A 117,507-nucleotide genomic window follows, 5' to 3' on the forward strand; every position below is an offset into this window, starting at 1 on the left:
ACTCCATACGAATGAGAGCAATACTAGGCAGGCTTCGTATGTCGATGCAGTAGTAGTACAACTGTACAAGGTTCCAAGCAAACAATGGCGACGTGTCTGCTGGTGGCGAGAGCTAGACGACGCGACCTCAAGAGCCCCCCAAATTGCTTTGTTTTCTTAAGATTTTAAATTATTGTCGAAATATTAAATGTATTTAGATATTTTAGATATTAAATGTATTTAGATATATTTATATTTTAAGCAAATTTGAGACAAGAATTTAAAATCGGAAGGTGTACTGATCTGTGGCTCCCAACAACCACCTCTCTGTTCTTGAAAAAAGAAGGGTTAAAAGAATGATTTGTGTGTACTGACTACTCCTAGTGTAAGTATTTTAGTGTTGTTTGATTCGATTGCATTAGGAAGTCGTGGGGATTTGTTTTCGTTAGTTTAATCAAGGGCCGTACGTGCGTTTTGGTCCTCTCTGCAATTCTGCATGTGTGTTCTGGTTTTGGTGCTTCATTTAGGTGTTATTAGGAGTAGCAGTTAGTGGCGCCTTTTTGCTGTCCCTTTGGAAGATTTTGCAACGGGTATATTCTTCTGGAGAAATGATAGCTTAGCTTAAGACAGTCTTATAATTCCAAGCTGAGGATTTCGGAAGGGAAAAAAAAGGAACATTTGGGAATTGCTACATTGGGCGAGTTTCCTGAATCCTTAGTGTTTCCTCGTTTTAAAGTTATTGGAACCCTTACTTGCCACTCCACCGAAATTAGAAGCGTTTCCGTTTTATTGCAAGAGTTGACAGCTCGTGTAATCTTGCTGATCGTAAAGTGGCACCAGTGAACCTACTCTGGCCTTTGTTTGAGACCGGCCGGGCATGCATGGGAGGGGAAATGGTCCATCATTTGTGTACTGTTGAAAGGGTGAAGACAATGCAGGCAAAGCCCTGTTTGATTTGTTTGTTTGTACCGGGTGCTAAAGCGCCGTGGCCCACGTCGCACTCATAGCGCGGGCCAGCTTTGGGCCCGAATAATTTGGTAGGGCTGGGACCTAAACAATTTGTTGGGTATAGACAGTGAGGTTGATGACTTGATTCCCTTCGTCAATGTTTTCTTTTCTTTGTGTAGTCTTTAAGTTTGAGTAGATCCTAAACTATTTTCGATTTAGTTTTTTACAGGTATAAACATAAACATTAATGTTTTTTTTAGTGACAATCAAGAAGGATGTCTAGACTTCAGTGCCAATTGAGAGACCAAATGTATAAAATTTCAAGGCCAGAAACAATTTTTAGATTTCGGTGCCAATTGAGAGACCAAAATATAGTTTTCTCCATCATGAATATCGAGGCTCGCACATCTCACTGGGAAGGTCTCTGTTTATGTTAGGTTTGTGATCAGGCACAAGGCTTCACCAAAATGGTCAAGGAATGTCGAAATTACTTGTAATTTCCCCTTTTCGAGATTATCAAAAGATGCCCACTTCATGCGTGTGAACAACGATAATGAAGAGCAGAGGCCCTCATCGTTATATCTAACAAACTCCTATTAGAGAAACACATAATACTTAAACAAAACCTCCAATGCAGTTGTATGTATCGGTTTTTTATTTATAGACTAAAAAAGGACCAAAATGAATCCTCGACAAGTTTAATTCCCGCTACTACGAAAAAGATGACCCAATTTATTTACGTCTTGGCAAATGGATCTTCTCAGCAATGTGTGCCAACTCTGCGTTGATGTGTTTAGCTCAAGAAATATTTTTCAGCGAGGGGAAAATAGATCCCGTCGCACTAGGTAAACTAAGAAAAATTGCGGGTGTGCCAATGTACTGTTTACACAAAAAAGGAGAGGAATTGTATATTTTATTAATCTGTTTGAGATTATAAAATACAATTCCTGCGCTCCGTGGCCTGCTTGCACGGCTTGGTTGATAAGGCGATTGTGGTCATCTCCTGGTTCACGGGGCCTCGGAAGGCTCCCGCTTAATTACTCCCGCGGGGTTAAACCTGCGAGAAACCTCCGATTAAGCTGTTGTGGTCATCTTCATGTCTTCGCTTCGCGTCACCTATGCATGTATGGGTGGTGATGATGTGGGTGCCGACAGAACCCGTGTACAAGACAGTACACGCGCCGTTGAGCGTGGCCTTAGCCATGGCCATGCCCACCCTGTCGCCGAGCCTCGTCGGTCTCGACGACCTAAAAGTGGAGTTGGTGTAGATGCATGATGACGCTTGGCTCAGACATGCCGACGATTTGGCAGTTTCGTCGGGGACGCGGGGAATACATCTCGCGGGAGTAATTAATTGGAGAAGACCTGCAGGCCGGCGGACGCCTCCCGCTGACACGAAGAACCTGCTGCCGATGATGACAACGTTCGAGTGAACGCCTCTCGTGCTGCGGCAACCTGTACGTCGGCTCGACCTGTTCGTCAAGGTAGTGCTCCGCGACGTCACCCACGTTCGCACCATCGCGCATGGTGGCGCTCGGGCGGACGTCGGCGAGTTGTCGATGAGGACGGTGCCCCGCATCGGGCGGGCGCCATAACACGGCGATCCTCTTGAACCTGGCATCGCCGGCGGCACGGGATGGCCGTCATGATCACTTTGAAAAGCGACCGAGGACATCATGCCGCCAAGCTCCGTAGATGGCTGAGCAGGGCGACAGTGCTAGGGCTCCACGGCACCATCACCGTGCTAGATGCAAGAGAGGATCAAGCCGAGGATAAAGGTAGGAGTAGATTAATACTCACCGTAGTCGTTACGTGAAGCCATGGAATTGATGTTGATGGAGTTTGATGAACCTGTACGCCTCAGCTTTCTGCCGACGTCTGGCCGCACGTGTGATCTGTTCGTCCGACCGAGCGCCGGTGCTTTGATCTGTTCGTCTCGCCGAGCATTTCCTCCGTCTCTGAACTCTCTGGAAAAAAAGCCCCCGTGCACCGTGGGGTGCTGCGCTTGATATAGGTAGCGGATGAACCGATACACTCCGAGATCTCCGCGTAGTTACGCTGGCCGGCATCCTTATCTGTTCCGTCCACGCGCGCGATTTCCTCTTCTTGTGTTTATCTCCTCTGGACCCCTGCTTGTTGACGCGAACCCAGGCTGTCAGGCCTCTCGAGCGCACGCATGCTGCCTTGGCCGGGACATGCACCAACTAGGTCCATCGTGTATGCACGTACGCAGCCTAGCTGCCTGCAACGCAAATTCTCAAGTGCTCCTGCATGCATATATGTAGACATACACGCTGCTGCATGTGTCATATTCCCTGTTTTCTTTTTTTCTTTCTTTCTTTTTTAATATCCAGATCAAGTATTGGACTTGTACAAAATATCATCAAACATGATGGTCAGGTCGTCATTCGGTTGCTTTGTCTTTACACTACAATCTTGTAGTTTTTCCCTATGTTTTTATGTAACATTTTGGTTTTAGTTCAATTAAAAGATCGAGGCACATATTGACAAGCAGTTAATAGACACGCATTTGGAGTAGTACACTCACTAGGCATAGTGCAGTGAATTGGTGCTCATGTTTGTGGAATTTTCCTGTCCAAAATCTGCTTGCGTGGGCGGAGCTCGGCAAAAAAGCTGGTCAAACTTGTGGAGTGCATTTGCATGCCCTCTCAATTAAGTACGGAGTAGCTATCTTTCAGAGATTGTGCTGCCTTTATAAAGTGCGTGGGATCAGGCGGACACTAGTTTCTTTTTTTTGCTATTCTGATTAAATTATCCCATCTAATCATTCAACCCCAGCAGATCAGACACCTTATCATGTCATCATGGTACATTATGCATTATGCATGGCTCCACCGCATGATTTTTTTGGGGAAGATAGGCGGGAGGAATCAGAAGAAGAAAAAGGATCCGACTCGACTGAAATTCTGGGCCTATAAGATGCTCTTGGGCTTACATATGAAAAAGGAAAGCTTAAAAAATGGACACACATGGGTTTACTGATGGGCCTAGTGAGCCGTACGTGGTCATGTATCGGCCAATATTGCGTGTCCCGAGCAGACAATCACGAGGCCGTAAAACTACCTCCGGAGTGCTAAGTTTTCTTTTCACAATTCGCTAAAAAAAAAGTTCTTTTCTCAAAACCTCTAAAAAAAAGTTCTTTTCTCAAAAGAACTGTACGGTTTGGTTATTGGATTACTCCTACCTCCGGAGTCGATTCTGTTAGTTCAAAGTCATTTTTTAAGTTGAGCACAATGGTTCTTTGAGCCCAAACCTACTGCTGTTTTTTCAGTTGAATCTACGGTCATGAAGTTGTAAGCTCAATTTTGTGATTGCAAGTTTTTTGTTTTTGTGATGAAAGTTGGTGATCATGCCTCTGAAAGATCAATTCACACGATCGAATATATTACCAGTTATAGTATTGGCCAAGTGATTGATCTCCCCCCTTGAAAAGGAACAAGTTCGGATAATGATGAAAAACATGAGTAGGCAATACCACGACTATTTCTATATTTTAATAAGAAGCTAGCTGGAAAATGAAGCCCATGTCTTTGCAATCCATCGACCGTAATGCCTATAAATGAAAATGAAAGAGCCTAAATAGTGGGAAACTGACTTTTCGAAAAAACTGTCTTCACTAAATTGAATTTTCAGGCAAAGAGTTGAAAGTAGCCCTTTCGCTCCTTGCCTCCATGGTGGCATTGGTCATCGGCACCGGTGGGCTTGCGAGAAAGAAAAGAGCGACGACTCAAATTTTTTTTGGAATAAGTGATATAGAAAGGAGGTGCACAATATGATGAGGCAAAGGGTTTAGATAACTGAAACACCAACTAAGTTCTAGACCTTCCAGCAGCATGCAAGGTTGACATGATTGTTTGGTTTGGCCGGTTTCACAAATCACAAGTTAGCACTCTCCAAGTGGATCTTTGAAATTAAATACATTTTCTTTATTACTACGTAATAAATCATTTAGTTATACAAAACATGGGAAATAGCACGATGGAATTTGCGTTGCACTCAGTTCAAACACCCTTGTTTTGGGTCTCTCTTGCCACCGTTGCTTCTGTCTCCGTGGTACTTTCTGCCATGTTTTTTCTTGTCGTTGCCATTGCTTATTACTCTGCCTTCACTATTAGCTCCATGCCTAACTCTAGAATTAGATCTCTTGCCACCTCCACCAAGGCCACCACCGCCACCAGTTGCAAGTCCGGCTCCGTTGCCAGTGCCTTTGCCTTGTCCTCCGCCTCTACTGAGGCCACCTGTTCCCTTGCCCACTTCACCGCCTCCACCGAGGCTGCCTCCAGCACCAACACCCTTACCCACTCCACCGCCAACACCCTTGCCCACTCCATGTCCTCCACCAGCTCCAAAACCTCCTCCCGCACCTGCTCCCATGCCTCCACCTGCACCACCACCACTTCCGAAGCCCCCTCCTACTCCTCCGCCTGCACCAAAACCACCTCCTCCGAAACCAGCTCCCGCACCACTTCCAGCTCCAAATCCACCACCAGCCCCGAAACCTCCTCCTGCACCACCTCCAAAACCGCTTCCCATTCCTACACCAGCACCGGCTCCCCCATCTCTTCCACCACCAATGCCTCCGCCGACACCACCTCCAAAACCGCCACCCTTCCCTCCACCGGCACCTATGCTTCTACCTGCACCACTACCAATGCTACCTCCGCCTCCAAACCCTCCACCACCACCCATGCCACCTCCGCCTCCATATCCTCCTCCACCACCAATGCCTCCACCCGCACCACCACCCATGCCACCTCCGCCTCCACCACCAACACCACCGCCCACGCCACCACCAAGACCCGCGCCGCCTCCTCCTCCGACACCACCACCTGCACCGAATCCACTACCGACACCACCTCCACCTCCAAACCCGCCGCCACCGCCAAATCCTCCTCCACCACCGGTTCCTCCTCCCAGTCCACCGCCACCACCTGCACCGGCTCCTCCTCCCAGTCCTCCACCGTCGCCTATTCCTCCACTGCCTAGACCAGCTCCTCCCCCAAGTCCTCCGCCACTTCCGACACCGGCTCCTCCTCCGAACCCACCTCCACTGCCACCGCCGATGCCACCACCAGCTCCACCACCTCCTCCGAACCCACCTCCACTGCCACCGCCGATGCCACCACCAGCTCCACCACCTCCTCCGAATCCACCTCCACCCCCACCACCCATGCCAACTCCACCACCCGCTCCTCCTCCGCCTCCGAGTCCACCACCAGCACCTCCTCCGCTTCCAAACCCTGCACCACCGCCCATGCCGCTGCCTCCGCCTACACCTCCTCCTCCTCCAAACCCACCACCGCCTCCCATACCTCCGCCTCCACCAACACCACCTCCCATCCCACCACCTACACCACTGCTACTATGCATCTTCTCGTCGCAACCCTTCTCTGCAACCGCAACCATGCCATCGCTCCACGCCAGAGGGTCGTGCCGCACGGCAGCTGCGACGCCTGCCGCGCACCCAAACGCCAGCAGTAGTTGCAGCAAGCACAGCATTCCCAGGCTATTTCCCATCAGAGAACCACTTTATCTATCTATAGCTTCGTGTTTGCACGTACGGGCGTGTGCAGGGAAAGCCGGAGGAGCCGCTTGGTATTTAAACTGGAAGATCGATCACGGATGGCTCTGCTTTGGATTAAATGGACGAAGCCTCTGCTTCCGGTTAGTTTGGTGGCGGGCAGACAGGGGACCGTTGCCACGGCTGGCCAAATTATCGCCTTTGAAATGCATGGTCCCCTGTGCTTTGTGCTTTGCTTATGACGAGACGAAGAGCTTCCTCGCTTTGGTTTGCACAGCCAGCCCTGTCCTGTGCAGCTGGTCTCTGCATGCGTTTGCTTGATTGGTGTTGGTTGCCTGCTTGCCTTCTTTTAGCCTGTGAGTTGTGTGGTTGTGTCTTGTGTGTGCATGCAGGATGCAGTGGATGGCACGCCTGTGAAATAATGGCGAGCTCGCAAAGAAGCAATGTGTAGTTGTGTACTGGCCTACTGGGAGGGTGCTGAGGAAGAACAGCTAGACATGCATGGGATGCATATGTTTGGGAGTCCAGTGGTGTGGTACGCCCTCTTTTCTCTGCAAGTGGACTTGTTTGATCTTGGCCAAGCCTAAGTGGTTGAGTTTGATATTCCAGGCGTTGATGCATGATCTTGGCAAATCATCAAAACTCTCCACGAAGTCGAAGGTAATTCAGATTGTGCATATTGTGGGTTCTAGTGGCAGACTTTGAAAATGGAACTTGTTCACAGTTGAGACAAAGAGAGGAATTTACCAGGGCCAAAGTGGGGTTGCATAATTATAAACACAAGACATATACAAGACAGTGAGACAGTCAACTGTTGACGGTAGAAGACACATGCCATAAAAAAATCTGCAGACTACATCTACTGACGCCAAAGATTTGCAAATAAAGGCGTGGTACTGAACTGGATTTAAACACCAATAAACAGCGGTTAGTGGCAACTAGCTAAGTGCTAAGCTCATCTTCCTCCTTTCCTGAAGTGAGCCTTTAGCTCATGGGAGATGCAGAACATCGTGTCCATGGTATCCTCATCCAGGTGCGCGTCCTTGACACCACCAATCGCTAGGATCGTCCTCAGCCATTCCTCGTGGATGGTGGAGAACTCAGCTCGCCCTTCGCTCGACTTGAAGTTCCTGGTGAGCTTCGACTTCATCATCTGGCCCGCGACCGAGGCTTTCTCCACAATGGACTTAGGGAGCCCTGCCATTGTGGCGACCTGCAGGCCGTAGCTCTCCGGGGAGGCGCCTGCTGTGAGCCGGTAGAGGAAGGTGATCTCCTTGTCACCGTTGCTGCCGCTTTTTGGCCTGAGCATGCAGGCCATATGCTGGAGGATCACGTGGGGGTGGGAAGCGAACTCCTTTGTCAGTGGGCGGTAGTGTGTGGCGAAGAGCAGACGGCATCGCACCCGTTCCACGAGGTGGCGGAATACCTGAGGCACAACACAGTTATCAGAAGCACAAAATGTTTTGTCAGATAATAGAGATCCAAGCATGTTTAGAAATGCAAAAACAGGGTAAAAAGACATCATAAGCATGACATGTTGAAAATGATAAATTGACAGGTTTCCTTACTAACAAACTGGTCCGTTTCATGGCTAGCTATCCTATGAATAGCGAATTAGCCAAAATAGCTTACCACATGCCACAGGACCTTAAGGCCATGCTATGAGCATCTAGTATGAAAAAGACATACTGAAGGGCATGGCAAGCACGGTGATGAAATAGTATGGCTAGAAGACTCACAGCATATGCAATGGCATATCCATCAAATGTGCTAGTTCCTCTGCCAAGCTCATCAAGCAAGACAAGAGAATCCTCAGTTGCATTCTGGAGAACAGATGCAGTCTCAGTACATTCGACAAGAAAAGTACCTGCAAGAGTACAAGTTATGAAAAATTCAGGTTAAGGTCAGTGACATCTCATACATACAGCATTACAAGGCCGAAACAAATTTTATGTGTGTTTTCTGTTGAGAATCCATGGATTTACTCAACAGATTTTATACCATACAAAAATTGAGATGTACTTTCTATGCTACCACATTTGAGTATTTGACCATCAGAGTGCATCATTTTGTTCAGAATCAATACGATTTGCTACATATGACAAAATTTGTTGATTATGGTTGCTTACTTTCTCCAGACATAATCCGATCTATTGCACCAAGCCTTGTAAAGATGGAGTCAGCAAGGGTCAATTCACATGATGTGCAGGGGACATAACAGCCAAGCTGCAAGCCAGAAGAAATTCCATTAAATGCCGAGAGGGGAAGCCCAAAAGTTCGTAAGCACAAGGGCAGAACCGACTTAGCAAGCTATACATACCTGGGCAAGTACAACAGCCAAGCAGGTGGCACGCATTATTGTAGATTTCCCTCCCATATTAGGGCCAGTCAACAACAAAGCAAAGCGATTATCACCAGATAAATCCTGACCAAGAGATAAATCGTTTGGTACAAGCCCAGTTGTACTTTCTGCAAAAGCATATGGATGCCATAGACCCTTCATCCGAAGTATAGGTACTTTGTCTTTCAACAGAATCTGTGGTCTACACATGGTGCCGAATGATGACAATGCCATTGCTCCGAAGGACCTAAGGACATCAATATTGCTGATGGCATTGATCACGAAAGACCATTCAGAAGCCTTTCCAACAAAAAGTTCCACTAGAATAGCTAAGGTGTTAGCATCATCATCTTTGATATCGTGATCCTGTAAAAGCTCAAACAATCAAACAGTAAGTGGTAGAGTACTGTTGGGAGTCAGGAACAGAGACTAGCTAATCAAAAAATAAAAGAAATAACCACTTCTTAGATAGATAACACATGTTCAGCATATTCATACCTGGTACCGTGGAAAGTCATTGTCTATAGCCTCTTCAAATTGATGAATTAATTCACCAAGAGAGCTCAGTGTTGGAATATCCACTGACTTTGACAGTGCTGAGATACCATGGTCCTCTCTTTGTAAGATACTTAACAAGTCAATTCCAACCCGAAGTCCCTTGATAAGCATGCCAAACGTTTTAATCTGGAAGATACAGAAGAATGGCATTTCCTTAATCAGTAGCAGAGATAGAGAAAGAAGACAAACTTCATAATTTGAGAAAATGCATGTCACTAATGAATCTAGACCATGCAAAATAATATGAAGCTGCAAAAACTTAAAAAGCTAGGATTAAAGAAAAGGACCACTAACCCGTCTCTTTAGCATCCTTTCTCCAACAAAGGGCAACATAACATCAGATGTTAATCCAACAGTGGATCTAACTCGTCCAAGCAACCTCTCAAGGTCAGGAATTTTACGGAGATACTCAAGTGTAATAGAGCCTACCCCACAATTTTGAATGAAACCCTCAACAATGTCGAGCCTGCTATTTATAGCATCGACATCCTTTAGTGGATGGCATATCCATCTTCTTAGAAGCCGCTTACCAGATGCAGTTATGCAGTGATTGAGGTGCTTGTACAGAGTACCTGCAGAAAAGTAAAGAGTTCGCAAAGTTCAGTGTGTTAGTATGCTTTGATATGTTTGGAAATTGTCACAGCAGGCTGAAAAAACAAATACTAGAGAAGAACACAGGCATAATGTGCATTCCTACCTGATGAGCCACCATCAAAATTGTTGCTGAAAATCTCAAGGTTCACAAGAGTCTGACCATCCATCCTTAGACAAGTTTGGTACACCTTGTAAGGTAAGACTTCCCCATTTTTTAGAGCATCATCTAGCTGTTTTCAGATTGTAGCTTTTCAGAACTTGGAACACATTTCAGGCCAAAGTTGTAGAAGGCAATCTTATGAAAAGGACATGAATCGCTACTCCCTCCGACCCATATTACTTGTCAAAATATTACATGTATCTAGACGCTTTTTAAACATAGATACATCCATATTTGGGCAAATTTGAGACAAGTAATATGGGTCGGAGGGAGTATTTGATTTGCAACAAGTAGTTTTTTTTACACTATTTTGAAACCAAAACATATTTACACATAGAAAATGTGAGCTTTATAAAGCAAAACTACAGACTGATCAGTAGTATTACAAAAACTGGAAAAGATGCCTAATGACAGTGTCGTGCAGCAACATATTTAGGCATGCTGAAAAGGAAAATGCAGTTAATAATGAGATTGATTGCCGTATCTGGAAAGCGAGCAACAAGTCAAAGAAAAAAAAAAGAGTTGTTTAACATAAACATACCATAAGTCTAGTCAAGTGGCCAATAAGTCCACCAAGTGCACAAATAACTGCATCTTGATTCATTGAATAATCTAATGCAGATAACCAAGAATCTGTTGATGCTTTAAAGTATCCTTTGGAATGTACTGACATTCGAATTTGTGAAGAATCAGAGAAATCTGTCCTGGATAGTGGGGTCAGTTGCATTTTCACAGAGCCTGCAATTAGAAGAAATGTGTTTAACTAATTAACTTTACAACTCTGATACTCAGTTAACCAGTTATGTGAAAAAAGAGCTGTCATATGTCAGCAGCTTAGCCTATTTTGTGAAAGAAGGTAGAAGAGCTCCTAACTTACATATTGATAACACAGAAACCAGATAAACAGATAAACTATAAGAGCAAAAGATACGAGATATTACCAGAAACCAGATAAATAGATAAACTATAAGAGCAAAAGATACGAGATATTACCGGCTGATGCATATTTTGTCATACATTTATGACTTTCTCTTGAGAGACCTTACAGAAAGAAAAAAATATTAGTTTCTAAATACATGAAGATTACAAGACAAATTATGTACTGACCTGAGGATTCATAGATTATCTCCCTTGGAGAAACCTGAAAAAGCATATTGATGACTGATCATTTCTGATCTGTTGAACCAAAGAATATGTTGCAAATGTTACCTGCACCAGCAAAGCCCCCAAAGCCGCAGACGAATCATCATCATGGAGTGAACCCACCCAAATTTTAAGAGCGGCGTAATCTAGAAAAGCAAATCCATAGACCCGAGAACCATTAGAAGCTAGAGTAACCTGAAAATTCCCGAAACAACAAAGGCTGCATTAGATCAGCATTACCTACGGAAAATGTTAATAAAAACTAATTCAAGATGCATTATAGCACTTGCTAAATTATATGCCGACCCCTAAAGGCCTAAACAAACTGCAGGGCAAACTGAGTAAAAACTAGGATATATAAAAGAGATAAAACCAATAAATGCCTTCCGCACTAATTGGTTCACATGTTATTTATTTTTGCCATAGAATTCCACGTATTTATATGCACTGACCAACCAGATTTTAGATGTATCACTATCTTTATATGTAAATTTATTTGCTTATTGTGTCCAGAGACCATCTGTTTAGGAAATATTGTTCTTTGTGTTATCAAATGGTTAGCTCTGGTGGCAATTTTTTTCTCATATGTATCAGATGAACTTAAAGAACATTATACCAGCATAATAGTCCAAAGGCAACACACTGCATTGTTAGTAAAAGCAAACCTCTTTCAATGCAAGAAGGTGAACAGCATCAGCCCCTATGTTGCTGTCAGCTGCAGTTGATGGCGTGGATACATTAACCAACTTCCTGTCAATACGCTTGCAAAAGTAAAAGATAAAATGTTATATGTCTATGCCGCCAGCCTCTTGTTACTCGAAAGGATAATTTTTGTGCATCAATCGATGCAGATGCCAGGGTGATTGCATATTTGCATTTCGGACAAGAGTAAATATGATTGCACTTTGGACAAGAGTAAATATTAAATATTTGCATTCAAATGTGATTGCACACTCCACGAGATATAGCTATTACCTCCATTCTATGTGTCACTTTAGACCATGACCCCTTTTCAGTCACATGTTAATAGAAGTTATTATCAAACTAATTCATAGTGCTTTTTATGGCATGTCTAGTAATAACACTTGCACATGACAACATTCTAAAAAGGCAATGAAGTGGAACACTTACTGAATTTGGTCCTCTAGCTTTCGCTTGTACTGCAGATTCCATTTGTTCTATCCTTCCAACTTTATATCTGAAGGGAAATGATAGATAGATGAGCAGTACGGCCACCAAAAGAAACAAAAACAGCTCAGGAGAAAATTATATCCAACAATATAATGGATGTAACACATCACATATCATATAACATTCAAAAGGAACAGGTATAATTTTCTGGAATTCCATGATTCTCTGGCACAGAAAGTGATAGGGAATCAATAGTACAATTCTCATATTAATGTTACTATCAACAAGAGTGCATATACAAACTAAAATACGGCCTACAAATACCAAACGGAAAAACTGAGCATGGACTTAATGATGTTCAAGATAATATTAAGATTAACATGCTGAGAAAGGGTAAAGCGTAAGGCGAACAAGGAGCTTACCCCCGAGCTAAAAGCTTTTCAACAGCATCATCTATCCCACTCTCTGAAATACCAACCTTCATATAAGATGAAAAATTTCACGTCGTAATCATATACCATAATGTGATAATCAAGCTATAGAAAGGCAGTATTGAGCTCCGTTTTCTTCAAGAGGGTTTAGTACAAAGGAATTAGTCGAGAACGAACATGAAATGCTACTTTCATGCTAACAAAGTATGGATAACACAAGCTGCTGAGGATGAAACCAAGATAAAGAGGTGTATTGCTAATCATTTCCAGAATATTTTACCACACATAATACTTTATCTAAATACCACAAAACAATGTAGCGAAAATAATATTTATAGGACAAATGATCCAGCAAATGATCCTCACAAGCAACACAAATTACCTTGAGTTGAAAAGGAAGTAATCTAGATCAGTACACCAGACATTCAGAACTCAGAAGGCAGAACCAAGCATTTAAATGACAAATAAGAGTGGAAATAGTTTATGACGTTGCGTACCTGTCGGCATTTGCCCACCCCACTGATAGTCATTTTCCAGTCAAGTTCCTTTTGGCCGATCTCAGCATCTACTTCATAGAGTTCATAAAATTTTCCCTACACAAATGGGAGAAAACACTTCTGTAGGTTATATATATCAAAGTACCACTATAAAACAAATGGTCAGTGTAGGTATTTTGGGGGGTTGGGGGCAAGTGGCAACAGAGATCAAAGCAGAGTTAGAAACTGTGAGGTGTAAGCAGTCTGAGAGGGTAACAATTGAAGGACCCTAAAAATAAAGCAGATACCATTTTGGACTATTAACTAGAACAAACGTCATTTATAAAAGGTCTTATTCTGGTGGATATGTCAGTATACATAGAATAAATGAGTAAGTTGCTTAAATGGTAGTCCCGTGAGAAAAAAACATCGACTTCCTGATTATTGGGTTGTGCGACAGCTCAGTATGGCACCAAGGTATGAGATACTGATTAGAACTACAGTAACCTTTCAGATGATAATCTTACAGACAATAGGCTGCCTATTGGCAGTCTATGAGTCATTAGTGATGGAACCTACCACTTTGAAAAAGAGGACCACATCCATATATTTGCATTTAGTAGTCCAGTATTGCTTTTGAGATGTTGACATCTTTCTCAGTGCATCAGGTGGAATAAAGAGCGTTCTCTTGTCATAAAGTGGGTCCTCTGGCCGCCTTTTATTTCCATCCCTGATATTCAAAGGGTTCAGCCATTCAAACTTACTACGTGCAATTTCAGCCATTTCATCATGAACCATCTTCTTGGCTGGAGAACAATGAGCTGATTTCACCTTCTTGTTTGAACCCCACAAAGGAGGGTGTTGGTTTTTGGTAGTCACACATTGATCCTGTTGAACTCGCTTTGCACGAGGAGTCACTGCTCGTGTCATTGGCATTTCTGGTTTCAGAGAAAAAGAATCAAGTTCTGGAAATAGTGTAGCAGGTGCTCCATTATGTTTACCATTCATAAATACAGAGGAATGTTTTGAGTGATTCTGTAGTGGAGTTCCATGGGAATCAAATTCAGCAAACAAATTTGTTCCTTTAATGTATGAAGGCTCTGAAGACCTAGAGAATAGCTTCTTTGCGTGTTTTGGTGTATGAGTATCATTCGAATCAAGTCCAAACAGTGTTGCTGCTCTGACATATTCACCACTAGAAGAGACTAATGGTAACTTCTTCGATGGATGCTGCAAAAGAGTTTGATCTGAACCATACTCTGATAAAGGTGTATCTGCTCCATGAGAAGGTCCAGAGAAGATTCTCTTTAAGGGATTCTGGGAAGGAGTTTGTACATCAAATTCTTCAAATATTGAAGTAGCTTGAATGTACTTATTATTGGGAGACTCTGAGGAAAACTTCTTCGGATACTCCTGAAGAGTTTGATCTGAACCATGTTCTGGGAACAGTGTGCATGCTCTAACAAATTCATCTGTCGAAGATCTCATGGAGTACTTCAAGGGTTCCTGCAGAGGAATGCTATTCGTACCATGTTCTGCAAATAGCGTAGTTTCCAAGGTAGTTTCTCTGCTATATTTGCCTTTGTATGGTCCTGAGAATAATGCGCTTGGGCACTCATGTGAGGGATCTTGACTTTTGACAGGTAAGGATATCTCAACATGTTTAACCTGGGACACATCTTTGTTTCTGCAAAAAAGAACAAAGGACATCATCATGATGGTGCAGTCAAAACAAGACAATGTTTTCCAAAGTCCAATGAAATATTTGATCTGGACAATCTGAAAGTGGAAAGTCTGTCCGTTTTAACCAGCAAACAAGACGCTTTAGTGAGCAAGAAAAAACATCTGAGATAAACCGAACAACATGGAGAACAGATACATCCAATCCAATGAACCATTAGTTCATTCCAGCATCCATTATACACTGAAGTGAAGGACAGTTAGCGCAGTTAAACATTGAGCTTTCTGCTTAAAGACTTAGTCCTGTTGTTCCGTTAATCTTTTAATGGAATCCGGCCGCTATCGCGGGCTTTTGAAAAAAAAAGGGTAAACGTTGAACCAAGAATGTGATGACCTTGAGGTTGAAGCTAACTACACAAAGTGAGGTAGTACACCACGTGCAAAATATGAATCTGTAAATGATGGAGCTATGTGCCAGCCCATACAAATTGTCCCTTCCGGCTGTCTGGAATAGCGTCGAACTTGACATTTACTTCAGTTTCAGTAGATTATGGTGGTGGTGGGTCAAGAGAAAATGATTTGAACAAAGATACAAGTGTAGAATGAAAAATAAAGCGCTATCTAACCGCTAAACCGCCCAAGGCCCAAACAAACAAACAGTAAGCAACGGATTTGAACAATAATACTTCTAAGGGAAACAATAATACTCCCTCCGTCTCATATTAAGTGCCTTAAATTTGCCCAAATATGGATGTATCTATGCCTAAAAAACGTCTAGATTCATGTAATATTTCGACACTTAATATGGGACGGAGGGAGTATTACCCATGAGGACAATGCAGGCACGATAGACAACACATGCAGTGGTCGAGAACAATGAACATTGAAAAGCTATGCCCATCAAAAAGGGAACAGATACGGTGCAATGCCAAACTGACACCGGTCTCCTCTCTACTGTGGGCATAATCGAGCTAACATCAACAAATGAAACCACGCCAAATTTTATTGAAAATAAATAAATTCAAACAGCATACGGAGACCAACCCACAGTCCCACAATCAAATCGATCGAATACCCACATTCACTATCAAGGAACAACCTAAACGAATCCATTCGAAGTGATAAGCTCACAGAGTCACAGTCCAACAGATATGGCAGCAACGGCATTCCCCAAACCCAGACAAAACCCTAGCCTCCCGCAGGACGGCGACCGGCGCTGACCAAGAGATGGGATGATCGCGTCCGTACCTCCCCTGCGACGGCGGACGCACGAGCCGTTCCATGATGCCGTCGACCGACGCGGCGGGAGGCCGCGGGGGCCTCTCGGGGGGCGTGCCGGTGTCGGTGCCGGCGCCGAGCGCATCCTCCCCCGCGGGGCTCCGGCGCGGCTGGAGGAATGAGAGGATGGACTGCTGCTGCCGCCGCGGCTGCATCGTGGGGAACCGGTGGTGGATGCTTCGAGGTGGCTGGCTGGCTCCGCCGTGGCGGGAGAAGCGGGGGAAGTGAGGTTGAGGACGAGCGGGAGGCCGGGAGGAGATGGCACGAGGGAAAATGAAATGAAAATTATTTGGGGGAATTCGAGAGCGGGAAATGCAAGGGCGACTGGGCGAGGCGGCGCGGCGAGGGCAATTTTCCGCTTTCCCAGTTTCCCTGCCTGTTTGAAGTTTTCCCAATCGAGGAGAGAGTAGCACACGGGCTGGGCCTTTAGGCTAACAGCCCATGTTGGCCTTCCAGCTTGATTGCACGATGGGCCTAGATTTGGCACGATGGCTCGATGTCTTTGGTGTGCGCCAACACCTGGAAGCCGGGGCAAAGATGCGGCCCACGAGGCCCGATGGTTTGCCAGCTGAAGTTTTCACTCCGGTGACGACATGTTAGGATTCCTGTGTGCTGAGCGGCGAAGAATCTCCGAAGATCATGCTTTGGACTTCAGCTTCCAGCGCTTTTAAAATTTTGAAAATCACTTCTTTCGTTTACACATGAAGCTTGAGAAGCACCTCAAGCTTGAGAAGCACCGCCGGATGTGCTTCTTAGCTAGAAGCACCCGAAGCACGTCCGAAGGTGCTTCTCAAGCTTCATGTGTAAACAGGAGAAGTGCTTTTGAAATTGCTAAAAGCAGCAGAAGCTGAAGCAAAAGTCCAAACAAACAAAGCCTACGTCTTTTTGATTCTTAAGATGAATGGTTCAGTTCTACTAATTTTCTACCGACGGGTACTAGTCTACGTTGAGGTTTGGGTACACAACTTCACCGAGGCTAGCTGACCCAGCCCTGCCTAAGCGAATTTTCTTCGATTCGTTGCATTCTTGCTTATCTGCATTTGCATTTGAATCGTGTCTACAACTACGGCATACACCGTCGTGGCGCTGCCTTGCTGATAGTGGCGGCCGGCACCAACCATAAACCCCTTTGCATCTTGTTATTTAAAATATCTCCTACTTTCACGCTTTTACTGGATTAGGGATTTCATTTAAAACACTACATGTTCTACCTGAATTTCTGAAACCTTTTGTTTGGGTCTCTTTCTTAAAAAAGAAAAGAAAATTTTGTTTGGATCCTGTTAATGGCTTCCACCTGTCGATCGAGTGCCTGTTCTAATCATCGGTCCTCGGTGCCGCTTGACCCGAGCAACTAGTCCGGCTCGGACGCGGTTTCAATTCCGGTCAGGTCCATCCGCGTGTCCACCACGGAAACCCAACGGGAAGCTTCTCAACAACAACGACGCGCCTAAGCAAAGCTCCCCATCTATACCCGCAGACAGCACGGACGTTAATTTGACTGCGAATCCGACACAGAGAACAGCTCCAGAAATTCCCCCTTATATAAACGCGCCTACTCCACCGCGTCCAGGGAGCAGCACAACCAGGATCCAGATCTCCTTTTTCTCGATTATTATTGTTATCCCGCGGAGGTAGGTCGATCGGTCGAATCGAGATGAATCGCGCGGCGGCCGTCGACGTGCCCGCCGCCGTGGGCGTGGCGAGGAAGGCGGCGGAGCGGATGGCGGCCGGCCGCGACGGCGGGAGGAGGGTCGTCGACCAGGCCGTGGCGTGCCTGCTCATGGCCGCCGCGCTCGCCGTCACCTACCTCGTGCATTGATCCGTCCGTCGGCCTGGCGACACCAAGGGAAGGAAGGAAGGATGGGTAGATTGGAAAAAACAGTTTATGAATAGGAAATCTTGTTCATGTTACTTCCGTCCTGTAAATTTTGAACCGATACTACTGTCTTTGGGACTAGAAGATGAAACGAGTCGCCTGTGCCCTGTTTGTTTATGTCGCTTTAGCCTTTATTATCCCTACCCGCAAAAAAAAGAAATACAAGCATGCCACAGTTCACAGCAGGCTCGCTGGACAGATCATGCTTTTTATCAAAACACGTTCCATGAAATAGACATCAAGTGAAGTGACTGGCTGATGTGCATATCCCTGATGGAAACCTAAGTGAGGGAACCTCCCCAGCTCCTGGCACCCTGAAGAAGCGTCGGCTGGTGTCGATGGGACCTGGTACTCCACAGGCGTCCGGCAGTCGGCGCGTGCTGCTCACTTGAAGATCTGTTCTGAGTGTGGCCTGTCGATTTGTTAAGACCTGCTGTATCGAACTTATTTTCACTTGTGAGCTCACTTTAGGGGCATGCTGTTTTTGCTTTTCATTTAGTCTGCTGAAAAACTGAACATCTCCTGTAACTGGTTTGTGTTTCATTTCAATGAAATGGAACTGGGCGGGGCCTTTGGCTCTAAAAAAGTGACTGGCTGACACGGTCGCACTGACAAGTATGTACAATCACCATAACACAAGCATAGATATGCCGAAGATTTTGAAAGTAACTCTGTTGTAGGCTGTAATCGGGGAGATGTCTGATTTCCCCTAGCTGGTACAAGTGGAAAGCCGCGAGGATCAAACTATCGAACTCGCCGACTCCCATATAATACAAAATACAAAAGAGGAGCATAAATTCATCATCTAAGGCGAGTCAGACCCCTCCTCAGAGTCTGCAACAGACTGTGAACGGTCATCTTCAGAGCCTGACAAGGAGAACTGCTTGGAGATGGGTGTTGGTCTTTGCCTTGTCGTTTTCTTCGTCATTGCTTCAGGGGAAATCTGCTCTGGGTGCACGGTTTCTTCAGAATCTTTCATATTTCTCCGACTCCGACGGAGCCCTTGTCGAGGCTTGGTATCAAGCCCACGGCGGACAGCAAGACGTGTCCTCTTACGCGTTACAAAAGCATCCTCCTCATCCGAGCTGCCCTTGTGGGGATCAGAAGCATCATTGTCTCCGTCACTGCTGGAGGAGCTGCCATCCTTGTCATTATAGTCTGAGACTTCGCCAGCATTGTCGTCGTCATCGTCATCAGAACTCAGGTCTCTGCACTTGGCATGCTGCTGTCCTCTATCTTCATTATGCTCTGGCCTGATATCAGATCCTACATTGGCTCCATTGTCTCCGTGGTGAGGAACATGCTTTTCCGTTTTGCCTACTTCCTTGTGTGATTCAGATTCCTTTGCTTTCCTGCATTGAAGTACATTGATTCTTTTCAAGAAGGATGTGTTGGCAGTTTCTCCAGGACAAATAAGTACATGAACAAGAAACGAGAATGCAATCCAACATTCATTTCTAATGTTTCTTCGAGGAGAAACAGACAGGGTGAAATCCCTCGAACCAAGTGTTCTGAGACATCCTTTTTTCTTTGGTTTTCTATATGCACAAATCCCCAAACAGAAGTTGCAAACTGCACAGCATGCTTGCAAACAGTAATATCACGGACACACATTCAAAAGGCAGTATGCAGTACCGTAAGAAATCTGCTGATGCTTGTTTTGCACCGAAGCAACTAAATGCTAATTCCTGAGAAAGTAGGGAGAAAACAGCAGGGTGCTTTGAAGTTGAACTTACGCTGCAGCTTTTATTGCCTCCTTTATGGAACGATCATAATCAGCTGCACAAAAAACAAATACAGGTTATCGATCTTAAGAGATAGCAGGTAGTAAGAGAATATAAATCTTATTTATAAAGTAAAAACATATTGAGAGAAGCATAAAGTTGGCTACAGAATGAGGGATGCAACATGAGTTTCAATGCAACCAAGCTGCAGGTCATGAATCCAAAGATCATTGTGAATGCAAGAATACTTGTGAAAAGATTTCATTCCATTTCATGTGTAAACAAGGATGTGCTGAATAGCAAAGCTCCTTACAGTAACTGTAGTTGACAGGTTTACGTGCACGCAATGAACGGGATTTGAAATCATCAGCAAAAGCTAAACTCTCAATCTTCTTCTGCTGACGTTTTAAGTCCCTCTCTTTCCTCTGCAAGTAAAAAGAAGTTGAAAAGATAAGAATGCACTGATAAATCATCAGCAAAATGAAGCAAAAGCTTGGTGCCAAGGGTAAATGCAGGCCATTCACAAAATGCAAGTGTCTTCGTGTTTCTAAAAACCTCAAGAGCTGATTACAGAAAAACATAAATGAAACAAAGTGGGAAGCATGTAGGATTGGAGGTTACCTTTTGAAACTTCTCCACAGCTGGAATGATATTTTCCTTAAGATGCTCCCCAATGACAGATTCAGACCGACCATTGCTGCATAACTTCTCCTGTCAAGATCGCATGTCAAGTATTGATACTAAAAAGTACAGACACAGAAATCATATCAGCAGGAACCCTAACTGATATTTCAATAAACTCATCGAGATTAGCAGCAGCTGTTTCCCAATGAATATTTGTAACTGGTTTTGTCAAACGGCCATCTTTTCCCTTCCAGTTCTTCTTAAAATCAATTGTTACATCTTCTTTGTATAATCTATGGCCAAGAGTTGAGTCCCCAACGTACCTAACAAACAGGAAGATTTAAAATAACTGTGTCAGCAAGAAAACAATAGAAAAAAAATGTTCGTCAGCTCCATGGAGCCATAGCTCTACACCATATCACCCACACTAAGGGACGCCTCAATTACTTCTCTGGAATGTGAAATTGGCAGAAAAGAAACACTAAATGAAAAGGAGTCAAAGTCCAAGACTGCCAAGAAGATGTGGAGCATCACTTTAACGGAAGCATGTGAGGATACTAGAAGAGTTCTTACTGTGAATACAGTAGGTAGTCATTAAAGACCAAGAAGGACAATACCAAGAATGAAGGAAAAATTCTTTTCAACCAGCCACATTTATCTAGCATAGCCATTGAAATTATCTTTTGCATTTTTACAAACAATCGCTTTACTCACAGCTGAGCATTTAAATTTGATTAGCTATGTAAACGCTCCCAGTTGTCCAATATAGTTCGAGTATGTATATTACAGACTGCATCAACTTCTGTTTCCAAAGTTTCAGCTTACAATGTTGCAATATGCAGAACCAGCTTAAATAGGTGATATTGCTATATAGACAAAAGCTTACATAGGTGATAAGAAAATAACAGGATCACTGTCGTCATACGATAGTATATAAAAAACCAGCCCTTGCATCAACTGTTAAATCCTTAGATGCACCTGCAAAGTTGACCACTGCCTGTCTAGGTCATGCAGGTCAGGCTGGTCTTTGACATATGGGCCTAGGGGCATATGAAGGCTTATCATAAGATGTCATGACCCAAGCTCTGGAGAGCGTAATCATGAGGGCTGCTGTGTTGTGGTGTGGTGAGAGGTAGGAGAGAGAGTTGATGGAGGTAAACCTCCGCTTTCTGGTTTCCTTGATAGATTGATTACACAATATATGGACGTCTTCTTGAACCCCAAGTTATCAGACTCTTGCCCAACAAACTCTGGTTCTTTCCTATCTTCACAACTCTTTTGGAAACTAATTGACTGACTTGAGAAACAAGGAAAATAAGAACCATTAACCGGGTTAAGCCTCAAGCTGCAGCCTGCAGGTTCTTCCCTAGCCTTACAAACATAATGCTGGTCCCATCTAGGACTTGGAATGATATAGGAGCATATCGGGTTTCGCCCCTCAAGGTTATAACCTCTTGCAGTAAAAACTTACTGCTACTGGTTGACTTAAAAGCGAACAGCAGTGACTGATTGACTGGAGATGATAGATTCCTGAAAATGCAATGAAGAGGGAAAGAAAATTACCCACCAATACGTAGTACCATTGCTAGCACTCCCAAACTTTTCTTTCCGGAAGTTGGAAATATCAACTCCTTTCTTCATCTCATCATTAACGTAACATACTGCATCAGTTTGCTGCAATACAGATCATTTATATCAATTCAATCTTTGGCAAAATACTCACAAATACTTTTAATATTCAGTTGATCAAAATGCCCAGGTAATTGACATTTGACCATTTGAAATCAAATTCCACAAAAAGCACTACCTCTGAACGAACTTCGCAGAGCGCTTTGAGTATGAACAAACGACTTATTGGGTCCTGCTCCTTATATGTCTCGACTTCCTTGCTGCACAGGCAAATATGTTGTAGTGAGAAAAAAATCAATAGAGTAGTACACACGCATAGCCTTATTTACAATGTGACGGTAGATGTAGATACCCAGGACTTCTTTTGAATGGGTTGGCTCCTTCAGCAACCTGAAGAAAATTTTTAGTAAGGCCTGGAGGAAGTCTATTTTATTTACATTAGTAAAAAAGCCAAACGATGTAGCAACCTACCCATGACCACCAGTCTGACAGTTCCTTGGCTGTTGCTATCACCCATCCATCATTGACATCCAGATTTTTCTTAACTGGTGGAATTCCCTGATACATTTGACCACCACAAGTCAGTAAACAATATCTGGGACAGACATGACATGGTACAACATAAAACGCATTAATACTTTATTATGTCAAAAGCAAGAACTCTTATAACATAGACTGTAGGGTCCCATGCACAAATACTCCATATATCATATAGTAAATGATGCAAAACTTCAGTTATAAATATGTAAACCATCAAAGCTACGCTGCACATGTTCTGTTGAGAAATGCAGGCTCATCATGTTCTACAACCCGGAGGTATTAAGCAAAATTGATTCGCCTTGCCCTAGTGAGACATAGACACTAGAGACAAATAGTTCATGTGATATTTTCACTTAAGAACATAATTGATATTTTTCTGGAATGATGGGTAAGAATCTACATGAGATAAATAATTTCGTTAAACAAAATAGTAGCCAGACAAATACATTGGTCTGATGAAAAGCAAATAAACAACTAATCAGATACTGTTTTTACCTACGTATCAGACAGATATGCATAATCATATTTATATCATGAACATGAAACGAATGAGGTCACCCTGGTTTTCGTTTCATCAAACATTATCATGAATAACTAGCTATGCACAATATGCGTGACTGAAAATAAGAACTACTCCTAGTTTTTTTCTCCCAAAGATCAAGTGATTACAGCATTAACAGATTGCATCAACTCAAAACACCCCCTAATACACACTCCAAACCTTCACTATGCAGAGATACCACTACGCATCTGATTTCTAAACACACAATCCCACTGTTGCCTGAAACAAATCAGATCACCAAAGTGCTATGCACGATCCACACGAACCTAGCACACAAATTTAATAATTACGAAGTCAGCAAAAAAATGGTAACACTACCTTCAAAAGGGCAATGTGTATGCGAGCAAGGTCGTGGTTGTTGGAGATGAGCGCCGTCTCGATCTCCTCGGCCGAGAGCCCCAGGTTCTCCTCGATCACCGGCTCGAACACCTGGAAATCCGAAGCCGATTACGCCGAAGCAGAGCAAGCAGTTAAGGGGAAAAGAAAACCCTAGCCGAAGCGGGCAGGCTCACCATGAAAAAATGGAGAACGGAGGCGAGCTCCCACCGGCGCCGGAGAAGCACGCGCGGATCCTCGGCGGGGGCCTCCTCCGGAGGTGGCGACGCCCGGAGCTTCGCCGGCGACAAGGGCTTCGCACGCTTCGCCGGCGAGGCCATGGGGCGGGGAGCGTTGGGTGGGCGGGAAAGGGGGGAGATTTTGTGGGCAGGGGGCGGGACGGGAGGCGCGCGGTGGGGCGGCGCTGTTACTGGCCGATTATTATAGGCTGTGATTTTTCGAGCAGACCGGCAAATGTATTTTTAGGGTTTATACTCCAAGAAAACCTGGATTTAATCTTTTCTATTTGAGAAAAGAAGATGGATTTAATCGGATATTTCACTGCACAGTTTTAGAAAGAAAACCGAGGGGAAAACTGAGACCGTAGTCTTGATATCGTAATCTATTACCGATGTTAGTAATGTGCTTGGTTGCAACTTGCAAACGGGTGAGGAACCATCCAATTCCATGGTTCGGTATTTTGTTGAGAAAATAAAACGGTTAGACCCCGCTTGGCTCGCAGTTTTCTAGCCCATACCTGCGTATGTAAATATTTTCCGGCCAGCACACAAATCACCGATTTGATCACCGTTTTCGGTTTTTTTCACCCCCGGTTTGGATTTGTTACGACCGAAAATTGATACAGATCGAAGGAGACCCTGTTTAGCTTCCGGGTGTATTAAGTGGTTTTCTTGTGACCGGTGGATTACAGCTGCAAAAAGAATCTCTTGGAAAATAATATAGTGCTCCCAAGCGGGGATAGATTTTATCCGGTTGATAGAATAGGGCAGAAGGAATGGTTCTATTATGTGTTTGATTCTGAAGATGGAATAAGATGCCGATAAAAATAGGAGAGTGGGAGAGGAAGGGTCCGGATTCTGGTCCGTGCCGACCCATTCCGACCCCAAATTTGGGGCGGGTATGCGTCTCCGGACGCGGAACGAAGCGCCGCACGGTCCGTTTGGTCCACACGGGTCAAATCCTTTCGTATTCTCGGGGCCACTTGCCAGCGGCCCAACAACCCAGCCCTCGGGTCCTTTTTAATGGGACCGAGTCGACCCCATTCCCCCACCCCACCACATACTCCACTCACCCCAACGAAACCCTAGCTTCCCGCCGGCGACATGGATCCCCCACCGTCTCGTCCGTCAGCGTTCAGTACGAAGTACGAACGCCGACCTCGATCAGGAGGGCGTCGCAGGAGGCGCGGCGTCCGGAAGCCCAAGGTCCGGCGGGAGGAAGAAGTAGCGACGCCGGAGGTGGAGACGATGGAGGAGGAAGCCCGCTATGTTGAGTTCTGGGTTCTTGGGCCTCCCAAGGAAGAGGAGGAGTGCCTCATCTTTCTTGTGACGAAGGCCTCATCGGAGCACAGCGCCAAGGAGATCGCCCGAGGGATGGCGGCAGACCGTGCGTTCGAATTTGCCGACAAGGAGGTGGCGCCGCTGCTCCGGTTCCCCGGCGCCGACGAGGACGCTCAATAGCTTCCGGGGTGGGTTATGAACCATTTTAGAAATTTAGTTTTCCTGAGTGGTTAACAACCCACTCTGGTATAACCATCTTTCCTCCCCTGGTGTAGGAGGACGAAGGCCGGTCCGGGGCCATTTTTTGTATCTACGAAATGAAGCGAATTTCTTTAGGGTTCATGTTGTGTTCTTCTCCAAAAAAAAATTATTCTCAATTTGCGTCCCCTCACTAGACGCGCGTCCCGACCCAAATGGACGAAGGCCGGACTGTGACCATTTTCTGTCCGGCCCGCGACCCAAACAGACCAAACCGGACAGAAAAAGCGGTTCGTTTAGGTCGCCCCGCTGGAGTAGCCCTAACTCTTTTGAGAAATAAAATGTTTTCATTCCAATAATACTATATTCTAGGAACCAAACATGGGAATAATGCTGAAGTGCAAAAAAAATTCCATTACATTCCACCATCTTCTAGTAGTAACCAATCACTGCCGAATTTTGTCTAAGTCAGACTTCTTTAAGTCTATAGAAAATATATTAATATCTATAATAACAAATAATTGTACCGTGACATGTATATAATGGCAGATGCAGTAAAATTAATTTGGAATCATAGATGTTAACTTAACTTACAACAAAGCCATAACATTTATATTTATGAAAACAAAGAAAGTAATTTCATTCTTCCAAAAAAGCGAGCTAGACTCTCCAAATTGGGTCATCTACCATGAGCGCTGCGAGATTCACGCATTGCTCAATTGAGGTTACTCCAATGTACTCGAAATAAAATAGACGTAAGTACAAAAACAACAAGATATTCTAATACTCCCTCCGATACTAAATTTCCGTCATTTTTTTAGTTCAAATTTGCACTAAAACAACGATAAGAATTTAGAATCAATGGAGTAGTACCTAACATGGTACGTACATATATTCTAATACGAAAACCAGATCTAAAACTAAATGCCGCAGAGAAAGTAGGTAAATTTTGCTTAAACAAGATTTGATTTCCATTGAATATGAACCCATGCAAATTATTTTTAAGAAGTGTATAAAGTGGTCTAGAAGCTAGATCTTACCGTAAAGTTTGCTATGACACAGAAAGGGATTGTCTAAAAGGAGTTATAGATCAAAAGATATGGGCATCTTAAAGATGACTAGTCAAAACTGTTTACTCTTGAAAAACTTTGCCGTTTCATTGCCCAGCTACAGCTAGCGTGGCAGGGAATTGACGTAGGAGGGACGTGGCTCTTACCAGGTGGCCAACGGCGAGGTCGAATGCGACGGGTCGAGGGGATGGTCTTGAAGGTTCGCAGTGATTTTACGAGTCCAACAGAGGCGGAGTTGATGTCGTCGGTGATCTCCTCCGACGGGAATTTATTGCCGGAGTTGAGCGGCGACGCAATCGGAGGCGGGCTGGGGTGACGGCGACACTGTTTTTTTTTTTGCCAACTGAGGGCACCTGTGGTTGGGGAGGACGCGTGACTTGATTTTCCGTAGTCGGAGACGTAAGCTTCTGGATGGCGAGGGCAGAGCTCCGACCGAGGCGCTAGGCCTCGGGGACGCAGCCACCGGTTAACCTTGTCAAGGCGATAGACAAGGGTAACGAAAGCCATGCATTAGGTGCAGGGGCGGTCCGGAGATTCCAGGGTTCTGGTGCGAGACTAGAACCTGACACCTTAATACAAACATCGAAATAGTAATCAATGGACGTATTTATGTGTATCAAAATTTGGCAATAAACCAGCGAATAAAAAATGACACGAGTAATTTATAGATATTCATCTCATCTTCCGTTTTGAAAAGTAGCAAGTCTTCAAAATTTTCTCCTAACATTGCTAGATGCAAAGTAATTGTCTTACTCTTGTCTAACTGAATACTAACACAATGCCACCAAATGCTAAATCGACTCAATAAAATCTTACCGATTATCACGAAGACTCATCAGGCACTCATGTTTTGCGTCGAACGTGGTACGATGGTTAGGACATCCTCAACAAGGGATGCTACACGAGTATCAAGAAATTAGTGGCCAATGTGGATGAGAGAGAAATGTCACAACAAAGTAATGGTTACTTGAAGAAGTAACAGGTACTACACGGATACCAAAAAAACAAAAAAGATGACATGTGGGTCCATCAAAAAAAAAATGAATAAGAAAAAATAAAACACATTGAAAAAAAGAGAGAAATTTTTTAATACTGATACTAGCTGGTACCTTGTTGAAGATGCCCTTAGCGGAGTTCCAGCTCGAGGTGACGACGAGGCTACTCAGCCGCAGCGACGGGTGACAGCGTCTTCACGGACCGCGAGACCATGATGAAAGCTGTGTCCGCCAGGTTTTAAAACCATCATGGTCCAATAAAAAAAATATTCGCCATGATGTAACATGTCAATATAGGAAGTACTACTTTTGTCTCAAATTTGCTCAAATACGGCTGTATCTATGTGTAAAAAATTTCTAGATACATGTAATATTTCGACAAGTAATTCTGACCGGAAAAAGTATAAAAAATTCAATAAAAACACATATAATTAAAATCCTAGTTGGCGTATTGGCAGGCTTCCTTTGCTCTCGATCCATCGGGAGAGGGAAAGTCGGGACGAGCGGAGCGGAAGAGAATTCAGCGAAGTATCGATCAGGGATCGTCTCCGAGACACGATCGATGCTTAGCCCATTTAAATCAAACCCACTACATCAGATTGTTTCTGGGCTGACTTTTTTGTTTTTTGGGCTGACATTATAAAAGTATATTGGGCTGGACCAAAATCCTGGCACCCCTCTAGCTAGGCCAATGTGGTCCGGCCCCTATGCTTCTCGGTGACAAAGCCTACGCGATATTGATATTTGCCTAATTTTCTCGTCCGTTCGAACGAGTTGATCGATTGATCTCCCGAGCTCCACCTCAATTCGGCCTAGCTTTTGATTATGGGCTAGCCATCCAAGCCCATACATGGTCAATCAGTCAATCAACAAAGCACAAATAATGCTGGCAGATTCTCATACGTATGGGCCTAGTACCATATGCACCTACCCCCCTTGTTTGCACGGTCCAGGGTGGCGGCCCGCTCGCCCCCTCAGGGTTGGGCCCGATTAGTTGCAACGGAATTGGGGAACGAATCTCTTTTTTTTATGAGGGAATTGGTGTCGAGGGGTCATCTCGACAATGCCCAAGCTTGAGAGCTTTCGACTAGGGAAAGCACGGGATGCAATGTCAATCTCTTTGACTAACAAGGACTAGGGGACACAGAGATTACCCAGGTTCAGGCCCTCGATGAGGTAAAACCCAACGTCCTGCTCTTGGTGTTTTGTATTGATGATGATTACAGAGAAGTTATGAAGTATGGTGTGTAGATTGGATCTGGCGAGTGGGATGAGAATGGCGCGTCCTTCCCGATTTCCTCTCCTAGCCTTTTATATTTGGATGCACGATTTACATGCATGTAATGGCGAGCATGTTGCTTTCCCTTGGAGAAATACACAGTTACATGAACAATCATCGGAGAAACTAAGCAATTTGTTTTGTATAGCGGCTAATTAGCTACTTTGCTTGTTATAGCTTGTGCTCTAGTCGACCCAACTTGCAGAAAATAATATTAGCCATAACCTCTATTGATTAACTATGCAGCTTGCTTTAATTAAGAAAGAAAAAGATTTGATTGGAACAAAACACCCACATACACACATTCTTTTAAAAGATGTCATGGACATGCTATATGTTTCTTTTCTCATCGGTTGCATAAACTTACATGAATGAATTAATCTCATGAATATATACAAATTTTATGTAGTTAGATTATTGCATGTAATTTAACCTTCAGGGATCGAGATATAAATGCAAGACATATTTTCATGCTGGATACAGCAAATCTAAGGGTGAACATGCAAATTACTATGCCATATCATGATGTTGATAACTCACATATAAGTGGATTGCGCGTCCTCTTTTCCCCATCAGTTAGAGATTTTGGTTGAATTGGCTCGGAGCATGAAGCTCTACGTGGTATCAGAGCCAAGAGGTCTCGGGTGGGCGTGCTCCGCCGATCCGGGAGATTAGGCTCCTGGCCACCCTCTCTCTTTTCTTTTTTTCCTGTATTTTTCCCGGGATCCATCTTGGATCTCTTTGTACAGTGCTTCTCTTTCGAATTGAATAATGACGGAAATCGACCATCTTTTTCTAAAAAAAAGAGGTCTCGAGTTCGGGACCTGGGTAGTGCAATTAAATTGTAACTCACTTTTGGTACACGTTTAGTCCTGTGAGCCACACATGAGGTGATGATGGGGCAATTGAAGTATAAGTGGATTGCCTTTCATTTCCCGTCAGCTTAACTTTCGGAGAACTTGTTGGTGCATGTGCCACATTAACTTCCTCACAGACAATCTAGACGATCTCTTTTAGGCATCCAATAGCAAATGGGCGAGGTTCTTCGATCTGCCAACAGGTCCGCGCATGCTCAATTTATGATATTATAGACCGTGATTTCTCAATAATTGAACATGGATATAAGTTAGTGGACCGCCTCCCGCGGTCTTCCGATCCGTCAGCTCCCTGGTACCGAGAGAAGACAAAGAGGAAGAGCTTCCAAGAAGAGAGGATTATTGCTTCAAGTTCCAGCCCTGTCAAATGAATGGTTGGGCTTACATTAAAGGATTCAAAAGCCATCGGTTTACAATATTGCCCCTAAGCACAAGCCGCTTGTCTAATTACAAGCTTGCCACCGGGGCACCAACTACTACATCTGATGGCTCATGTTTCCCTACAGCATGGAGAAGATCTAGAAAAATAGAAACATTACGTTCGAAGGTGTTATTGTCATATATCATGAAGAACGTCGATTTGACTCTACGCGAGATGGTAGTTTTTTGCGGTCTCAACCACACCAAAATTAGGTGCCTAGTTTTTTTTTTTAATTTCTAAACCATATAATTCTCTCAACTGTTTTTTTAGCGCTGCTTCTATCTATCTTCTTCTTTGTTCAAAGACTTACCGGCCTATTATGCAATAAATACTCCCTCCGATCGTAAATTGTTGTCGAAATATTACATGTATCTAGACGTTTTTTAAGAATAGATATATCCATATTTGGCCAAATTTGAGTCAAGAATTTAGAATCAGAGGGATTAGTTTTTTTCTATTTTTACAAAAAATACATCTAGCTGCTTTCTTTCGCTAGCTGGCCAACGGCTGGATGCAATAACTCCCTTCCATAGCCACAACGTTTCATTCCTTTCATATCCTTCCAAATTTAGCTTATGACGTGTCCCCGGCCTTAATTAATTTCCTCCCTGGCGCCTCCTCCCGCACAGCACAATTTTTAATACCAATTTCCAAATTTATATATACATATATATATGTATATATATACATATATATATATATACTATATATATAATATCTCACCAGACACACTTAATTAATTTGCTTTTTGAAGACGAAAGCAGTACCTGCTCGTAGCTTAATTTCTTTTTTCCTTTTGCTAAATAGCACAAATGTCTTCTGCTATTTATATATGCCTCAAAATTTTCTTTCTTGGCCATACCTTAATATCTTGTTTTCCGCAGTTCTTTTCCCAGAATTTGGTGGCGGATCCTTGGACTCACAAGATTCTTTTGTTGTTTTATATGGTGGATATGACGGGGTGTTCAGAGAGGACCTAGCCATAGATATACAAGCTATCTTAAACATTAATCATGTCATTGAAGCTCTCTCTGGCAAATATTATTGTCCCACACCATGATAGCTGATGTTTTAAGATATATAGGTTGCAACCTTATTTTACAGCAGTTTAAGATATCACGAGCTCGTAGAAATTAACTTTTTCTAAGTAAATGTTATACTGAGTTCATGCTTTCAAATTCACATATTTCCAGCTTTGACACTGTGCAACATTGTACTCTCTGTGATGAACCGATCCATATGTAGTTTGTGCTAATCCATTTCTATTGATGCTAGCTTTTGTGTTGAATTGGCGATTAATTAAGTGAAAATTGAATCCATATACATCATTGACCATGTTCTACCATGGAGTTACTATAGAATCAGCTTTGTTAAGGTGTGAAATGAGGTGTGCTACAGTAAATATGATTAAAAACATGTGAAGTTCAAAGAACACATCGAATCAGCTTCGTTAAGGCCGGGTGTGAAATGAGGGTATGCTACAGTAAATATGTTAAAACTACGCGGAGCTAAAAAAAACAAATTGACACTGGATCTAGGCGTGTATAGCCCATGGGACCGTCGGGGTGGGGTATGTATTTTTGGTGTCATTCATTCATTTACATTACCTGCTAATTAAATCACTAGCTAGCTAACATAAACCCTTCATGAAATGTCAGTTTTCCATTTTGGTTTGGTTTTGAGAACACTCCTTGATGGCGAACCTTCTCAAAGGGTGTTCTCCAAACAATTTGACAATTACTTTTGTGTTTCCTCTGCAGCATACATACAGGACTAGTATTGCGGCGATCCCGCCACATCATCTTTTGATCTAGTCCACTAACCCATCCCAAATATTAATTCCCAAATACATACAGGACTAGTATTGCGGCATATTGCCTTACAGTGTATGGAACTAAAATTTGTTTTGGTGAATAATTCCGTTCTTTTTACATAAATCATCTAATGTGATCCTAAAGTGTATTCTCCTCCCCAAGCTCTAATAAATTTCATGTAATGACCTCATTTGTCTATAATTTTCATTCTCTAGTTACTAACCATTAGTCTTGCCGCATATATTTTTTCTAGTTAATGAGGTACATAAGAAAAACTGCTGCACAAAATCTCACTTAGGCCATCACCTCTTTACTATCTGAGTATATATAGGCTGGATCATAGCACCCTTCTTGTTTGAATACATGGACCATGGTTCTTAAAAGTTTTAGCTATGTGTTCACACCACTTTCTATGTTTATTGTTGTTTATTACTACATGAGTCTGCAAAAACATGACACTTTGGTTATTGCTCTGGTATTTATTTTGTCCAGGAAAAAAATGAATACTCTCACGTACCTGGACAAGCCTTGTTGTATCTGGGATGCCATAGGAACCGAGTCCTTCCTACATACGGATTCAGGGCTAACATGACCATGTGGTGCAGAAGGTACATATATGATGTTTTCTACGGTACCCAATACTTCAATAGACTAAGTGGAGTATTAAGGAAGGGTAATCTGGACTTTTCAGATGCACTAAACGCAGTATTAGCACGCTCCTGTCAGTCGTCTTGCCAGGCCGCCGCCGCTGGCCTCCCGCATCCGCGCGCCGCTGCCGGCCTCCCCGCTGCTGCTCGCCGCCGCCGGCCTCGTCGTGCCGCACGTCGCTGCCGGCCTCCCGCAGCCGCGCGCCTCCGCCCTCCCTGCAGCTAGCAGTGCGCCGCCTGCGGCCTCCCCGCGACAGCGCCGCCACCGGCCTACTCGCTCCGGTTAGATTTGCCAGAGACGAGAAGGGGAGGTTCGTCTGGCGAAAACTGCGCGTGGTTAGGATTACAGTCTTACCCTTACCTGTTCAATACTCCTTTAGTTTTGAGAAAATACTCTGTTGGGTTAAGTTGGAGTATTAGGGAGTAATGGCTAATCTCAGCCCGTAGATTAGAAAAATAAACGGTTCATATTAATTCTGGGGTACCGTAGAAAAGCTCACATATATATACACACATCTTGCCCCTAGCTACAAATATTAATTTGATATCTTTTTTATTCCTCTAAAACAACTGAAAGAAGTAGCAGCTTGTATTAATCATCCCAACAAGGTTAACATCACTACCTCGTGATTGCCTATACATATACATGTGTGGATTAGCAAGGAGAATATTGGCATGCATTACTCTTCTTATGATTGACTATGTGTGGTTAAACAAAAAAAATATCAATGAACATTAATTATGTTTGAGTGATCAACTATATATATATAGTCAAGTAGTTCACTATTACATATAGTATTAGCAGTAATCTTTGTGTGAGCCTGAGTATGTTGACATCCACTATGTACACGATGATATATCGACACACTTTTGTGGACACTGGTGCATATACATTAATATATACTTAAAAGTCGCAATAATTCATTTGTAGCTAACCAACATGCTTATGTCATATAGCTCGGCCTTCAAGGAGATGATGAAATACAAGACATATTTCCCTGACTGGTGTGGCAAATGTCTAAGTGAAAAGAGAGAGAGAGACAAGCAAAATACATCAATGCCAGGTAACTAACCATTCCTCACATATTTGCAAACTCGTAATTCAACATTTTGAATCAATTAATCAGACTTATTTATTTTGAAGATACTTAACTTTTGCTCGGCAGTTTGCAATTTTTTTCAGGGTCTTCTCAGCATCCCCTAGCAAACTAACAGGCGATGTCTCTAAAGGCCAACAAACTGTTATGTGCTTAAATAATGTACTGTCTTCAATAAATGTGCCCCTTTTGGGTTCAAGATATTTCGTTAAATTAGCAGTATGTATAACTAATTAACAGGGAATTTCTTGAGGAGATAGTTCTATGAACTGATCCAAGATATGTTGCTAAACACATGAAAGCATTTATGCTGCCCTTCGACTTGATACATATCAGGACATGAGTGTCATTTCTTTTCCCTCAAAAAATGTGCCATTCGGTCATCATTTGTCTGGACACATATCTCATCATACACGTACTTAGGGTTTAACGGTACATGACTATCAGCATGGATGTGATGCATAAATTAACTACACATACATGCATACCATCCAGCATGATTTTTGGGCAAATTTGAGACAAGAATTATGAAACGGAAGGAGTACTACAGTACTACTGGTGGCCCACTCATGGTGCATCAATGATGAGGTGTCAAGTATAAGGCTTTATGTAGTAGTGGTTGTAGCTCGAGGGCGAGTGATGTCATGCAAGGGTGGTGGCACTATAAGGTGGTTTCGGTGGACAGCGCTGGCGCGCGCACACAGGTTTTGGAAGTCATTCAGGATGGCGGCCCAAGGCTGGAGTTCATCATGCTTATATGTGTTGGTCTCCTGTGGACGACGAGGCTGTTCTTAGCACTGGCCGTCAGCCCTTCGGACGTTGTAGTTGGTGCGCGGTTTCTTGCGGCGCATGGCTTCCTTGCCTGAAGCGATCCTGGGCGGCTCCTCCGATAGCGATGGAACCTGTAGCACGGTGGGGGCTGCTAATTTGGTCGATCTAGCGTGTTTCCCCTTGGGCTGTGGGTGTTTTGTGTGGCGTTTTCATGTGTTGTGTTTCTCATTCCGTTTGCGACGAGGGTAGGTTTCGGCCTCGTTATCTCGGTTCATCCGGTTTTCTGTGAATTTACAGGGCAGTCAACTTCTTCTCAATTAATAGAACAGGCAATGCTTTTGCATCGAGTTCGGGGAAACAGAGCATTTAGTAGGAACAAGGTGGCACGCCTACGTGTTAATAAAGAAATATTTACCTGAATATATTGGTGATGGATAGCGAATATATATATGGAGCCAAATAAGACTTTTCCAGACAGTATACATAATGCATATAGTTATATCATATGCCTGATACAACAGTTCTTCATTCAAGTAATTGAAGGTTAAATTTACATAGCACATTATTACTCAAGTGCAGCATATATAATTTCGGAACGATCACAATTGGTGGTCATGCATGGTATGGGAGCATAATATATATAGTAGCTCGAGTGTTGGAAATAATCTTTCCTCGGTCAGTCCGAGTACTAGTTGAGTTAGTATTAGGAATCCTCACGTGTTAGTTTCCTTGTTCGCTTGTGCTTAGCAGAATCCGTGTCAGGTTTGACATCTAGTCCGAGTAGGTCTAGGTAGTATGTAGCTTGGCGTGTATATATGCAAGCATCAGGCTGCGGTTTGTAACGTGGGAAGAAACTTGTAAGAGATATTGAGATAAGAAATAAAAAAGATATGACAGGTGACTTTGACCATAATTTGGTGATACTCGTGTGCGTTTTCATGTGATTGATCTTTGGGCAAACCCAACATCGAGATCGATAGAGTCACTTAATCTCCTTAATTTGGTTCATCTTCTCTTAATCTCGCTCGGATGCCTGACAGTCACTGGACGGTGAGGGTTTGGATGTTTCATCAAAAAATAGTACTGTTTGATCAAAATCGAATGGTAGAGAAGAAAGTGTTTTGGGCCGGGGGGTAAGTAAAGAAAAGCTGAAGAAGGAAATTAACCGGCGAGGAATGGAGGCGGGGCGATATCAAATAAACAGCGGCAGCGAGCTAGAAATCGAGGTAAAGCCTCGTGGGCCCCGAACACTGCGCCAGGTGCCGGCTGTCCTCGTCTGACAAGTGACAACGCGTTTCCTTCATCCCACGCCAAACGCAAAGCAAAAGCAGCGGAAAACTAGTAACGCTCATACAACACGCTGACGCTGGCCATCACATTTCACAAGGCAGCAGCTGGAGCCTTGGCGAGATCCCTCCCAGTCCCCATTCCCATCGATCTCCCTCCCCGCCGCCGCATCAAACCCTAGCGCGGCCAACCTCGATCCATGGCGCCCGCCCAGCGCAGATCCCGCCGCCGCCGCAACAACAACACGTCGCCGCCGCAGCAGCAGCAGCAGCCGCGGCGCAGATCCATGCGCATCCTGCTCCGTAGCATCCCGGAGGAATTCTCCGACGCCCTGGACGGGAGACCTGAGGTTTTCGAGGTCATGGAGCAACACCTCCCGCTTGCCCTGTACAACGCTCCCCGCGACGTGAAGCTGTCCTTCATGCGGCGCATCCTCGCCCGTGACACGCCCCCGCCGCGGGCTCTCAGGGAGGTACGCAAGTACTCTTACTCTAGCTAAAGTACTCTTTACTGCACTAGCTAGCTAGCTTCTTCCTCTCAAGCCCTCGTCTAATTGGCGAGATCTATTGTAATTAGCACCGCTAGATCAGTTTACTTCTTTCCTTGAGGTTTCATCTAGCGCTTGGAAATTAACTGGGATTTTGTGAATCTTGCACGCAGATCGAGATAACTATGCACAGGCAGAAACGATTGTCATCGTATGAGGTTTGCCCTTCGATCTTTGCATATATGATGTGTGTTGGTCTTAGTTTGTTTCATGTTTATGTAAAAAATTATGTATCTATTAAGTTTTTCTTTGCTCAAGTACTTTTATGTGTTCATATATATACTTAAGCAGTTAGTTTGTTGAATTATGAATAGCAATGACCATGATATCTACTCCCTCGGTTCTTTTATATGGTGGGATTTATTCGTTAATTAAGGCAAGCCATCGACCAACAACTACTCTGTAAATATGTTGCTTATGTGATACAAAGTTGCGCTCATTAGTAATCAATTCTCAAATATGTATTTAATGATATCAATTTTGTGTCACATAAATTGCATGTTGATGATGTAGTTGTTTGTCCAAGGCTTGTTGATGGGGACGTATCCAGTGAATCCCCCTACCTCCGTGCATCCGTGTATCCGACGATTTGGAACCAGTCGATCATAATCGTGGGAGCCTGCTGTCTTATGGGAACTTTTGCAACACAGCGCCTGCCTCCAGCATTTCTATCTTGCAAAGTCCCCCTTCCTCGGGTTGAATCATGTCCCAGTTAATCCCCCATGTTACACGCATCAATACATCGTCTTCTCCCCCCACTAGTTCTCCCGACGGCGACGAGACCAAACCCAGATAAAATCTATCCAAGCTCACCGTTGCGGTCGCGGGCGCGATCTGCTGCGCTGTTCAGGTCTTGCCAACCTCCGCGTGGCCATACCCCGTCCGCCTTCTTGCCGGGGCCTGACGCCAAGGTCGCCGGCAGCCACAACAGATTTGTCAGTTCCAGCTTGCACCACGCCCTCGTCTAGTGCCCCTTCCACTAATGAGTAATGACGCCAACATTCTTTGCGTGGGCAGGTTGTACAGCCCGGCTGGGACCCCGGCAGAGCAACCAGATAGCTGAATTTTTCTTGTTCCTATTTGATGTATCTAGTACTTGCAGATTGACTTCCTAGATGTGGCTTGTGAGCTTATTGTCTGCAATTGTTGCTTGTGATGTGAGTGTAGATGGATGGGGAATATCGATTTTCAGACAAAAATGAACGCTTATTGTTGTGAATGGAAATTTTAGATAGAGACAGGGCATGGCAGTGCATCGGAAATGAAATTGATCCTGAAAGAACTTTATGGGACCTTTTAGGCCGTCAGGCGACTCAGGCGTATACGTCTGGGTCTGGTCATCGAAATCTCCGTCTGATTGTGCAGTCGTTGCAGCCGCCGGCGGCCTGGGCGTCAAGATCCGTCAAGGAGGCTGGCCGAGACTTGAATAACGCATGGCGGATCATGCCGAGCGACCAGGGGGATGAGTCTTGTGCGCTTGCTGAACACCTGAACTCGTCGGCATCGGGAGAACCAGCGTGGGGTAGAAGATGACTCCAGAAGACGTATTGATGCTTGTGACAGAAACAGAAGGATAATTGGGGTACTTCGCAAAATAAGATGAGCGGAGGCGGGCGCTTTACTGCAAAAATTCCCATAAGACAGCAGGCTCCCACGATTACGATCGACTGGTTCCAAATCGTCGGATACACGGATGCACTAAGGTAGGATGATTCACTGGATACGTCACCATATATATATATATATAAAGAAATGTGAGGAAGATACCATCCATTTATCCATTGAATATTTTGCAGCCTCTATACCCCCAACTCTACAGAATGAATCCTTCTGGTTTTTTCATGCCGTCGTTTCTCCGAGCCATTCGTGGTGACCCTTTAGAAAGCTTTAGAGATGTCATGCGCCCGGTAGCACCTGTTGTGGTCGCATTTCCTATGCTGCGACCAGGATTCTGTGACATGCTTGTGGCTGAGGTATGCATAAATATAAATAAATATATATATATATATATATATAATATATGACCTGGATTGAATTACTGTTCTTTCTCTAATTATTTATTTGAAAGAAAAATACTACAATAACTATATTGTCATTCTAGATGCTCTCTTGTTGTGTTTTGAACACCTGAACCAGCTGTGATATGATTAAATAGATACTCTTTTTCGTATATATCTGCAGGTCCAAAACTTTTACATGTGGGCATGTACAACAAAGCAAAAGATATTAAGGACAAATGCCTTAAACACGTCTCCATATGGCGTTGTTCTTTCGGATATGGGGATGCAAGGGGTGTTAGACGACCTCATGAAGCAGTTTGTCTCCCCTATTTCGACAGGTTATATATTATCCCCATTCTGGCAAAGATACTTAATTAATTTGCTTGTTATAAATTCCTTATGATATGTGTTTGCTCATAAATATTCCTTATGATCTTAAAGGAAGTGATGTTCTAATTTCTTCTTTTTTTTCTGTAGTTTTTTTCTCTGAAGTTGGTGGTGGATCTTTGGACTCGCACGTGTCTTTTGTTAATTTATATCATGGAGATGACAATAATGGCACAGGTACGTATATGCCACAACTTCAAGATTAATATATGTCTATAGATTAATGTATGCTGGTACAAAAATAAAACATTCTAGTACTCCTTCGTGATCCCTATAAGTTTTCCCTTTTGTACATGTCAATTTTTTACAACATTTTGAATACCAATGGCTTACAGTTTGGGGACATGTCTAAAACGAGAACTCTTTTAGCACCGAGGTACGTAGTACAACAGAGAAGACCTAGCTGATACATGCATGACATGTTACTTGAACATTTCTCGTGTCATCATTGAAGTTCTCAAAATTAAGGGATATGTTACTTTACTAGTCTACACTTCAAGATTATATCATATATAATTAATCTTTTTGTTGCAGTTAACTTTTTATATGGGTGATATATTTTCGTAAAAGGAATTAAGGTTATACGATAGCACTCTTATACATGGCAGCACTGCAGAGTTATTTGCATTTAATTATAACAGAGGTGTGAAATGAGGCCGTGTTATAGTAAAGATGAAAATATAAGAACATGAGAGCAGGAACTAGCATTGGATCTAGAGTGGTGTTGGGGGGGAGGAGAAAAATATATATATATATATATATATATATATATATATGGAAAAACTCACCGTGTTTCACATACTACCATATGATAGTATATTCTAATTTATCATTTTTAATAAATTCATATACTATATCTCTAAGATACTTAAGAGTGAACTATATGAAAAAAATTGAAAGTTGCATTGGTACACATAGTTTTTACTCTATATATAATTATGTGTCCTATATATTGTTCTTTGTTTTCTTTTCTCTATCGTGAACCATTATGATATTTTCTATAGAATTATTAATAATAGATGGAGATTTGCAGATTGGCATGTGGATGATTCTGAAGTTACACTAAGTGTCTGCCTAGGAAAAGAATTTACCGGTGGTGAAATGTACTTCAATGGTAGACGTTGTGAGAATCATACTACTTCAATGGAAAAAGATGAGGTAGTTTAATTGATTCATAGCGTAAATTTTGTACTAGGTTAATTAGATGCCGATTTATCGAGTTATTTCCACATGTTTATTCTAACTCCTCCTCCAATAAATAACACTGTACCCAGGAGGACAAGAGCATCAACACTACATGTGTACCATCTGGCTATATGATGGATCACATGCATTCTCCCCTAATTTTTTAATATATAGAAAGACATAAATTAACTATAGTCATAATTTTAAAGCGAGTTAATGTATTCTTTTCTTTTCAATCCTGTTAATATGCATGCTTATGCACATTAATTTTTTATTGTCCAGGAAAAGGTTATACATCCTCAAGTACCTGGAGAAGCTTTATTGCATCATGGCCGTCATAGACATAGTGTCTTTCCTACATTTTCCGGATTCAGGGCTGATATGACCATGTGGTGCAGAAGGTACATCCACATACATGCATTATTCCTGTAAAGCATATTACCTCAAAGTTAATGATTTCTGGAATGATATGACCTGTGGAGGACACACAAGAAGGTGCTTTCGCATGCAGAAATAAATAATTAATGATTGAACAACTCGAGGCAAATCTTTTGCCTCCGTTTCGAAAAGAAAAAAAATGATTGAATAACTCAATAATTTATCTGTGACTAAACTAGTGTACTTCTTTCAAATAGTTCGGTCTTCAGGGAGCTAAGGAAATACAAGACTGATTTCTCCAACTGGTGTGGTGAATGCAAGAACCTTGGAGTACAAATGTGATCGCCAGGCAGGATAATATATATGTGGCATGTTGATGTCATTAGTATGGTAATTATTATTAATCATCTCGCGTATTATTTGACTCAAGTTTCATGGTCTTTAATCAACACAGCTGTATTACTACTATTTTACCTGGATTGTTATACGTACCTAAACTGATTGGGTTGTTTAAAAAATTTCAGGCTCTCTTTTAACACCCGGTAGTAAAGATGCCAAGGACTCCTGTCAACAGGCCATGACTTTGTTACCTTATTGTATCCATTTATTTGTATCCAGTTATATGTACCCAGTGGCTCCTGTACTATGTGTCACCTTCCGTGTTGAACATATATTTTGATAAGTTAATGGTATGTGTGCTTAATTAGTTTTACTCATATTTAACTGTAGTTACTCCCACGTTGTAACTACACCCGGTAGTATGAAAAAATCGTCTTAGAATATGAACTCACTTCTTAAATTTGTAACTTGGCAAAAGTCATAGAGTTATGTTCAAAAACGTTTGAAAGAATTCATGCAAGTAATATTGGTTAGAAAAAGTTGGAATATTACAAGTTACGTGACTTGTTATATATTTTTTATTTTTGCACAGACCAAAAAATACCATATTTTTGTGAAAAATCACAAAGTTAAGATTTTGTACTCATGTATTACTTGAACAAAAAAATATCAACATAATACATTTGTTTGCAAGTTTTTAGAAATTGGATTTATATGGACCTAGGATCATTCTAGCATTTTTGTTTTCCGACATGGTATGAGTGTCATATATATGTTCCTTTATGTTTTATATGCAGTATATACTCGTTAATGTCAATTTTTAGTTTTCACTCCAAGCAATAGAGAACCGTTATTATGAACGCTCGGAAATAACAATAAAGAATATTAAGATAACGTTCATGTGATTAGCAATGTGTGGTTGTACAATGGTCCCGCAAGTGTCAATTGGCGTAGCTTCTTTGTGGCGCAAGTATTAAATTTCAAACGTGAGGAGCTCGAAGGTCAAGGTCAATGTATTACAATAGAGAGGATAGATAACTATTCCACAAGCCGGCAGCTATCTTTAAGTCATCGTTCTCTTTAATCTATAATTAAGACCATAGAGTTATATCATCTGTTACCTGGCAAATTGCATGTCCGATCGGGACGTCGACATTGTCGAACACATTAGCATTCCTCGTCTTCCAGATCCTCCAAAGGATTACGAGGAGCATGGTAGGCCAGAAAGAAGCGGCCGGGAGATTAGGCGGGAGAGTGCATCCCAAGATTAAATGGAAATTGTCTACTCTACATTTATTTTGTAATTGTCACGTACAATAATTTTGTGCTACTAAAAATAAATATGAAAATATTAAATGTAAAGACTAGACTCAACACGCAAACAAATGTTCCTAGCTTGGCACGTCACCGGTTTCTACTAATTCATTCGTTTGCCAATCGGCGAGATTTTGATTTTGAGAAACACCAAGTACGTACTGCTCGTATTAGATATGAACACACTCACACTATCACACACACTTCGCAAGCCGATCGGAATATTGATAGGGTAGTAGGCCGCCTACAGCTGAAGTAATAGTATGTCTTTAATGAGACATTCTAGGCGGAAAAATCTGGGGTTTAATTGATCCCTCTGGGGCTAGGGCCTAGGGTTATATGCAAAACCAACCCCACTAAGCACCTAGCTATACGCATGGTTTTCTATCGTTGAGGATTCTGTATGCGAAGAGAGTAGGTTAAATATGAAGAACAAATCTGTACCAGGTAATTTACTTCTATAACTAAATTCTAAGCGAAACAATATATGGACCCAATTTGCAGTTTACTATTGTTGAAGTATAATTGGATTGCCCTCCTTTTCCCATCAGCTTGAGTTTTGAGTCAACTAGTTCGGTGCATGAAATTCTTCATGGTTACAGAGTCAAAAGGTCTCGAGTTCAAGATCCAGCTGGCACAATTAAAATTGTAGTCCATTTTTTGGTCCACGTTTAGGCCCATGAGAGCAGCTACGTACACATGAGGAGAAGTGTTGAAATATAGTGAATTTCCCTTCTTTTTCCGTCAGTTTGAACTTTTGGATGAACTGATTTGTATCAAACTCTTCAACTACCATAGCCATAACAAAACGTTCAAGCCCCACTGAATCTCCGGATATGAAAATAGACTGGTCTGTGTGTCACTTGATCTCTACTTCTAAGAGCTAGTGATTTCACCACCAAAGTTGTGCACCACTTCCTGTTTTTTTTTTCCTGTCTAGCTTAGTTGTTTGAGCGACATTTATTCCCAGTGAAATTTTGTATTTAGAGATAACAGAACTCAGCCAGCACAGCCACTCCGCAATCCAATATGTCACATATATACAATGGACCGTTAGGATCGAGTATCCGTTTTTAATAACAGCGGGAGAACTGCTGGGAGAACAACGTCACCAACGCAGATTTACAGGTCTGGTAGGCCTGTTGGATAAGGGAGCAGAAAATCACTTGGGCTTTGTTTGGATGTAGACATTGAGATGCTTGGCATTGCATTGGTTCCAATGCCAATATCATAGGATATTGATATTGAGATTGAATGCCTATATTTCTATTTGGATGTTTAGTTATTGGGAACCTAGACTTGATATTGAGATTGAATGACAAATCCTGTTTGGATGGTCAAAGTTATGAATTGAAATTTGATGATGATTACACTGTGCTGTACATATGCCAAACGTGTATTTGTGTAACATTTTGATAAATATAAAAAAGACAAGAATGTGTTAGAAAAATCTGATGATTACATTTTGACAATATAAAAAAAATTACATTTTGACAATAGCTGTGTGGCACACCGTATCACCATCACGGCATCACTGTTACGGAGTATTTTCTTTCGATTGCCTGGAATTTTTCCCATTCCCATTTTCAGAAGCAACGTTGGTAGCCTGGATGATACCAAGTAGTGAATGAATTAGCTGAATATATAAGCTTGAATCACACAAGATCGACATAGATCTGCTTCTAGCAATGCTTCTTTCCTGCATAAACAAGAAGCGCACATCCGCCAAGTTGAACTTTCAGGATTTTGGAGCCAATGACTCGTCGTGCTACTGTGATATGCAACTTGTGATTTCAGAAACCAAACCACCCACAACATCATGCCCAGTTGACACCTTTGATCTTGGTAACAACACGACTGCATCAAAAACTTCTATGATGCAGTAGCATCACCATTAGCAGCTTCCAAGAGCCCAGTTCAGAAGTCAGATCGAAGGGAAGAGGGAAGGGCCGTGGCGCAGCAGCAGTAGCAGACTAGCAGTCCAAAATATAATTTTCATCACACATTACATCGCCTTCCCAATTCGAGGGAGAAGAGATAAGAAGAAGAAGAGGAGAAGGCATGGCGCCGGTGCTGAGGGCAGAGGAGCGCCACTGCTCAGGGTGCAGGTCCAGAAGGCTGGAGGGAGGGCGCTGCCGCTGCTCCAGACGTGCGCCGCCGCTGCAGAGAGATGGGATGGGAGTGCTTGAGGGAGGGTGACGGCGCTGCTCTGGACTGTGCGCCGCTGCGGAGAGATGGGACGGGAGGGCTGGAGGGAGGGCGCCGCCGCTGCTCCAGACGGCGGGGGCGGTTTGAGGACGGAGGGCGAGGTCGCCGGGAGCGGGGTGGCGCCACTGCCTCGAGTGCGCGGCAGCGGGTACATGCGAGGCCGGAGGAGGAGGTAGGAGAGGACCTCCAGACGGTGCGCCGCCGCTGGCTACCTCATCAACCTCGTGCGGGGTGCTCAGGAGGGAGCGCGAGGAGAGGAATCGGGAAAAAAGAAACATCGCTTCTGTTACGCGGGGCTGAGGGTCGAACGCGGGGTCGAACGGTTCCGAATGCCTAGCAATGTCGAGGCTTGCCCCTCGGAATTGGCCCATCGCGATTTTGTACTACCAGACCAATCGCTCGATATCGAGCCTGAATGACTTGCGCGAATGTGTTGGCCTCCCAAACAGCCCAATACCAATGTCCAATATCAGGTCCCAATGCATATATCCAAACATACATAGTGTTGGTGGGTGTCGCGAATCATCCTGTTAGCAAGACTCGTCCAGTACGGGAAATGGGCCAGTACGTGCCTGATATGAATGATGGGCCAAATGATGTGTGTTAAGATGGTCGAAATGGCCATGCGTACTGGATTGCTAGATGGGCCATTTTTTTTGAAAGGCCGAGTAGGGGTTGGCTGTCGGCCTTCCTAAAAAGAAAAGAGTCGTCTCACGCCGGAGGCAAGGCACGTCTCGGCAGATCGGCCGGCGGCGAGGTGAGGTCGTGCCGGCCGAATCCATCGACGCCGAGTTCGTGCAGACCCTGCGTGGCCTGGGATGTGATTTGTGATCGACCCGTTCCTCACGTATACATGTTTTTTTTTCAAGACAAATATACATGTATATATATACTCATAAGATGATACTCCCTCCGTTCCTAAATAGTGCTGTTTTAGTGCAGGTTAGTTTTTACTATTCCATACCAGTTCAAACATGATAGCAACCTTCCATGAGATGCCAACTTATGCAAGCGAAACGAGGGGTCAATTACAGTTCCCATCGGACGGCCGTTCTCGCAGAGTAGACTAGCAATAGTTCTCGATCTCTTCAGTATCGCACATTCTCGCATACAGTTCCTCCCTACAGACAAATAATTTATCTCGCATACAGATTAGAGAGCCACCAAATGAAAAACACAATGCCATGTGCTAATACTAAATCTATCAAGAGTGTAACAGCAAAGGTACATGCTACAACGACAAGGTGTAAATCATCCTGTCAGCAAGACTCGTCCAGCATCAACGGCCATGCATGGCCTTAACGATGGTACGGTTGCTGCGACGCACCGGCGGCATAGTTATGGGCAGCCCCAAATGATGCTCCAGGTCCACCATACAACACTCCACCACGTCGTGCCGCCATACCCCCAGGCACATAGTATGGCTGAGCGGCGGCCTGGCTCATGTATCCCCCACGAGCCGCGTAGTTGAAAGAACGAGAGGTCGGGTTCTGGAACGATGGCATGTAGCTTGAGCTCGATCCCCTTGTGGACTTGGCACCGGTGAAGGACCGCCCGACCGCTCCCCGTGCTCGCTTGTTCAAGAATCTGCTCGCGCTCTTCCTGTCAGCCTTCTCTTTTTCCATTCTTTCGACCTTCTCTTTTAAGCTGTCGGTATTAAATACCGGTAGTAACTGGCAGGCCTCGACGCACCTGATGACAGACTTGCAGGCGCTGCACTCGATGTTTTTTGACTCTTCCTGTGAAGAAAAAATATGAACACTTCCTGAGTACCACAAATACTAAGAAGTGGACAGGGAAGGCATAATTCAGTCCACAATGGCAAGCAACTAATAAGAAGAAACTTCAGTAAGGATGTAACAGACAATAGACCATCCATTCAGAAATAGACCTATTATTTGGGGCCATTGTTCAAGAAAAGAAGGTTTGCATGCAAATTTTAATGTCATTTTCTCCTTTTACCCTCATTTATCTTTCCATCCTCCAACGTTTATGGACATTCACACTAACTTCTCTCTCTTCTCTCTCTCTCTCTCTCTATCTCTCTTTTCGAACACAGTAGCAATAGCATGGTTCATGATGGGAGCAGCGTTCTGGAACCCAGGCACACATGTTGTGCTTATCCATGTCGCCAGATTGTAACAGGGATTTGAGCTGAGATGGATTCAGTCAGAAATCATGAAAAGAGAAACAGTGACATACGTACTAAAATTGTATACACATATAGGTTCAGGCACGGGTAATTGGGCCGCGCCTGCAACAGCGGCCATGAGGCAACATCATGGACCAACGGTACGTATTTTGGACTGCTTTAATGGACAGTTAGTAGAGATGTTTCTGCAAGTGCCTAATATAGTAGTTGTTTCTACAATTCAAAGATTAAATTTCGAAAGAGCTGGAACATCCAAACTAAAAATCTAAAAATGTATTTATTCGAAAGGTCGCACGGGCAGCAGCAATGTGGGCCTTCGGCTACCAGGTCCGACATCCCAGGGACAGGACAGACCATTGGCGCTGGCGGTAAGTTAATCGACATAGATTTTTAGCCAGTGGAAGAAATCGCGCCCAACAATCTTGGGCTGAGGCAGCGCAGCAGAATGGACAAGAGGAAACACGTACCAAGTACTCCCTCCGTTCGCTAATGTAAAGCGCATAGGTTTTTTGTTCTTTCCCGTAATGTAGTTCGTTTATTACTCCCGATGCTTTTCTAATCAATGGTTATCTTAACGGTACGATACGTCTGTTGGTCTTCTGTTGGAATTACTCCCACATACTCCTCCCTATGTCAGCTGTGTGGAAGAAGCTTATTACCGAAGGACTTAAGCAGTACTGGCAGTACTGGCGGCAGTTGTATAATCGAAAGTTCGAAACCCAGCATTATCACCGCGCTTGGCCATGAAAGATCGTGCCACAGCTCCAACAGGGACATGGAACAAGTAGGTGAATCTCTACAGACTATTTCCTTCTGGAAGAAGATGAAGCAGGGAACTGGAATGAGTGGTAGGATCTCTATGGACTGGTTCCTTCCGGAGGAATAAGATGAATCGATGCGTGTTTCATGGAAAGAAATGAGAGCAGGGGGGAGGTGTGGAATTAACATAGAGAAAAGTTGATGGCGCCATGTGCAAAAATGGTCCAAGATCTTGCTGGGTGACAGTCCAAGACGTCCGTTCTGTGTCTACCACTTGGACCATTGGTTTTGGTGCATTAACCACACAGGAACCAGCTACCTGACACATATGATCAGTATGTCCAATACATCGGCCCATACAGTTGAAAACTATGATCGGCTCACAAGAGGATGATCCAGATTACGGGAGCATAAGAGCTTGGGCACCAAACATAATTTCTAGGTCATGTCCCGCTACTATTCTCTTGGCTTTACAACGTTCCTAATCTACATGCTGAACCAAAATAGGCCTTATATTTTCAAACAGAGGTAATCTTGGTTAATCAACAGAAAGAAATTTTGTAAAATTATATCCATACTCGACATAAGCAAATCCTACACAAAAACAATGATATGGATGGAATAGATGAGACAACCAATGTATCTCTCAACGATGCTCAACATGATTCTATGACTGGTGAATCAGATACTACTATAACTTTGAATCAACTATCTAAACCTAGAGTACCGTAGCTAATTCTGTATGGAGAGGTGATGTACGTCACAGATTTAACAGAACTGTAAAATGCTCAAATGAAGGGTACGTCGCTGATACTAATTCATTCGTTAACAGGCCATAGACATTCAGTCAGAAACATAAGTGGCCTATGTCCAGAATGAATAATGAATTACTACCACTGATTGTAATGACATGACTTCCTATAAAGCTTGCAGTCAAACTTTTCGAGCTTTGACTACCAATATAGAGTTATAGACACAAAAATAGCATCAACATATTTTTCATGGAAGATGTTTTCATAATATAAATTTTTCTAATTTTCTACTAGCATATATGCAGTCATGTAGAAGAACTAAATACATGTTGGAGTCATGTTAATTTCTAGCATGTCATCTTTTTGTGAACAGAACAAGTAAACAATAAGCAGAAAATTCAATGGAATGAGAGTAGAATGGGGTCTTACAACAGCAGAACTGGAGCGTTTTCCGCTACTCAGCACAGCCTGAACCTTGTCAGTGGAGTCCTTTATATAAGATTTAAGAAGAGGTGCAGGTGGAAACCGCTCGAGCAAGCCAGCCTCATGAGCAATATATATAGCCTCTATAACATTTCCTGATGCAATCAATTCCTGAACAACATCTGAAAAGTAATAGTAAAATAGTTGTGTCATGTCTTTTTTTTCTCCTAGCTAAAAAATAGTAACGACTAGATCGGGATAAAATCAATAGGATATTGATCAAATCATCAACAGTTACAAACTCAACACTAAGCCTTTAATAAGAAGGTCAATATAAAGTAGTTGTGGAAATCAATCAATCAGTATTCTAAATGGTTATTAAAAAAACTAAGATCAAACAGATCACAACTTTGACTACTGAATTGAAATACAGTATGGTGAGACAAGCTGAGAAATAGCAACGAAACAGTTAAATCAATATTAACTTCAAGTTGAATCTAAAGGTAACAAAACTTTAACAAGGTAAGCTCATGATACATTCAGTCCATGAAATTTATTATTTTATATATCCTAAACTACAAAGTGAACCACCAAATCGACAACACTAGCCACTACTGCAAAATGCAACTCAAGAAGAGTGCCATCATAAAGGAAAAAAAAAAGAATGTCCACTAGATTATCTAAATGCAATAACCATAGCATCAAAATAAGCATAAGGAGTGAAAGAAATGATGTGCTGAAGTATGGAAATATACAGGAAAGGAAATCCTGAATCAACCAGTTATGAAGATATTTCTTTCTCAATCTAGAAAATGGACTATTAATCTGTAACGTAAACTCCACGAAAATCACAACTCTTTTATGCAACACTACTCTAATTCATCTAATCATAATTCTTCTACCACCGTATAGTCTCAATTCAACAAACTGGAGACCTATTACTGAATCAGATTAACAAACATAAGAAAAATAAAACCAGGCCAGTTGGTCATCTCACCTGCAACACTCTCCTCAAACCCAAGGACACACCCAAACCTTGCAAGCTCCTTCATCCGCCTGTTAGCAACAAACAGGCTCTTCAAGAACTCTCTGTCGAACTTGTCTTTCAACCCGAATGCCGCCACCATCTGCAGGAATATGTGCACCTCTGCTTTCCCAAGTGCACCCTTCTCCCTATCCTTGGCCAGACCTTTTGATGCATTCTTCACTTCCTCAACTTCCCTCTTCTCTGCTTCTTCTGATGTCTTCTCCTCATCAGCCACATCCACCTTTACATCTTCTGCCTTATTCTCTTTAGGTGCTTCCATCTCCTCATCCTCATGGTCCTCATCGGCTTCATTGCCAACTTCCTCCGGGTTCTCGTCCTCCTCGTCCCCTGACGCGGGAACCAGCTCCTCCGGGTCTTCTTCCTCTTCATCCCCCTCCTCTTCCATCTCCTCCTCTCCATCCCCATCTCCATGCTCCATTTTCTTTTCCAGTGTTGATGCGTTATCTGCACCAGGCGCTTCTGTCATGTCCACCTCCTGGTTACCGGGTGCTGGTGTGTCCATCTTGATCCCAAACTTCTCTGTCCAGTCCTTGGCGACCGAGGCCGCCCTCCCAACCAATGTATCCCCTATCTCCAGCGATTTCCGGTCATCAGAGTCGAACAACGAGCGCAGCAGTATGCCGAGCACCCAGCACTGGTCCTCGCCTGCGCCTTCGTTAGCAGACAGGAAGTCGCTGAGCACGTCGAGGACGAGGCGAGGAGGGTCGACGGCTGCGGCGAGCGCGGGGACGACCTCCTTCCGGACTGCGGAGAGCTCCCTGCGGCGCGAGGCCATGAAGCGCCAGAGCGCGGCAGCGTCCATGCGGCGGCATATCCACCGCAGGGCGCCACGGATGTCGGGGGGCGGCGGCGCGGGGGCGGATTCGGCCTCCGCGATGGCGGCGGAGAGCGCTTCGGAGGCCTCGGCAAGGCGCACGGGCACGGCGGCCTCGCGAGCGTCGAGCGCCGCGAGGGATTCGGAGGTGGAGGCGTCGGCGGCGGCTAGCGCCTCGTCGAGGGAGGCGGAGAGGGCGGCTACGTCCTGGTCGAGCGAGGCGAAGTGGGCGAGCGCGCGGGACCAGGCATCGTGGCAGGTGGCCAGGAGCTGCTGCTGGGAGTCCAGGTGCGAGAGGAGGCGCTGGACCTCGCCGGCGGCGGTGGAGTCGTCGGTGGTGGCCATAGCGGCGAGGGCTTGGGAGGCGGTGTGACCTTGGATTGCGGGCGGTTTCGAGATGGGTTCGTTTGGCGTGGAGGCGGATGTGGGCTTTGGTTGGATTTGCATCTGGACCCTATTGGGCTCATCCTATCCTAAATAAGAAAATGAAAATTAATCTAGGCGGCCTGGACTGTCGATGTTATAGCAGATATTAGCATGGGCTCGTGGAAACAACTGTGGGCCTATAAAATTTGTCGGGCTGAAGTGCTGAGCAATGCAACTATACGGAGTTTGAGTTTCGCGTTAGGCCTGGAAGCTGTTCTAAGAAAAAGCCCGGAAGCATGGCTGCAAACCCGTCATGAAAACGATCTACTGTACATTGACTTTTTTCTTCTCAGTACCACCTCCATTTATCTAGTGAAATTCGCTCAAAATCTAGTGAAAGCAAATTTCACAAAAAATGCATTTTCTTATCCCCTGACTTGTCACGGCCCTGGGATTTTTTTACGACAATGTCATCTTTCTTTTTTGCCAATTAAAATTTATCGATTTATATGCTTCTTTGGAATCAACTTTTTGTCCGCACTATAGCCACTGGGCCATCTACGGAGTTTGCTCCGGTGCCTTGGAAGTTCCAGGACCGGCATGAGCGTGTAGCCGTACGTGTAACCGAAGATCAACCATAGACAGTCATAATTCGACGGCCGTGATCACAAAAGGAACAGACTACAGAGGCGGCCATTGCAGATCGAGTCAACAACACACGGCGACTGGCTGTTGTCAAATCTGAGCTGTGCGGCGCCTTCTAACCGCCAAAATGGAACAAAAACAGGTGGTTGCTGAGATGACCCTGGGCTAGCGTAGGTCACACCTCCCTGTCGCCGGGAGGGACCGATTCTATCTACAGTATGTATTCTGCCTGTCAGCTTGGACTCGCCAACAGAACCAACATTGCAGCAGTTACTCCAAAAATTCCACAAGCTCTTAATTTCTTCAGCTGTTGCCCAACCTGCATGGCTGTTTTGTCAGATCGGAGAAAAATCCAAGAGCTTCGTATCGATAACCATCGTATACTTTTTGCAGTCCCTTCTTTTTCTGTTTTCATCTGCATTGGAATCGTCTGTGCTCTCTGAACAATGCAGGTAAACTAATGCCTGCGATTTTCCTGCGATCTAACTCTGGAACCTCATGTGACCAGTGTATAATCTTCAGGGACTGAAGAACTGACCGTAAAACTGTCGCATTTTCGTTTCAAAGTAGGAGTACCAGTACTGATTTTAATATGCAAGGGACGTACATAGCACAGGTGAGCGTGACTCAGATTATCATTCCCAGTCAAATTAAAGCTGGCGTACGTCTTTTTCTTCGAGCATCGTATATTCTCAGGAGAAAGCGCCGATCCATCTCTAGATGATTAATTAACCAAAAGCGTCAGGTGGACAGGCGCTCGGCTGCCGAATGATCGTGAGCGAACGTGCCAAAGGCCCCAGCTGCATTTTAAGGTATCCAACGCAGCAGCAGATGACGACGATGATGATGATTAGTTGGTCCATAACTGCAGTTTTCCCACATGATCACGCGAGAGATCGATCGGAAGTGCACAAGCTGTGCAGCAAGTTGCAGGCTTGCAGTGTTTCTAAGTGCAAGTTGTGCATGGTCTCCCTTACCGGTTTGACGGCAGTTCGTCAAAGATTTAGCCACACGCCGAGATTCTGAACCGGATCAGATCGCAGACTCGCAGTTATACTACTTACTGCTAACATGTTTTTTCTAGAGAGAAAGAGCAGTAATCATATAGACGGGCTCATTCATTCACAAAACAAAGATTCAGAGTTTTACAGCAAACTATATATGCTTCTTCTTTTCGCTTAACTAGCTAAATGTCCGTGCTCTGCTACGAAATTAAAAATTTGCATTATGCATAAGTTGTTTAAATATGTGTCACTCATATTTTTAAATTTTTCTGATAAATAGGAATTTTGACAAATATTATTTCTGAAAACAACAATTATCTTGAAAGTTATGAAAACCAATCTCAAGCATAGTCAAAAGAACGTGATATGTATAGAATGAGTGGCAATTAGATAATTTTGTAGCCATTAAGGGGTAGTCTTGTTAGAGCGAACTCGCGACCACCAAATCAGATCTTTATAAATCTTTATAAGTGTAAAGATCTGTAAGCTAGCTAATGCTAAGACGCGTATATCTAGATCTCTTGTATTTTCTCCAAAAAACAACAACCTGCTTACAGTGTAATTAAACCAGTACTTGTCATCCCTGGCTAACTGAAGAGGGCTAGAAATTAATTAAGATGGGAAAAGGAAAGGAAATTCGGATGGAAAGGAAAGGGCATGGATACTTCGATCGGAAGGGAATCATGCATGGGCGGGCCACGGGCGGACGGCACCACGCAATCGATCAGCATGTGACAGCCTGACCGCCCACTACTAAGGTACAACTAATTAATCAGATCAGCCCTATCAAAAAATTAATCAGATCAGCCTTTCTCAAACATCAAAATGAATTCCCTTTCCAATGACACGAAGATGCCTTGTACATATGTCCGACGATCACATGGTCATACAACATCTACAACGATCTCACATGCACGCACTGATGCACACCAGTGCAAACAGTGTAATATGCCATGCAAGCATGCACAGTGCAATGTGCATGCATGGTTGCTTCGCTTCAATTTCATAGGCTGGCCCTTATCGCGAGCAGCTAGCGGGCAAACATCATGACATCCTTACTCGTAGAGCGCAGCATTTTTAATTTTACAATGCATTTCAGCAGAAACAGCTCAATTCCTGCAAATAATGCATTGCAGTAATACTTACAGTGGGGTACTACTACTTTAGCTGTGATCTTTTCTCTCTTTTTTCTAATTAGCAAATGTGTTACTGCTACTTACAGTGCCTAGATGCATCTGTACATGAAGCTCGAAGCACAAAATTTTGGTTTATCTTGTCGGCATGAGACTCGAAGACTGTAGCTGGCTCTGTATCGGAACAACAGTATAAAATATTTCGATGCGAAGACACGTCGACACTATAGGATTTGGCATCCTGATGTAGTACAATGGATCATGGCGATAACCGATCATGCTGCAGCAGTCCATGCGTTTGCTCTTCGGTTCACTGTACACGGCCGTTGCTTTAATTATCTTAAATTTTGTTGGAGGGGATCCAGTGTACCTGCCAAGTAAACCGCCTGATAACAAAAATTAGCACCAGGTGTTAAAAAAATGATCAGCTCGATCGATGCACAAACTAAATGTATTAACATCTGGCTGGATAGATCTTTGCGATCCGCGTGTCACCTTCCATGGGCACATAGAAATGTGCCACAAGCAAACAGTTCTGGCCCTGTTTTGAACGCAAGATTAGGAGAGAAATTTCCTCTGAATTCCAAGGCCCTGTGAGAATGGATGCCTAATTACTCTCTCCCGTAAAAAGTTGCTGAGAAATTCATTGATACCCAATCCAATTAATTAATCTGTTTAGCTCAATCGAGGTTAATCCACCAGCAAGCAGAACAAACAGAAAAGAAGACGGAGTCAAGTATGGTGCCAAGATGATGAACCTAGGAAAACAACAATAGGATCGAAGATCAGCAAGGCCAAAAGATTCCTCCCAATTGCCTATCTTTTCTTTAAGGAGATGGTGGGCAGCACAACAAGATGGCCTCCTCATTTAAACTGCTAGGTCCAGAGCTCTCACTTTCAAACAGAGCTGAACGCACGCGCAATTGGTTAAGCAGCGACAACAGTGTGAAGCCAACCTCGCCTACCACAATTCCTCACACTTCCAAAAAAAATATCAACGGGGATGAAATTTCCTTCGTCGGGATTTCTCCATCGTATTCCTGATACACTTGAGAAAAATCAACGAGATGAAATTTCCTTCATCTGATTTCTGTTCCTTTTTTTTCCAATTTAAGCTGCGATATCTGAGAAAACAAGGCCTTAATTACCACTTTGATCACTGGGGAAATGCTGTTGTGGGTTTCTTTTTCTGGGAATGGTCAGATATCTCGCTGTCTCCCGTTTATGAGATTCATTCTGTGGTCAAATCTGTAAGCGTTTGGTGCATTGAAAAAGAGCAACAGGGGGGGCGCTCCAATCAACTTCACATGGAAGGACGCATCGACTAATCCCCAAGAAACATGTTTGACCAAGCTAATAGGCAATTCACTTTACACCTTGGATTAGATTATTGTGCACAACCTTTGAATCGGATGGCTTGTGGTTGTGGGAAGTGTAACTCTGAAAAGAAAGAAAGCATAAAACGTGATAAGTTCTCAAAATAAAACGTGATAAGCATTTCCTGGTCACATATTTGAAACAAACTGATCTTTTTTTCCGGATTCTTCGAACAAACAAATTTCGCATGTTCAGCAGATAAACAGGACCAAAATAAAATCTTATCATAATCTGCACCGCCGGCAAACCTGAAGCTTATCTCTATCTAATTCAACATTTGGAGATATGTGCAAGACTTGGCTGACAGATTAACAAAGATTGCTGCGAATACAGATGGATCATGCCAGAAGGATTGACGAGCTACTCTACACTACTACAATTTACAGTTACAGATGGGGAAAAGAACACTTCTTTTCCCAGTTCACGACTCCAAAACTGAAACCAGGATCCGGAAAAATCGAAACAAGAAACGGAAGGAGAAAAAAAGAGAGAGACGAAGAAGCCGGCCGGGGTTGGTTCGTCGGATCGGCGGCCTCTTACACGGCGACCCTCTGCAGCACCCTGGAGGGGACGGCGAAGCGGGCGGAGAAGGAGCGCGAGAGGTTCTCCGGCTCCTCGACCCACGCGGCGCCGTCGTCGAAGTTCTGCGCGTAGCTGTAGGCGTCATAGGGCTCCCTCGCCGCCGCCGAAGACGAAGACCCACCCACGGGCACGCATCCGGTGGAGCAGAGCAGGATCCTCTTCTTCTCCCGGACGATCTTCCGCCACAGGCCCCTCAGCCTCGTGCCGCAGGACCCGCGGGACGCCGGCGCCGGCGCCCGGCCCGCGGCCTTGCTGCTGTCGAAGTGCCCGTGGCCGTGGAAGTAGTCGTCCTCGTCGTCGTCGTCGAGATCGAAGCCGCCGCGGACGTAGCCGCGGGACATGGAGGGCGCGCAGGAGCAGGAGGCCTGCCGCTGGAACCGCCGGCTGCTGTCGCCGCCGTCCATGGCGAGGAGTGCGAGGCGGCGGCAACTGCAAGAATCGAGAAACGGGAGGAGAGTAGGAGACGAGGGAGGTTGTGGGGAGATCGGAGGCGCTTGTTGTGGCCGTGTTTATGTAGAGAGCGCGGAATGGAAGTGGTGGGCGGTGGGTGGTTTTGTAACTTTTGTTTTGTGGGTTATGGGTTAAGATTTGGAGAGAAAAAAAAAACCATCTTTACCGTAAGGGATGGAATAAGGAGTGAATCGTTGGTTCTCTGTCTCTCTCACGCCACGGGTAAACTTGACAGCCCCGCAGAACTAAAGTTGTCGGCATCATAGAACCAAAGTTGTCATCTCACGCAACTAAAACGTTCGTTCCATAGTCTTCTAGCGCGACGAGACAAAGTTGATATCCGTATAGAACTAAAGTCACTACTTTCACAGGCTAAAACTGACACTCTATATAACTAAAAGTTGTCATCCACGGACCTAAACTTGCGGCCCCACAAAGACACGTGGCACGATCCCAGACATAATGACAATAGAACGTTCACTCCAAGAGACTAAAGAGCGAACGCTCGCTCATTATAAATCCCCTAAATAAATGTACTGCAGTACGAATACAGAGTACTACGTACTAAAAGAATTTTGTAACAGCCCATACCTGACTGGAATATTTATTTTCTGATGAGTATGATGGCCTGGGAATATCTGGCTAGAGTACTCATTTTTAGCGGTGACAACCACTGGCTGACTGGTTCATTAATCTCTTCTACGTATCTACACGAGTAGCTATGAAAATTGGCTTAGTCCATGTTTAGCATCGTATTCATATCGCTCCCTCCGTCCCATATTAGTTGACTCAAATTTGTCCAGATACGGATGTATCTATATATTTAAATACGTCTAAATACATGTAATATTTCGACGCTTAATATGAAACGGATGGAGTATTAGTTTGTCAGTTTTCGTCAAAATTGGCGTGCTTCATGTTTCGTTTTAGTAATGCCTACTCCATGTTTAGCGTTGTATTTGTATTATTAGTTCATCGGTTTTTGTCTATTTAATTGTCGGCGGGTAGCTGGCATTTTATGCTTTCATTGCTAATACTTCTTCGTGAACAGAAAGACTATAAATTAACTAAGTTTAGTGAGAAACCACTGATTCAGTCTATATATGTTAAAGGGAGTCAGCGTGCTCGATGCTATTGCTTCCAAAAAAACATTCACTCAATACAGCTAGCTATGATCAATTAATTCTTGCAACCATCAAGCCATGTGTCGGTTTGCTATTAATAGTGTCCAAGACAATACGGTTGGCAAACGATGTAAATGACGAAATACTCTTCGTTTGCTCCTCATAGTCTACACGATGTCACGTCAATTGGCAGTACGATTTTAATATAGACAGCTGTAGACAAATGTCCTCCCTTCACCATGTTTTCGTTGTTCGTCACATGCGTCGATAGATGGGATCGGAACCGCTTGCTGGGCCAGGAGAACGACGCACGCCTTTGCTGGGCACATACACAACAGGCCCAGCAGGCCGACACCGAGAAGGCCCAACTCATGCACATACAAACGAGATCACCTGTTCGTCAGTCATCACTCCTCGCGTCTCCTCCCGAATCCCGATCCTCTTCTCTCTTCCTCCGCTTCTCTCTGACTCTCTTGTGGTCTCCCTCTCCCCCCGCACGCCGCTCCTTCTCTCCTCGCCTTTCTGCAACCGCCGCTCCAACTTCCACCCCTGAACGCCCGCCGCCGAGCTTGCCGCTCTGATCGGCATGGCCACCACGGCCGCCGTCCTCCGCTCCCTCTTCGTCCCTGCCTCCCGTCTTCCCGATCTGCGCGGGCGTGGAGCCCTTCCTCCTCTGCTGACTCAGATGCCATGGAGCTCGCCGCACCGACCAGCAGGGCCACCACCAGCCACCGGCGGCCAGCCTGGAAGATCTATTGCTGCCAAATTTCTCTTACACCATCGAAACTCGGTAATAATGTCAACTGCGTGCACAGGATTCTTGAGTACTTCTTGGTAATGGACTGGGCTAATGGTGGTGCTTCCCCATGTGTGGATGATGTGATGGCATCCTCTGGCTAAATTAATTGATGGCTATCTTGCAGAGGTTGCATCGGATGTCAATCTGAAACCTCCAAAATTCCAAGCTCTAGCATCTGTTGTGCTTGAGTATGCACGGCCATTAGGCATTAGATGATGGCCTCTATCGGGCCATTGATATATACTCCTGCCTGAAGGCAGTAGATCTTTCAGTTTTGGTCAATGCTAAAAGCAGTTAGCTAGATGCATCTTAGCTGTCCCTGTTGAATTTTTTTCATGGCTGTTTTGAGGACGTTTTTCACAGCGGAAGTTTTACAGTGGTTCATATTCTTGGTCAGTTTTGGCTGTTTTGTCAGAGGGGCTTGCCCAGGTTTCATTCTTCCTCGCAAAACCACGGACAATAAGATTTTGACAGCAAGCTTTTCATTTGATGCAACTAACTAATTAAGTAGGTTCAGCACTTATTCTAACGTACCACCACCAAGTCCACTCATGCTTTCTCTGTCACAACTTGTGACCGGAGAACTTTCTTTCACGACCATTATGATTCCGACTTTTTTTTTTGCGTTAAAGCAGTCAAGTTTCTCTTGGAGTTTATAGCACTGTGTGCATGAATTCAGCTTGATGGTCCGTGGTAAAATATATTCTCTACGCAGAAGATGGCTGGATCAATCTTGGTAGATAAGAAACAACAGTTTTACTCCATTACCTAAAATTAGTTCCCATTGTGATCACAGAGCACACAAGCCAGAAGGATTAACAATGACACAAGAAAGACATAAACTTGAGGACATAATTGCTTATTTTATCAGGTAAAGGTGTCCAGCACCCTCAAATTAATGTCAAAACCTCCAAATTGAGAAATCCTCCAAACCTAATAGGCCGAGTGCAAGATACACAAGTGAGGTGAATAATACGTGTACAATATGCATAAGTGTATAAGTGGTTTGATCATGATACCATCTTTTTTCTACTATTTGGTCCCAATACTTTTTATAATTTTCAGAAGGTTTCACAAGGAAAGGTATTTTTGTTCTATTCTTCCGAGAGTAGAATATAGAGACAAAATCTTTGAAAGAAAGTGTTTTTAGAGGGATGTTCGTTGCTCGTCAAAGAAGGATCTATGTCATTGAATATATCATTTTATTTTGTTGTCCCGTTGCAACGCACGGGCATTTCGGCTAGTTTAATCATAAAATTATTAGTTTATAACTCTACCACATTTTCCTACCTTTCGAGACTATTTCAAGCTTTGGTGAAATGGTTTTGAATAAAGATTATAGTGACGGGACCACTCTAATTTGCAGGAGAATTTTTTTTGAAAGAAGTGGGCGCACTATGGTAGGTCTAAAATAATTTAGAGAGTAGGCCTCATGGCAGTTTCTCTTAGTACTATATTTCTTCTCCTGTTCTTCACATCATCACATAGGGGATATGTACACGCCATCTCAAAGAAAGAAAGAAACCTACGCATATAATTTGAGCTGAGTAAGGGCATGCATTTTCAAGCTTAGAGCCATATGTAAAAGAACAGAATCAGAGACAAACTTATCTTAAGCCTATTTCAATCATGGGAACGATTTGGGCCCGCACGGCCCATGTCACGGACGTTGACATGGTGACATGCTGAGGAATGAATGAATGAAGACCCCCTCGATGTGGAGACGGCACCAAACCATATCAAACAAATCAGCCGCTCCACTAGCGTCACCGGATTGTCAAATGACCGCTAAACCATATCAAACAGGCTACATGGAAAATGCCTTTTGGCTCGTGGTGTACATGTGGTCATTTTTTTTGACATGTGATTAGTATTTTTGATAGATAGTGTCCCGAGTTACACCATTTTGATTGCCAAATAGATCGAGTTTTCATTTTACAGCTTTGGAATCAACCGATATTGATCGAGTTTTCATATACGCAAGATAATTCGTCCTCGTTTTCTTGCCACGTGGCAGGTTAAGCATTCAGTTAGGGTCCACTGTTCGGTGGCTTGGCTCCGGTTAGCTGTTTGTTGCGTGTATGGAGTTGGAGTATACGCCATATTCATGTTGCATCAGCTGCGTATACGGAGTACTTTTGTATTTTTATGCGATGTGCAGTCGGCAAGAATGTAACATAATTAAATGGCAAGCCTATTGGCTTACTGACGTCGACGTCTGGGTTCACGAGCGATAAGATCGATCGCAGTTGACACGGCAGTTACATTTCTCTGTTTCAGATCGAACGCCAAATTTGACCATTAGTGCAAAGCATCCCAGGCACTGCAGATCAGATCTCGAGGCAGGTTCCCAAGGAGAGTATCCGATGGTCAAACAGGGTAAGCAAGACCAGTTGTGAAAGCCTTCAAACTTTTTTTTTTTTGAGAAGTGAAAGCCTTCAAACCTGTTTGACTTCAAAATAAAATAAATACAGGAGCTTAAATATCCCATGAAAAAACAAATCTTCATGGATTCACAAGAGGGAAGAAATTGGAATGGTGGCTGAGTTGGTGCGTCTGTTCAGACTTGTTTGTCAGAGGAACCCTTCTCCGTTAGTTAGTTTCTTCGCTAAAAAATGATGTGCAACGGCCAACAGTATTCATAAAATAAATATCCAGCTAATAATGGTTGGTACTGAGAGTACTAAATCCTGGATTACGACATCATCATCACGAGTGTACGTACTTAGAATGATACAAACACACGTCGTAGAACGCCACGAGTACTTAAAAGATAAACATCATGCTCGCTCCGTCCCATATTAAGTGACGAGATATTACATGTATCTAAATGTTTTTCTTGGTATAAATACATTCATATTTAGATGAATTTGAATCACTTAATATGTGATGGAGGGAGTATATTTTTTTTCCAAATCAGGAATTCAACAAGCATTGGAAGACATCTCAAATTTAAATCCATAAATAATACTCTCTCCGGTACAGTGTCAAAAATTAAGAGACAACTCCGTACTACTTATGAAAATTAAGTGTACTCCACGAGTTGCTCGCTCTGTTGTGAGGCACACAATCGTACCAATAACCGTTGCTAGCCCATTCCTCGAGTTCGATTTTTGATAACCGTATTAGTGTTTTCCTAGTTGGCTCGGTGTGCATTCACCTGGTGCATATGCAGACATATGTGCTACTAACATCTTCTAGGTATTTGTTGTCACCTGGTGCTACACAGACACATGTGCTTGTTAGAATCTCATTCCTTTTAGGGGAATAATAAACGTTAACTGATCATGGAGCACTTAGCAGATGTGAATAGGGATGGACTGGTAACAGTAGTAGACATGGCGTGATGAAGAGTCGATGTAGTCGATAATGGTGTCCCTCCCATCTGTACTGGCGCTGTCCATACGCAGGAACGCCGATGGCACTGGCCGTCCGTGGCAAAGGCCTTCCGGTGCGCTACAGCACCTTCCTAAATCGGTAGGGATCGTTGTGGAGGATTGTTGAGTTTTGGTGAGGTCCTCTCGTGAACCAGTCAGAACCTGAGGGAGCCGGACTTTCCTTTATGTAGGGAAAATTAGGTAGGGGACACCGTTATTTTGTGGCCTTTGACCAAACACACCGCTCAATTGTGGATTTGTTGGGTACCATTATAATTTTGTGGCCATTTGCTGAAACACACCGCTGGTCCAAAAAAGGAAATTAATGGATAGCTTTATCTAGAAAGTGATTAACAACTTCTGATCGAGTCCATGTTTTATTTCTTCACCTAGTTCTTCATAGAAATCTTTGAAATTAACACAATATTTGTCTACAATTTTCAGTTGATCCCTAGTTGGATGCCAAACTTGTTCCCCATTATCACGAAATTCAGCATATGCACAAACCCGGACATCAATTATAATAGCTGAACTACTGTCCATCCTATGCAAATTAATAGCAACATGCATTAGAGACTCTACTACAAGGAGTTCGTATGTAATTAGGAATGGAATTTGGGAAAAAAATGCCTATCAAGCAACCAGGACAGGCCGGCATCCATGGCTGCATGTAGGCGATGGTCCAGCGTGAGGGTGAATCCTTCACGGTCAGCTGCTGCGGGAAGGCGAGGGTCCATGGCCACACCGTGCCACGCCGGTCTCCACTGGTGCCCGGTCGGCTGCTGCGAGGCGGAGGAACGGCAGCAGCGGCAGAGTGGCGGAGGGAGGCGGTCTTGCGGGCGACGGAGTAGGGCGGGCAGCGCCCGGGAGCAACGGCAGCAGCGGGGAAGAGACAGTTCGGGTTCTAGAGAAAGAAGAGAAGGGTAATATGATAATTTCGCGGGTAACTAAAAAGTCATCTTTCCGTTTTTGGACCGATGGTGTGTTTTAGCAAATGGCCACGAAATTGTAATGGTACTCAGCAAATCCACAATCGGGCGGTGTGTTTGGACAAAGATCACAAAATAACCGTGTCCCCTGGCGACGGACGCATGTTGGTTCGGGGCATTGACCCCATCAAATCCCTAAATCAACACTCTGTAATTAAGGGCATGATTTATGTTCTTTATTCCAGTTAAACTAGATCAACCAACAATGCTGACATCTTCTAGGTACTTGTACACTCGGCGGGCCTCTCTTTTGTGCCAATAATGGACCGAGTTAAAACTCTGTGCTAGACGAAGCGAGTCCAGTGTGTTGAGCGATTTTGTGCAGGGCAGCCTTGTCCAGCCACGATATGTGGCAGCCTTCGGAGGCTGAAGAGGAGGACAATTTTTTTTGAAACAGAACAGGACAATTACAATGGCATGGAACTTGGATGTCTCCCAAAACCGACTCGTGAGGTTTTCCTAAGTTTTCTTAACACAAATGAGGTTGTATTCCATCAATCCATATAAGAAAGGAAATCGTAGTACGAGAGGTATCAAACGGTGACAGCCATCAGATGGCCACGGTACGAACGACCGTGATGCTTCTCAAGCACAGCAGAAAAAGCTTAATAACTACAGAGCTCTTCTGCGGTACTCTGAAATTAATTTAGACCGTCCGATGGTTCAGATTAACTGCTACTCCAATTTAGATCTATGGAGCAGTTACCTGAAAACAGACGGACTATCAGGACCGCAGGGAGAAAAATGTAAAATAACTACGGAGTATCTATCGATTGCCCAACCCCTCGATTTTCTCTTTCCCTCCCCCGTGTCCCTTGCCGCGATCTGATCTCTCTCCCCGATCTCTCTCTCCCTCCCCTGCCCTGATCTCTCTCTCCCTCCCCCAATCTCCTCTCTCCTCCTCTCCGTCTCTCCGGCGGATGGCGGCATGGCGCCCCGACCTCCTCTCCCTCCCTGTCCCTCTCCGGCACCTCTTTTCCTTTTTTGTTCCCTGCTTGTTTTTCTTTCGAGTATCAGAGCTCTACCTCCTGAAGATCCTCTCCCAGACCGTTCAACTGGATCGATGAATTGCTATGTGAACGGCTGTGAGAAGGTTGCCTTCCAGTATGCATCAACACTGGCGAGTGAATGGTCTGCCCATCGAGTGATCTTGAAGCGGCGGTGGCCGGTGGTGCTCAACTGGTCCAACTATGTTCAGCTCCATGAGCCTGCTCGGGACCTCGAGGACGAGCTATTACCGCTGCCTGTGGGCGTCAAGATGCTGGATGCCTCATTGCATCGGCACTAGCGGTGGTGGTGGGGTAGCGGCAGCGGGCGAGGCTGTGGCCGGCATGAGGTGGCGGGGAGGCAGGCGGCTGCAGCGCGTGCAGCGGTGTCTGGTCGACGCCGTCTTGGAGCAGCAGCAGGAGGGCAGCGGCTGCTCAATGTCCGGCCAGCCAAGGAGCCCGTGCGTGACACCGTCTCCTTCAAACTCCCAGGAATTGAAAAGTCCAAAATGCCCTTCCTTAATACTCCGTCTGGACTAAATGGAGTATTGGGTACCGTAAAATCTGCTATATACGTATGATATACTCCCTCCGTTTCTAAATACGTGTCGTTGTTTTACTGCAAACTTGAACTAAAACAGCGACGAATATTTAGAAACGGAGGGAGTATATAATTTGGGACGATCATCGTCAAAACCAGTATCACCCTTATATCCTAATTGACGCCCTAAAGTTGGATAGGCTGGCTCCTTAGGTTACAACCGCCTATGCACAATGACACAAGTTCAACTTCTTAAACAACTGGGAGTCTGGGAGCTTACTAGCCGACACAAAATTAAATATCATGCTTAAACAAGATCATCTTGAAGTATTGGGAATTGATATAGATCACCAAACAGACCACAAATTGTATACCAAGTGAGTATTCGTCTTCACCTCCTCGAGCATGAGCAGCGGCATACCTCGTCCCACCACTGCTGAAAAACATTCCTCTTTTTCGGGAACAGCGCTTCATACGACATCTGCAAACAAACCGGAGTCACAACTCCGACAAGAAAAACTGCCCCGGCTGGCCTCAAGACACGGCCAATTCTTTCTCTTCGTTGACACGAGCGCCTACATGCAAGTACGTCATCGACCATATTTACACACACGCACGTGCGCAGTGAGAAGGACTAACCAGAAAAAGAGAACATGAGAAGACTAACCAGATGACGTCATTGGGCCTGGGCTCGACTTGCACGGAAAGGCGCTCCATGAGCAGGATGTTTTCTCGGCCTACCCTGCCGGGAGCCTTGTACCTGTTCACAAGGTCAAAGATCTTGCTGCAGAGCTCCTCTTTCTTGTGGTTGATTTCCGCCAAGAGAATCGCCGATTGCACTCTTTCTTCGTTCATCGTGGCCTGCGACACACGGATCGGCCGGGCACAACAACATTGAGTAACTAGTCATGGAAATCGGAATCGCTACGTACGTTGCAAACTCGCGATTAACCAAGGCAAGGCATCACGTACCCTGCTGGTGTGTGCGAGGCGCCTTGGTCCCGAGACGATCGCCGCCGCCTGCGTTCGCCGGAGCGCGAGCCTCGTCGCCGCCGCCGCCATGGCTGGTTTCGCTTTCTAGTTTTTTTTTTTCGGACCCTCGTCTGGCCAACCTGTTTACAATATATTTCGCGACCGATCGAGTCGAGAGCCCGCTACTACCACGGCTTTGGGTTACGTCTGCAACCCGAATTACCTCCCAGCTTTTATATCCGGGATAAGTTTTCTTCCTTTTTTTTAGGTACGGAGTGTACTATAAAAAGTTCCGTTGGTTTCTCCGTGGCCTGCAGCTTATGAGCTTATCCGTCGGCAGGCCCAGTCCATATACACGATTCACCACCCTTCTGGTTTTTAACAGACGGCCCCATGAAGCCCAGTTTCTCTCGGTAATAATTCAAGGTGTAAATGGGCCTGTCCATCGTGACTGTCCGCGTTGGTGTCATAAAAAAAATAAAAAAATAGCGGCTGCCCGCTCCGCATTTTTAGTTTGAAGAATCACGTATAATTTTATTCAAACCGCACATTCATTACATGGATAGTGATTTGGATAAGAAATCAAGAAATTAGAAAGTACTCTAACTCTTATGACTAAAGATTTCAAGAAAATCTTCAGCATGGTGTCAAACGGTGCTTTGAATAAAAATCTAAAGTGTAGAGTTTGGATAGTTGCCATTTGGCAAGAATCCAACGGTGTTGTAACACTCTAAATAAGTGTGCTCTCCCCTTCCATGAGGTGTGGAATAATAGAGTGCACACACACATACTTCAAGAAAGTACAACTGAGTATTAACTATTAGAGATTAAAATATGGTCCCTTCCTTTTGGTTTCCGGAATTTAGAAGCCTCTGGCGGAATTATTAGGGCAGCTTCTCTAAGAAGCTGGAGAGAGCAGCTTCTCAAGAAAGCCTATCCTGGAAGCCGACATGAAGGGCCGTAGGACTTTGACGTGAGCACAAAACAATCGACACAAGTGAAATAAAACACACACGCAATAGTTGAAGAAAATATAACTAAGCATATACTATTGGAGATTAAAACATAATGGCTTTTAACAGGAGCACAAAAATGATAACTAAATCTTATTGAAAAATATTATGTGCCAATGTAGATTCTAATAAAAAGACAAAAACCATCGTATAGATTTGATTTGAAGAAAAATGTAAAAATACAGTGACTAGAAGAAACTGACAGATGTCAAAATAGTTAAAAGAACTAAAATACTGATCCCCAAAACGACTCTTGATGAAGGCGCTAATATTACCTGTTTTTATCAACGGTAGTCACAGGGTAAAATTGAGGTGTGTTGTAAACCCACTATTAGCATATCACTTTCAGTCTCAAAAAAATATATAATTTATGCTCCAATTTCAGTTGAAGATAAGCGATGTCTTTCATATTTAAGGGTCTTTTTGAAAAGAAATATAGTGAAGAATCTGGAAAAAAAAAGACCACAAGCGGTACCATTTGGTTCTGATTTTTTTTTAAAATAACTTGCAAACAACAATTGTCAATTGGTACTGCAAATAAAGTTCATTAATTCAGACACAACAACACCACATGTTGATCATTAGAAAGAACGGAAAAATTGGAACTCGACAAATAAATTTTGGATTATAATTGCTCAGGACAGCTGCAAAACCAACACAATGTCAAAAAGAATCTGTAGTTATTTCCAAATTCAGTAACACATTCAACATATATTAATTAGTGCCCAACAGAAAAGAAAGGTCCACCACAGTGTCAGGAGACAGTCAAAAACGACCGCTATAGCAAGCGTAACGACAACGAGACTCAAGTAAAGCCGAGGCTGTGCCCGTGGTGGTATCTGCACCCACCGTCCTAGCCACTCGTTTGGATTTTCCCCTCACTCTCTCTCTTAGTTAATTTACTATACTCTAAATTAGCAGGAGAATTAACACTCTCACCTAGTGATAACTTTTTCTCTTCTCTCTCTCCTTCTCTCTCTTCCACTTTTAAGTACAAATATTATGGTACATGACATGTTTTTAATTACATATTTAGTATGTTGTTGTTCTAAAAAACAACAGGAGTACGGGGTGCCAATGCACGATGGCACAAATGCGAGAATAGTATGTAGGGGGTGTACGCCGGTCTTATAGCGAAGATCGCCGTACACTTGGACAAATTGACACGTCGATATTTTTTAAATAGGTTCGGTCGACCCTGCGGGCACGACTTAGTCCTATGTTAGGAGAGGCTTCGAGGGGGTCGTTAGCCAAGCGCTTGGGCCGAACTCGTCTTCCCAAGTCGCCTATAGCGAGAGATTTCTAGGGGCCGCCTCGGACCTGGGCCGAACTCGTCTTCCCAGATAGCGAGGTTGGGATACCCTCGAGACTCTAACCCGATCCCTCTACTTCGAGTCGAGGTCGTACTAGGCGGCCCGGAATCTCGAAACTAGACTTCTCAAGTCGTGTCCCCGAGGTCGAGTCGAGACTAGGCTCGACCCAAGCACTCGAGAGCGGGCTCCTCGAGTTGTTCTAGCTCTCTCCCCTTTGATCTTATTTCAATGGAGAGTGAGTGATACATGTCCCCATGGGGGGTATTTATAGCCTAGGAGTCCATGACAAAAGACCATGACTACCCTTAAGGGAGAGGGAAAGTGAGGGTAAGGTGGTAACTTTGCTCCTAGAGCTTTCTTGGCCCTTACTCTAGCTCCTTTGACCATGGCATGGGGGCTTGACCCTTTGACTCCTTTGACCGGCGCTTAGTTGGCATGGCTAGGCCTTGTTGGCGATTTGACCGGTTTCCAGGATTTGTTGACTTGGTCGTTGCCGCGTAGGATCGCGGTCCGGCCCATTCAAAGATTTTATTATATTACAACATAGTACATTATGGTATATGAATTGTACCTTAATAGTTTTTAAATATCTCGTGTACATGAACTTAAGATACGAGTACATCGTATGATACATCACAGATACAATTAACAGATACCTCATCAACGATAACTTAATCATGTACCGGGACAAAATCACAACACAAACATTCATAAATAACTAATATCTCGTCATGTAACATGCCTACATGATGGTACTAAAAAATTACATCATAAACATTCAAAAATCACACGGTACATGATGGCACTTCAAAATCTCACAAAATTATGGTACATGATGGATTCAAAATAAAAAAATCACATGTCACATGATGGGATGGGGGCGGAGGCCGAAGGAATCCCCACGGCAGCAGCGGTGAAGGCCGAGACCGCGACCTGCGGTGGCAGCACCGGCGGCCGCGCGGGCATCTGGGCGGCAGGGATGGGTCGGGGGAGGCAGTTCCGGGGTACCATTGCGGAGCAGGCCGGCATCCGCGGACCCAGGTCAGAGCAAGCAGATCCGGGGCGGAGGAAGCCGGTAGCGGCGGCCAGTTCAGGAGACGTCACGGGCTCTAGCATCTAGAGGCAGGAGTTGGGAAACTATGCATGGCCATGGCCGGTCTCTGTGTGTGTGTGAGAGAGAGGGGGGGCTAGCCCAGAGAGAAAAGGAGACGGATAGGAGAACATCTGGGGACCCATTGACTGCTAATCGAGATTTAGAAAAACGAAGGAGGACAGGTGGATGGCCAACACTGTAGGTGTGCAGATGCCGTCGGCATCACCTGGAGGTTTGGCGAGACTCAAGTTCAAACTGAAAGGAAAACAAAAATAATAGAAATTGAGAACAAACATTTTTCCTACTAAAAAGTTGGGTTGGGAGTATCAGAGCTACTTACACGAGTGGCATTTTGTTTTGGAAAAAAAGATATCACCTACGGTTAATACAGTGAAAACCTAACAAATAAACATATATATAATTTGTATAGTAAACAGTCGACAATAATGATCGTAAAGTAGTGGAAACCTACATCCGGTCGAGACAGGACACACGAATCAAAACCCAATTCGGTGGTACTGTTGCTTCGGTTGTCATGTTAGATATTTCGTGTCTAGGACAATGTATTTTTAAGAATATCTGAAATCATTTGTAGGAGTGGTGATGTCTTTCTTTTCTTGATGGCATAATGCGGTTGAGCTACTCACTGAACGCATGAATATTTATAACTTATTTCAACTAAACATACTCTCTAGTATAAAAGTAGTAGTTTGTTATTGTTGAAACTGGACGTAGTATGTCGTCGCTTAGGATGAAGAATATTCAAGCAAGAAAAGTGTGATGGTTGTGAAAACGTTATTGTTCGGGTGCGTGAGTAAAGAGCACTAAAAGTAACCAAACAAGAGAATTTAAAAATGACATTCTTTAGAATTGCAATAAGGATAAAAGCGTTTTTGGGGATTCCAGATTCACCACTAGTATAAAGTATTACTACGAAGGGTCGTTATTCTACCTCTTAGTATGTGCGATATATGACGAAGGCCAATTAAGAGATGAGGCCTAATTCAATACACCCCTTTTCCAAACTCAGATCGCTAGAATGTGTTTTTCATCTTTTTCATTCTTCTTCCTACTCTTTATTTCATCTTGCCTCTTTTCTCTCTCGCAAGATATCCGTTACCTCAAAAACTGTTTCGACGATCCCTCCGGTGAAAATGTTCGGAATTGTGTCTTCTACGACGCTGTGAACTTTTATCGCGATCCACCGGTGAAATCTCCGGCCAATACCAAAGTACCGAGTGTTGTTCGGATTTCTTGAAACCGTGCGTGATAATACGATGTTCACATGTTTCCCATTAATTCGTGCAATTTTTCAACGATCCCTTCAGTGGATCGTGCGGAATTTTGTCTAATATTACAATGTGAAAATTCATCGCGATCCAACGGTGGAATCACCGGGAAATTACGCAAAACCGAGTGTTGTTTCAACTTCTCGCGACCGTGCGGGACAGTAAGAACATCCAACTTGTTCGCACGTTTCCCGATGCCTCGAGATTCGCCGATCCCTTCAGTGGGATTGTGCGGAATTATTTATACTACTACAATGTGAAATTCCATCACGATCCAACGGTCAATCTTCGGAAAACTTCAAAACACCGAGTGATGTTTGGATTTCTCGTGTCCATGCAGAACAACACGAACATCTGACTTGTTCGCCTATTTCCCGCTGGCTCAAGAAACTTTTCGCCGATCAGTTCGGTGGGATTGTGTGAAATTGTGTCTATTACTATCTCGTGAAATTTTGTGAAGATCCAACGGTGCAATCTCCGGCAAAATCAAAAACACCGAGTGTTGTTCGGAGCCAGGCAGAAAAGAGAGAAGGAAATATTGTTTAATACCCATCATGCCCTTTTTTATGAAAGGGTACGGAGTGATCCGAACCGTCTTTGTGTTTTTCGTAAGAGGAGGGGGTGTATTGAATCAGAGGTGTTAAGGAGATACTCCCTCCTATACATATTAATTGTCTCAAATTTCCCCAAATATGAATGTATCAATGCCCAAAAAATGTCTAGATACATGCAATATTTCGATAACTAATATGGATCGGAGGGCGTACGTACTAATGACTTAGTACTGTATCACGCACAACAACCATTATCCCTCCACGGACTGTGATGAGTGGATTTTATAGTGTTCTACGGGTTGATCATTGCATACATCTCATAGTTGATGGGTACTTCACTCCCACTGAAAGCACAAAGACGGTTAAATCCTGAAATAAATCTAAGAAAATGCGAGCACCTATGCCAAGTCGAAGCAGCAGGCAATGGGTGGATGTGTGGAATGTGAAGAGAGGAGGTAGATTCCCTGATGTAAAGTCGGTGACTTTGCAACCACTGACATGTGGACCCCAGGCCACGATTGTTTTTCCGGTAGTGAATACAATAAAAACTGTCATGCAATTTTTTTTCCTTACAATGCATCTCTTGCAATTAATGCTCAAATGAATAATAAAAAATGCATGATGACCAAAATGAGTTAAGAAAACGTGTGATGAGATCTAGCACGAAGAAAAAAAATGTCCTATCTTTCTTACTAAGAAATCATCTCTCATGTATGTATAGTACGGGAGATTTTCTTTTGGTGCCATCTCTTGCAATCAATTCATGCATTAATATAAAAATATACGATGATTAAAACTAATTAAGAAAAGGTGTGATGAAAAGATGAAATCGATCTAGTAAAATGAGATGAAAAGATGGAATGTAGTAGTAATGAGGAAAAAAAATGGCATGCCTTTTCTTTCTTGTTTTGAGTCCTCGTACCTTTTCTTTCTAGTGTAATGAGAAAAACTGCTATGTAGGGTCAATATGGACTTTACACCTAGCACAAACAAGGAAGTAAATGATAGTTTTAGAAAACAAGGAAGTACTGTAAGTAATAAGCCATCAAAGCATAATGATTGTAATAAATTCTTTGGCCGGGCTGCAGTAACAAAATTCCCCAAAAATATACTCCACTCCAATATGATAAGCACACGGACATGCAGTCAATTTTTTCTTTCTTTCACTGAGCTGGTCAAACAATAAAAAAAGAGCTTCAATTAGCTTAGCTAGAATGGCGGCTGCCTACGTGTCAGCACTGGGCGCGCTACTCGCCCTGGCGTCGTCATCCTTTTCTCCTCAACAATACGCAGTACACGGCCAAGTCCTCGTGCCCGGCGACGACGCTCTCGCGGCGCTGGCCGCGGCGGGGAAGCTGCGCACGGACGCGGCCGGTCCACGGACTTCGGCAACATCACGTCCGCCGCCTTGCTGTTCCCTTCGTCCCCGGCGGACATCGCGGCCCTGCTCCGGGCCGCGCCGGGGACGACGGTCTCGTTCCGGGGCCGCGGCCACTCCGTCATGGGCCAGGCCCTGGCCCCCGGCGGCGTGGTCGTCGACATGCCGTCCCTGGGCCTGCCGGGAGCGGCATCCGGAGCGCGCATCAACGTGTCCGCGGACCGCGGGTACGTGGACGCGGGCGGCGAGCAGCAGTGGATCGACGTGCTGCGGGCGTCGCTCAGGCAGGGCGTGGCGCCGCGGTCGTGGACGGACTACCTGCGGCTCACCGTGGGCGGCACGCTCTCCAACGCCGGCATCAGCGGCCAGGCCTTCCGCCACGGCCCGCAGATCTCCAACGTCCTCGAGCTCGACGTCATCACCGGTGCGTTTTGTATACGTTTTATCGTTTTCCATACAGTCACGCTCACGCAGTCACGCAGGCCGGACGCAGCTGGCCGGACGCAGCAGCTGGCAAGCTAGCAACGTACGCGCCGCGTTCTTCGTCTTGTAGCTACTAGTTAATTACAGTATTAATTATTACGTACACCGCACTGCATTGTCTCGATCTGTCGCTAGCTTGTTCAGGTGCAATTAACTCGATCGCAACTCGGTTAATATCCCGTCTGGGGACGCATACATGCATCTTGATTGTTGTAGTATCATGCGCTGACCCGGTTAATAATCGGCAAAAACTTGGGTGGGCGCCTGGCGCACCTGCGTCCCCGTGCGCTCCACGCCCCCGATGCCGCAGGCTTCTCATCGGACGCTCCAGCGCGTGATGTCTCGTTTCTAAAGGGATTTTTCTCGCGGCTTGCCCATCGCTCGCGTCGGCTCGCGATCTCCGACGTTGGCTCGCCTGCGTCCGCTGCCCCATCGATCGTTTGCCCTGTCGACCGAGCTTCATGATCGGGCATTGCACAGATCGGATCACCCAAACATTTTCACCTCGTCGATCGGGAAATTCCGTTGATCGAGTGCAGCACAGATTGGATCGGCTCCGCCTCCCGCGTCGTTTCCTTCGTAGCGCCCGCCTCTCCCGGCCCGATCACTTCCCGTCGACTCATCTCCCAGTTCCTATCGCCAGCCATGGAGGAAGGGCGGCGCGGTGAAGCCCTACCCGGCGATGGCCACGGCGACGTCGGTGGAGGTGAACGAGCAGTCGTTCACGTCGAAGGCGGCGCGGCGAAGACCTACATGGCGACGTCGGTGGAACCCCTACTGCTGGATCGCACGCACACAGCTCCGTCACCGTCGGTCCTCAGGTAACTGCTGCTGCTGCTCCTCGCTTGATCATGATCATCGCCATGTCAAGGTCCGGCCGGCCGATTAGTCACCGATCGCTTCCTGATGTAGATTACATGCTCCACCTTTGAATGATGCTGTTGGTGGCGATCGTGGAGAAGAGGAACAACAAATTATTTAATGGAAGTATTGTATAAAATTAACAAAAGTATTATTCCAAAAATTATAAATCAATGTACTAGCAAGAATTGGTTTGATTTATACACATATGAAATAATATACTACACAGTCTTTATAAAACAAGTGTAATCTTTCATTTAGATTTTCTATTGTTGTGAGTATAGATGAGCACGATCCGGGCCCTGACGATGACGCTGAACTGGCCCAGCTCCGCGCCCTGGCCTTGGCGTTGATCTGCACGCGGAGCCCGATGAGATCGAGGACGCGACGGCAATCAGGGGCGGCGGACGATGGGAAGCGGCAGCGGCGATCTGCGCGCGGAGCCCGATGAGATCGAGCCCGATTCGATCCATGTCTGTGCAGAGCTCGGGCAGCGGACGCGAGCGAGCCGACGAGGGCGAGCGGGCGATCTTGAGCCGACGCGGGGATGGGTGAGCCGCGAGGAAAATCCCTTCAGAAACGAGCCATCGCGCGCTGGAGCGTCCGATGAGAAGCCTGCGGCATTGGGGCGGGGAGCACACGGGGGCGCCCACCCAAGTTTTTGCCTAATAATCGCAACTTACGTTTGCATGCATCGCATCGCAGGCAACGGCGAGACGGTGACTTGCTCCAAGGCCCAAAACGCGGACCTGTTCGACGCGGCGCTAGGCGGGCTGGGCCAGTTCGGCGTCATCGTCAGGGCTCGGATCGTGCTCATCTATACTCACAGCAATAGAAAATCTAAATGAAAGATTACACTTGTTTTATAAAGACTGTGTAGTATATTATTTCATATGTGTATAAATCAAACCAATTCTTGCTAGTACATTGATTTATAATTTTTGGAATAATATTTTTGTTAATTTTATACAATACTTCCATTAAATAATTTGTTGTTCCTCTTCTCCACGATCGCCACCAACAGCATCATTCAAAGGTGGAGCATGTAATCTACATCAGGAAGCGATCGGTGACTAATCGGCCGGCCGGACCTTGACATGGCGATGATCATGATCAAGCGAGGAGCAGCAGCAGCAGTTACCTGAGGACCGACGGCGACGGAGCTGCGTGCGTGCGATCCAGCAGTAGGGGTTCCACCGACGTCGCCATGTAGGTCTTCGCCGCGCCGCCTTGGATGTGAACCGCTGCTCGTTCACCTCCACCGACGTCGCCGTGGCCATCGCCGGGTAGGGCTTCACCGCGCCGCCCTTCCTCCATGGCTGGCGATAGGAACTGGGAGATGAGTCGACGGGAAGTGATCGGGCCGGGAGAGGCGGGCGCTACGAAGGAAACGACGCGGGAGGCAGAGCCGATCCAATCTGTGCTGCGCTCGATCAACGGAATTTTCCGATCGACGAGGTGAAAATGTTTGGGTGATCCGATCTGTGCAGCGCCCGATCATGAAGCTCGGTCGACAGGGCAAACGATCGATGGGACAGCGGAGGCAAGAGAGCTAACGGAGGAGCGCGCTGGAGCGTCCGATGAGAAGCCTGCGGCATCGGGGGCGTGTAGCGCACGGGGACGCAGGTGCGCCAGGCGCCCACCCAAGTTTTTGCCTCCCAAACCCACGGGAATATGTCTCGTGGCAAAATCCGTTACCCTAGATTTCCTCCTGACCTGTCTCACTCCCTCACTCCTACTCCCTCCCGAGCCGCCGCCGCTCCCCACATCAGCCCCGCCTCCTCCGGTGCCGACCTCGCCTCCGCCCGTCCCTGCCTCCCCATCGCGCTGACCCCCGCCTCCCCATCGTGCCTCCCTGCCTCTCCTCCACCGGCCCGGCCTCCCCATCGCGCCCCCTGCTCTCCCCCATCCTGGATCCCATCCCCGAGCCGCCGCCAGTCCCCTCGCCCCTCTCCTCCGCCGCCCCCGCCCCTGTTCTCCTCTGCCCTCGCGCCGCCCCCCGCCTCCCTCGATCCGCCACAGACGACCCCCGCCTCGTCGGATCCGCCACGGGCCGCCGCCAGCAAGATAGGAGAGGCCGGATCCGCCGCCCCTGAGCCCGCGCGCCGCCGGATCAGCCGCCGTCGACCTCCTCGCTGGTCGGATCCGTCGCCCTCGTGCCCGAGCGTCGCCGGATCCGGCCTCCCCTATCTCAGTTCGTTACTCTTTTCCCTCTCTTGGTTCTCTTACTCCCTCTGTTCTCTTGATCTCTCTCTCACTCACCTGCAAACTAATTCTGTTAACAAAAGGAATAGGTGATGCAAAGAACTAAAAATTTGTCTCCAACTGAATCTCTGAGAGCATATATGCTTAATCTTCTGGTTACTTGTAGAGAACACTAGAGGAGACTATTCCAGCACCAAAGAGAACGCTTAGGTCTCAATCTGCTGGACTATCTCAATTGCCTAGTTGTATAAACATGTAGGTTTAATTTTCCTCTGCAGTTGTTACTTTTTTTGGTAGTTCATGTACTAGCAGTTGCCATTTTGGTATCAGATTTAGCTGTAGCACACTAGCACAAGTGATCTCTCTGGAATTCTATTGTTATAACCATTGGTGATGTGTACAACTGGTACAAGGCGAAACACCTAGCTGCTGCACTTCTTTCTGAAATTGTTAATAAGTGCTCATTTATTCTCTAAATATCAACATCTGGTGAAACTGAAACTGCTCTTACCTGTTACTATTTCATACATTCTGGGTACTTCGCTGCTTATTTTCGTCCTTTAATTGTCTGTTACTTTTATTTGCTAGAGCGCCTGACACAGGTGTTGATGCAGAAAGAGAGTCACTTAGAGATTTTCAACCATTACAATTCCACTATATTGGAATATCTAAGCTTCTGTTTAATCAGTAAGCATACATAGCAGCTTTCTAATTCCATTTATTCTGTAATAAGTATCTGTGAATTTCCGTTTGAAAACAACACGTAAAGCTTAACTCTCCTGTCTTCTTTTTGTATAGTGCTTGTGATGACATCTCAGATGCATACTTGGTAAGTTATAAACAATTTTGACAGGAACCTGAACTGTCTAGTTGGCTTTGATCTTCTTAAAAATTCATACTTGTAGCTTTGACACAGGTGAGATTTTTTATTGAGGACATCAGAGATGTCAGGTTCCATAAGGTTGAGACTGGATTGTAGAAAATCTCTGGCCGTATATCTAAGAAGATCAAAGCCAACCAGACCTTACAAACATGACTGACTCATGCTCTGAAGGTAAATTATGAATTTTGTCTGAGCCTGTCATACTGCTCTGTTTGCTGCTACTAGCACTACACAAAATTTGCTTTATCCGTTCACCAGAGTCTTGCTTCTGATAACATGTTGAATAAAGTCCTTTCTCAAACACATGAACTCCTATTATCATGGTCATCAGGAAAAGTTCCACATCACAATTTTGCATTTTTCTAACTTCTGCAGAGGCTAAGACGCAGATAACAAGCAAGACATGCATGTATCAGTCACTTGTATTTGCAGATGATTTACTACATATCTGTGGATTGCAGTAAATTGGAGGTACTTGCTTTGCTCCAAGCTTTATCTATTAACCATAAGTTTTTTAGGATTTTTCGGTCAGACATGACTGTTTTGTGGAAGCTAAAGATAGTGAGCTATGAGAAATGAATCACCTGTCGCAGAAGATCATTCTCATATATTTGAGGATGAATAGCATTCTTTCGCATTTAGCGTGTTACAATCTTGCAGTCATAACAAAGTGCATAATCTAGATGGTTTAATGTCAGCTGAGTCACCCAATTAGTTGAAGTAATATGATCCTCTAGACTGTTTTGCTGTGAGTGCTACTTATTAGTGGATTCCATGTGATTACAATTTGATTATCTATAAATGGCTACATATCTGACAATACTGTAAATATTTGTTGCTTGCCGTACATGTATTTTCTTGCTACATTCATGATTTAATCCATAAATTGTTTTAATGGTTTATAGGTAGCTTCTTTGAGCTTTTCCCCCCCAGTTTTCTAACCTTTGAGTGATTCATTCATGTCATGTACTCCTGCTTCTCTGTAGGAGATGCCTTGATGATGACTCCATGTTGAAGGCCAAACTGATATATATATATATATATATGCAGGACTAAACAGGAACCTACCCTAAGAGTTCCTATTTACCTTAAACAGGAACTATTCCGAACTATCACCTCCTACAATCGACGCGGGCGAGCCCGCGGCACCTCCTCCCGACGCGCCCACCGGCTACCACCTTCTTCCCCCGGCGCGGGCGAGCGAGTGGTGGCGGAGGCCGATGCGAGAGAGCCCGGGAGAGCTACCTCCCGGTCGCGGCTGAGCGGACCTTCTTCTCCGGCACGGGCGGGCGAGCGGCGGCGGAGGCAATCGATAGTTTTACGATATATTTTGAACCGCTTGTCGGAATGATGCAAATTATACGGCGTTGGAAAGCTATGAACCAGGCGCAACTTTTTTGTTTATAACGTTTTTGCTAATTCTTAACGGTTTAAGAGCAGTTTGCAAATTACCGTCCGACAAATTACGACCAAACAAAAAACAGCGGACGGTATTTTTACGATATATTTTGAAGCACTTGTCGGAATTATGCAAATGATACGGTTGGAAAGTTATGAACTAGGTGCAACTTTTTCGTGTATAAAGTTTTTGCTAATTCCTTACGGTTTAAGAGAAGATTTCGAATTATCGTTCGCTGTTCGAAACCGTCAGGAAGTTCACAGAGTATAAACGAGGAAAATATAAGGGGCGGAAGTTTAGAGACCGCCAGGAAGTTCTCAGTTTATAAAACGGAAGTTCACTCGTGTATCGATGGGTTCAGAATGTTCACGCCCGTAGACCTCCTTGTTCTCTAACGTGGGCAAAAATTACAGTCGGCGGAGCTTCAGAGACCTGAAGTTCATAGTTTATGAAACGGAAGTTCACTCGTGTAGTCGATGGAAAGTTCATGCTGAGAAGTTCACTAGCTAGTTTCATGAGAGTTCACTTGTTTAGATCGAGAAGTTCAGATGTCCTTTTATGGGAGTTTCGTTTGTTTAGACTGAGAAGTTCACTAGCTAGTTTCATGAGAGCTGGCAAATTTTATTTGGGAAGTTCACTAGCTGGCACGCTGCAAAAACAAGGATGTAGTAGCCTTGTTAATCTGGATTTGCAAAACTTTCTCGCCAAAAATCTTGTACCATGGAAGTTCACGGTCTATAAAATAAGAAGTTCACACTTGTATTTAGGGAGGTTCAGTACATTCACGTCCGGACACCTCCTCTTTCTCCGGCGCGGGCAAAATATTACAGCTGACGGAGGTTCAGAGACTGTCAGGAAGTTCACAGTCTATAAAACGGAAATTCACCTGTGTATTGATGGAGGTTCAGAATATTCACGCCGTGTTGACGCGTAGGATGTACTGGTTTTTCTTCGCGTTTCTCAAACTTCTCTGGATTTGCGCAAACGATATACCGTTGGAAAGCTACTGAAAATCCGCAGCTTTTTCATATGTAATGTTTTTCCAAATTCCCCGCGGTTTAGGAATAATTTTAAAAATAACGAAATCAGATCAATCTAAAAAGGACAGACGGTATTTTTACGATTGTTTTTGAACCGCTTGTCGGAATGATGCAAGTAATACGGCGTTGGAAAGTTATGAACCCGACGCACCTTTTTCGTATATAACGTTTTTGCTAATTCTGTACGATTTAAGAGCAGATTTCAAATTACCGTCCGCACAGACCACCCGTACTGCGTGCGCGTGCAAAGTACAGCGCAGCGAGGGGAAGTTCATATCTGCAGCGAGTAAAGTTCAGTCGTGCATGCGAGGAAGTTCAAATCGTTTCGTATTTAGTTAAACAGAAACCGATTCCTGGTTAGCTCGTAGGTTTTATGTCGCGCTATTTGACACCCAGGGAGTAAGTAGAATATTATTCTGCACCCACCCCCACCCCCCGCGTGCACTTCCATCCAGGCCCGCCTGCTTCTCTACATGCAACATAACCAATTTACGTTGGGGCTTTCGGCATTAAAATTAGCACCGAGCGACCCCCGCCCCGCACCAAGTCTTCTGCATGCGACGTAACCAGATTACGTTGGGTGATTCCAGGAGTATGAAAGCACGAGCTTCTGCATGCAACGTAACCAGATTACGTTGGGTGATTCCAGTAGTATGAAAGCACGAGCGCACGTCCCGTTCAGTTTTTCGGCATGCAACGTAAGAAATTTACGTCCAGGCTACCGGCTTTGAAACGGAGACGTAAGAAAGTTAGGGTCGATCGAGTGGTTCAGAAGGCTCTAGTGCTTGCTGTGTAAAATTATTTTGCCGGTGCAGATTCTCATGTGATACAACAAGATTATACTTGCATGCACTGCGCCTTTTATACTAACTAGCCTCATACTAGGCAGTGTGTACTGCCTTGAGCGAAAGAACTGGCTTGATTAACAAAATAGAGTGGCAAACAAAATATTTCAAGCATCACTATAGAGGTCAAATTGAGCAATCCGGGAGCATAATGGAGTGAGACAATATTTTTTTCACAGCAGCAACGAGTACAAGTAAAACGCATGCCTCACTTAACTGCTCAAGCACTACAACAACAGAAGACAAAAGGTATACACATGATTGTAACTATGCAAGCCCTTTCAGACTCATCATTCCTCCTTCGGCAACACTTCTCTCCATTTGAAACAACGACTGCCTGCAAAATTGCCCAATATCCTGCAAATGACAGCATAACACAATGTTACCCAACTCTGTGTTTGCAAGATATTTTTTAAAACTATATCAATATAATTGAGAAATGCCGCACCTATAAGTTAGTATTTGCACATTCTTGCTTGAGTATCTGTCACGAGACTTGTCGAAACAACAAGACATTAGGTTTCGGATTATATCATCATCATTAACGGCAATAATATCTTAGACTCTAAGCATGTCTCGTTTCATCAAACAAAGAGTCAAAGGCTAAAATATATATTTAGTCAAACTCACATCTGATACTCCAGTGGGCTTTGAATCTTGAACCATACACAAAGTACTTTTGTCCAACCTCCTAACCTGCAGCGTGTGACACAAGGAAAAGTGTAAATAAAGGTGGAATACAAGTAAACAAGTTCTCACGGGAACAAAATTAAGTTCAAGTTTTATTATCCTCAGAATTTCGTCAACGTTAAACAAGAGTTAGCATAGCATACCTTACAACATGCTCACAAGTAAAATCAGTGGAAGTTTATGTCTCTGTAGCTCTCTTAATTTCAAGAATAGAGTAGTCTCAGCTCTGAGCTGTCAGTTTTGACACACGCATCCACAAAGAAAAAAGTCAAAGTCCAATTTTTCCAAATAGATTAGTACAGATTGTAATTTTGGAACACAAAATTAATCGTAGTTGCAAGCCTGTAAGCACTTTATTTAAGCTAAACCTGGTTATGTCCAATCATACGAAAACAATTATTCAATTAGCAATAAATCAACACACAAACTATATATGTACGCAATCAAAAACTTATGACGCACCTGGTTTACTGGTGATCGCCACACTGCGGCAGCTAATTCCACACGAGCTGCTGGCGAGGGGAATATCACAACAGTGGGGAGGAGCCGGCCGACGAGGTAGGACTGGGCTGAGTGGCGGACTGGGCGCCGAGGTCGCCGATTAGCCCAACGACGCGAGTTGTGGGCCGGCGTCTACGTCGACCTCAGCATCCACCATTGTTCTTCCAAATCCAGCATCATTCCCGCCCTTCACGCCATCGAGCTTGGACCACCTCGCCCCCTCTCGCGTCGCCAGCGCTGACCCTGAAACAAAATCGGAGCAAGCCCTGTCAACAGAAGTACTACCTTACATGCTATTTATAAACAACTCTTCTTGACAATAGCACCAGCATGTTCTTGAAACAGATTAGTTAAAAATAATGCTCAGCCACAGCAGCAAAATCAAACTGATAACATTCATTGGCACAACAATCCGATTTCTCCTAACTTACCAGATTGAATTATGCAACATCTAAGATTGCATAAGTTTTCAGGTCACAAATCTTGTCAGCTTTAGACTTTAGTACACCATTACCACCACCATGATAACAAGAAGGCCACCTATGCATTGCAGGTTGAATATCAGAGGAACTGAACATAGGTCCTTACAATATTGCACAAAACGCACATATATTACAGCTGAGTTTGTCATGTTCCGGCCATGATTTGAACTAGAAGGCCATATATTACACACATGTTCCGACCATGTGTGTGTAGTTACAATTTTTTATAGTTTGAACTCAACAACTACTACTTTCTACACTACCGAAACAATAGACATTTTCTGCATTACTGAAAATCTGCACCTCATGAAAATCTGCATTAGCTTTTTTCAGTTGGATTGAACAGCAGAAAATGAACCTCTTGAATTCCAGCAGGAGCCTTTTATCGAACAAACCAAATACGAAAAGAAAGGAAAAAAGGAAAATAGCTGTATATCACAAACATAAATGATGTTGGATATACTTCCTTGGGGTCAGCAAGCACACCAACCATTCCATCGAATACTTCTTCAGACCAGACAATAAAATCTTGTACAATTGGTCAGTGTTTCAAGCTTGCAGAGAAGTAAGTAAAGAACAAATCTGCAGTATACCAAAAAAAAAAACATTCTCACGAGCATTCCATCGAACAGTTGCAAGTCAACTTGATCCAACATGATATTTCTCATGGCTGATGCAATTGACTACGCCATATGTGATCGCATCAAAAAATTTAATCCCAAGACAAGGCAAAACACGAGCATACAGAGTCCATCGATTCATGCATTTTGCATTGGGCGGTAGCATCGACTTACAGGGTGGAGTCTGCGGAAGCAGCGGCAAGTACGACGGGATTGGCCGATGTCGGTGGCCACGGTGGCAGCGAGGTCACCGTCGCGGCCGGGGGAGGAGCTTCCGGTGAGGAGGCATCAGAGACGAGCGTGTGCGCGTCATCGGCGAAGCGCCTGGCCCTGGACGGTCACGTCGTGCGGAGCCAAGGGGCGCCGCCAATCGGGGAGAAGTGGAGGCAGAGGCGGGATCCGCCTTTGCGTCGCTGGGACGCGCTTCGCCGGAGGAGAGATGCCGAGCTCTTCGCCGGAGAGAGACGCAGGCGCTGTCACCTCAGGTTGATGTCGGGGTTCCTCACCCTGGACGGTCGCGCCGGGTGAGCCGCCTCGCCCTCACCGAGCACGCGGTGGCCCCAGTCGTCGTCGAGGCGGCCACCGTCGCCTAGGCTCGCCTCTCGCCAACTCCACCCGAACCGCAAGCACGATTTGATAACTCCAGCGACATCGGAGCAAGCCCTGTTAGATCCAACCAATCGAAATTAAAAATAAAATCCAACCAAATCGCAACCACGCCGCTGCTTGGCAAGGAGCCGCTCACCCGCCGAGTACGACAGCGACTGCTCGCTGAGGCCACTCGCACGTCGCCACCGGCCGCAGCGGTGAAGTCGCGGGAGAGGTCGAGGCGCTGGAGGAGGAGGCCTTGCGCTCGGCGAGCTCGCGGTAGGCCTCCCGCTCGAGCTTGTCGAGCTTCTCCTCGCTCAGGCCCCAGCCGTCGTCGTTGAAGCCACCGCCTCGGCTGCAACCGCCGGTGCCGCCTAGGGTCGAGCCGGCCCGCCGCGTCGCCCGTCGCCGCCACGCATCTTCTCTCGCACGCCGCTCCTCTCAGCTGCCACCGACCGTTCCTTCCAGAGCTGCCACTGGCGCCGCCTATGCTCGCCGCAATTTGTACTGCAGCAGCTCGCCACCCTAACCGCACGCACGATTTGGGGGTGGTTTCGGGGTTTGGGTTTTTTTCGTGGGGAGGTGGGTTCAAGAGAGAAACGACCATCGTAAAAGGAAAAAAAAGGTTACGTTCGGTTCAGAGAAAATACGTTCGCGCTGGAATCCGGCTGGTTTGGACCGACCAGCGGCTCGTTGGACCGACCCGGGTGCAGAATAGCTTATTCTGAACTATTGTGAAGATGGCCTGTCTCAATTCATGTAGAACTATTGTGAACAATATGTATTGAGATGCTTGAATTGGTTGTTGGAAACTTGTTTGGAATATTGTGGAGAATCTTAATATATATAAATGTATAAATACTATATATGTATTGTATAAATGTATATGAATTACCTGTATTGCTGTATATTTCGGACATTTTCCTGTCAGCTAGTATGTATCGTCTTGTCAATTTTCGGACATTTTCCCATCAGTGGTACACCGACAGGAAAATATGTCCAGCTGACCAAGCCTGAATGGTCGACATTATATTCTTGTCGGTGGCTGACGGGAGTAACCAACAGGAAAATTCCTCGGCCTGACGAGCCTTGGCCTGACACCAGATTATATTCCTGTCGGTGGCTGATGGGAATAGCTGACAGGAATATACCTCATGTCGGTGAACACACAGGCATATCGGGCTATCCCTGTCGGCTATTCCTGTCGGCTGGCACACAGGAGGTCTATTCCTGTCGTGAAAACGTATTTTTCTGTCGGTTCTTGACCGACAAGGATATTCACATCTGTGGTAGTGAGTGTGCGAAAACCTCCACCTGCATGTGTATGTTCTGGAAAAAAAAGGGTCATGGTCATCCGTCATGGAATGCGCCCCGGAACGGACTGCCGGTGCCACGGTTCTCCTCGACGGACGGCTCCTTGTATGCCTCGACCGGCTTTGGATTCGACTTCTGGTCCCCACGCCGCCGTAGCGTAGGGGCTGCAACATCCGATGCGGTGGCCTCCTCGCCACAACTCTATGTGGAGGTTGCAGCCTTCGGCGCAGTTCCCAGTAGCCTCGCTGTGGCAGGTTCGAGACGGAGGGGAGGGCGACAGACCTTGATGCAGCCGCCTCCACCGCCGCCCCTGTGGGATTCGGTTGATCCGCTTTATTGATCATAGACATGCGGGCCAGGAGAGGAAAAAGGAGCAAAGGAAGAACAAAAGCAGTGCAAAGATGTTGTCTACCCGACCCAAACCCGAGGAAAATTTGGGTCGGAAATGGGTCACGATGGACCGAAAAGCGGACGGTCGCTCAAATGGGTCCGCCCGTTGGGGGTGCATTTTTGTCCGTTTTGGTCTGAACGGACAGATCCGTCCCAAATGGGTTGCCCCGCTGGAGTTGGACTTATTTAGACCTGTGATTTGGTATGTGACACACGAGGCGATTTTTTTACCCTCCGGCCTAAAATTCACTCCCGGAATCGAACTCAGAACCAAAGGGATGCTATTAGAACCTCTAACCATTATGCCAGAAGCCCATTCGCAAAATGAATGGGCTAGCTAAAAGGAACTAGCCAACTAGTTCAATATAGTTGGGGGCGTCAAAACCAGGCCGTCTAGCTCACCACCCGTGATGCTAGCCACGTGTATGTATTGTATCAATATTTCTCCAACCAATGGTGTGCTATAGCTTATGCATGGGCATGTTTGGTTGGAGTTATGAACAAAATGTCTGACAAAAAGAGCTGCCTGGTCAGGCAGATTGTGAGGTGAGCTCAGGCCAGCAAATTAGACCATCTCCAACAGCATACCCATATTTGGGGAGAATGCCCAAAAACCGTCAATGTGTATTTTGGCTCAAAAACTAGTTCCAACAGCATACACACACTACTACAGAAAGACTTATTAGTAACGGTCGAAAAACAACATTAGTAACGGTCGCGCCAGACCCGTTACTGATGTGCCGTGACATATAGACCGCTTTGTACTAGCGACATATTGTTGGATACCCAAAAAAATTTGAGTAAATTTCAAGGAACCACAGTCCTTGAGGCACGCTCCTCACAGAACCACACTTTTCGATAATTTTCTCACAGAACCACACTTCTTCAGACTAATCTTCACAGTTTACCCAAAACCGACGTTTAAGCGCATTTGACACTTTTCCTTACAGGTGGGACCCACTGTCAGCTCCATCCCATTTATGCATTTAGCCCTTTCTCCCCCTTCTTCCTCTTCTCCGGCTGCCCCTGCTCCCCTTCATCTCCTCCTGCTCCGCCACGAGGCTCCAGTCCAAGGGGAAGGAAGAAGGGACCGGATGGCGTACGCTAAGCGGGTGCTGCTCACCTCCAACGGTGGCGACGACCAAGTCTCGCGGGGGGTCGCCACCTGCCTCACCAAGCACGGCTGCCCTGCCCGCCCGCCGCCGCCCTCCCGCGCGTGCCGCCCTTCCCGCCCGCCGCCGCCCTCCCACGTGCGCCGCTCAGCCAGCCCCCGCCTCTTGCACTGCCCTTGCTCGCCGCCCAGGCAAACCCATGCCGTCCGTGGTGCCCTCCTGTGCATCCGGGAAGAGGATAAGGTTAGAAGAGAAAAGAAAGAGAAAAGAGAAGGGATGCCATGAGAGAATGGGTGGGGGAGAAGAGGAAAGAGGGGTTAGTCAATGACAAGTGGGTCCCATACAAATTGGTGGATGTGGGTACTCAGATTTGAGTACGCTGAAAAAGTTGGACACAATTTAGCTACCCATATTTTTTTTTGTCCCCTATTCATAATGCTTTTAGGTATACAAAATATGAATACAATGTTGGAGACGAGAACTGACTCATGTGGAAGCTGTCCGGCCCGGACGCCAAGCAAACACTCACATGCACTGCCCCTCAGGCCAGGCCAGCACACGTCAGGACGCAATCCAAACACCCCCTGTAAGCAATAGAGAGAAATCGGGGGCAATAAGAACATCCTGATGTATACAGTACAAGATTTAGTCAATATTCGCTGCTACATGGATGGTGCTGAAGTTCAGGGATTGAAAGTTGGAGCTTGTGTGTGCGTAATAACAAAAGCAGGGGTTGCTCTGCAAGATGCCAGCATGGGATGGGACGACTACGTTGGCCAGGGCACCAGGCCCTTCGAGCAGAAGCAGCGGTCAGGAGCAGCGGCACGCCAATTTGCCTCTGATGCGGATATTGCCAGGGTAATTATTTCCGATGCCATGCCGCCACTTACTCCTATGTCATCTTGAGGAAAGCAAAGTACCGGCGATGTTCCGGTGCCAAATTGTTAATGGGATATGAGACTTCCATGCTAGGAAAATTGTAGATCACACGGACTCCGGGCCATTGAAACAGAAATACCTTTTCTTTTCTTCTGAACCGAGTGCTGCTCTCTTTTGGCTTGAATAGGTCTATTGTTGGACCCAATTAAGCCAAGTTCCTTAGAGCTACAAGAGGACAATGGTGGGGCCAACGGCAGTGTCATAAGCACATTTCGGTGCAGACTTGCGACGAGTGGCCAAAAACCCAGTTAAGCTTATCCGACCAAAGTAAAGTGTCTTGCTAAAAAAAGAATAAATCATAATAGTAAAAAAGTTCCCAGGAGCATATTTGTTTGTGGAACTCTTGCCAGAATACAGTGAAGGTAGCAGCCAACCAGACTATACACAGTTTTAGAAATACTTTATCGTCGCGAATACTGATCAGTGAAAAAGTTTAGATAGCTAATTATCTACAAAAGTGGCTCGAGGACGCCTCCAGCAAACACAGAATAATCCCTACTGATTAGGAAACCCAGAGATTGCTCCTTAGTTGGGTGTGAATCTTCAATCTTTCATATGGTGTTCCATTGAAAAACCAGAAGTCTTATGAAACAGAGAAGTTTGGGAATGCATCCAGGCTGTTCGCTAACAGCCCGCTTAGCCCTAAACTGTCAGTTCCACTCAATAGCCTGAAGCAAGATGCTCCAAGCTCTAGCTCACCGTTGGATTCAAGCTGAAAGCGAGCAAGTAACCACATATTTTGTCAGCAATCCAAGTGCAGGCATAACACAGCATATCAAAGAGGCCCTAGTCATAGTTCAGTACCATTGAGACGTCTGGCTTCATGTTCTCACCATTGTCCAAGACTGGTATCTGAGGGCTTGGCTCCTCCTTCCTACCTTCACTAGAGTATAACTGTAGAGAAAAAGCCAGTAAGCAACAGATACTGCTTCTTTGGAAGGCAAGACATTAGAAGAGCAAGTGCATAGCAGCAACCTGATCACCATCTGTATCAGATTCAGGAATTGAACGCAATACAGACGAGGTATTAGCAGTACTGTTGCCAGGAGCTGAACACGATGTCTTGACTGAATTTTGACTCCGAGAAGGAAATGCGTGACAAGTTTCTTCAGCATCCCAAAGGGATGGATTTGTGACCTTTGGTTGGCTACTTACTTGCTGGCGAGCAATCAAGGAAGCAATAGCAGCATCAAATGAATCACATGTAGCAGGAATCTGTTGTAGAATCGAGTTATTTTGTACAGACGGTTGTTTGCTGTCTTGAGAGGGTAAAGCCTCTGATAACAGTGCTCCAAAACTGATATTGGATATGCAGTCAATCCATGAAAGTGGAGTCACTTTACTTTGGTTATCCTATTTTTTGGAAACATGAAAACAGGTTAGGTCTCAAATACAAATACAATTAGTGTTGCAATAAACACGTGACATTGGATACTCACCACTATAGACTGTTCTGTATTACACTCAACAGATGGTCCAGCAAATTTAGTTGGGAATTGACTCAAACCAACCGTTTGTTTCTGCTCACTGAAAACAAGATCTAAAGGCTTGTCATCAATACTCTTTTCTGCAGAGTGCAGTGATGCCGAAGATGATCTGCTGCTTTGTTGCTTGAAATTAGGTTCAAACCATCCATATCTAAAGCAAAAAAAGAAATAATAATCAGCTCGCAACCTTTTGTACTCAGTTGATTTTCATGATGTGTTATTTGACTTCATAAGTCTCCAAAACTAAACCGTCATTGTTTATGCCTTTCTTTTATGGTATGCTGTTAACAAATACAAAATCATGATTATATGAAGGTACCTTCAAATTAAAGCTAACTGTACCACTTTTGGATCAGTAAACCTATATGATACTGTATTAACCATTAGCCAAACCTTGCAAAGTTTGAATCTCAAAATGTGTCCCCTTATAAAATAATTGATGCAGCGAGTATAAAACAAGGACACATTTGCATATACATGCATGGATACAAAATAGCAACGGAAGTAACTACTTAAGAGTAAGAAACTGAACCTCAATCGAAATGTTGTTGGGCTGCCAACAGCAGCATAAACATCAGCAGCTGTGCAAGAATCATTAAGAGTCCATTTTTCACTGCCAGCTAAATTACCCAGTCTGGCATTATAAGGGAACAGCATCAGCTCGCCTTTTGCACAAGGAGAACTGCCCCATTTTGTGTTCAGATGCTGCACAATTGAGGACATCTTCTTTCGAGGAGCCAAAGTCAACTCCAGGTAAGGATTGTGTTTCTCCTGTTACATTAATAATGGAATAAGCCATACAAAGGCAAGAACGATGAACATATAACTGTTTGCAGCACTTCCATGAATCTCTTGCAAGAACAGAGATACTCACCTGCTGCAGGACCTTTTGAATTGACTCGTCAATTGGAAAAAATTGAAGCTTCATCTTTCCAGAATGATGCGGTGGTTGAGCACATAGGTTTGCCAAGTTGCTAAATGGTGCTTCCATAACGCTGCTACCCTTCAATGTGATCTTACTGCCATTACACGATTGACCAGCTGTTTTTCTGCATTTTTCCCCAACATTGCCTGAAAAGTAAATACTCTTAATTATTTTTGGATGATGCTATATGTCCTCTTAAGACATTTTTTAAAGCACCTGACAGTGAAAGGTATTTGTTTCAGCTCAATTATAGCTACCAATAAGCAATTATTTTCTACTTGCACTCTTAATTTTGTCTGATATGAAATTCAGTACAGATGTATTTTTTTTCGAAAAGGAGTACAAATGTAAACACTGCACGAAATTAGGAATATGGCTCACCTGATGATTTGTTGGTATATTTGCCTGGCTTCAGGCAATGCATCGTATTACCACCAAGTTTGACCTTTGCATCTGTATCAGTTGGCTTACGGCACTGCTGAGGAGATTTCATGATTTTCCTATATTCCACAACATGACAACAGTAGCTATCAAAATCAATATTGATATTGCATAGGAAAATTTACCTTTTCAAGGACAAAAACCTGCAATCAGCTACTCCCTCTGATCCTAAATTCTTGACTCAAATATGTAATATTTCGACAACAATTTTGGATCGGAGGGAGTAGGTGAATCTACTTGTAGATTCTGTTGTCTCTTTCAATTTCAAAAAGAGAATGATGCACGATTTGGCTCAGATCACGGGCGGAGGACCCGGTAGGGCAAGGTAGGGCGGCCGCCCTGCCTTGATTTCTGCCTCAGTTACGAATTGGGGAGATTATGAGGGGGAACTAAAGGGTTCGTGGCCTCGTGGGGTGATGGGAGGTCGGGACCGAGAGAATCGAATGGGAGATAGATACCTACGGTGGAGGAGACGAGGCAGGGTCTGCGGCGCCCGGCAGCGGGATGGGGAGGGAGGGGTGGCGGCGCTCGCGCGAGGAGGACGATGAGGGACGGAGCGGGCGATCACCGGAGGCGACCCAGGCTGGCGAAGCTCCACGGCGCGGCGTGTGTTGGGGGACGAGGAGGGGAGCGCCGGGAAGGCGGGGGCCGGAGGAGAAGAAGGGGACGAGAGGACGAAATATTGGGGAAATTTTGCCGCCTCGGCCTCCTCCAGTTCTGGAGCTCGGCGGAAGTGCTCCTAAAATTTTCGTCTTTTTTTTTTTAGGGCGGTCAGGCGGTGGGTCCTAAAACTTTCGTGGGGTATTAGAATACGGTACGGAGTAATTTATATGGTTAGAGATACATATTGGGCTCTGAAGTTAGTAGTACGGCCCACTGGGCCTCGAAGCTCAGAACTGCTGAGTCTTCGCGTGGCCACTAGCGTCGCTCCACCGGTCTAGGGAGCAGGGGAGTAAATTACCGAAAGGCACCACATTACTGATTAGGATTTTAACTTGGTATCAGTATTCGTTTTGGTTACTAAAAACCACCGGTTTGAGTTAACCCCTCCGTTGCTAGCGACTAAGCATGTTTCTGACCGTTCGGGCCCATGTCGGGCCACCGTGCCCTCCAACGCGGCGTCCAGCGTGGCACATACCGACCGGCTATATTCGCAGATGTTCGAGCCGGACCGTGTCCTTCTCTCTTTCACTCTTGTCTTCTTCCACCTCCGTCCACTCCACGAACTCTCAGGCGGAAGTTGCAGGCGGAACCCTAGATTTGTGCGGGTTGGGCAATGTCGGGCCACATCCCGAGCAGCTGACGCTTCCACAAGCTGTACCGGCGTGGGGAGCCAGAGCTGAGGCCAGAGACGGGGCACATTGTTGTTGCCCGTACTCCCGCCATGGAAGCTAACGAAGCTCGGCTCCGAGGCCGAGCTCTGGTGGCGAGCATCCATCGTGGAGCAGGGAACCCGACGCCAACGACAATGAAGCTGAGCGATATAGTGCAGGCCGTGGTTAAAGGTGGCGGAATCGTGGGGGGCGTTTGTGGGAAGGTGAGTCATCCTGCCGGCCATTTCTTGCTTCAATTCGATTCAGAGGAAGACTGCACCAATCAAGGTTGTTGCGCTGTTGCGGATGCACTTTGCGATTTCGTCGGTGGTGCCGGGCTTTTGGTGGCGAGCAATCTGACCTCTGCTTCAAAACCGTGCTTAGTTTCGATGGGCTGCCGGAGGATGCAGCAGAGCCTACTTTCATGAGCAGAGTAGTTAACTCAATCGGGGGCGAGTTTGTGGAGATGATGACGCCGGTTGACCTGAGATGCATCAAGCTGAATGCATGGATGAAGAATTCCTCAAAAATTCCCAAGAAGTTGAAGGTAGAAATTCCTGAGCCTATGCAACCGCCAATTGACGATGGAGCAGATGAAGAAGAGACCCTGACCTCGCTAGAGTATTTCAATAATGGTTGGGAGCAGCCGGATAGACGTCGCACAGTGACTTTTGATGTGATTGTTCATGTGCATGAGGTTATAGATAGGGCTCCTTTGATTACTGATGGTACATCAATCTTTCCTGTGGATCACTCAGACGAAGATTCAGATGAAGATTATACTGACTATGGTGGAGCACCTGGATCTCCAGATATCACTCGCCTGCATGAGTTTGATTGCTTTGTTGGTGTTGTCGATGGATCAGTCCCATATTCAACAGGCATGAACCCTTGTTGAATGAAGAAATGGCAACAAGTAGTATTGATGAAGTGCTAAGACTTCAGTTGCTGTAGAACTGTTAATATTAGAGTTGTTGTATGCTTTGTAATTCCTTAGTATTTGTAATGCACTATTTGAATTCCCTATGATATGGTCATGTAATGCACTATTTGAATTCCCTATGATATGTAATGCACTATTTGAATTTCCTATGATATGGTTCTGTAATGGAGTATGCACTATTTGAAATCCCTACGATATGATTATGTAATGGAGTATGCACTATTTGAATTTGAATTCCCTATGATATTTAAATTTCATTGTCAAATTTGTCATCTAACACATCATGTGTGCACCCTTTGCCATAAATCATAAAGCAGATAGGAATGATATAGTTGACATCATAAAACAGAGTTCATAAAGCTAACGCATAATGCACATAGTTTGACAGCACAGTTTGAACAACACAGTTTGACAGCACAGTTCCTAACATAGTGCATCAATTAAACTTCCCAGCACATAGTTCCCAGCAGAGTACTCTTCCCAGCACATAGTTACAACCACATAGTTCCCATCACAGTTGGTAACACAAAATTACAGAAGCATAGTTCCATACAGGTCCACATACAGGTTAAGAAACAAAATGATACTGAACTTCCATCTTCATTGATCATTCTTGGCCTGAACTTGTCCCCGGAGCAGCACCTGAAGTTCTATCTTCACTGTTGCCATCTTTGTTGTAAACCCTCCCACTGGCAGTCAAATAACTCCACATCCTCCCTCTGCCTCTAGTTGGTAGAAGCTTTAATACAAGATTCTGAGCAGCAGCATGCCTTGGTGCATTAAATGACTTTCTTCCAACTAGAGCTGCACCTCTTGCCATTGGAGGAGGAGCTGCACATCTCCCCATTGGAGATGGAGCTGCACCTCTTCCTGTTGCTATAGGAGGAGCTGCACCTCTTGTCATTGGTGATCTTCTTGGAGCAGCTGGAGCTGCACTACATGAACCTGCTTCATCAGGAATGTTCATGTTTGCCTGTTGACAAAAGTAAGATAAGTTAAAACATATTGGATATGTAATTTTGGCTAGTTAACTACAAAGTAGACAAAGTACCATGTGCTGGTTTCTTCTGATCTGAAGGTCAGGTCTCAATGGCATAGAACAGTTTGGATATCTATGGCCATGCCTCTTGCAGTTGCTACAAGTGATTGGGTCCATCCTAGAACTGTCCTTCTTCTTTGGCACTTCAAATTGTCTTTTCCTTCTCTTCTCCTTTGGCCTTCCAGGATGTTTTGTAAACACTGGGGGGGTCTATATCTTCTGTTTCTGTCCTTGTCCACCCATCCTGGCTTGGAACAGGATGTGCTATTGGTTTGAAGGATTCCTTGTACATGTCCTTTTTGAAAAACTCATGCACAAAGTCTTCAGGGTGTTGCTTTGACTTGTATATAGCTGAAACAGCATGGTTGCATGGCATTCCTGTTATATCCCACTTTCTACATCCACATGTCCTCTTATCCAGGTTAGCAATATGGGTTTTATTTCCACTAGTCACCTGCCATATCCCTGGGCCAGCACAGATTGATTTACAGTTGTTGGACCATTTCTTCTCCATCTCTAATCTCTCTGCATAGGTAGGTGTAATTTCCCACCTACAACTAGCTACACCTTTCCTTTTAAGGTTAAATCTAATCATCAGCTTTGTCCTTATTCCCTCAATCATGGTGACAATTGGCTTCTTCCTTACATCTAAGATAAACTTGTTGAACACTTCACTCAAGTTATTCACTACCAAATCAGTTTTGCAATTTGTGTCAAATGCATGCCTAGCCCAAGTGGCAGGGGGGATTTTTGAAAGCCAAGCTGTAGCATCTTCACACTCATTCTTCATATTAGCCGTTGCATTATCAAAAGCATGCTTGGTGTATGAGTAACTTGCAGCATCCATTAGCTTTTTTAGATCACCTCCTCTATACCCAGCTGTTTGGAAGTTAGCATAAATGTGTCTCAAGCAAAACCTCCGTGGACAGTTGGGAAACACCCTATTTATTGCAGTCAGAAGGCCCTAGATTGAAGAAACAATACTAAAGTTGGTTCAAGATTATAGTGTACAGTGAAGCTTTAATGCAAGAGTATGGAGTGAAGCTTTATTGCAGAATACAAGATAAGTTATAGTGAACATACCTTCTGTCTGTCTGACATTATAGTGTAATACCCAAACTGGCCAGATTCTCCTCCTAAAGCATACTTCAGATTTTCCAGGAACCAGCACCAACTTGCTGTATCTTCTTTGCCAACTACAGCAAATGCAATTGGATAGATATTGTTATTGCCATCTCTGCCAGTGGTTGCTAAAGTTTGAGCTCCAGTACATAGCTTAACAAAACAACCATCCAAGCCAATGAAAGGTCTACAACCTTTTAAGAATCCTTCCTTTGCAGCATTAATGCAGAAAAACAATCCATGGAACCTTGGGTTTCTTGCAGAATTTAACCTTACTGTGGAGATGGTGCATCTGGACCCTGGATTCTTATCTATAACTGTTTGCAAGTAGTCTCTAATCTAGGGTATTGCTTGATGTGATCACCTAAAATGGCAACTATTGCTCTATTCTTGGCCCTATATGCTGACATCTTGTTCACCACAATGCCATAGTCTCTCTTTGCATTTTCCATCAAAGATGTAACATCACAGTTTGTATTTCCCGTTATATTAGATTCATACACCTTGCTCAACCACTTTGCATTTACTCTGGTGCTATCCTTGGTGGTGCCACAACTGTGTCTTAGATGCATCTTTCTGAGACAAAATGTTGGCTCATTTCCAACTTTTGAACCAATCATGTAGAATGGACAGTCAGATCTGATGCAATTTACAATAATCATGTCCTTGTTATTCCTATGATACTTGAAATCACTACTTTGAGATATATGCAGCTGCACTAAGGCATCTCTAAACTGGTAGACATCAACAAAACACATTTTCAAACATAACTGATCTTGTGGGTTTTTTCTCTTCTCATTGTACCACATCCTGCTGGCTAGCTTCTTACCCCTACTTTTTCTACCCTCTGGCAGTACAAAACTCAACCCCTCTGCACCATCTTCATCTTTCACATCTACATGCTCATCATTATTCTCTTCATCTCCTGATGGGAGGAAACCTGGCTCAATTATGACTTCTGGTTCAAAGTGTGCCCTCCTTGTAGGTCCTTTTCTCCTGGCCTTCTTGTGTTTCGGCTCTTCATGGTCTATCTCTTCTTCTGGATCAGCTCAAATATGTTTTCAACATCTGTGTCCCCTTCACAGTGCAGTAAGGGGTCATCTTCCTCTCTATTCATTTCAGCAATTATCTCTTTCAATTCCAGGTCTTCTTTGGTCTGTTCTAATTCTTCATTCTCTGGATTGTACTCACTGTCAGTTGACTCATCACTTGCAGCATCACCTTCATTCTCTTCCTCCATATTGAAATCACCTTCTTGGTCACTCTCTACTTCAACATGGTCTTCTTCTACATGGGTATTAGCATAACAGAAATCATCTTCAGTATTTTCAACCTGTTGGGAATATACTCTCTGCATTGGGTCAGGTACCAGAACATAGTTCACACTCTCTTGGGTAGGATATACTGTCTGCATTGGCTCATCAAACTTACTCCAGTCAGCCTCATTAAGTTTCACTGCCCCTTCATTTGTTTCTGCATTATGGCCTGCTTCATCTTCCAAGTCTATGTGCACTGGTTCCGAATTATGGTCCGCATTTTGCAATCCTTCCTCTTCCAAGTCTATGTGTACTGGTTCTGAATTTTGTTCTGCCTTCTACCCTTCTTCCCCTTCCAAGTCTATGTGCACTGGCTCATGCTTATCTACTATGAGCTTCTTCTTAGTCTTTGGAGTCCTTCTTCCATTAATGGATACAGAAGAGTAAAATGATATGGCTTTGCCAATTGGAGATTCCCCATTCTTCCCCTTCATAACAGTCAATGTAACCCTTTTCTTTTCTTTATAAAGACTCAACATGTCCTGCACCTTACAATTGTTGTCAATAAGCTCTAAATCTGCCAATCACTTCCCTTCTTCTTTCTTATAATACATGAAGTCATTTCGACCATAACCACAGCTCTCCATCAATCCTACTAGATTCATAAAAGTCACATCTGAAATGCCCAAATCTCTTTTCAAATTCTGGCTGCAACTAAAATGCATACTGACGGTCCAAACTTCATCATCAGTTCTACAAATCGAAGAGACAAAAAATTATGCCTACAAATCCCACATAAAGCTGCCAACACTAAGCGCCATTGCTACTGCCAGGCTACTCTCAAAACCCTAATGGCTCAAGGGGATAAAATCGGATAAATTTCTTACCCGGAGACGAAGAGGGTGTCCGTCCAATGCATTGCTTGCGTAAAGGACATTGAAACTGCCGAGGATTGGGCTCTCTCCGCGCCAATTGCCATTGTTGGGCCTCCTCGCGCGACCTTGCGAGTGCGCTTCACTGCGTCGTCGCCGCCGCCGTACCACCCATCCGCCGCCGTCGAGGGTACTGCCTCATTGCAATGGGAGACGACCTGGTGCCCGCCGCCATGCCACCCATCGAACACCTGCGCCACCGCGCGCGTGCCCGCCGTCTCGCCATTAGCTTAGGGGGGGGGGGAGATGGAGGAGATGAATGGCGAGCCGGTCGGGTTAGGGTTACGATACCGACCCATATGGCCCGGTCGGTCTGTGCCACGCTGGACGCCGCGCTGGAGGACACGGTGGCCCGACATGTGGGCCCGAACGGTCAGAAACATGCTGATTCGCTAGCGATGGAGGGGTTAACTGAAACCGGTGGTTTTTAGTAACCAAAACGACAACTGGTACCAAGTTAAAAGTCGAGCCACTAATGTGGTGGTTTTCTATAATTTACTCGAAGTAGGGAGCCGGCGAGGCGCGGACCGCGGACACTTGCTGTTTCTCTCGTTCTTCTTCTTCTTCCGGATGGCGGCGGGGCGTCACGGGGAAAGAAGCATTCCCGGGCGTGGCCAGCGAGCTGTCATGGTTCTACACGTAGGCAGTCGCATATGTTCAAACTAACTCATTCTCATTTGGAAAATGTAGCGGCTGCACTTGACTCCCGGATGTGCCAAACTGACCAAACAAGAACTGCAGGCATCTCAAATGCCAGCTCTTCGCCGCAAAACTTCCACCCAGATCATTTGGCTCAGTGTTCTGGGTATACTATGGCCCCGTCGACTCCCCACCATATGGAAATGGGCCTCAGAAAGACCATTTTCCCCAAAACCAGAACTCCAGGCATTGCAATTCGTACGAGCCCTCGGTTGACATGAACCATGATGCCCCTTGTTGTGGGACGTATGTTCTTCAAGATGATAGAAAATTGTCTTCTTTTGGTTTTTTTAAACTCGATAACATTTTGTCTAGTTTCTTGCAACCTCCATGACTTGATCCACATTTGCTGGAGAAGTCCCATGAATCGGTGGTACATTGTGCTTCCCCTCCAGAACTCTTTCTTGTCCTTGACGCGAAGCTCAGTTGCCACTCTCGTCTCTTCTGGCGCCAGAAACTCCAGAAACTATCCTTCAACTTTCTGCTGTTAACTGAGGAACCGAGATCACCTACTGTCCCTGTTGCTTATTAGACAAATGGAACCGGCAGACTGTCTTTGCATAACTGTGCCTGCTGTCCCTGCTGCAAATTAGACAATTGTAACGGGCAGACTAGGCATAACTGTGCCTGCATTATAAGTTGTTATGTGCTTGCCAGATGCCAAACCATGATCTGGTTAAAGGAGTCAAAGGTGACTGATGTGATTGTGTTGCGTATCACTGCTATGTTCTACTCCCTCCGTCTTCAGATAAATTACTTCTAACTCTTGTCTTAGGTCAAAAGATTTGAACTTTCACAGACCTTAATGAAAACAATAGCAATATATACAACATCAAATCAGTATATATGAAACTACATTTCTGGAAGGATCCAGTGACGCTAAATCGGTGCCATAAATTTTGTTGCTTTTTTCTATAAAGTTTGCCAAATTTTAAAATATTTGAGTTAGAACAAGAACTAGAAGTACACTTATTTGAGTATAGAGAGACCATGTATATCTGTAAAAAGCTACTTCCTCCGATCCTAAATTGTTGTCAAAATAATACATGTATCTAGACGCTTTTTAAGAATAGATTCATCCATATTTGGACAAATTTGGATACATTCATATTTGGACAAATTTGAGTCAAGAATCTATGATCCAGTGAGTGGTTGGTGCAGAAAGAGATAGAGCATCGTTTCACCATTTTTGTGCTCATCTGTGTTTGAGTGCGTCGTCTTTGCCAAATACGCTTCGAAATAACAAAGACAAGGGTTGATAGGGTGATTAGGATCGTGCAACAAAGCGATCAACCCCAGAGAGAAGAAAATTCGGTAATTATCGCAGGTTATGAAATGTGGCGCGTGAAAGATATGTTGCCCAGTTAGTATCTGCGCATCAACATGCAGATTCAGTGTGAAGCTACTCAGATAAGCATGTGTCTTACAGCACGAAAGAAAGCTATGTCTTCATTTACCATTGTGGACATCTTAGGTTACAGGAATACAAGTTACAGCACAAGCAGTTTCAATATGCTTGAACATCTAACGTCAGATTAAAAGTTAAATCACACCGTGGAAGCAGAAGCTCCGTATGCTTGAGAACATCACCTAATATATATATATATATATATATATATATATATATATATATATATATATATATATATATATATATATATATCAGTTTTAAATCACATCATGGGGGCAGACCGGGAAGTCATCCTTGAGCAAGGGATTAGCAATCCTGCTCACTGACCATGCAGCAACTGCTCGCACCAACCGTCAAGTCTCGCTGATGTCAGCTTCGAGATGGTCATGTCAGCAAGGAAGAGGGCAGCCGAGTTCGTTAGCCGCCGCGCTGAGGAAGGCAAGTGTCATCCCGGTGGCGCGACGGCTGCGGGCTTCCCACTCTATGCATCTCTCCATATCTGCTTGCCAGTTGACCATGCTTGCGGCCGCACATTGGTACGTGGGGCTTTGGACGCCGTTCCGTTGCTCCCCTTGAATGATCTTGGTGGAATTTATTGGTCCACTGTTCAAGATGTCGCGAAGGACGGACATGCTGAGTGCGCGTACATGTGCGCTAGGGTGGGAAAGGCAGCGGATGGTAGTTGATAGACGGCACTGTAAATAATATTTAGTTAGCATTCTGGATCGACAGTATGTTTTTGATGAATAGGAGTGAGACTCAAGAAGAGGACATACCTTCAGCAGATTCGACAGGCCATCAGCAACTGCTACACCTGGGTCTCCCCATTCAACAATGAGATGAATAGCTCTAGCGGTTACTTCCAGAAGCTGTGATATTCAACCACAGGAGTAATGTCGTCAGCAAGCATTGATGGCATGAAACTTTGTAGAGAAAGAAAATAAGTGGTGCTGCTTTCATGACAGCAAAGAGTAACAGATAATCTGTTTATGGTATTCTGGAAAGAAATTTTGTGAGTGAAGGTTACCTCTAATTGAGGCAAAGTACAAGCTTCACCATCAACAAGCATCCCATCCGTAGCACGAAGTAGAAGGTCTGAAGCACTAGCAAGAATTACCAATGCTTCAGGACTATCATGGTTCCTCATAAGCTCGGCTATCAGCTTCACTATTCGCTGGTTTACTCTCCACATCTTCTGTCCTTGCTCATCATCTCGAGCAATCCAGGGCTGTAAGTCTTTCTCAGCCTGCATGCATAAGTCCATAAATATGACAGGAAATAGGTACATGTCATGCCATGCAGGCAGTGAACTCAATGTAACAGACACGAAGCACAAGTCCGAAACAAATTTAATCATGACAAAATTTTCGAATATAACAAAGTCCTTACCTGCAGAACAATGGCGGTTGAAGCCTTTGCTGGTGAGGCTGAAACAACATCACAAAGCGCATCTACAACCTATAAATTAGGAAAATGTCAGATATGAATTAATAAGAATGCAAACAACGAAGTCTACATAAGCATTACAGTGTTATGACCATGCATGATCATACCTTTCTCCATCCTTGATGAGCTGAAGTACTTTCTGCAGACATCTGCATTTCGGGAGATGCAATAAGCTTCTGCCAGAGCAATGAGACAACAGAGAAGCATAGTTCCTGTTTCTCTGACATTACAGATCTTAGGAGAGTTTGAGAACCTCCGTAGCCCCCGTTTCGATCCATGGTAAGGAAGTTTGCCAAATCAGATGCTTCCACCTGTAAGGTTGCAATAACTTTCCCAGATGTGCTTGCAACGCCACCATTTCGAATAGCCTCCTCTCCACAATTCAAGAGTGGTCTTGAAAAACCATTTTTCTTGTGTGAGGCTAAAACATTCTTCTTTCCCAAGTCGTCACTATCCGATGAACTGACGTTGTTTTCCTCAATGTGCTGTCCATCATCTTTCCTTACTGATGTAAGGGTCAAGTGAGCTTCTAGAGGCTCAGCTTTATTCACGATAGAGGACACAGTTTTACCGTGCAAGTCGATCAAATGGTAAAGGGATGATGCCCTGGTAGAAATCTCAGCATCCCACTTACATCGCTTAAGAGAAGACAATGCATTTAGGCATGGCCTGGACCGACGAAATAACTCAGAAACATGAGCAGCAACCATAGCCGCCGCAACAATCTCGTTTGAACTATAGCTCCACGAGGTACCAACTGATGATGGTTTCAAGGAGAAAAGAGCTTCCAATATGCCGAGAATTCTACGAGTGTGGATAACTGCTGAGCTAATGCTATTCTGTAGCTCATTACTGATCCCATTGGTTTTTCCAGGCATGATAATCTTTATGGAGTCTTTTATGTTTGAATGTGTTCCATTCTTGCAGAGGATAGGGAACAGCTGAAGTTCACAAGATAAGGCACAAACAGCAGCCAGCACATACGAGTCAAATGTACCAACAGGCCCTTGTTTCTTCTTAACTCTGTTTCTTCCATTGGTTAATCTTGATCCCTCGGTTGCCTCCTCGGAAGAATGGTTATCACTACCTGTTGGTCTTTTGCTGCCCCCTGGCAAAGCTTGATGACTGACGCACACCGTTAATACTACGAACAGCAACCGGGAGGCAAGGTTCATCGAGGCACAGGACTCAACAAAGAGTGAGTGTATCATTGTGCGGAGTTCAGCAACAGCAAGGTTCTTCGATTGACTTCTTGGTTTTCTGGATGGTTCAGAGGTCTCTGAAGGGAAAGTTCTTCTGAGTATAGCTTCAACCGTTGCCACAAATATTCTCATAAGGCATGCTTCAGAAGGACTTCCACGAGGTAGATACTCAAATACTTTCAACAGCGGTAGATATAAGCTCCACGATAAAGTAGGTGGCTGAAGTGGAGCAGCTACAACAATTTCGGGCAAATCAACTGCTGATGAATTCAGAGGTAACAAACCATACGCAGCTTCCCAGATGGTACAAATTCTCCACTCAACATCAGGGCCATGAGCACACAGCAAGGAAGCAATGCCTTGTGCAGTAGCATCGATGGTGGTTTCAGATGCAGGAACTTCCAGCTTTAGATAGTTGAAGGTGCCAGCAGGTAAATAATCCATGCAAATAAAAGGAAGCAATCAGCAGGGAAGCTAAAACTTGGAGCCCCACGTGGAAGAGTGTAATAAAGACAATAGTGTTTGCAACTTTGCTGTGTAGCCTCTACCTATCAGTATTAGTTTATTTGATGATAATCCTACAATGGCAGCCACTGAACATGGTATATCATAATAAGTGATTAAAGAATTAGTAGAAACATATTCCATATCAATAAGTGTACAAAAATGACCAAATGTTGCAGTTTCTATTTAAAGAACATGCAAGTAATCATCATCTGTCTGTTCCGAGGTTTTAGCTCAACTAATGTAGTAATGTTAATTTGGTACTCCCTCCGTTCTATAACAAGTGTCGCTGATTTAGTAGAAAGTTGTACTAAATCAATGACACTTTATGGATTTGGACTATATCAGCGACACTTATTATGGATCGGAGGAAGTAACAAACAATGCTTAAATAACCATAAAATAAGGTGTCCTGAACTTTGACTCCACAGACTAGAATACGCAGGCTTGAGAAAATGAATACTCGAGATGAAAAACAGTAATATGCAGAAAATAATTGCACGCCTGTCTTCTGTATGAATACTCAAGATGAAAAAGTATATGCTTTCAGTCTTTCACTCTAAGGAAAATGAATACTCAAGATGGAAAACAGTTATATGCAGAAAAATATTGCATACCTGTCTTTTGTATGATGATACATAGCCGCCCAGTGGTTCATGCTGCACTTCAAGTCCTTCAGCGTGTCTTAGTGGAGGAAAAAGCAACGTTGGCTGAGACAGTATACGAAAAAGCAAAGCTGCGGCTGTATCAGCAGCCATACCAGCTCTCATAGACATTGCAGTTCCAATTGCACGCAAGAAATGAAGATGCAACCAATTTTTTGGAAGCTACACAGAAAAATGAAGTTGGCAAAATTAATAAAGGTGCACATCCAAAACAGATAAGACAATTTTATATCGTGAGGCATCCTGATTGATGTCACTGAAACAACAGTCTGGGTACAGTATGTTATACCCGCATGCCAGTAGCATAGTCCTCAGCTGCTCGAAGGAGTTCAACGAGCTGCACTGCTGCATCAAGTGCATCTGGAGCCCATGATGGTGGCGCTTCGAGAAGACCAAAAAGCAACCTCTGCGTGGCACTTGGAGTAGCAATTGCATAGTACCTGACAAGGCAGATAAAACATGTTTAGAATAATTTGGAAAGCAGACTTTGGTATAACAACAAATAGGAGCTTACCTGTGGAACAAGCGAGCATATGGTTCAAGGGGAGGCAGCCCTGCCACCAAATGCTCATCCAAAGGCGTTGTTGGCGGAGGTAGTAGAAGCGCAGGAACCGCTGCCGCCGTCAAGTTTGCTGTCTCATATCGAGCTACTTCCTCATCACATACACTTAATATAACTCCAGCTCCATTGGCAACAGCCCATCTAGGGGTGGATGGCATAAGTTGTGGGTGCTTCCCTGCTCCCCGGCTGTATGCTAAATCACAAACAGGTATGATCAGACATTTGTCTTCATGGTAACAACTAACATCAATTCAAGAAGACAAGTGCTCCAAACTCAGAAAAACCACATTAATTTTAAGCTCGCAAAGCTCATGTGCATTTGAGCTCCCACATGCAGCAAGACAATAGATGTCAATGTCGAAGTAATTTTCTAAGTAACCATATGTATAAAAATTCAACTAGGTAAACGCGTGTTTTTGGGAGGAAAAGAAGGATCAGGCAAATGTGTTGGAATGCACATAACGTTCCGGCCAAAAAGGATGGACCAATTCTCTCATACGTGTCCCAAACCGCACCAGACACGCCCACTGCACGATCACCAAGTGTGGCACACGCAGCGCGCGCCCATGTTCTGTAAATCTGGTGTGACTCGTCTTGCAGCGTTGCACAGTCGGTGTATATATACAATATTGAATGAGTTTGTAAGATGCATAAGAAATTGAAATGAAATTCCTTGCAGACGATCTGCTCTGATTAACATAATTGTGTATCATAACTGCAAAATATAAGAAAGCTTCACTTGTAATTTAAGGTCACATTTCAAGGAGTGTTGTACTCATGAACCCTCCAGTAAAATGCTAGTAAACCAATAGTAATTGGTCACTTTAAAAGGAAATGTCTATTTTTGCTGTCATTATCAACTATAAAAGGAAATGTCTATTTTTACTGTCAGTGCAATTTCAGGAAGAAAAGTTTGATTGCGAGGTTACCAACCTGTTGTTGGAGGCTTCAATTCTCCACCAGCAGCGTATTTTCCCATGACTCCACCACACCTGGTACGTTTGAAACGGAACAGAGAGTAATAAGCTAATGTCATCAAGAGAAGAACGTCATAGCATAATGTTAGTTTTCAATGTAAGCTGCATATATTCCAACACCCATTGACACATAATATATTCATGGACAACATACTCCCATTAATATTTGCATCGCACTAAGCATATATTTCAAAAAAGAGTTTCATGCACCGGATCAGTTCACCCAAAAGCTCGAGCTGATGGGGAAAGGAGGGCAATCCACATACTTCAACAGTATTGTCCCTTTTTTCTAATGTCAAGGCATCCTTGCATTGGAAAAATCGGAGACATGGTTCTACTTTGTACTTGATTACGATTAACGACTTCTTTCCCTTGCTCTCGAGTCGGGTCCTGTGTTATCCTATTTATCTGTTGGTTATATCTGCAAATACTATTTTCCTTACACAATTATACTGTTTTCTATGTTTCTTTATTCACCTTAATAACTTATTCACGCTCTTCCTTGTTAATATAACCACCCTATGTTGCACTTCTTAAGAAAAAGGAAATTTCGGTCAACAGGAGAATCAAATACGAATATTGTTACTCACCATCTAAAATAATCACTTCTAATGCCCAAAGGTGCAGTTAGCAAAATGTCTGTGATCCAAGGAGATAATGGCCTCAATGGCTTACGGTCAGGTTCATTTCCTGGAGAGCCATTAGCTTTTTCCTGTACAGAGTAACTTGCCGTGGCCTGGTCGGATGTGCTGTTACGCTCTGCAACTTTGAAGATTGGCCTATTGTAATGAGTTAGAACTCTAAGAATTTCTCCACAAGCCAAGGCCCATTGCTCCGAGTACTCTTTCTACAGACAAAAGTACAATTAATGAGCACAACATTTTGAACGACATTCAGCAGGAAATAGAAAAAATATATTGAAACAAGCAGCACTGACTGAATCTTGTTATCTTATAAAGTTAAAATCAAGCAGGGCACAAAGGGACACACCTCAGAAGTTTGGGTAAACAAAGAGATGAAGGAATTGAATGGGAAACCATGCCTATCATAAGACAGTGTCCCATCAATGATGCGTGAAAGGATTGGATGCACAACTGCATGACCATGCTCGGGGTGATGAAGAACAAAAGTTGCTGGACAATGTACAGACAAGTGTGTCAGTTTCTTTCTTGAAATGCCTGTAGTGTAACGTGTAGCTATCAGAAGTTCATATATTACCTAATACTTCGTCTACCAGGCGTTTTTCTTTTGCTGGATAGCAACTTTGAATGAGCTGCACACAAGTAAAAGAAGTGCAGGGTGTAAAAGCTCACAGATCTGATATAGATTTTACCACAAAAAGAATACCAAATTATGCTAAAAGATACAGTACCTGAGCTACATCTTCAGGGAATTGCTCGCTGTCAGATGTAAACTGGCCAAAGTACTCCACGTAAGCCAATATTTGTACCTGTTTCTGCTGAGCATCATGTGGCGGGGGCCAGAACAATGATGAGTACTGGAGACCGTCGATCCACTTCCCATTTGAAGCTGACATACTTGGTAGCTCAAGAGCCTGCCCAAGAAACTAGAGAGGAACTCTCAGAGAATGGAAAAACTGCTCCAGTTAGCAATAAGAACATCTTAAATCAACACCATACTGAAATAGCCAGTCAGTTTATCCATCTATGCCAAGTCCTACTCTTCTTATAAGCTACTTGCCTCAGAACCACAAAACCTCAAGACGCAAGTGCTCTTATGAGTATTGTCGACTTCTTCAATCAACCCCCACAAAGGGGGTTTGCATCCCACAATGTGACCTGGAAGAATATCAACCAATCCCAACCATAGGCGCAAGTCTCTGCATTGCAATATATAGCAAAAGGAAAACCGAAAGAAGCAAAGGATATTATTATAGATGTCATTTTACTAAATTTTGAAACAAGAAATATTACCAAAACTTGACAACAAAAAGGAAAGGGGGGCAACCAGACAATGGAACAAATTTCGCATAACCTTGCCAATGCATGTTTTCAAGAAGAAGGCCTGGGTCAAAGAAAAAATTTAACTACAAAACAGTTCAGGTTACAACATCGAGCTCTCAAAACTGGTGCCTTCAACTGTCTAGTCATAGCAAAAGCACCAAAGAGGTGGTACATGAGCTTTTCTAGACCAAAGGGAACCGGTGTAATGCAGCAAGTCGGGATGTACCTGATGCAAGGTAGGCACACGGCCGTTCGTGCCCAGGGTCTAGCCTCGACAAGCGGAAGCAACCCAAAGTTCCAGCCAGAGGAAGAGAAGATGAAGTATGCAAGATGTAGACATTGAGGGCTGCATAATGGGTGTGTCTGCTCCTTTTATTGTAGATGCACAGACAAAAGCATAAATTCTTACCTAGAAAAGCGTTGAGCACTCTCATTTTAGTTAAAACAAAGTAAAAAAAGGTGTCTTTTTTCCTCAAACACGCATCATAATATGTTATTTTTATTAGAAGAACTACGAAATGACACAAAATTTACGGAGCCTCTGTAGCTGGCGCCGACCAAAAACAGAGTAAAAAAAAACTCTGAACTAAGATCATAAATACAGAAACCAAAAGGAAGAAAGGGAGGAAACAAACTACAGCATAGAGCATGCGGCCTACTTTGCACCGGAAGGATTATAATGACCTATAGCTAGTTAGCTACTTTACAATTTCATAAAAATATGAAAATAACAGCAGGTGTGTGCATCGATCGAACCACAGGCCAGTGGGAGAACTCCTTTTCGGGGTTTTTTTTGGAAATAATAATACACCGTCCACATACACCAAGAGGGGATATAGGTCCCATGACTGCTAACTACGCGTTGCATAGAAGCAATATTTGTAGTTCAATTGCGATAGGGTGCTATTTCTGCTCTCTCCATCTCACATTTAATTTAGTGAGTTTGATTCAGTACGAACTATCAAAGTTGAACAGCAGCACAACCCAGAGCATATCAACCTGCCAGGTCGTTGAGATGACAGAGAGTGGAGTTTAATTCTGCGCATAAACAAAACTTAAAAAGCAAAATTTCACGCACATACAAGTTCACCCTCTTCTTTTCAGTTTTCTGCTTGTATGATTCTGTTTAGCTGCGAATTGGATTCCAGAAGTCACGTTGATTCAATGGAGATTTAGATTTAGAATCGCGCAAGCACGAAACAGATGAGCTAAAGTAGAGGAATGGGAAATTATAAGCTAACATCGAAAAATATTTACTAGTCCGTACGAACGATTTTCCCAAAAACTATCTCCGCTCTAATTACTTCCACCACATCTAGACCCCGAAATGACCGCCCAAAATGGACAAAACCCAGCTCGATCCACACTGCTCGAGTGATATACAAAAAAAAACACCCAAATTTCGCGCGAACAAGCATCCATCTCGCGTCGATCTACCGGAGATTACAGAAAAATTGTAGTACCAATCAGCTCAAAGTCGCGCCAAAACATAAAATCTCAAGTAAAACCATCACCACCAGCTCGCCTACACATGCTCAGGCACCAGATTACCCGAGAATCTACCGGCTCAACAGATTAGCTCGCCTCCACGAGTTATTACGAACAAAAATCAAGCGAGGAATCAACAGATGCAGCATGAATCAAAACAAAACCCCGCGCGGGAAAATTCGGCGGGGGGAGCCGGGAGCTTTACCTCGATGCGGCGCACTTTAATCCGGAGCTCCCGCGGCGAAAAATCGGCGGCGCCGGCGAGGGGAGGGGGGAGGGGGGTTGCGCGGCGGGGGTCTCGCAGAGAGAGAGAGAGGGAAACGTTGAGGGGCGAGGAGAGGCGAGGAAAAGATTTTTTCCGCGATGAGGGGCGGTGGTGCGTCTAGTCTAGTGTTCGGCTGCGTTATTTCACTGGAGGGGGCCAGCAGCGGGTGGGGCCGACGCGGTGCGCTATTTCTCTGACACGTGGGCGGGTGCAAACGGGCCCGCGGGTCAGTGAGCGGTGGGTGCGGGGAGAGATACTTATTCCCGCGTGCGCGGCTGGGGGCTGGCGAGATCGGGGCTCCTCCTGGCGCTGCTGACATGGCCTTGATATTTTCGGGGGGCGCATGGCATGGATGCATCCATGGATGACCCCCTCCCATGCCCATGCCATCCGTCGCATATTCGCTCGCACGTGCGTTTTGCAGGATGGTCCTTGGACTATGAATAAATTCGAAAACATTTCAATTTTTAGTGCTTTGGTTGCTGTAAAGCAGAGAGAAAAAAGACTCTCTTGGCATTTTGACCGGAGAGATTGCTTGTCACTTACTCCGTACCGTATACCTGGAGTTTTCCTCGGAACACCGGAGTAGTAGTCGACATGGTGTTCTGTTTGCACTGTTGGTTTTTTAGTGTTGTCTGTCTTGACCAATCTATAATGTCTTCTATTGTAGTTGGCCACGGACCAAAAATATTAACCTGTAAAAACGCTATACGGAGTAATGCATTCGACTATAGTTTTCTTTTTTACGTCAAGAGTTGCTCGAGAGTACAAAATGCCGTGTGATTCTAAAGTTCTTGAAGGACGTACCAACAAAATCAACGCACTAATTGGAATCATTCGTAATGACACGGCAAAGCAACGAATGACTGACGATTAGTCCGACCACCGTCAGATTGGAGCTAAGCACCCATCGGACGGCCGCGACGAGAGGCGTGCCCTGCTTTAGCCCATCAGGTGAGGTCACCGGTCGGCGAGCTGGACGGCTGGGGATGACCCGATGGCGTAGCGGGACGGTGGTGCGCGATGGTTCCATTTGTATAGTTTAATCACACCCCCAGACATAATGGCAGGCCCCACGCAGATGACATGATTGAGCTACTTGCGGACAGATCTGTGCGATTAAGCCCTCTATTTTTGGTGCTTACATAAAGACGCCTGCTATTTTTGTATAGTCCTTGCTTTTCTTGGGTGGTTGATGTTAACATGTATGCCAGTGTGTGGGTGCTTCATGAGCTAACCATTTTTGTCGACGGCAATGGGCATGGAACCGATGTTTGATTTAACATGCAATCAGGGAGGACATAAAAGACAAGTTGTTCCTATTCCGCATGTCAATTAGCATTTGGTAAGTACGAAGAAAAACAGCAGGACAAAAAAGTAATTGCTGAATTAAAAAATGAGTTTATTCAGAACAGTCCTTGAAGAAGCTTTATAATATGTTTGCTTGATCGTTGTAGAAGTTCATGCATGTATACGGATTGATATTGCTGTACGCCATGGCCATGAAACACAGCTATAGCAGTACTAGCCTTCTACTCTTCCATGTCAAGTTTAATTGCATGGCAGCAGGAGTACTCTGGCAAACGACGGGCAGCATCTAGATTGTTCCATTCGTCCTCTCCCACACCGGTTGATTAATTAATTACAAAGTCGCATCGCATCAATCATGCTTAATTTTATATAAGGGTTATTAAACTACGAGACATATCATACCAGCTCACGTAAGAGGCCATAGAATACAAAGCACCCAAGTAAAATATCCCCGGGACCTTCTGCAATGGAAGCGTCTGGAAACATCCGGCTTGTTTATTACCGTAGCGGGGCGGAGTAGGTGGAGTAGCTTTAGCCTGATCCGCATCGAACGACTCGCAAGCAGCCACGTGTCCCCGGGTTGGTTGACCCCTTCCCAAGCAGTGGCGCCATTGCCGGTCGGGAGCCCAAGATGGCGACGGCCATGATGGGGGGTTGGACACTTGTTCGCAGCAGACTGAACCAGGTGGCCGCCGTCTGATTGCGGGCCTGGCATATCATTTGGCAGAAAAAAGAAAGAGGTGAAAGCAAATCAGTTTGTCTATCTTTCTGAGAACCAGCTGGAGGCAAAATGGTACTGTACGTATGGTCCGTATGGACACTCGTGAAAAGGAAATTTGGTTATCTTAACGGGACCAGAATCGCATTGATCCAGCTTAAGAGTGAAGTGGACATGCTCTCTGCACGCCACGCCCCCACACGAGCTTTCTTGGCGGAAGATGTTCGTCTACATAACGGACAGGGGGACACGCGCCCATCGCCCATATCGACAGCTTTCCGATCACAACAACAACAGAATTTGGTATTTTGGACGATCGATCCGTATCAAAGATGGCGGGTATTTTCTTGTCCATCATGTGCGTTTTGTAAGCCTTGTTTCTTCTTTCTCCGGTTTCACGGTGTCTCCGGAGTACGTAGCAGCAGTAATTTACACCCGCCAGCCACGCTTTTATAATCTTCAAGAAAAGCCACGTGTATGTAGCCTACAAACAAAGCGGGCCAATCTAACTACAGGGTCCACGCGTGATAGGAGTAAGATGCATCGTGGTCAGGGCGTACCCAAGCCACAGTATCTACCCAAAGCAAGCGCGCCCCGAAACGGGAGATCGATTTCGTGGCCGGGAACCACCCGCTGCTGGCACTGCCCGTCCTGCGTGCCACGGCGACGAGCGCGATCGAAGGAGGAGGAGGAGAAAGATACGAATAATAACACGGCGATGATGCGAAACTATCTCAGCCAAGCAAAACGATCTCTCGGGCTCCGCGGCCAGCGGCCAGCGGCCAAACTATCTCCCAGCCAAGCAAAACTATCTCCGTCGCGGGCCCCTTTCTCAGCCAAGCAAAAGTATCCATCCACAACACGAGGCGCGGGTCGGACGGAGGGCGTGCAGCGGCAAGTGGGGGCAAACCGGGCGTCGGGCCAATGGCGGATGAGGAAAGGATATTTGTCGCAAAACTGATATAGTATCTCCCCCTCCGGCTCGGGCCCATGCGTCAGAGCATGGTGGATCGATACCACCGGGGAAAAAAAAGGAAACGTCTCCCCCTCCGGAAGGGACGATGAAACGTCCAGAAACAAAACGAAAACAGCGAACCGGGAAAAAAAAAAGGTAAATCCCTTTCGGTTCTGGGTTCGTTTTGTTTCTGACATTCTTGTCGCGTCGACATTCGAACGAAGGGATTTACCTTTTTTTTCCGTGAAAATTGGAAAGGAAGAGTCGCGCAGCTACAAGTATTTTGTGGAGAGTTGAATTAAGTGACACAAAATGTTTTTCAAAATTCGAATGCTTTTGGACCAACAAGTTAAGTCAACCGCGAGAGTTAGAAAAAACACCTGGACGTCGTCGTCCGCAACAACCCATGCACCGGAGTGCTTTGCCAAAGTGGCGCGAGCACTAGCTAGCTAGGCTGCGACCTAAAGGATCGTCGCCATTAAGCAATAATAAATAACTCGCTGTACTCGCCACTAACCCAACATGTAAAGAGGAACTAATGATGTTAGTGAGTGTAACTACCTTAACAGCCAGCTGCACCTCACCAGCGTGCGCAGGAGTAGAAGCAGCTGCCAATGCTTGCATGTTTTCGTGGAGTTGACTTGGATCGGATGATTAACTAGTGTATTCCATTTGCTTGCGGGTTCATCGTAAAACGAAAATCAATGGCTCGGTATTCCTCTGTGCAATCCAACGAAGGATGTATTCTCAACTTTGAACAAATTTGAATGCATCTATACACTAAGTCATGTCTAGATACATCTAAATTTTGATAAATTTGAGACATCTTTTGTTGGACGGAGGTAGTAATCGCCTGTCACGGTCAACAAAGCTAAACGTTGAGCTCTCGGCCAGCTCTAGCGCTCGATCGTGCGCGAGCGACCACGTCGCATTCGTTGCGGGACACGGATAAGACAAGAACAGGACCGGCGCGCGCGTGACTGATTCCCAAAAGTAGAAACGAAGATATCGTCCGGGGCGCTAAAATATCAACTTACTGTAGGAGTACTACGCTAGCACTAGCCGCCTTTGAAAGCCTGCCGACGACAAGTCAACCCCATGCGTCGTCGATCGATCCTCCCATGGAAATTATTTCCCAGGTTGAATTCGCATGTGATCAGATTCAGATGGATGGCCATCCACCCATCCACGACAGCGCCGGCCGGGTTCCGCCGAAACCATTGGCCCGGCGTCGCAGGCAGGAACTCCTAGGAACGTTCTAGTCGGCGGCTCGAGGTAGCCTGACACGGTTGGCACGTAAGTACGTGTCGTGACCGTCTGACCGACCGTGGACGACGCCGGCACGATGCGAAAAGGCGGCACCGTGGCGCGATTTGCCTGCGCGTCCGACGTGCCCGGTCGGCATGTGTGTGAGGCTGCGGGGCGTGCCACGGTTCGCGGTTGCTGGCCGCGGCTGCGGCTGCGGCTGCGGCTGCTGGGCCAGGAGGGAGTTAACGCCATGCGTGCTTATCCAGGGCCGCATGGGCGCGAACAGTGATCGGAGCCTCCTAGTTTCCAAAGAGAAAAAAAGAAGGATCGAAGCCTCGGAGGATGGATAGGAAAATAGCGGGTGGCCGACGGGATGGTCGGAGGGCTTTTGTCTCTCAGTTATCTGCTTTTGGTGCCGGCAAAACTGAACATCTGAGGCTGCAACTGTTGAGATTTGCCGCGCAGGAAACGGGTAATGTTGTTTTTTATTTTGCTACAAAAATAGAACCTGAAATAGGGAAAATGTTTGATGGCCGGCCCAGCATAATCTGCAGAGGTCCAACAAAATGCAATTAGGCGGAGGTCAGCCCGGAGCTAGAAATTCTATCTGCAGAGAATATCCATCCGTTGGGCCTGGAATCGGAAGGCGACAGTGGGCCGACCGCAAGCCCCTGCACCTTCTTCTTTCCGAACCTATCCTTCTTTGGTCTTCTTTTCGACAAGGGGTGGTTTCCTTCAGAATTTCATTATGTCAGTCCATTTGGATATGTTGCCCACATTTCCATCCACGGTTTCTTCTAAACAACGGTGCTTTTCTCATCCTCTTTGAATTTCACCTCGGTACGTACTTACACTTTACAAACCTGTTTGGAAAACTCTTGCTCTGAAAGACTGAAACTGGAACAGAGATGCAGACAACAATGCATGTCCAGATGACATATGTCAATGATCATCTCTTGCATATTTCCCTCATACGTGGGGGATCCGCGGTCAGCTCGACATATACTCCCTCCGGTACTTAATATGGGACAGACGGAGGGAGCATATGAGAACACACACAAACATATGGATGCGCAACTTAATGCACGCACGTTACATACGAAACCCTTCTTTCACGACCAGCACTACATGGATGCACGTCTGAGTATCTGACTGCAACAACGAAAGAAAGCTAGAGAAGAAAGGAAACACAGATAGAGAGAAGCAGAGGCCAGGACACTGGGCATTCATGTATGCATGACCTCGGAAAACAAGATTAAGACACCGCAAGTTACTCTGCCTGCCGGTACTGGTGACTGATCTCTACTGTGTACGGCGTCTGCTCCTCGATCGTGCTCTTATTTGCCACTGCTAGCTCTTACATCATCATCTTGTCGATCGATCTCACCAAAGCCTAACTATACAACAATTGCAGCAGCACAGTGCAATACATTGGCTACCAGATGAAGGTCATCTCGGCGTTGGCGCGGGCGGCGTCGTCGTCGTCGCGGGAAGGGGAGTGGACGTGGCGGCCCTCGTAGGTGGTGATCACCATCCGCGGGTCCTCCGCCAGCCGCTCCACGCGCTTCTTCACCCGGCACTTGTCCTGCGTGCACCGGTAGTAGCTCCTGCACCAAATGTGCAATCCACATGCATATATATGAGTAACCAATAAACAGAGTGCAAATCCATCAATTATCCTCCCAGATCATAGTATAATGCTGTAGAGATCAACTAAACTGTTCTTTTCGGCCGATCACAATTCCGTTAAATCACAACTCAGAAGTACTCCCAGTTGTAGGCGTGGCGTGTGCGTGTGCCCCCGGTACAAGCTTAGCTAGGTTGGTAGAGCCGTTCCTTTGTAGGCGCATGGTAAATCTAGGCTCGTCGTGCTTCGGTGCTTGCTCAGTTCACTACGTGCTAGCTAGCTAGCTAGAGTAGCAATGTGTGGCACAACAGAGTTGTGCAGGAATTTTGCCAGTGAATATTCAGGGAGCTAGTAGTAGTAGAGTACGCTAAGACACGTACGGGAGTAGGTGAAGTACGTACGCGCACCGGTTGCTGCAAATTCTCAGTTCAATCATGGCCTGACAAACACATCTCAATCGGCATGGAAGGAATCAGTAAATAATTTATACATACGGATGATGAAATTCCAGGCTACCGAGGTAGTGGCACTAGCAGTACTATAGCTGGAGTAGCTAGCCAGCATCATTTCCGCATCGATCTCACCCCGATGGACGGCAAGAACCAAGGGGCGTAGATTGAGAAAGATGTGGTAATAATTGCAGAGTACGTACAAAGGAGAAAAAAACTTGGCCCCTTTGCAAAGCTCAAATCCACCTTTTCATCATCATCCCCAGGCCAGGTCCCTTTCCCGAACAGTACAGATTCCTCCCCTCTCACACGTCCGTATATCACACAATCGACACACTCACAAAATAAACATTTCTTGCTTAGAGAGATTCCCTGTAGACGGATGAACAGATTGCCCAAGATATATGGTAGTTGATTGGAAAAGCCATGATGCTGCGGTGGTGCATGTGTGAGCCAGAGATCGACAAGAAGGGCTGGGTCGTTTGGGTCTTTGAGTGGCATCATTGCACGGGGACGGGGCTAATCAGATTGGACTTGATGCTGGCTGGCTGGCTATATAGCTGGCTCTCATCCGCTCATGTCTCCCTCCCTGTACGTGCGTGGGGTCAATGCTCTCGCTCTGCCTGCCATCATCACCACCACACATGCATCTCCGTCGATCTATAGATTGATGTACTACTCCCACTTCGATTCACAAGCGCACGTACGTACCGACTTGGTCTCAGATAAAAAGTTGTAAAATTAGCCAGCTTGATCATACTAGCAGCAACTGGTATACTATGACACAAAACAGCTCCCCTTTCATTTGTTTTTTTTGTTGCGAGTTAGAGTTGTTGTCTGGTACAAATGGGGGTGAGTGGACGTCACGTACGTTAGTGGAACTATTAGATGGTGCCATGAGCATTTGACCTACTGGCAGTTATAACGATGTGACTCGTTCTCTCTACACAGAATTAATGGACTAATCGATAGAAGAAAGCAAAAACAAGGTTTAAACAGCATTCGGACATGATTTGAGATCTAATCCACATGCCACAGCTGAGACGTACGTAGTACATATGCATGCATGCAGACAAAATAGCTAGCTTAGAATAGCGAGCGCGCGCAACGCCCTAGCAAATTAACAACGGAATAGGCCGAGCATGTGTCGTGCCTCAGTTTGTATGAGCAAGCTAGCTAGGTAGCTACATATATACGTGCTAATTAAATTATGTTGGTATGCATTAGGGTTCAATTAGCTAGGAGGGAGTCGACAACAAGGGGACCAGACAGAACAAAGTCATCTTAGGACCAAGATAGCTAGCTTTGCAAACACTTTTCCCTTTTGTGATCCAATGACTGGAACTTTAGAAAAAGTGATCTGTAGGAGTACTGTGGAAAGGTTTTGTTTGTGAGAATTGGTTCTGGTTTCTGCCTGCCTGCAGAAGTGCACCCATTGGACTTGTATAAAGTGGTTTAGTTTCTGTGTGCATGTGAGACTCTTCTCTTAGCTTTTTCATGTCCTTTTCTTCATGTTGAGTTTTGAGATTGCATTCACTAAATTGTTGACAGATCATTCAAAACCTACCGACCAAAATAAATCACATTCATATCATGCATGGATTAAATTCCGATGCAGTGAATAATTTATACCAACTCAACCAGATCGTAAATGTGGCTCATGGAATACACTTCAATACAGATGAATATATTTTTAATGTTCTGGTTTTATTAAATAAGGAAGCTTTTCTGGAAAATAAGATAAAATTAGTTATCGTTTAAATTTTTAAAAATCGTATGAAAAACAAATTTCTCATTAGAAAATCGGATTTTTCAACACATTTTCTTGGTATTGGTGTTCACTGTACTATGTTAACCAACCATGCCCATGGATACAAGCATATGGTATTTTTCGCAATGAGAATTGATTCATGTTCCCTTCTCTAACGCTATCGGTTCAAAATCTGTGTGGAAAGTGGCTAGTCAGATCATCGTAGGTACATTTGAACCCTTTTTTTAACTTAGCAAAAAAAACCAGTTTTAGTTAAAAAAACATATAGAAAATGTATATAATGCAGTCCTTGCAATTAAAAAAAGATATGACCATATGGAGTATGTGAAAAATCTCATGATGAATATGCAGAACAAGCTAATGTACTCGTGTAGTGTAGCTTTTTGTATTGTGACCCGTTTTTTGTTTCAGAATAATTAATTTACATGCATACATTTCTACCAAAACCTACATGTATATGGATTTTCTTCCACAAATTTTTAGAACTTAAAAGATGTTATATTATTTCTGAAGTTAATTTCAAACAAAGAGTTCACATATAAGTAGCTGTTTGTACTGTCTTTGGCCCTTTGACATCTTATTAAAAACAATTAATATATAGGGGCTTCTCCCTGCCTTATTCTTATGGAAAACGAGTTCATATGTACCCTTGTTCAGATGATTTTATTTACAAAAATATGTTTATTGGTTGGCGGGGCTGCTATAGAGCCATTGGGTTCAAAACTTCAAATGCACCGAATGGAACAAGTAATTCCTTCGTAATTTAGTCTTTTGTTTGCTTGTGTAGTGAAAATTTACACCATAATCGAAGGAATTGAACCCAATGGCCTAATTCTCTAACTTCGCCAGTGATTGGTTGCAATAGAACTTGGTACATACGAGATAGTTTAATTAAATGTTAATTCTTGCCTGTATAGTTTAGTGTTCGTAATACTCATAGCATAGCTACAGAATTTTATGGTACGGGCGATTGTGTTTTGGTTTTTGAAAAAACCTTCTTCCTTGTAATTGCACTTTCCATAACTACAATGTATTGGTTAGAATGATATATAAGAACCATTGTTCTAGCTTAAAAAATCTAGCCGGAGTAGATAAATGGATACATCTATTACCACCTCATTAAGCCAAAAATATATATTACCACCTCATTAAGCAAAAAATATATATTACCACCTCATTAAGCGAAAAAATGGCAAATATTGCATGCACGATGAACCTCTTTTTCTATTTGCAAACCTTTTTTTGACATGTGCTTGTCTACACCCCAAGTTTGTGCCTTGTGAACCGGAAAGTATATATACAAGCAGCTTACATCAAATTTTCTCAGATCTAACGACAAGCTCAACCGAATTATGAACAAATGAACTTTCCAGTAAACCCATGCATACCAGTATGTATATGCTTCCAATAATTAACCAAATTATGACATCACAAACTAGATTAGCTGGTTAGCATTATCGCTCTAGGATTCGAACATACTCTTGAGGTAAAGCATACTTCTATACGATGATCATCGTTGGTTAGAAGTGAAAATTCTAAAATTCTTTCATAACAACACAAAAAAATGGCTATCTCAATTAGGCCACATTTGCACTCAACCAAGAACACAATTTTCACTTCTATAAAGGAACGTTAGTTAGTATGTAACTTCATACAGATTACTAGCTAACCCTATAGCTAGTGTGTAGTAGTAAGGGATATTAAACCCTTAACCCACACAAAATAGCGCCAAATTAGTTTTTTCACGAGGGTAACAATAATTGTCTCATAAAATCGCGTGTGTATATACGTATGTAGCTTGTAGATGCGAACTCACGGCGTGTACGTATATAAGCATCAAAGTAGAAGCGAGGGAGGCTATACGTACCGTGGGTGGTGCGTGTTCTTGACGACCTTCTGGCCGTACTTGCGCCACTTGTAGCCGTCATCGAGCACGTCGACGTCGCTCATCGTCTTGAAGCAGAACCTCGGCTCCCGCACCTTCCGCCGCGCCCCCTTCGCCTTCGCCCCCGCTCCCACGCCCGCCGCCGCAGCTGCTTTCTTCATCCTCACCGCACCAACCCCCATATTGCTCCCCGCCGCCGCCGCGCTGTTGCCCGTCATAGCGCCCTTCCCCCTCTGCCTTTCCCGATCACCGTCGCCGCAAGACCTAACAAATCAGAACAAGAATATCAGCACATGTAGAGGGAAATTGGATGAGAAGTTATGTGCTGCAGAGGGAGAGAGGTGGGGAGATTGGTTGATTAATTACCATGGATGTGGAGGAGGCGACGACCTCAGAGGATGGAGGACGGACGGCGGAGCGTGTAGGTTGGGAGTAGCTGAGGGGATAGTGGTGGAGGAGGAGGAGGAGGTGGTGGTGGTTGTTGGGTGGTCTAGGACGACTAGGGGGCTGTAACCTAGGAGGCCATGGTGGGCGAGATGATGAGCGGTCGTAGGAGAATCGGAGGGTGGTAGCGGGAAGCTGCAGAAAGCCATGGCCGTCGTCCGGGCGGACGCCGCGGCCGAGGTCCTGCCCCCGCTGCCGGCGGTAGTTGCGGTGCCGTGGCCCAGCGCCGCCCTCCCTGGTGACGGGAACATGTCTCGCGCGCGGGATCTCTTGCGTTGCTTTACCCAAAGGAGTGTTTATGTGTCGTGGTGCGATGTGTACCGTGGGAGGTTAGGGTCTTAGCTAGGGAGGGATGGCTAAGGAATTATTTGGTGTGATGTTAGATTAGCCCATGAGATATTTCTGTTACCAGCTAAAATGCAGTTGCGTTTGCAACGAAACAACAAAATAAATGATACATTTAATAACATGCATCAAAATTCCTTTTTGCTCTTCGTTAACGATCACTAAATATCCATTTAAAAAAGTTTTCTTCCGAAGATTGTGTCTCAATACTCTAGTCTCTCAAAATAGAACAATACGCTTTCTTCTGAAAATTATATAACATCACCCGGTCAAAAAAGTTTTGAGACGGAATCACTTAATTTTTTAGTTCTCTTCACTATTTTACTTCACCCGTTAAAACAAAGAGTTAGAAGGGGCAATAAATTTATGTTTTCGCAGCTGTATGTTCTCTCTACTATGCCCTAGGCGCCGCCACCATTATCTCTCGCAGTCTGTCTCGTTAGCTTCTTCTAACAATTCGTCATCTCCTCGTGTAATTTAGCCCTAGGAGGAGATGGCCGTGCCTGGAAAACGAAGGAGGGGACCAGCCGTGGCCGCGCCTAGGAGATAGAGGGGACGACCGTGGCTTTGGTTCCTTGCTCGATGGGTGCCCGATCGGGTCTCATTTTCCGACTCCCGTGGTGTTTCGGCGAAGCGATCTTTTTCTCGTCAGATTCGGAGTTGTTGCCCGAATCTTGTAACGATCCCGCTGGCGATGGATTCCCTCACGAAATTCCAATCCAATTCGGTGCAGGTAACGGGCCATCCAGCTTAGTGGTTCCAGTCCAATTTGGTGCAGATAATGGGCCAGCCGGCTTAGTAGGCCTAATATACATGCGAAGTTTGACGGACGACGGTGAAAGAAACGGTCCGTAATTTTTAGATAGGTACAGAAACCAAAAGAACTAGTCAACAAACCGATTGCTTGGACAGCGAGACAATGTGGTATTAACTCTAACTATAAAGGATCAAACTTGTGGGTTGTT

The 117,507-nt window shown here is 44.7% G+C and overlaps 11 protein-coding genes and 2 long non-coding RNA genes across 23 annotated transcripts; 3 read left to right on the forward strand and 10 right to left on the reverse strand.

The window, feature by feature from the left end:
- Nucleotides 1-4,724: 4,724 nt before the first annotated feature.
- On the reverse strand, nucleotides 4,725-6,533 carry LOC106866015 (glycine-rich cell wall structural protein). The gene has a single exon (XM_014898501.2). It carries the CDS (start codon nucleotides 6,463-6,465, stop codon nucleotides 4,945-4,947), a length of 1,521 nt encoding a protein of 506 aa, XP_014753987.2. The 5' UTR covers nucleotides 6,466-6,533; the 3' UTR covers nucleotides 4,725-4,944.
- Nucleotides 6,534-7,193: 660 nt separating this feature from the next.
- LOC100837570 (DNA mismatch repair protein MSH7) lies at nucleotides 7,194-16,554 on the reverse strand. Its single transcript, XM_010232240.3, has 17 exons — nucleotides 16,232-16,554; nucleotides 13,883-14,990; nucleotides 13,325-13,420; nucleotides 12,819-12,874; nucleotides 12,397-12,463; nucleotides 11,931-12,026; nucleotides 11,332-11,460; nucleotides 11,230-11,263; nucleotides 11,116-11,163; nucleotides 10,664-10,860; nucleotides 10,066-10,192; nucleotides 9,663-9,940; nucleotides 9,309-9,494; nucleotides 8,790-9,176; nucleotides 8,599-8,695; nucleotides 8,209-8,336; nucleotides 7,194-7,895 (listed from the first exon to the last, which is right to left on the reverse strand). The coding sequence occupies exons 1-17, from the start codon at nucleotides 16,414-16,416 to the stop codon at nucleotides 7,425-7,427; spliced, it is 3,690 nt and encodes a 1,229-aa protein (XP_010230542.1). The 5' UTR covers nucleotides 16,417-16,554; the 3' UTR covers nucleotides 7,194-7,424.
- A 2,178-nt stretch (nucleotides 16,555-18,732) lies between these two features.
- Nucleotides 18,733-23,932, reverse strand: LOC100842857 (DDT domain-containing protein DDR4). The gene is made up of 11 exons (XM_003569872.4): nucleotides 23,729-23,932; nucleotides 23,535-23,645; nucleotides 22,586-22,672; nucleotides 22,467-22,504; nucleotides 22,293-22,374; nucleotides 22,053-22,159; nucleotides 20,646-20,808; nucleotides 20,483-20,572; nucleotides 20,175-20,286; nucleotides 19,874-19,916; nucleotides 18,733-19,489 (listed from the first exon to the last, which is right to left on the reverse strand). The coding sequence occupies exons 1-11, from the start codon at nucleotides 23,870-23,872 to the stop codon at nucleotides 18,943-18,945; spliced, it is 1,524 nt and encodes a 507-aa protein (XP_003569920.1). The 5' UTR covers nucleotides 23,873-23,932; the 3' UTR covers nucleotides 18,733-18,942.
- Nucleotides 23,933-35,791: 11,859 nt separating this feature from the next.
- Nucleotides 35,792-40,662, forward strand: LOC100827870 (uncharacterized PKHD-type hydroxylase At1g22950). The gene is made up of 8 exons (XM_014898905.2): nucleotides 35,792-35,977; nucleotides 36,166-36,210; nucleotides 38,234-38,390; nucleotides 38,530-38,616; nucleotides 39,473-39,597; nucleotides 39,907-40,025; nucleotides 40,260-40,392; nucleotides 40,527-40,662. Exons 1-7 carry the CDS (start codon nucleotides 35,792-35,794, stop codon nucleotides 40,342-40,344), a joined length of 804 nt encoding a protein of 267 aa, XP_014754391.2. The 3' UTR covers nucleotides 40,345-40,392; nucleotides 40,527-40,662.
- Nucleotides 40,663-44,866: 4,204 nt separating this feature from the next.
- On the reverse strand, nucleotides 44,867-50,224 carry LOC100828478 (FRIGIDA-like protein 4b). Its single transcript, XM_003565385.4, has 3 exons — nucleotides 48,947-50,224; nucleotides 47,956-48,131; nucleotides 44,867-45,602 (listed from the first exon to the last, which is right to left on the reverse strand). Exons 1-3 carry the CDS (start codon nucleotides 50,154-50,156, stop codon nucleotides 45,162-45,164), a joined length of 1,827 nt encoding a protein of 608 aa, XP_003565433.1. The 5' UTR covers nucleotides 50,157-50,224; the 3' UTR covers nucleotides 44,867-45,161.
- Nucleotides 50,225-54,471: 4,247 nt separating this feature from the next.
- On the reverse strand, nucleotides 54,472-55,452 carry LOC100843244. The gene has a single exon (XM_003564291.4). The coding sequence runs from the start codon at nucleotides 55,320-55,322 to the stop codon at nucleotides 54,873-54,875; it is 450 nt and encodes a 149-aa protein (XP_003564339.1). The 5' UTR covers nucleotides 55,323-55,452; the 3' UTR covers nucleotides 54,472-54,872.
- An 8,123-nt stretch (nucleotides 55,453-63,575) lies between these two features.
- On the reverse strand, nucleotides 63,576-64,253 carry LOC112270568. Its single transcript, XM_024458275.1, has 3 exons — nucleotides 64,157-64,253; nucleotides 63,852-64,045; nucleotides 63,576-63,759 (listed from the first exon to the last, which is right to left on the reverse strand). The coding sequence occupies exons 1-3, from the start codon at nucleotides 64,244-64,246 to the stop codon at nucleotides 63,576-63,578; spliced, it is 468 nt and encodes a 155-aa protein (XP_024314043.1). The 5' UTR covers nucleotides 64,247-64,253.
- Nucleotides 64,254-67,356: 3,103 nt separating this feature from the next.
- Nucleotides 67,357-73,062, forward strand: LOC106866016 (cytokinin dehydrogenase 1). Its single transcript, XM_024458276.1, has 3 exons — nucleotides 67,357-67,557; nucleotides 70,632-71,220; nucleotides 72,846-73,062. Exons 1-3 carry the CDS (start codon nucleotides 67,357-67,359, stop codon nucleotides 72,986-72,988), a joined length of 933 nt encoding a protein of 310 aa, XP_024314044.1. The 3' UTR covers nucleotides 72,989-73,062.
- Nucleotides 73,063-73,831: 769 nt separating this feature from the next.
- Nucleotides 73,832-76,789, forward strand: LOC104582508. Of its 2 annotated transcripts, none has more exons than XR_730246.3 (6): nucleotides 73,832-74,334; nucleotides 74,934-75,032; nucleotides 75,144-75,174; nucleotides 75,262-75,399; nucleotides 75,604-75,699; nucleotides 76,279-76,789. It is a non-coding gene; the product is annotated as an uncharacterized LOC104582508 (long non-coding RNA). The 2 variants fall into 2 exon arrangements; XR_730248.3 differs by lacking the exon at nucleotides 73,832-74,334 and adding an exon at nucleotides 74,341-74,600.
- Nucleotides 76,790-78,589: 1,800 nt separating this feature from the next.
- Nucleotides 78,590-82,118, reverse strand: LOC104582509. The gene is made up of 8 exons (XR_730252.3): nucleotides 81,551-82,118; nucleotides 80,980-81,468; nucleotides 80,135-80,243; nucleotides 79,665-79,946; nucleotides 79,346-79,433; nucleotides 79,143-79,208; nucleotides 78,961-78,996; nucleotides 78,590-78,869 (listed from the first exon to the last, which is right to left on the reverse strand). It is a non-coding gene; the product is annotated as an uncharacterized LOC104582509 (long non-coding RNA).
- Nucleotides 82,119-83,701: 1,583 nt separating this feature from the next.
- LOC100845372 (TSL-kinase interacting protein 1) lies at nucleotides 83,702-88,740 on the reverse strand. 5 transcript variants are annotated; one of them, XM_014898100.2, is made up of 9 exons: nucleotides 88,464-88,740; nucleotides 87,942-88,060; nucleotides 87,510-87,706; nucleotides 87,168-87,406; nucleotides 86,588-86,786; nucleotides 86,124-86,501; nucleotides 85,953-86,042; nucleotides 84,696-84,793; nucleotides 83,702-84,428 (listed from the first exon to the last, which is right to left on the reverse strand). In XM_014898100.2, the coding sequence occupies exons 2-9, from the start codon at nucleotides 88,051-88,053 to the stop codon at nucleotides 84,134-84,136; spliced, it is 1,608 nt and encodes a 535-aa protein (XP_014753586.1). In that variant the 5' UTR covers nucleotides 88,054-88,060; nucleotides 88,464-88,740; the 3' UTR covers nucleotides 83,702-84,133. The 5 variants fall into 5 exon arrangements, with proteins under 5 accessions (XP_014753586.1, XP_014753585.1, XP_024315139.1 ...); XM_014898099.2 differs by having other exon boundaries at nucleotides 88,460-88,740; XM_024459371.1 differs by lacking the exon at nucleotides 88,464-88,740 and adding an exon at nucleotides 88,145-88,426.
- An 8,230-nt stretch (nucleotides 88,741-96,970) lies between these two features.
- LOC100822621 (protein GIGANTEA) lies at nucleotides 96,971-105,884 on the reverse strand. 6 transcript variants are annotated; one of them, XM_010232243.3, is made up of 15 exons: nucleotides 105,730-105,884; nucleotides 103,774-103,912; nucleotides 103,445-103,627; nucleotides 103,291-103,345; nucleotides 103,063-103,205; nucleotides 102,663-102,919; nucleotides 102,029-102,087; nucleotides 101,048-101,288; nucleotides 100,823-100,973; nucleotides 100,486-100,695; nucleotides 98,270-99,769; nucleotides 98,106-98,174; nucleotides 97,744-97,962; nucleotides 97,493-97,585; nucleotides 96,971-97,411 (listed from the first exon to the last, which is right to left on the reverse strand). In XM_010232243.3, the coding sequence occupies exons 3-15, from the start codon at nucleotides 103,607-103,609 to the stop codon at nucleotides 97,106-97,108; spliced, it is 3,468 nt and encodes a 1,155-aa protein (XP_010230545.1). In that variant the 5' UTR covers nucleotides 103,610-103,627; nucleotides 103,774-103,912; nucleotides 105,730-105,884; the 3' UTR covers nucleotides 96,971-97,105. The 6 variants fall into 6 exon arrangements, with proteins under 6 accessions (XP_010230545.1, XP_010230544.1, XP_014754599.1 ...); XM_010232242.3 differs by having other exon boundaries at nucleotides 103,445-103,639; XM_014899113.2 differs by lacking the exon at nucleotides 105,730-105,884 and adding an exon at nucleotides 104,263-105,672.
- A 5,197-nt stretch (nucleotides 105,885-111,081) lies between these two features.
- LOC100829082 (probable WRKY transcription factor 12) lies at nucleotides 111,082-116,517 on the reverse strand. Its single transcript, XM_003565386.4, has 3 exons — nucleotides 116,120-116,517; nucleotides 115,736-116,017; nucleotides 111,082-111,628 (listed from the first exon to the last, which is right to left on the reverse strand). Exons 1-3 carry the CDS (start codon nucleotides 116,446-116,448, stop codon nucleotides 111,457-111,459), a joined length of 783 nt encoding a protein of 260 aa, XP_003565434.1. The 5' UTR covers nucleotides 116,449-116,517; the 3' UTR covers nucleotides 111,082-111,456.
- Between the last annotated feature and the right edge of the window lie 990 nt (nucleotides 116,518-117,507).

The sequence above is a fragment of the Brachypodium distachyon genome, chromosome 2 (assembly GCF_000005505.3).
Source record: "Brachypodium distachyon strain Bd21 chromosome 2, Brachypodium_distachyon_v3.0, whole genome shotgun sequence".
NCBI classification, from domain to species: Eukaryota; Viridiplantae; Streptophyta; class Magnoliopsida; order Poales; family Poaceae; genus Brachypodium; species Brachypodium distachyon.

Excerpts from the sequence above, each read along its gene's own strand:
- LOC106866015 (XM_014898501.2), bottom strand. The coding sequence starts at position 6,465 with ATGGGAAATAGCCTGGGAATGCTGTGCTTGCTGCAACTACTGCTGGCG.
- LOC100837570 (XM_010232240.3), bottom strand. The coding sequence starts at position 16,416 with ATGCAGCCGCGGCGGCAGCAGCAGTCCATCCTCTCATTCCTCCAGCCG. Across the intron at positions 12,464-12,818 it reads GAAAAGCTTTTAGCTCGGGG|ATATAAAGTTGGAAGGATAG; the intron begins GTAAGCTCCTTG and ends ATTTCCCTTCAG. Across the intron at positions 12,027-12,396 it reads AAGCTAGAGGACCAAATTCA|CGTATTGACAGGAAGTTGGT; the intron begins GTAAGTGTTCCA and ends TACTTTTGCAAG.
- LOC100842857 (XM_003569872.4), bottom strand. The coding sequence starts at position 23,872 with ATGGCCTCGCCGGCGAAGCGTGCGAAGCCCTTGTCGCCGGCGAAGCTC. Across the intron at positions 22,505-22,585 it reads TGTCAGACTGGTGGTCATGG|GTTGCTGAAGGAGCCAACCC; the intron begins GTAGGTTGCTAC and ends AATTTTCTTCAG. Across the intron at positions 19,490-19,873 it reads GAGGCAATAAAAGCTGCAGC|GAAAGCAAAGGAATCTGAAT; the intron begins GTAAGTTCAACT and ends ACTTCAATGCAG.
- LOC100827870 (XM_014898905.2), top strand. The coding sequence starts at position 35,792 with ATGCGCATCCTGCTCCGTAGCATCCCGGAGGAATTCTCCGACGCCCTG. Across the intron at positions 38,617-39,472 it reads AGATGACAATAATGGCACAG|ATTGGCATGTGGATGATTCT; the intron begins GTACGTATATGC and ends GGAGATTTGCAG. Across the intron at positions 40,026-40,259 it reads ATGACCATGTGGTGCAGAAG|TTCGGTCTTCAGGGAGCTAA; the intron begins GTACATCCACAT and ends TCTTTCAAATAG.
- LOC100828478 (XM_003565385.4), bottom strand. The coding sequence starts at position 50,156 with ATGGCCACCACCGACGACTCCACCGCCGCCGGCGAGGTCCAGCGCCTC. Across the intron at positions 48,132-48,946 it reads GTTTGAGGAGAGTGTTGCAG|ATGTTGTTCAGGAATTGATT; the intron begins GTGAGATGACCA and ends ATTACTTTTCAG. Across the intron at positions 45,603-47,955 it reads AACGCTCCAGTTCTGCTGTT|GAAGAGTCAAAAAACATCGA; the intron begins GTAAGACCCCAT and ends TTTTCTTCACAG.
- LOC100843244 (XM_003564291.4), bottom strand. The coding sequence starts at position 55,322 with ATGGACGGCGGCGACAGCAGCCGGCGGTTCCAGCGGCAGGCCTCCTGC.
- LOC112270568 (XM_024458275.1), bottom strand. The coding sequence starts at position 64,246 with ATGGCGGCGGCGGCGACGAGGCTCGCGCTCCGGCGAACGCAGGCGGCG. Across the intron at positions 64,046-64,156 it reads GCCTCGCACACACCAGCAGG|GCCACGATGAACGAAGAAAG; the intron begins GTACGTGATGCC and ends CGTGTGTCGCAG. Across the intron at positions 63,760-63,851 it reads AGGCCCAATGACGTCATCTG|GCGCTCGTGTCAACGAAGAG; the intron begins GTTAGTCTTCTC and ends ACTTGCATGTAG.
- LOC106866016 (XM_024458276.1), top strand. The coding sequence starts at position 67,357 with ATGGGGGCGGAGGCCGAAGGAATCCCCACGGCAGCAGCGGTGAAGGCC. Across the intron at positions 67,558-70,631 it reads ATCCGGGGCGGAGGAAGCCG|AATGGCGGCTGCCTACGTGT; the intron begins GTAGCGGCGGCC and ends TAGCTTAGCTAG. Across the intron at positions 71,221-72,845 it reads CGAGCTCGACGTCATCACCG|GCAACGGCGAGACGGTGACT; the intron begins GTGCGTTTTGTA and ends ATCGCATCGCAG.
- LOC100845372 (XM_014898100.2), bottom strand. The coding sequence starts at position 88,053 with ATGAAATCTCCTCAGCAGTGCCGTAAGCCAACTGATACAGATGCAAAG. Across the intron at positions 87,407-87,509 it reads TTCAAAAGGTCCTGCAGCAG|GAGAAACACAATCCTTACCT; the intron begins GTGAGTATCTCT and ends TTAATGTAACAG. Across the intron at positions 84,429-84,695 it reads GCCGGACAGCTTCCACATGA|GAGGGCACCACGGACGGCAT; the intron begins GTCAGTTCTCGT and ends CCGGATGCACAG.
- LOC100822621 (XM_010232243.3), bottom strand. The coding sequence starts at position 103,609 with ATGTCAGCTTCAAATGGGAAGTGGATCGACGGTCTCCAGTACTCATCA. Across the intron at positions 98,175-98,269 it reads CTCATCAAGGATGGAGAAAG|GTTGTAGATGCGCTTTGTGA; the intron begins GTATGATCATGC and ends CCTAATTTATAG. Across the intron at positions 97,412-97,492 it reads GCCTGTCGAATCTGCTGAAG|TGCCGTCTATCAACTACCAT; the intron begins GTATGTCCTCTT and ends TATTATTTACAG.
- LOC100829082 (XM_003565386.4), bottom strand. The coding sequence starts at position 116,448 with ATGTTCCCGTCACCAGGGAGGGCGGCGCTGGGCCACGGCACCGCAACT. Across the intron at positions 116,018-116,119 it reads TCGCCTCCTCCACATCCATG|GTCTTGCGGCGACGGTGATC; the intron begins GTAATTAATCAA and ends CTGATTTGTTAG. Across the intron at positions 111,629-115,735 it reads AAGAACACGCACCACCCACG|GAGCTACTACCGGTGCACGC; the intron begins GTACGTATAGCC and ends CATTTGGTGCAG.